The sequence below is a fragment of the Chaetodon auriga genome, chromosome 13, assembly GCF_051107435.1.
Source record: "Chaetodon auriga isolate fChaAug3 chromosome 13, fChaAug3.hap1, whole genome shotgun sequence".
In the NCBI taxonomy this organism is placed as follows: Eukaryota; Metazoa; Chordata; class Actinopteri; order Chaetodontiformes; family Chaetodontidae; genus Chaetodon; species Chaetodon auriga.
The window spans coordinates 16801865-16902931 of NC_135086.1; the positions used below are offsets into that span (position 1 = coordinate 16801865).

Sequence of the window (101067 nt, forward strand, 5' to 3'; positions counted from 1 at the left end):
TTGTAATCTTTGAAACAGTCTGGAGCAACTCTCATGTCGAACAGTACTTAAGGTTGCACTGACGTTTTTGAGTAATTCATTTTGCATGCACATTTCAGCATGGGACGTTTAATGGTAATTTGGCCTGGTGGAGTTGGTGCAGTTGCTACCTCTTGTTGCCAAAGTAACCATGTTCATTAGCTGGTAGGTATTTTGTAAGTCTGCTTTGTTAAATTTGGCTACCTCTCAGCAAATTTGATTAAAATAACACATGACTTCATTCTATTTTGTGGGTATACAAAAGAGTTCTTCTCCTTTGTCCTGTTTCTGTAGTGGCATTTTTGAACGTTAGTGCTGGTGCATTGTGCATTTTAAGTAAGGTGTCTGTGTGGTCACTGAAGTTTTCTTTTGTTCCAAGCGGGTGGAGCTATTGCCTTAGACTGCCTTACTGTAGGTAACTACATAACAGGTGCTTTCCAGAGGGATGACAGATGGGTTTGTTGGTTGGCTTACGATGAGACAGATTCCAGTTTGTTTGTGTGGAGTGTTTTCATTGTTGGATTTGTTCTGTAAAGCATGACATGCCATTTTGTTTGAAAAGTACCATCTATTCGGGGATTTGATCTTGACACAGACACGCTTGCCTGACGTTTGTTCCCTGTTTGATAGTGTTGTGGAGTCAGCGAGCCAACCTTGTCACAGACAGTACTGTCTCGACCATGACTCTCAATCTCTCTGCAAATCACAATTCTGAACTTTCCACACCATCAAAAGGTGTTTTCTCTTGATGTGGGTGTGTGACGTGAACCAGGGTAAATGGGATGTTGCCTTTTATCGCAAGGGCACACAGAGCAAGGCAACATCATAGATTCCTTTGGGTTTTATCTATTTATTTATCTGACCACAAGGCAGCAATATTTCATTATTCTCTGGAAGAAAGGCAAAGAATTGTGATTGCAATAAACACTATAGAGGGACCAGAATGGACTGATGGTAGAATAAAATAACTGGATGTATACTGTCAGTAACTAACTCCATGACAATGACAATGCAAGAAGGCTAATACTGCCATCATGTGGAGATTCACTGGTACTGCAGGTCCCATTTCAGTGCCAGTTTTGCAGGATCAAAATATTTCCTCCTGTGTTGTTGAATCCATTTGTGAAATTAACATAACAAATTTTGCTGTCCTGTATTGTTGCTCCAGTGTCAGGTGAACATTCCCCTTGGTCCAAAACAGAGTAACTGCACTAACTTCTTCCAACAGGTAATGTAATAGTATAACTACGCTCAAATATAGTACATAACCCACAGAAGGCCGCCTGCAGGGAGGGCTGCTGCAACCATTGGCAGTTCAGTGCTATCAAAGCTGAGGCAGATGGTGGTTTAATCGTGGCTGATGAAGATGCAAAACACTCCTCTCAAGTGACCTCAAACATCAGCCAGACTCGGGTTATACTAGTGGAGGTAGCTGTTTGTCAGCCAGGATCGCCCTCGAGGGGCTTCTCATGGCTGACAGAGTTTGAACACACTGGTTCAACAAATTCTCAGACCACTCCCTTCACTAAAAACATACACTGCAAAAACGCAGCCATGAAGTATTCGCAGCAACACTTCAGCTACTAAAGAGTAGAAGTAAGGATTTCAATGAATGCTGGCTTTTATCTCTGTAATGCATTAATGTGCAAATAGTATTTTAATGTTTTGCATGTTCAGGCCATATTAAGTCAACTGTATCATACTTTTTTGCAGACTTTCTTTTGGTAATTTGTCATGTGTAAATGATGTAAATGTGCCCTTTTTTTTTTAATTCAAAACCTTATTCCACAAAGAACAAATCATTGGTGAGCCACTTGATATAGTGTAAAAGTACAAAATTACATCCTGATGTAACACATGATCACAATTTCAAGGTATAGGCCTGATTTAGTCCAACATTACAGACATAAACAAAAGAGAAAGATAGTATCTACCTTCACCTCCAGTCAATCCTGTTAACTTCGGTGGTTGCATTTTTGGAATACAGGTTAGGATGACAGATTGGGGCAGCCGAAGCTCAGGTGGTGGAGTGTGTCAGTCATTAAACGAAGGGCTGATCATTCAATTTTTTTGGCTCCTTCTGTCCACATTTCCAGATCTCAAGGACATTTTGAGAGATACTGAACTCAGATTGCTCCAGATGTGTTTGTATATCTGGATAAAAATTTAACACACGTAAGAAAACTGGCTTTACTTAAGTGTTAAGGTCATGTTGTGTTGCTCCACGAGCTGAGCCTTATGGTGATCAAACTCAAACATGAGTAAGCCTTTTCAAGCCAGACAGTGAAGTTGACAATCAATCACACATTTCCACTCATGTAATTTTAGTATTCTTCAAAAATTTTTATTGAACAAAAGTATTTAAATTCTCATCACGTTGTCGGTGATACAGTACCATAGTTTGATCTTAACGATTCATATATGCACCTCATCTTATTCTGAATATATACATACAGTGGAGACAAGAATTAAATAACAATGCTCAATAACATTCAGATATATCATATAAAAGCTGAGGACCCCATGATCAAAAACACTTCCATCGGTAAACAAATGCACATGGCAAAAGGAGATCAACAGGGAAAATGTTTGGTAGAACTACAGTTTTCATTGGAAACCAGATGACGGTATATTTGGTTTGTTGACGGTGAAAGATGATGGATATTTTAGATTGACAGTTCGTTAAGCCCCGCCCCTGCTGTTACGCATGTCCAACATTTTATTCAATGCTTGACGATAACGGCAGTTTACCAGTCAAAATATGTCATTTTTGAATCAGTGGGTTCATGATTTGAGACAGAGGCAGGATAAAAAAAAATCAAGCTTTTCGTTTATAGCAGGCAAAACGGCATTTTGCCATCTTAAATGACGTTTGCCGACATATTTTATTTGCTAAAGCTAACTCGATTGTTAACTAATGACGTGCTCTTAGACCTCGGAAGTGACGCATGGCTACAATTGTAGGTCATATGCTAGTTAGCTGGGCATGCTAACTATTTCATTAGAACAGATAAACATGCCATTTATTCGAGTCTCTATATTCACACTTAAGCTTTTGGTTTTGGGAATTCTTGAAAAAGAAGAAGAAGAAAAACTTTTAGCGTTGAAGCTAATAGACAGACCTGACGGTTACAGTTGCTCAGCTTTGATTGGACAATCGCTGCTCTGGGGAGGGGTTTAGCGAACACGTAACAGCTGCGCGTCTATTGTTGGACTGGTTTTAAAAATTAGTATTTTGCGTTTCCAAATCATTTGTTGACCTATGAATGATAATTGGTGATTTTTTAGTGTAGTACTTCAGGCCCTTAATTAATTTATTATTGGGGTCTCAGTCAATCACTAAATTGTATAGTTTTTTTTGCTTTTTTTTTTTTTGAGAACAATGACACTTTTCCTGCAAAATTCTTTGACAAATACTACATCAACAGGGTACTCTTTCATGACTGCATTCATTCGCACGGCTGGAGTAGATCAGGTGTAGTTACTCAAAAGTGTTACCAAAAAGTTTTTTTTTAATCATTCTTCAGCCAGTATCCTCATGAACCCACAGACACATACTGGAGAACAGAACAGCAACATGTTCAATGTGACACAATATAAAGCATGAGCATAGAGCTATGAATGAATGCCAAGTGTGGTGAGTGCAGTGCAGACCTGGAACCAGTAGTATGGGTACAGGGTGGCACATTTGGTTACATTGATAAACATTCAAACTCTACAGGAAATCGGAGGTCTCCCCTATTGCATTAATGCTCCCCATACTGCCTCTAGGAAATATCACAGAAAGTACCGTATCCAGATCTTAAATAACATCACTACTAATGGCCGGGTCTGTGGAGACTAAAAGAAAGAGGGATTTGAAAAAGTGACAGAGGACACAAGTTTAAATGGGGAGAGAAATCATGTAGAGGAATGATGAAAAATTAGGAGAAAAAGGCAAGAGAGTGATTCTGGTCACTTTGTGAAGTCACTGTATTAAAGAGCAATGATTCAAACCTCCCGAAAGGAATTTAAATTAGCTTTTAAAAAAACAAAACGTTAACTCAGGAACAAGCATTCTTTTAAAAAATAAAAAATAAAGGAACAAAATAAAACAATGGACAGCAAATTGACAGGACAACACCAGAGGAGGGCTCTCAGAGGGTCGAGTCCTTCTTGAACTGTTAAACATCTGTCCCCCTGCGTGGATTAAGAGCAATGGTGCAACCTACAATGTGCGTGGTAGTAAATGGACATTATGTATGACATCAGGAGGAGAGCTCAATCCCCAACAAGGCCTCAGGCGTTCTGTTAGCGGCAGATGTTGTCACTGTGAATGTCAGCACTTCCAAGACACAGAGGCTTATAATGCACTCTGCTGCACGTGGAGGATGTGGCTGGATATTTCCTGACAGTGCTCGCCGTCTTGGAGTTGACTGCTTGGTTGTGGTTAGACTTTCACCTGATCGCCACTGGAGGGCGACAGACTTGAGAAGTCAGAGGAGTGACAGAGGATCTGGATGTAGCACAGACGCCACAGCGAGAGGGTCCAGAGCTAAGGCTTGAGTTAAGACGGTCAGGGAGTGGCATTAGTATTAAGTGTGTTCAGTGTGTATGAAGAGTGTGTGTCGGTGTGTGTGAGATCCAGTGTAGGTGTGAGGATGTGTGAATCACAGCAGCGCTTTGACCAGGTACAGCTTCTCTCCATGTTCGCTGGTGAAGATGGGGGCTTTCTTGTAGTGTTCCACTAGTTCGTCCATGGAGTTGAACCTGCGCTGGCCAATACAGTACACTCCGTCTGACTGCTGCACCTTAAAGTGCTTATTCTTACCGGCCGCCTTCAGAGACACGGAGAAATCACTGGGCTGAAAGTAAAAACAGGAGACAGTTGTTGATATGGTTAGAAAGAGACAGAGAAACACATGCAATGAACATTAAAGACAGACTGCTTCACTCCAGCAGGTGGCAGTGTATTCTCATGGTAAAAGATCTGCAGCCACATTTATCCAACAAGAGATTTTGGACTTAAAAAGATAAAAGTAAAAATCCTTCATTACGCCTACTTCAAAACTTACTATACATTTTCACTCAGATTAAAATACTACATTTCTAGAGCTCCAGGTTTATTTCCTTCATTGTTTATTTACTGCATGTTAATTCTAGTGGTGGTATGAAGGATTCACACAAATGACATCAACTCAAAGAATCTTAACACCATATATGCTGTTGCAGAATAAAAGCGGTGACGAGGTGTAAGGCTTTGATGAATGCGTCATATTATTCACTTTTACAAAATGAGATTTTTACTCCTAAGCTCTTAAACACAGACTCCAATTCCCAAAAAAGTTGGGGCGCTGTATAAAATGAAGAACTCTGCCATGACTTCACCCCTCAGACTCACAGATGACTCGCTGTCTCGTATGAGGAAGTCGCCCTCCTCTCCCCTCTCGTTGAGTATGCACTCGGCCTGGTGTCTGGTGATGTTGCCGTAGTACCAGTCCCTCCCAGCGAACTTCCCCGAGCGTGCCGGCGCCACTGAGCGGTTCTGCGGGGAGCTCGACGCAGGCAGGTCGGGCCGCTCGTCCAGCACCATCACATAGTTTTTAGGTACCAGGCCCACCATGCCGCGCGAGTTCTTACACCTCCACCACTCCGGGTCGTTCTCAGGCTTCTCCACCACCTCCATGACCTCTCCCTTCTCAAAGTTCAGCTCCTCCTCGGTCACAGAGCTGAAGGGGTAGAGTGTTTGAACCAAGTGGAGCACTTTGGCGCGGCCGCCCGCACGCCCGTTGGCCAACAAAGTCCCCTGAGACCCTCCGTGGTACACATGTGAGGAATCTCCCTCCCCTCTGTCATCCGCCCCACCGACCTCCTCCTGGACATAATTGGAGGGAAACCATCCCACGCGGCCCGCCTGACTGCCCCGCCACCAGCCGTCACTACACTTCTCCATCACGACGACCCTGGAGCCCTTGACCAGGGTCAGCTCATCATCTCTCTCTGCTGTGTAGGCAAACTTGACCACAGCGGGGATGTTGAGGTCATAGATTCTCTCGGCAGCTCCTCCGCCCCCTCCGCCCCCGCTGCCATTAGAGGGGTACTCTGTGTCTGAGCTTGGCGTTGGAGAAGCATCGCGGGCGCTCGTCTTCCTCTTAGTTTTTCCCAAACCTGCAGCATGAACACAAACAAAAGAGAATGGTGAAAATCAGATTAAATTCTTCTTGTTTGCTTTAAATTGAGCAGTAGTTTTTATATATAATATATTTGAAAAGGCAAACATATTAGCAAACAGTTGCTTACTGATACATCTGGCAGACATGCAGCGACAGTAGCATTTATTAGGAAACGTGTTTGAGTGATTCATGAGTGCTAGTCCAATATTCACTTTCTTCTTGGCTCTATTTTGGTGCCCTAAACGCTCCACTGCGTTCACCAGTTAGATGCTAAATTTGTCGGCCTGCCAGTGGGCTTACAGCGGGTTTATCAGAGCTTTTTCACTGCAAACAGCTACCTGCTGTGTCTGTAAACAACGCTGATGAAAACAGTGAGAGAGAACCAAAACAGCTAGTTATGAGGTGTGAAATCAAAACACCGAGCTGGAAATTTGTTCTGAACGGTAGAGCTGAGGGGAGCCGCAGAGTCAGATGATTATTGTCTGTTGGTTAGTCACTACAAGCAGGCCCTTTCACAAGTAGTCATTTGATCCATTGCTATTATAAAAAATATTGATTATAGCGGCTTTGTAGCTGTCAAGACTGAAAGCAGGATTTAGAAAGCAGAGAAAGACTGGAGCTCCACAGGGAGAGGAGGCCTTTAGGTCAGCAGGAAACTAATTGAGGGAGCAAGTTGCACTCATGGGCCCTGAGAAGCACAAAAACTACTTTAGAAAACAGAGGATACAGGATATCCAATGAGAAACCTCAGCGGTGAGGGACAGATCGATACTCCTGACAATAGAATTAACACAGAGGTGCACACAACCACCTGCACAGAGCGCCCATGTCCTCTGATTCACACCAATGAAATTAAAGCTCATTATCTACTCGGTGCTCCGTTGACACCATCCACACATCGTACACACATCTATACTAATCACAAGGCTGAAAATAGGTGGTGCAGAGAGGGAATGAAAAGTGGAGCAGGCACCATGGGTTTGATGATGACAGACACATGCAGGAACAAAGCCGGCTCCTGTCGTACCTGCCTCTGACTTTTCCCCATTCATGTACTTTCAAAGATGTCTTTAAACATGTGCTTTCACACATCAGAACTTCAGTTTCTAAAGTCTCTCAGCTGAACATAACCAAGGAGAGTCTCCTCTTCAAATTCGTGCTAAAATAATAACGATACACTACGGGGGCGACAACACTTAAACCGTTAGCTTGACAGTTGAGGCTCTGGTGTCGGCATATGCTCATGTGTGCTACTAATGACTGAAGTGAGTTTCTTGACAGCTAATCAAGCACTTTGTTCCCCCCCACAGAATCTGCTGAAATGCCACCGAAATGTCATTGGCACATGGAACATTTGCATTGTTTTTTTTTGCATTGCCGGGTTCACACAGAGTAGCATGAAACTTGCTGGCGGAGAGAAGAGGAGGAAGAGGAGGAAAGCGGTGAAAAAAGACGAGGGGTCCCTTGGCAGCTGTTTCTCACACAAACAGTAGACAAGGCACATCAGAGGCCACAGCTGACAAAAACGCAAAGAAGAAGGATGAGACAGGAATAACAAGCAGATCATGTTTATGGATAGCAGTGTGTATCCTAAATATCTGATGGCTGTGGATATGTGTGTGTGTGTGTGTGTGTGTGTGATAGAGGGTTCTGTATCTTCCCGACTGTAAGCCAAAGACAAAGGCTGACTCTACTTCAGGTGGCCCCTTAAGAAAAATTAAATGGACTGTTACTGCAATGGGGTACAGAGGAGAGACACACCACAAGACAGTGGACACACACTCCCTTGAGCTACACGAAAACACTTAAACACACACACACACAGATACACACACACACCTTTCTTCTTCACTTATTTCCACTTCAAGGCGCTGGCCTGCTGGTTAGAGCACCAGCGGGTGATATTCCCTCCTCCCACACATCCACTGCAAACCTTCACCTACCTCTTCATCTTATGGAAGGAGACGAGATACTCAAGCCCAGAGGACTTCAACTCGGAGGGAAGCGAGTTGATGAAAGCCTCGATGACTGCGTGTTGCAGCATATTGCTTCACTCTACAGCGTACAGTGGAGGGCAGTGTGCAAGTTATTGTAATAAATGAGTCTGCAAAATACCACGCCACCCACCAGACTCATTTGACTGTGTGCAGTAATGAAAAAGCACAGCCTGGCCCCTAAATGAAGCATTAGCACAGTGTCTGCGAGGGCTGTGATTCTGAAGAGTACAGTAAGTGGATCACAGATGAGCTATGTAGCCCTTTAAATAACCCTCGCAGTGCTGCTCTGTTCTCAATACTCTTCAAGAGCCAAAGGGTCTTCACGCATTACTATGTGTAAAACCAGTAAAACCTGCCAAAGGGCTCGAGAAGACAAATCAACATAAATAGGAGTTTAAAAAAATAAAACACTCTAAAGCAGCAGCCTGCACAGCGCATGGACGGCATTTAGAAGCCTGAATTATGTGCAAGATTTCGATATTTAAAGGTTTAGATTAGCACTTACCACAAAAAAATGGTTTATCTTTGAGCAGTCCCAGCTTATTGAAATCAGGGTTGTATATCCTGCATTCATCTTTGGCCACTAGGCCATCAGACCACCCCTCAAATCTCTTCACACACACCACTAATGGTTATTCATGTGTGCAAATGACCAAAAAACATACCCCTGATACCTGCCACGCTCTGTAAAGGCCATCTATAAACGGGATTTTGGAGGCTGCTGCAGAAATCCAAGATCTAATGGGATCTTTCTGAGTGAACTGAATAGGTGTAGATCACATATTGTGCTTTACACAGCTCCAGATTGTTTGCCTCCTTTTGCAGCTTGTTTGAGCAGAAAATGGGGCTATTTTGCTCAATCTTTACAATAAGTATGTTCATTAGAAAGGACTGAGTAAAATGGGACTGTAGGTATGTAATGCTTTTTGACCTGAGGACAGGACAACATGCTTTTAAACACCTCACCCGCCCACACAGACATACCAATGGCAGCAGAGCTGGCATGTAAAAACAAAAGCTCAGAAATCAAACTTGCCAGTTTGTTGTACTGGGGAACACTGGCCCAGTTTCAGCAATGACTAGTATTGTTGCTGAATTCTTTCGCCCATCACTGTTTTTATTTCCTGTGAGCGGAAACTGGGGCACAAAGCAGCATGAAGCCATTTACAATTCAGCTCTGCCTGGATGGATGTCGATGATTCAACCACATTTAAGTACAGTACATGAGGAGGGGAAGATAACACTGATCACAGACTATCTGTGACGTCCATAATCACAACGTAGACTCACTGAAGAGCTGAAAAGGAGAGAAAAAGAGCCAGGATGAAGTAATCACACTCAGCCAATCAGATCCTCTATTCAAGCGTATGAGTAAGTTCCATTAGCCCCTGACCTCACCTATTGCTCATCACCTCATCGTGAAAATGTTCACGCTTATTGGATTTGCTCAGGGCTTTTAACACTAAAGAGCTACCGGGCTGGAGACAAACTACTTAGACTGAAATGGAACTAGGCCATAATGTAGTCGAAATGTAACATTGTCGGGACAGAGAGGTAATCCATCACTGCAGTATAACCATTATGCTGCTGATGTCTCCAGCGATCAATCCACTGATCATAGAAAAGCAGAGACCTACAGTGACAGAGAAAGGGGCTGATGTTAACAGTATTGAAGTGGGGGAGTGTTGGGGGGGTGTATATGTTGTCTCCGCATACAATGGCCCCTGGTGTGGTAACAGTGGCAGGCTGTGCCATGCTGGCCCACATAAAGCCGCAGAGTTTCCCCGAGGGCTGGTATTCACAGGGCTGAGAGGAATCACACACGAGGCCAGACTCCCCTCATCTCTTTCTATTATCTTCACCCACCCCTCAAATTTAAATATGGCTGCCTTTCAGGGCCACACATGCACTATTTTTACTGCCACTGCACGTCTTCATCATTCTGTCATGTCAGAATTTCCACCACTTGTTTCTATTTGCTCCTCATCTCCGTCTCCCTCGACCATCCGGACAAAAAGTGGCCACTGGTGCTAAAACTGTCAAAACAAATGAATTTCTGAGCAGTGCTCCATCCAGCCCCCCCCCCCCCCCCCCCCCCCCCCCCCGACAAAGCAGAGCAAGCTGATCGTTTTTAGCTTAACTCTTTCATTCCTGACTTGAACTATATACCAACATATCCCAGTTTAGCACACATTCATAATAACTGCTGCCATCTTATTCTGTAAAGGCTGCTTCCTGGCCATCACCTCTGTGGGACATTAGGGGCTTCAATATTCCCTCTGATATATCTGGGCTCGTACCTCTAAATTGTAATTCCTAAAAATAAATGAGATCATGCTGTTGGGGCGTCTGATATCTATTTCAGACTGGTTATGAGATAATTTATCTCACTATTATCAGACATAATAAATTAAACCAATGTCATGACGCTTAAGTGGCATAAATTGAATTTTTTGAAGCTGAGGGCTCTGAGGCGACAGACAGCCGAAGAGTTCACTGGCAAGTATGAAAATAGCAACGCACAAGATAATTGTGTTGGGAAAAGGTTAAATCCAGTGCTCACGGGCATGTGGGGGAGCTACATGTGTCACACACATTCGCACTACGAGCCCTGTTTTAAATGGATCATATTAATGATGCTCAATACAAAAAATGACGAGCTGATTATTTTTTCAATTAATCCATTGCTTGTTTGCTCTGTAACAATATTGAAAACTGCTCATCACAACTCCCTAGAGCCCAAAGCGACATCTTCAAATTGCTGTGTCCTTCAAAACCAAACACAAATGATATTCAATTCAGAATGATATCAAAATGGACAAAAGCAGAAAAATCCTCACATTTGAGAAGCTGGAAGCAAAGAACAATTGATTAAAATCATGAAAAATGCTTTAACACAGGCAGGTTTGCTGCCATATGAAGGAGGAACCTTTCTAAATGACAATAAGTGCATATGAAAGCCTTTGAACATTTCATTTTCTTGGATCCTAATTATTTCCATCGCCGGCTATAAAAGAGCTAAAAGCCTGCTCTATTTTTTGAGTATCTTATTAATCTACAAAGCCTTACATAATCTAGCATCTTCATATATCAACAACTGTCTTTCATTTTATGTCCCAGCAAGAACTCTCAGATCTCTCTCTGGGGAATATGCTTTCATTCTTATGGCTCTATACTGTGAGCTAGTCTTACCTGATTCCATACAAATGGCTCTCGAGTTACATCCACTCATACTATATACACCGACATTCCCTCTTATAAGCTGGCAGCTATGGCCATATACTCAGCTAATGTATTCAAGTCATGACTGAGAGACAGTGTGCTGACAGCTGAGAGCAACGGCCGACTCGACAGGCCCCCTGGAGTGCACAGTGACAGCTCCCAGCTGGGACAGAGACACAGCGAGGGAATCATTTTCTGTCTGAGAAGGTTCAGGCCAACACACATGCATGCACACAGACTGACCGCTGTTAAGGATCACACCGTATCTCCTTTACCAGAGAGCAGAGGGCGTTGGAAGGAAGTGTCGAGATTTTCCACTTGTACTGAAAATAATCTCCCCGCCGTGACATCTTGTCACACCGGCGACCTTTAACTTCTAAGCAGAGCGAAACTAAATTCTTCTTACCCAGTGTGTCTTTGATGTTCTTCACCAGCGAGCCTTTTTTCAGGCTGTTCTTGCGCTCCACGTAGTTCGATGGCACATACCCCGTTTGGTTGGCGGTGTTGCGGACACGCCACCAGGTCTTTGAGTCGTCCAGGAGGAAGAGACGCTCATTTTTACGGATGTCAAGTTCCTGGTCCTGCTGGGCCGTGTAGTCCCACTTGGCTACAACAATCACCTCCTCTGTCATCTTTCATGGAGTCCTCCTGTGGAGAAGACGAGGACTGGGGTGAGCCAAAGAGCAACACATTTATTAAATTTGGAAACACTGTTGCACCTTCACACAGGCTCATAATTCACTGAGGATCAGGTGGGTCAAATTCTGAATAATGGTGGGATTCAACTTTGTATGTGAATGTATTGTTACAGCTAATGCAGAGTCTAATTTTGAGGTGTGTGTGTGTCTGTGTGTGTGTGTGTCAGGCTGAGTTTTGCTGTGACAAGTGACAAGTCATTACAAAATAATCCATATCCATCCATGCACACAATTTTTAAACCGCTTATCCCGGCTCACACTGGGCATTAGACAGGATACACCATAGACAGGTTGTCAGTCTATCACAAGGCTAAATTACATAACCGAGCTAAATATGAGTTTAAAGTTCCTGGTAATGTTCAGAGCCTAAACTGGCACTAAAACTGATAATTCCTCGGATGAAGATTACGGCAAAATCTCAGAATGCTTCCCACGTGTTCACCCTTCCGACATGAAACACACATCCAGAACACACACCTGAACAAGATACCACCTTAAAAAACCGGCAGCATGAGGAGGCGCACAGGTTTCAGGACAACAGTCCCACTGCAATGTAACACTCAGGCCAAAAAAAGTACCTCTGAAGAGGCTGAGCGGCACAAACACACAAAATCAATTTACGTGCTCATTCTGCATGCTCTCCCTCACGCTGACACACACACACACACACACACGCATGCAAAGCCTGGCCTATTAGTTTCTGAGACAGACAGTGAGCGATTACATGCTCTATTTCACCAGGCCTTAGGTGAAGTCATTTGACATGGGTTTGCTGGACCACCTTCACTGCTGAGGAATTACTGTTCATGAGACACGTTAAATAAATGGTCTATTTGGGAATATGCATGAAGGGATCGGGAAAGTTTGATGGGATTTTGTTTATTCCTGCTCCGTGAAAACTTTCTTTTCCCGCCGATAAAAGGCGTCTCTTGGTAGGAGAGCCATCCGAGCAATTCGGTTTATATTTAGCTCACCGCTGAGTAAACAGTCTGTGGCTGGAAACAAGATCACTGGAATAAAGAAAGGAAGTAAAAACGGTTCGGATGAGAAGAGTCTCTTCGAAGATGAGGGTGAATTCAAAGATACAGAATGAACAGTCATGTAGTGAAGCCTTCGCGCCTGCAGCTTTACCTGGGGAGGCAGCTGGATTCACAAGAGCATGTGAGTGAAGGTAGGTGCTTGTACGCTCGGACCAATCAGCGTCCTATGAGCAACTACTGGCAGCTCCTGGAGGGAGTGGTTTAGGTGTGACGACAGGCTGCCCAGATGGTTCTGTGTAACAAACCATCTGTTGAGTCAGGTTACCTGCAATTGTCCAGCTTCAATAATTTGATAAAACTACTTCATATCTAATCTCATGTGAGTAGTCAGCAGCTATTGTGGGAGGCTGTAATTCACAGCAGCAACACCCTTCAGAAACCAAACCTGGAAGTTAAATATACTTCTTCATACTTCTTAAAGAGTTTCTAAAAACTTCCAAAATAATGTGAAATGAAAACCCCTGCTGAATCAAACGGTTACATGGAAAAAAAAAAAACTGCTAAATGTGTGTGTGTGCAGGAAGCACATGGGTGTGTGTGCATTCATGCAAATTTAGTATCTGTGAACAATACAGAGGTTTTGCTACTAAACACAGCTAAAGCACACGTTTAAAGTGCAGGGGGATTGTATATTCGCGTAACTGTCTTGTCATTTACATTTCATTCTTTAATGCGAGGGCAGAGGACAGATTACGTGCAACCACAAACAAGAATTATGACTCATGAGAAGTGTAGCTGCACAAATTAGACCATATGAAAGATTCCATTACTGGTGGAAAGATTGATCATTTCTGCGGAGGCTACATTTGATGAAATGCAAATGGGAGCACTCTAAAGCGCTGCCTGTTTTTTCAACCAGAGATATTCAATTCCACTTCAATTAGGCCACAACCACAGAGACGGTGGAGCCATTACTGAATACATTCTTACAGTTACAGTCACAGCCAAAAGCAGGCTTGTGTGACTGTGTGAGTGTCTAATAGCTGCTTCCTTTCTATGCAGCAAGCACTAAAAAGTACAACAGTTTGCACAGTATTGCATTTGTGAATGTGCCTCTGCTTGCCGTCACTAAAGCTGTCAGACTGGATTTCTTCACAGGCCGGGACAGGGACAGCGCGGCGGGGGGTGTTGTGCAACGCACCACTGGGAGAGTTTGTGTCAAGTTCACTATAAGTTAATTTACACAACTTTCCAGGACGTGACTACTTTTACTGCAGCAACAAAAGCAGCAGAAGATGGTGGAAGGCTCGGTTTGACATATGGGACAAGACAAAAACGCAGCAGCTGTGACTCTTTGGAGAGAGCAGGAAATAGAAGTGGAGGGGCAGATTTATGACAAGACGAGGGACGGTGACGTCAACTCTTCCAGGAGACAGGAGGTATGTGAACGTGCTGTGGCCTCTATCCGCCTCAGGCCAAAGCTGCTGGATCAGATCAGGCTACTACTTTCTTCCTTTATTGCATTCATTCCTCCTGGTGTGGATGGATGAACAAGCAAACCCAATAATATCAGACTGGCAGACTCCTGCTGTCACGCAGACCTGAACTCAGGCCTTCCAGCATCAGGTCACTTTCACACATGTAGTTCAGTTCATTTGGTCCGAGTTAAACATAAAGCCACATCCTTATCGCTTTGTTCTGCTCTTGTTCGTGTTCACACCGACTTTTTGCACACAAGCCAAAAGCTGTAAACATGTCAAGTCATCTGACATGTAATTCATCCACTGGACACTTTTAGTGATGTCACTGTGCATCATCAGAGCTACACACACAAACACACATGGGGAGATTCAGTTCTGGTGATTGACAGCAGGTTGTGTTGCCTTTATCTGAACTTGGTGTTTGTTTTTCTTCTCTGGTGGTTAGCAAAGAAAAAATACCATAATTAGGCGACTCCGAATCTGGGGACGACGATGGCGGGCCAAGACAGGGACAAGAGGTGTGATGTGGAGAGGAGTGAGAGGGAGGTGAGGCATCAGTCTGGACCGACCTCCGGAGGCCCGAGTGGGGGTTACAGCAGGGTCAGCCCTGGGGTTGTGACGTGTATGTTAAAGGCTCATTATTCAGTTTTGTTTGTGTTAACAATGTAACTCCAAACCGGAACTCAAATTGTTTTCTGACACTCAACAGTAGCACGCTATTTAACGTTTCCAGAAACATTTCCGGTTGTTCGACAAAACAGTGTGTCGTCTAAACTTGTCTCCGTCTTTGGCTATTGCGGTCTCCATCGGAAAGTACTGACATAATCATCCTAACCACCAAACATGTTTGGAACTATCCATGTGGCCCCAACAGGTCTGTGAGCAGGTCGGGAGGTTGAAGACTGGATCTGTAAACCCCTCACATTACCACGTAATCTGGGCTGAACATCGATACAGACCAGGGTCCCAGAGCAGATTTCTCCTCCGATTGTCTGAAGGGGTGAATCTGGGATTAAAAGGCTCAAAGCTCCTGTAGTCTGAGGCTGGCTTTGGTGTCATTTCTTTCTACGCTGGCAGAGTAACACGTGATATTCTCCCATCCAAGCATACGATGGAGTACTTCGCCTCCCCTCATCCATGATTTCAATTTCTCTGTCGCCTTGACAACCTTGCTCATAAGGCAGCCCGATGGGACTGCCACTCCAAATCCAGACCACCCTCCTCTATGGCCAATCATGTGTGCCAGAGTGGCAGCTATACCACTGCTCGTTCTGATGCCTGCTAACGCGCCGTCACTCTTGCCGATGAAATCCACCAGACCAGCCCATACCGAAATCAATCAGAAAGTCTCATTTTAAACCACAGTGCTTCAGTCAACTGTGTAGAAACTCAACCCACTAAACAGGAACATTTAATGATCCACTTGTCATTAAATCACAGCCGCCAACTCAGTTTCCTTGACATGATTCACAGACAGGTGGTTGAACAAAAAAAAAGCAAAAACGGTGTTCTTGTGAGCGAGCGCGCACAAATACACACACAAGAAAACAGATCTGGGAGAGACCGGGTTTAAAAAGAAAACAGCCCGAGAGCTCGTGCTCCTCGTGACCCCTCATTCCTCTGCTGAGAGAGTTAAAAGAGGAAAGATGAGCGACAGACTGCTGAGCTGGGCTTCACCAGCACTTCACATCTCCCTTCAGTGAGGGGGGGGACGCTCCGAGGCCCTTTCAACACCACACAAAGAGAAAGGGAAAGTAAAAGAGGATTATAAAAAGAGGGGGTATTTAAAAGAAAAAAAATGTCTGGCAGAGCTTTCTGTGTTTGGCATTCAGGTCAAAGACAAGCAGGATTCAGCCAATGGGAGACCCCCCCCCCCCACTCCACTCCAAACGGTTTGCAGTAGTTGCTTCTCAGAGGAAGGACGTCTGCTTTACTCCCTACTGGCAATCAGCGTCTGAAGCATTAGGAGTGAGCTGAACAGACTGAGAGACGAGGACGCCAGACTCACTGATACAGCCACCGTGGATCTGACGATCTACTTCAACCAATAATTTGTCTCGAACAACAAAACCAGGCCAGTGCATAATTAGATGCCTTTCACATGCAGTCAGTGTTAACAATGTTTTCCACATGTACAGCTGCTGCTGCCCAGAAGAAAAGGAGTGACAGCTATATTGTGAAACAGGCAATATTTTACAAGCCGCACACATACAGGACGTGTTCACACACTCGTGGGCCCTAAACTGAGAGTATGACATAAGCTCATCTGCCTCTCTGGGGTGAAGTTTGGTGGTTGTTGTTCTTCAGTTTCAGGGGGGGAACGTGTGCCACACATGTGGATGCCATCAAATCTCTAACACCATGCAAGGACATCTCAAATACGACAGCAAGAGAGTTTCTCGCAGTCAGAGCAAGAAGAAGGCAACAGAATCGAGCCTGCTATCGCTAAACCTCAACACAACACTTCACACATGTACCTTTTAAGTTCATATGCTAATCTTGTTAGCAAACAGTTGCTTCTTTCCACATCCCGCAGTTACAGAACACCACTCATTTGGAGCTGCGTTTGTGTCCACCTGATGAATGCGAGTCCACCACGCACGCTCTTTCAGCTCCCATAAAGCCGAGGGGAGCTGCAGCATGTGCTGATAACTCTCTGTGGGCTCATCACTGGGAACCACTCGTTCTGTTTGCACAAAATGTGATGTTGTGCTCACAAGCCATTACGCTGTGCAAATGGAACTGATGTTGCGTATGCGTTGCCGTGTAGCTTGCACAAAGTCATTTCAAAACAGAGAGGATTCAGTTGTTTTTACTCTGCACTCAGCTCACTTCTTGCTGCCGCAGCACAAAAACACCTGATTGTTCTCGTGAGTCTCACGAGCTGCGATGAATCCGGAGCGTTCAGCACACAGATGGCACTGACTTCACAGAGGACGGCGCTTCTCAAAAGCACCAGATTACACCCAGCGTGTTCACTCATGTTAGAAGTGTGGCTATTATTGTATTAACTGCTTTGCCTACAAAACTAGAAGTGATCTAAAAGGTTATTAAAGGCTATTTAAAAGAAGGATTACGAGTGCTAGGCAGGGCTGGATATCGAAGCCCAATACCTTTAAAGGTCTTTAAAGACCGATATGTGTTCATTGCACCGAATATTAAAATATCATGAGTGCTGAAAGCTTGCATTAAATGTTTGCTCAGACTCATCATCATAAATCGCTGATGATGGAAAAGTGGAATTCCCTTCTTTCTCAAACTGGACCGTCCTTCCCCCGACCTCTTCTTTTCCATGTCACTTTCATTTTCTGTCAGTGCTTCAGCCGTCCTCTCCTCAGCAGAGGCGACATTGTTGAGAGGGTCTCCATGACAACAGTCACTGGGTGGTCCCGTTTCCACCGACAGGACCATTCCCCAAAGAGTCAGACTTACAGCCCTTCACTCTTCGATTTTCGATATTTCTTTACAAAAGGATCAACTTTCATCCAACACAAAGGATGCAGGCTCTGCACCCAAGGGGCCGGTGGTTTAGACAAAGGTTTAGTTTTCCCACATTAAAGTCGAAAAGAGAGGATTAGTCAGACAGATTAGAGAGCACTACATCTCCAGGAGTGTCCCCACAACTCCTTTGTATAAAAGCAAAGTCATTTTCAAAAAGGTGCTGCCAACATGTTTTATGAATTTATGTAAAATACCATGATCATATCCATTTAACACCATATTGTGACAGAGGAATGATGAAGGCACTACAGTGGGGTATAACTGTTCTTCACCATCGTTATTTAATCCCTGCATCACACGTTATTTGAGCAGACAGATGGGAGGTATTGATGTTTTTGCCTACCAAAGCATCAACCTCCGGTCCCTCATTTGTTCGGGATCACATCATGTGAAGTGCTGTTTTAATTAGTATCTGCTTAGTTTAGGCACAGAGTTGTGCATCATGTTAATTTGGTATTATTATTCCACCATAATGACTGCACTGAAAGATGATAAACAACACTGAATCCCTCCTGCATTGAGTTTGTTTTCTCTACATTCCTCTTCCTCTCTCCTCCTCTTCAGCCGTAAATAGCTGACTTCAAACTTGTTTTCTGTACTCCTCGATGCCCACTTTACCTCTCTCCGTAACAGTGCAGTGCTTGTTCACTTTGCACAGCTCCCTGCACTCGAGACACATGATGAGACGTCTCTTCTGAGCAGCTTGTCCTCTGTAAGGTTTATAACACAGTCCTCTGTACACAACCTCCCTCTGCTGCAAGCTACTGTCTATTAGCAAAGGTTTCCTCGCGTCATTTTTAACCTTTCTCGCAGCTTTGGCTCATAAGTGAGAAGGATTGTCACTATTTTTAACTCTGTATGTGACAGTCTGGTATCCATGTCCCCTGGCACAACAACAAAAGACGAGCACTGTAAAGCACAGCGGGGCAAATGTAGCGAACGCGGCTTTGATGTACAACGCCGCTCGCTTTTCTTTGACTGGAGGAGACGAAGAACAACCGGAGGTGATGGTGTGTTTGTGTCTGACGGAGAGCGAGGAAGAAAAAGAGAGAAATAAAGCGCCCGTGAAAAACAGGTCACTTCCAGGTCAAACTGCGAAGATGACTACAAGCTATCGTTCGTACTACGCTGTAAATCTGTGTGTTTGTCTCTCAGCCCTCATCAGAGCACGTCTCCAAGATCCTACTCGTCCACACTGACGTGACACCCAAAAACAGAGCTCCTTCCAAAAACAAGTGGTCACACTGTGCCTGAATAAACATGTGGGTGATGAGAAGGTAGCTTCTGGAAAATGATGACGCAAGAAGTGCGCTTTGAGGGCAGAACGTGAAGGAGACAACTAACTGTCCCTTCTATCACTCTCTGGCTAATTCTTTGCTTTTCGCTGATTAAGCTGTATTTATGTCGACCGTGAGGGTTCATTGCTGACCTTGGAAAAGTTACTTGGTTACACGACAACAGATTAATATTTAACAGTTATTTCAGTTTAATATGGCAAAAGCCTCGAGGTGCTAAAAGCTCGGGAGGCTGCGTGGGAATGTTTTTGTCAGACCGTATTTATGCTGATTTTGCTCGACGACTTTCTGATCACGCAATAGGGATTTGATTGAAGTCCCAACACAGCGGTCCAGGAAGTACGCCTCATTAACAGGTAGCATTTATGAGCCGCCACCTAATCAGTATTTCATACTCGTTCAGTTGTGTGACAACAGAAATAGAAAAAAATATGTAAATGAGAACAGCTAAATTATGAGTCTGGCTGCATTCAAACAGAGAATCAAGGACAGCAGGGGGGACAGAATGAAGGTTTAACTGGACACTCGGCTGCGTCTGTCCCCATCCGTGACACGTGATGGCTGTGCTGTGCAGATTTTTGCTGACCGAAACACATGAACAAGACATTTTCCTGTTGTTCAAATGTTTAAATGTGGACGGAGCTCTCTATGAAAACAACCACTAAATACTTTTCGATGGACGCTGCATTTTCAAAATGAGCCGACTTGGTGTTTTCTCTCTCGCCGAGCTTTGCACATCTTTGTCAAAATATGGAGACAAACACACCAGTCAGCTGAAGCAGGGGTGAATCTCACAACAACCATGCAAATAAATGAAAATTAAAAAAACAAACCTAAACCTGTTCATTTTGAAAGAGCAACAAGAAATGGCAGAACTCCAATTCTCCACCCACCAACCAATGGCCTAACTTCATCACTCAGCTTTATTTTTTTTAATCTTACCAAACAAACAAAAAAAGCGCTGCAGGATGTGAAGAGAACAAGAGATGCTCTGTGCCATATTGAGCATTTTGAGACTGGAGGCTAGAAACATTTCCACACTGCAGTGTCCTATTGACTTGGAAACTTTACTTAGTGGAACAGAAGCAGGCTGTGGAATCACATAGACAAAAGACCCTGAGCAAAACAAACCCCACATTTCAGCTTTTCTTACACTCATATAGTCAACAAAGTCAATTAGCAAGAGAGCAGCACTCAGTCGTAAGTTGTTAAAAATGTAAGGGGCGATCAGATATTATAAACATCCAGACCATGAAGATGCTGCTGATGAATGAACGACCATGACAGTCAGGCAGGTGAGGCGTAATGAGACTGCACTCATTTTAGTTATGAAGGGAAACAGTAATATCATGGTATTTTTTTAATCTCTGTAGCTGTCTAAACCACTTCTGGGTGAACCTGACTGGAGCTGCAGCTGTCATGAAATTTGACGTGCAAATTAGGTAACTGATCTCAAGACAATTTCTCCCTCATTTTGTCTTGTTTTTCCAGAGGAGATGGAATTATGAAGTGATCACATGAAATTGCAACACATAATTAGTCACAACATAAACAAACAATGTGCTAATTATGCATCTTGGCAATGAGACCTGCGGTACTCCCGAGGCTACGCTGCAGTGATAGTGCCGGGACGAGGCTGACGGAGGGCTGGGTGTTGTGCTACTAGACTGTATTTTATCTGGCGAAGTTAATGTGTGGCTCCTTAATGTTAAGACAAAGTCAAACATGCATTTGAGAAGTTTGGCATACTTTATTTAATAGGATAGTTCGCTCGACTAAAACTCATGTGTCCTAATGGTTTTGTCACCTTGGCATGCCATTTTTACAATCTTTAATAGGGGTCTACATTTAGCCAAATTTACAACCAAGAACGAGAACTCTACTCCTGCTGCTATCCGTCGAATGCCACCATGTCTGACCACATCTGGGTGTAAAGAGTTCATCCTGGGTAACAATCACACACAGCTATGCAACTAACTCACAGTCTAGAGAGCTCAGTCATTGAGGAGGTTAATAGCTGGCTGGATCATAATGCATATTTTCCAGTTTGGAGTCCTGCAAACATTTAGTCTGCAGTCCAGCGCAGGGAAGCACTTAACTCTGCGCTTCCTGTGGCTGTCAAAGCAAAGTCTGAATTAAAGATGCAGCACTTCAGTAAAGGAGTACACACAGCTTCCTCTCATTTGGAAGTTTAAATTCCATGCAATACAATCTAGGCCACATGCACTAACAATCTTCAGCAACACAGAGGCACCTCTGTGAGCCGCTTAGTGTTGTTGTGCTTCTGCTCATGAAATGGTGAGCTGTTTACAATCTCATCGAGGGAGGCAGAGGCAGCGTTGGTGTGTCTTTACTTTCAAATTGTCTTGTACTCCTACGAGCCTCCCATTACTCTCCTTCAGTTCACAGCCCTGACAGCTAACTGTTGGATCCTGCAGAGGAAAGTAAATACTCAGACGGTGCATAAACTGTAACAAAAACAGTCACCCTGATTATATTTATGGGTCAGTTCACTCAAACCAGAAAACATATTTTCTTGACTTTGCCTCATCGCGTGTAGCGATGCAGAAACTTCTGGCTCTACTCGTTCAGGTTTGGAGATTTCGTCCACCATCACAACACAATGGAGGTAATGGAATACAATTTTGTTTGCGGCACTCACAGCAGTGAAGATTTACATTTGGAAAAACTCAACAGCAGCGTCTCTTTCCAGAAATGATGCCCCAGTTAGTTTGGATAATCCACAGACCTCGCTGTGGATCTTTTTTTGGCGATGCATATATGCATAGATTAAAAAGAGGACTGGAAGAGGAAAAACAAAGCATTAGTGGAAAAAAACTTTCCTTGAGGAATGGATTAAGGGGGTTTTACTATCAAACATCAAACCCTACAATCTCTAAGCATTACCGAGCATCGGTGAGGATCCTGCGAGCAACAAATGGCAGGAAGAGGGTTTCTCTTAATGAGGTAACATGGGAGGGAAGCTAAGCAAGCTGCGTCCTGTGTGCAACTGTGCTGTGTGCACAATTTGCATCTTTGAGTTAATTCACTCTGCGCTTCATTTGTGATGAGTATGCAGGCAGTAGCACCACTGATGACCTTTTGCTGTCTGAGGAGGTAAACTCGCAATCACCCAACGGGCTGCCAAATTCATTTTAAAACAAGCTCCTCTCTGGATACGTTGTGAAAGAACATGTTGTAAAATGAGGTTAGCTCATGCGGAAACACGGCACAGAAATAGTCCTCTGAAACTTTCTTTCCCTCTTTCTTCTTTCCTGCATAACACAAACCACTGTTGACTCTACCCCAGCTTGAGCTTTACCTCCTCTTTGTACCTTCTGCTCCATCGGTCTTCTTTCTACTCCTCCCTTAGCTATGGACTTGAATTATTCTCTTTGATCAGGTGCTACCTTGAGGCTCCCAAGAGAGAACAGACTGATGTAGCAAGAGCAATGCAGAAAGACTGGTGCAACGCAATGCAGACCTGTTGAACCACTTAAACTGCCATCACACTAGTAGAGCTGCGGATCATTTATTCAGGCCATTTACTTACAGTCAACTGTTGAGTGGACCACTAGAAATAGTCTGAAAGACAAACAAGAAAAAGGCTTAACTCGGATTACACAAACTAAATCATGCAAATCTTTTCTTACCGAGGGTGACAACAAACCAGATATGCCACAGTCACATATCTTTATCCTGAATCTGAGGGCAGACACTCCTTTCATTCATCTTTTTGAGGACTTTTAACCTTAGATTCAGTAATGCACGTTGTTGCTCTTTTCCTATTTTGGGGGGAAGAAAAGACAATAACCAAAAAGGGGAACTCTTAAACTTTTGGTTTTAATAAGGGGTCCCATGTCTGTCTAGCAAATATGAGGATGGAGTCATGAAACTCCAAAACTTGGCCAAGAACAATGTGTCACAGGTGGCAATTAGCATATTAACATTATTTCTTTCTCTTTATCAATTAATAGGCTATTCTGTTGATTACATGGTTAATTCTTTTATCTACAGAATGTTTTAAAAAAGAGAAAATGCTGATGATAATTTCACCAACGTGACATATTCAGTTGCTAGTTTTTCTGACCAACAGTCCAATCTGGAATATATTTCGCTCATCATATCCTCACAGAGCAAAGCATCAAATCTTCTATTTAAGAACCTGCAAACCTATGTATTTTTCATTTCTTCATGGCTCAGTATTTGTTGACATTTATTCTTCGTTTTTTTTTTTTTTTTAATTATGCAAAAGCACAAATGTGAGCCAATCAGTGCTACACAGCATCAGCGAGGAGATCAGACTTATCAGTCTCGTTTTCAGCAAACGGAGACGCGAGAATTTGCCAAATATTTTCATTGAAGAAAATATTTCCTGGGACATTTTACCTCGCTATTTATTTTTCATCAGTGACTGTTATTTTCCATGACTGACTGAAAACAGTCTAAATTTATCCAGTTTTTCCAAGACACATGGGAACTCTTAATAAGCAGCGTGAGCAGAGGGTTGTTTCTGGTATCCTGCTTGTCTTTCTTGCACATGTTTGTTTGTCTATGTTACATAACTCTGTGTTGATGTCAGAGCCACAGGGAGACCAGAACAGCGTGCTCAAAACACAAATGTCATACATATAAGAGCTACATCTCTTTTCCATGCACACAAAAAGCACATACATGTCAGTTCTTGGGAGCCATGTTTGAACACGAGTTGAACACGACGCTGCATAAGATCGCAGTATGACTCCACTCTTTTCTCTCGCAGCATCAGACGTGTGTTTGGCAAACCTCCAGAGAAGACACTGACCTCTATGAAGACAGTCTGCCAGCAGAAAAAAAAGTTATGGGAACAAGTACAGGAAGCAATGGGGGGGTAGGGGGGTTATTCTTTACTTTGTATACTGCCCTCTCCACCTCCTCTTGGAAGCATTTTAAACATTTTAAATTGGCTGATTAAGTCAGGAAGACTACAAGGTCCTGCATGTGAGCTCAAAGACAAGACTATAGCTGATTAATATGCATACTGGACACCAACTGGACAGTGGGGGTCTACTACAGTTGGTCTACACGTGACAGCGTTGCGTGTTAACTACTTAAAGTTACAGCGGACCGCCCTCAGTGTCCTAACCTGCGGAAATGACAGACAGCCTTTTGATTTTTCCACCATTGTTTTAAAAAAAATATCAGTCAATGACGGAAAATATTTGGTTGGCATAACCCCTGGAGGCCAGTGAGAGTGAACCAAAAGAGGTGGGTCAGTTGTGGGTCAGAGAGGAAAAACAAAGAGCTGACTTGCTGTAGCTGCAGCTTCAGGTGATAATTCTCTGTAAATGAATCACAAAGTGAATCCTTATCAAAGTGTCATAATGTTCTCACATTGTCACTGGAGGCATTGTTATTAGAAAAATGCTGCCTGTCGGCGCTGTAACGTCCCACTCGTGGCATGTTTTAAGACCTTTGATCCTCTTTGGTTTCACCTAAACACGGTGAATATTTGTTATTCAGCCTCTAGTGTTAAATGCCAAAATTCCAACACAAGGAATGTGACACCTGGCTAAACGCTCCTGACTGCGGACAAGAACAATTTTTCCTGACTCCACTAAATCATATGAACAACTTTCTTTTTCACCCTTCAGCTGAGGGCCAAAAAGGGCTTCACGTGATGTTATCTCCATACCACCATGTTCACCTCTCTCTGCTCAGCGCTTGGCTGATCATTCAAACACTTTAAATATGAGCCTTCCTTGCTGCACTGTAGGATCTCATAGATTGACATTTCACAACACACTTGAATGCCGCCACAGTGATTTAGTGTTTCCTGCACAGAGGATGGCACTTCTGCTTCTCTGACATGCAGATGATATCACTCCTTCCACTGAACTGCTGCCACATAAAACTCTGAAGCACCACATTCACCGAGCATCTGCCAGCAGCTCTCCATGTGCTGCTGAGGAAGACCCAGGTCACGCTCAAACAACTGTGGTTCTGCCCAGCCAAAACAGCAGATAGGGTAAATAGATGGCCTGCAGCATGTGCATATGACTGTGTGTGTGTGTGTGTGTGTGTGTGTGTGTGTGTGTGTGTGTGTGTGTGTGTGCCAGAGAGAGCAAAACAAGGAGAAGACTCCACAGGCGAAATGCTGTGTGTGCACGGTCTTCAATTCTCAGGAGAACCCTGTGGCTCTCTGAGCTATACATCTCATAAATAAAGCAGGACTTCCTTCAGCTGCAGCCGTGTGTGTGTGTGTGTGTGTGTGTGTGTGTGTGTGTGTGTGTGTGTGTGAGAGAGAGAGAGAACAAGTGAGAGAAAGGCACAAATGGATAACAGGAGGCCTATCATATTGCTCCATTCAGCGACTGAATCAACTCGGAAGCACGCAGCAGCAGCAGCAGCACACTTCAGAATAAATAGACGAAGACACGCTGAATTACTTTTATAGCCTACATGGTTAAAATTACATGAGCTGGTGATTCCACTTGATAATCTGCCTTAAAATATTGAAAAATATTTAGAGCAGAAATATCAAAATTGGACCGTTGTTTCCAAAGCATTAATCTGTCCTCATACAGATTTAATGAGCATCGAATTATCAGCCACGATTAGCCAGACTGCTGTCACATGACTTTTAGTTGTTGTTGATCTCTATAGGCTTACTGCAGCTCTTCCATACGCCACTCTGTGAGGTGACAGGAGCTACCATATTAGCTTGGGAATAGACATTTAGGATAAAAATACCAAGAGTCTGCTACAGCTACATGAATACAGTTGTAACCTAATTATTTCACAGGTCAAGGACATGCCGCACAATCAGCACGATTGTTAAAAGCCAACTGAGACTCAAAACACAACAGCAGCAGTGAATCGCAGAGCAACAAAAGGGAATTTTAATGACCCCCCAAAAAAAAAAACACTGCTTCATTCTGTGGATCCAGAATGTGGGACACATCATGTGAGAGACTCATCAAAATTTTAAGTCATTCAACTGGGGGACTAAATCCACGACAGCTGTAGATTAAAGACAAAAATGCTTTAGCGGGTGTTCAGTGAGAAAGCAGCTCTGCGTTCTCAAACTACAAGGGGATGGATTGGTGGGGGCGTGTTGCTTCAGGTACTGGGTGAGGCAATCAAATAAGACCCAGGAAGTCCAGTTTTAGTAAAAGATCCATGAGACTGAAGGCAGCACTGCACACTATGAGACAAAATTATATAACTCCACCATCTGTGACAGAAGGCCTGGCAGTTCAGAGGCCTCTGCACACCGCCGGCTGTCAGATACGCAGCTATCATCGCGTCAGTGTTGAGTCTTGTCCTGCTCATTGTGTGATTCTGACAGCACTGTTCAGCTCCTGCATTGTACCAACAGCAGAGCCGGTGGCAAGTTTTCACAGGAGTTGAATTCCACCCATATAATCCCTCCCATGATGCATGTCTCAGCAAACACTATCGATACGCCTCGAGAAGCTCTCACTTTCTCGCTCTCTGTGTAGTGTGTGGGCACTCTCCCTGAATTGCGGAGATTTCTCAATTATCTCGCCGGAAACACGTTTCTAATTCTCTCCGCAGGCTTAAGTCACATGAGTCATCAACATCTGCTCTCAAGGATTGTCATAATGATAAAAATCCTCTGCTTTTAATTTAAGAAATGCAACTGGCCATCCGGTGCGTGCCTATCAACCCGGCAGCCCACAGGTTTTCACCCCACATGGCACAGACAGCTGAGTGTGCGTTATTTTAAATCCAACAAATTGCAAAACAAGCTGATCCACATCTGGTCGAAGCGCATCGAGAAATCAGCTGCTGGAAAGCTGCAGTCCTCATCACCAGCACCAGCACAGACCCAATGTCAGATCGCTTCATCTCGTCTCTGTAAAGTTTTTCTTTTGTTACACGCCTCAAAGCTGAAGGATGCTACCAATCTGCTGAACAGTTCACCCTGTTACACATGGAGCACAATATTATTTGTCCGTGTCGTATTTGTAGCAGTGACTACCAGACTTCTCGAACACTACAAAGACCAAACACTGGGTGAGCAGAACAGCTGGACTCATGAGTCATGGAGGACAACGTTAGAGTTAGCTCTGTGTAGATAATTGGGCGTTGGGAGTAAACAAGGGCAAAGAAAAAATAATTAGAAAATAGACGGAATAAAAAACAGACTTCTTAAGATCGAGGGGAGAAGAATTATCTCAGCTTGCAGGGGCACATGGTCTGTTTCAACAGAAACAGAGACTTAAATGACTTTGACAATGTGCTGGTAGAAATCAAGAGGACCAGCCTGCCCACCACTGAGCAGCGTGTGGAGCGAGTCTCCATCTCAAGACCCTGAACAAATGTGAATCGCAATGTTTACTCGAGCGTTGGAGCCGTTCGCAGCGTCCACGGGAACGGTGGGGGATTGTTAATGAGGCCGAACCTCTGAGGGATGCGTGTAACGTGGGCTGCGAGGCTCCAAGGGGAACTTGGAACGTGGATTGTTCTGTGAAATACAGATAAGTGCAGCGCTTGTGCTCTGGGTGAGATAACTCAGTGTTTGTCTGCATATGCCGCTTTGTGCATCAGGACAGCCAAAGGGGAAAACGTCCACTTAATTAAATCAATTAGAGCATGAAGGGCCGAAGCCTCCGCTGAAAACAACATGATGGAACAAACGCAAATAACAGCTTAACTCTTTTCACGAGTCACAGAAACTCCAATGACGTTTGAACCTTTTCTTCATTTCATTTAACAACGTAAGCCAACTAAACATGGTCATTTAATGCTAAATGAACCACATTTGTGAAGCAGGCAGGTGAGGAGGGGTACCAATACTTCTGATTAATCTACCAATTATTTTGGTGCTCCAGCACTTTATCAAACAGGTTGGGTTCACGCTGATTTAAAGCTCAGATGCACAAAGATGTTGACACGTTGCCACTTCCTGCATGTGTTTCACAATAAATGCCTCTTAATGTGATGGCAACATGCCTGCCGCAGTTAGCTAACATCACTGAGGATTTAGACAGTTTCTGCACCTTTTGTCCGGATGTTGTCTTCAAACCTTGAATCAACAGAACCCATTTTATTCCAGGTTGAACAAAGCTTTGTAAAGGAGAGCGGCTCGGGAAACAAGGCCCGGTCACATCTCATTAACGGTTTGGATGGAGCCGTGCGACGGTGGCGTGGTTTGGTGAAGAGCTGCAGAAGCATGTAATCAGGCTGAGGGGAGCCTTTTCTTGGAAGAGTGAGTAAAGCACCGGCTCTGTTCACAACAATAACACGCCTACCGGACAAAAGGTGTGTGTTATATGTGCTAGACGAAACTGTGACTGTGACACCAGAGGACGGGGTTTGCATCCAGGCTCCAATCATGTACACAACAAAAGCACTTTGGCTAAGGTTAGGAAGAGATCGTGGTTGCAGGTAAATGTTAACAAACACGCTGTGTCTCAAATCATTGTGGACTCTCTACATTAAACAGACCACAACCTTTTTTTAAGCTTCACCAAGTGCAGCCAATGCCCTCTAATATGCATTATGATAAGTTTAACAATGCTGCAGTCATTGTATTGCTACACTAGATATTTTGGTAGATTGTCAGCAGACATTTAATGATAATTTTACTGTCAACCTTTTTTTGCAACTTGTCAGAAAAAATAATCCAGTTGGCACTATGTTTCCTTCATTTGACGTTACATGTGAGCTGTATGTCAGTGTCATGGAGCGGGTCGGTATTTTGAGTTCGGGTATGTGAATTTGTGTCGGGAGAGAAAAAGTTGGATCTGTTATCCCTATTATTAAAAAAAAAAAAAAAAAAAACGACTGCAGTTTCCCAGAACATAATCTGTCATACTGAAATTTTGTGTGTGTGTGTGTGTGTGTGTGTGTGTGTGTGTGTGTGTTGGCTCCTGAGGTCCTGAACTTTTGTCCAAAGTTTACACTCTGCTGCTAGGAAGCGTTGGGTTTCACTCCTCGCTCCGTCTCTCTTCATGGCTCTAAGTACCAATTTTCTGCTGTGTAACATGAACCACATACACACTGAAGGAGAGCGTGGGGGAGCCGCTGACCCTTGATTACGATTTAACGAGCACTTCTCGGACTGTTTGTGAATTTCTGGTCACGTTTCTCTGTTGAGGGAGGAGGAGCTGAATCCAGTGAAGACCTCAGGAGGTTTTCAGTTCCCCACTTCCCAAATCTCATGTTTTTGTCTCATTCGGTTAATTAAGACACACGAGCAGCATTACAGACTGAATTTCACAGTTCTCTGCAGGAAGTCTGTTGCCCTTGTCTTCTGTTTTTAAGATAATATGCGCTGACTCCCACATTTTTATGTTTCCTTCATCATCATGTTTCCAAACTTCTTAACCTCCACCGCCATCTGAGGCCCTGACACATCATGCTCCATCCACAGATTACAAAGTGCACGGGTGTGGCTCTGTGGACTAAGTGAGTGTAAGGCTGATTTACTGTACCACCGTACTATAACCAGCTTTACTCACTCCGAGTTCCCTCCCTCCTTCATGCTCTCACCCTCAGTGTCCCAGAGCAGGATTAGGCCCGGTGCCCAGTGGTGACACAAGGACACTGGAGCCAACAGGCTGTTAGTTCAGTTGTTGGGCATGAATTAGGAACTCGGGGCGAGTGGCGGAGGAGGGAGGTGATGACAGAGATGAAGGACAAGGAGGAGAGAACAGACAGACTGAAGAAACAAAAGAGAGCGTTCAGGACGGGCATCTGAAACCTTAAACTACTGATAAGAAACAGAAAAATAAAGTCATGGCAAAGCTAAGGTGTGGATTACAGTCAAAGGAGACAGATACTCACGTCTGGATGTCAACTGTGTATTTAAAACAGACTAAGAGACGACTCAAGAGCTGCTCTGTGAGTCTGCGCTAGCTTAAAGCACAGTGATGCTTGAGCTAAGTGCTCACATCAGCACTCTGACATGCTCACAAGGAAAATGTTTACATGCTGATGCTGAGCAGGTGATGTTTGCCAGGGCCACATCTTCCTTTAGCATGTTAGCATGGTAAGATAAACACATAGTACAGCTGAGGCTGATGGAAATGGCATTAGTTCTGCAAGTATGGTTTTATCATACGTTAAAGTGATTGGCAAATGAAAAATTTGATCTGATAATGTTGCCAGAAGAAATGCCAGTTGATTCAGTGGTTGTCAAATGCACAAATGTCAACCTTACGATGGTGCAGAAAGAAAAGTCAAAGGATCCTTTGAACAAAATCTGGAGACTATCACGTCAAAGCTGAGACATTTCACAGAATAAGTGAAACCTTTGACCAGCTGGTGGTGTTACAAGAAAAGTAGGTTGTGAAGGTTGTTTGGGGTCACCAAAATCAACCAGATTCATCATTTGGACACCATGAGTATCTGTTACATATTTCATGGAAATCTAGCCAACAGAACAACCTCATGGTGGTGATTCAGGTAAAGTCAGGGGATCACCAAAGATCACTGGGATTCATCCACTGGAGGGCATGAATATCTGTACCAAAATGTAACAATCATTAACAATTACAACACACGCAATTGTGCTGCAGCAACGTGGTTTGAAGGAAATGATCAATAATAGCAGGAAGTCAAACAGAAATTCTGAAAACCCGCACAGCAGAAATGAAAAAATGATTATTTTGTTAAAAGGAGTCATACTGTTCAATGGCCACTGTGTGCCTTCTGCTGAACAGTTTCACAAATCCTCTTTCTCTTCTAGATCATGGGGTCACAGAAAGGGGGTCTATTGTCATAACTGTATGAAGTGTCAGTTTAATGGCCTCCCGTTCAACAGATTACACATAATTACAATGACAATGGGGTGACCTTTATCTTCAATAACAACATGATGCTCTTTGTGAGTCTGCCTCTGTCTCCCGACCGCCCATCTGTGCTGCACTTATTAATTCCTTCTCCTCTCCTCCAGAGATTAGGATTTCCTGAGGGAGGCAAACATTGCGCTTTCAACAAAGCCAAAATACCAATTTTGACAACGATCTCTATTCTCTGCATGGTTTCCCCTGCTGCCCTGTGGATTCCTGAGAGACTCCCGGAGACAATCAAAGTAATGTAGAGTAACTCACATAACTTCAAACAAACATTCACAGGAGAGGCCGCTTGTCATAGATGTACTAAAGGTTATTTTGTTGGTGATGTCCAGACAGAAAGAAAAATGTACATCTGAGGGCACAAACATGATAAGATGAAATAAGGACTGAGCCTAAAACACCATACAGAAATTAAGTGTTTTACAGTGACACATAAATCTATTTCGAGTTGACTTTCCTCCTTTAGTATGGTTCATAAAACGTAAGAGGATGACGCAAACCCAACCTTAAGAGCCTTTTCTCACATCCTGATGAAAAGGCGGATATTTCACCAGGTCTTGAAATGACTATTTTCAATTATTTAACTACCAATTACATAATTAAAGTATGAATTTTTTACTGTCAAATTATCCCTCTAATTATTATCACATGAGCCAGACTCACAGTACCGTCTGTATGCAGTAATAAGAGCTGTCATGTTCACATTACACAAGATCGCACTGAAGAAAGACAAATGAAACTATTTCTTGATAATAACATTGTCTTTTTCCACCGACTCCTACTCAAAACAAAAGACGAACAAAACACTGTGTAGGCACTGTGTCACATTTCATCACTTAGACTGTGTGAAGACGAGCAGAGTAATTAGTCTCAGCTCATAACTGTGCAATCAAACACGGAGGAGAAAGGGGATTGGGCTTATTATCTCATCTGCAAAGATGAGGCTCAAATGACAAATCTGTGTGCAAGTGTTTGACTCAGGAAGTCAACCAGCGAGAGAGAAAGCAGTCAGTTTGCGACGCGAGCGACGTCAGTCAAAGCTGAAACCGAGCCGAGCGAAACCAGAAATGGAAACAGGGCAGTATTTACACACTTACCAACTGGGAAACAACAGGACTGTGTATGAAATGCTGACTGTAAATAATGAAAGTCAAGCATTAACACCTGTGTTTGTTCTTTTTATCAGCCTGGATGTGTTGTTAATCATTACATGCAGGCTGTTACAATTCCTTACACACATTTAGTGTAGAGAAATGAAATAATATCACTGTATTTATCACTAACCTGCAGCGTTGTCTGCCAATTCTCCATTATGTTGTGAAATAAATACCCGAGCTGGCACCTTAAACTCTGGTATTCTGAAACTTGGCTGAGATCATGGCTGGTATTTCACACTGACTTCCTGGAGGTTAACCCTTTTAATCTGCGTGAGGCTGAGGGAGGAAATCACAACGATTCCACAGTGGAGCCGAAACATCTCATTCAGCAAAGGGAGCCAGGGTCGGCCCACGAGCTTTCAATGCATCCTCTGAAGGTTTGACTAATTACACACTAACCTGACAGGCTGCAAATACAGAGTCTTTTCTCTATTACTTCATCAATTATTTTCTCAATATTCCTTTGGTCTGTAAAACGTTAAAGGTGATGTTTAAAAATGTCCTCGTCTGTCCAACCAAAACCACAAAATGATCACTTTACAGAGCTGTTAAAGAGTGAAAAAACAGCTCATGCTCAGACTGGAAAAGCTTGGAGCAGAGAACATTTATTTTTTCACATGGAAAACCAATTCCTCAATTATCAAAATACTTACTCTTTTTCTGTCAATCTACTGATCGTTTCAGCTCACTTAACGGCCTTACTTGTACATGTAGATAACAATTAAAGGCTGATTCCTCACACATACTTCTAACCCTCTGACAGGGTCTCCATCAAGCTGTTCCTCCAGGAGGAGATGCAGCCCAGTCACCAGAGAGAAGCTCTTTTTGAACGTTTCGACAAGTGTTGCCCGAATAAATAAACCATCTTGTCATAAACAAGTCAATGATTCATGCTTTCACATGTGTCTGACTTCCACAATTCTTAATATTTACAAGCAGTAACGAGCAAACGGACGACAGCTCAGCTTACACGAGGCCTGAACATGCCGAGTCTACATGCATAAATACAGCAGAAGAGGCTGCAGCTAGACATTATGTTCATTATTGATAAATTGATCAGTGTATAAAATGTCAAACAGCTGCCACAACCTGTCCCCAAATCCAGTGCTGACATATTCATACTGCTTGTTTTGTCTGACTAACACTCAAACACTCACAGGTAATCAGCTTACGAAGGAAATCAGCGAATACTCACCTTTGACAAACAGGAAACAGATCATTGTTTTTGCATATCTGTATGAGAATGAGGATGAATCAACCATCACAATGGTTGCTGATTAAAATCCTGCCGACTAATCAGGGTTTAGCTGAATGGAGCTCAACGCCAAACCTACTTTAACAGGCAGCGGTGGCAGTAGTAGACAGATGCTCTAAAAGGCACAGAAAATAGACATACTCAAACACAAGAAGCTCAAAACTGCACTTAGGTACAGTAACTGAGTAGATGTACTCAGTTACTTGCCACCACTGACATCAGGGGCTGTCTATTAAGACCTTCAAGCCCCTCACTCTGCCTCCACAAACGCTGCACACGAGAGGCGTTCAAAGCATTTCTGATTCTTAACTTCTGAAGTCAGAGAGGAAGTTTCTGTCACACCGGCCCAGCAGTCTGCTGTTGCACCTGCCCCCCTCATACCTGACATTGCACAGCGAACCTTGTCCCACAGCCTGCGTTACCATGGTGCCCGGAGGGCGTGTCTGCAGCATAGGTGTGCCATCAGTCTACCTGCTGCCTGCACCTGAAAGCAACCTGAATCACTCCGCTGCCAGCGTGAGCAAAACACACCTTTCTCAATGTCTCTTGAAGAAAAAAATGCTGATAATTCAAGCAGAGGTGCTCCAGACAGAAAGACAATGCAGGCCATCATGAGCGCGGATCGATGGAGGGGTCCGGGGTGTAGTTACCACCAAGAGCCGCTAGACGCACTGACAGGCTCGGCATGTGGCACCGCCGCCAATCTATGGTGTTTTGGCATATGCGGTTCATTGTGTAAGATACTGCGATTTCAACAGAAGCTCGAGGTGCATTCAGGTGATGGACAGATGACTAAATATTTTTTGAAAATAAGTGAATGAAGAAGACAAAACGCAGAGAATAAGTCAGACCAAACAGATGTCTTGGAGAACAGAGATGTCTACAGAGCTGCCTGTGGGTCGCAGTAGGAGCCTTCTCTTACAGGCCTTTAAGAAGTGGCCCCGTGTAAAAAAACTGCCTAACGGGTGAGAGGGTGAATTTAAACTACGTGTTTTAGTTGTGAGGATGACAAAGTGAGCCGTTCACGGGGAGCTGTTTCACGACGAGAGGAGCAAACGCACGGAGGGTCGAGCACAATGTCTACTTGAACCCCATCTGAGTGGACAAAGACCCGGCGTCAAATCTACAAAGTGAGCGGAGAAAACTACAATATTTTGTCCCAACTTTTACGAGTGTTTGCCACAGAAAGTCTCGAGAGGAAATATTACAGGAAAAGAGACGTTTTCGGGGTGCTCGAGTGGCCAAAGTAGCTCGTCCAACTTACACAGTTCATCTGCGGTCTTACCTTAGTGTTCACTCCAGTGAGAATGGGCAAACGGCGACACACTCAACACGCCGGAATAAGACCCCCGTACCAAACAAGAAGTAACTCAGCCCGAGTAATAAGCGACAAAAATAAGCTTTAAATCCACATATCCTCGGGTTTCACAATTTTTCTTTCTTTTTAAACATGGACTGACCATGTACTGCTCGACCTCTCCTCGCTTGTTTTTCTGTCGCAGGCTAACTGCCTCCACATCGATCACTCGTATCAAGCTAGCCCGCATGAACAATCGACTTCCGTTGTTAAGTTTCAAAATAAAATGGCATCTGGGCGGCACACAATAGCTATTAGTTTTTTATACAAAAGTATGTCAGTGGTGTCATTGACTGCTTAAGTTCCCATATTTTTAGACCAGCTCGTCACCACAGTCATAAAAACACACTGTATCACATGGTTAAAAATACTTAATGTCTGTGTTACAAGTAAAGGACTTGTGTGATGACACAGGCCAATATGTATTATCATCAGAATGTACTTACATTACGAGTATGCGTTATGAAGGAAGAATAATATTGATAAAAAAAAAATCAAACTTCATTGATAACACAATGTTACAAAGTGCTTTACAAAGGTAAAACTAAATTAATGCAAATCTGCACCACAATCAAATAGGCCAGCGATTGAAAGTGCTGTATACAGAATAGAATATACCAATGCCCAAAATACAATCAAGGAAGATAAAGCAGTCAAATAAACACATACAAAATATATTGGAACTAGAAACATAAGGCTTTTGAAAAAGATACGTTTTAAATGGTGAAATAAAAGATGCTACTGATTCTGCAAGAATGGCCGCTTTCAGTGTTATATCACTATATATTATATTTTTATTGTCACAGATGCATTCAAGTATAAACAGCATTTCAGTGTTGCATGTGATCGAGGTGGAGCTAATTTAATGATTTTAAATACTACTGTTAAAGTAAAATACAGCTTTATGAATATTTAAATTGGTTCTTAAGTCATAACACAAAAAAAGAAAAACAAGCATACATAATAAGCCTTATAAGCAATTTAACTATGTAATAAGACATATATATCATAGCAAAACGCCCACAAAAATGTATTTAATGTATGTAAAGATAATTGGATCTTGCACTGAAGTTGTAAAGACTTATACTCTATTATTTTTTTTATTTTTGCCTTCGTTATTAGTATTATTATTGTTTATTTATTTTTCAAACCTTCTTTCTATTTTCCCTGGACTGTTCCATTTACTCCATCCTGACATTCACGTCAGTTGTTGAAGAGAAAACTTTTATCCTTGGAGGATCGTCACTTGATTTCCGGTGTTATCCTGTTGTCTTCGGTCAACTTGATCGCCGGTCCCAGCGTTGGTGACGTCACCGACGCCGGGACCAGTCCAGGACAGCTCTAGAGGAAAAGGGACACACTCTGGGGGCTCCATCGGCCCTCGCAGATGACAATGGGAGGTTTACTTCTTTCTGCCTTCATCTTTGCCTCATTTTGATGATAGTGTTGATTTCTGAGGAGTCTTGAGGACTCACAGAGGACACACCGTCTTGTTTTGAGTCCACAGATTCTTCACATTCAAGAATTCAACAGTGCCTGAAACAGTGACAAATAAAGTTCATTTATCTACAGACACTTTCTTTTGTCTACACTGAGAATACCTCAGCTGTTTACACCAAAGGGCAGAAATGTAGACACGTACAAGACCAAAAAAGGCACAAAAAAGATGTGCTATGTTACACATAAATATGCATATTGAATTAATTTTCAATGTGAATTGTTTTCATTCTGGCACTAAATGGACCTCAGCGTGGGTGTTTTTTCAGCTGCTCTTTCCTGGATCAACACATATGTGATATTTACAAGATTTCGGAACATCTGACATACTGTGTGACCAAATAGCAATATTAGCCCACACAAAACAGTCTGCCTTCAACTGGATACTCCAGCCTACATTATGTAATCACAAGACTACACTAGAATAAGATGAGATCAACTTTACTGTTCCCACACAGGGAGATTAAAGAAGAGGACGTAAAAAAAAAACAAGTGCATAAAAGGGAAGTGAAACTAGAATACTATATGAGCTTAAACTATAAACTACAACAGGGAGCATGGAGAAAAAATAGAGGTTTTATTAACCATGCACTATATATAGGCCAAGTATTAGTCTATCTATGAAAGAAAATTGTCTTATAAAGTAAATAAATCAATATAAAAACAACTTGAAATCTTCAGTTTAAATAATACTCTTGAGCAGCTCTTATGTTAATCATCAGAGAGATATTAAATTTAGCATCAGCCCTGTGGTTCCCTCCTTCTTCTGCTGAAGCACTAGAATATAATGATATGATTGCTCAGCTCCACATATGGCCTGAAAAGATGAGTGTCGGATGAGTAAACGTGCTGGTGACAGTGAGTCACAGGTTACATGCAAGATGATTCTATCTTACAACTTGGTAAAAATGACTCAGTGCTATATCGGTATCAAAAGACTGCTGACAGAAATAAACTGAATCAGAAAGTAACGATGACTCAGGAAGGAAGTTCCATCAAATTTATAATCCAAATATGACTCTTTTTTTATTTGTCCCAGATGATTTAATCCTTTTTTTTTTCATCATGCTAAATTAAAATAATATTTTAAATCTCATGTTATTGTTCAAAGCTGTCAGAAACTCAAATGCTATGAGTGACAAAGGAGTTTACACTCGTGAGTTTTTGACTGTTTCGGCATGTCTGTATATTCATTTTTCTTACTATTATTAATTTTTTTTCCCTTTCATCAGTGTCTCTTACATTAGCTTTTATTATGCTGTTTCATCCGTCAAACTGAATACATGAAGTCCAGAAACAAGCCTTTAAATATGACGTGAATTGAATTCAGGAGTCCACAAAAACAGTAGAAAATGTTATTACTGATTTTTTTATATGTTGTTATTATTGATATTCATGACATAGAAGTTCACACGATAACAGTCAGGTTAAGAAAACTGCATCATCATCTTCTTGTCACCTGATCCACAGCTACAGTATATGCCTTCTCACCTGTAAAATTGGTCTTAACCACTCATCACACACAGCTCTCACAGCCACAACCTCCATTTCACTAATGTACCTGATGTGCAATGTTCATCCACTCAGCAGTTCAGTTAGGACAGGTGCACTGATGCACATTTACTCTCTTGTTCCTTGTTGCACAGCGCCTCCACATGTCTAATCTTAGTCCTACACTGGAGAGGGGAGGAGTGAAATGTGCGCCTGAAAGGGTTTTAGTGATGCTCCTCTGAGGTTTTGGGGTGTGAAACTGAAAATAAAAGGTAGAGACAAAACATTACTCCATACAAAATCATTGCAATTAAAAAACACACAGTTTCCTGCGCAGATGTTTGGCTCTTGAAGTGTTGAGTTTCCTATCACAAGGGGGCAGAGCGTCCCTGGCAGAGCGGCCGAACACCTTCTCCATCATTGTTTGTGCATTTGAGCCAAACAAACCAGCCTTTCCTGAGCCCTTAGTGTGGTGTCTTAAAATAACAAACCCACTGCACCTGACTCCTCCAGCTCATTCTGCACACACAGTGACTTCTGTGGCTTCGCAATTCAATTTGATTAGAGAGCAATTAGGAATAAGCACAAGCACACGCTCGTCTGTTGAGGATCCACATTTTAAAATGAGCTTATTTCAACACAGCTGATGAGGGGTGAATGAAAAGAGCTGAGATGCCTGTTTGCACCACCAGACCTGCAGTTCGTATTACAAGATTTTACACGTCAATGTCTTCTAACATAACATTATTAAACATGTGGTGGTCTGTGACTGAGTGGTAACTCTATCTATCAACACTACTGCTGTACGCTCAAAGCACAAAATGACTGGAATGGCTAGTCTTTCATACTCCTCCTCTCTTAAGGCCAAGGAGAGCTTGACTTATTAATCGAGCCTTGTCAACACTTCATCTGCCACTGCTATAATCAGGATGTCTTCCATTTTAGATTCACGCCCCTCATATTCTCACCAGCCACACCAAATCATCCCACTGAGTGACGGCTGGGAGCTCTGCAGCTGAGCACGGCTACAGTTACGACGCTGATGGAACAGGATGTTTATTTTGGCAGAAAGACCACCTGATGGGAAGTGGTGATGTACATGATGAGCCAGCGGCTCCTGTGCTGCTCTGTGTTCTCAGTGAAATGAGGATCACATTAAATGTAGAAGATGTGTGTGTATGTGTTTGTGTCCATACCTGTCTTGGAGCTCTGTTATCATGCATACCATCTGCAAACCATCCTAGAGCGTGAAAAATTCATTTCAAGGGGTACAAAACTGAAATTTGCCCCCCCCCCCCCCCCCCCAAAAAAAAGTAATTAATTGATTAAATCTTCTAATTTATTTGTACTTGTTAAAATGCACACTTAACTTTTTTTAAGCACACCTTGCTAAAAGTTGCTGAGAAGACTGATACAGTTAAAGCCAACAACTGGTTAGCTTAGCATAAAGCCTGGAAGCAGAGGGAAAGAGCTCTGTCTGAAGATTTCTAAACCTGCCTAATGAAGATGTTTCACTGTATCTTGTTTGTTTGATTTATTATATATTATTAAATTAATAAAAATATTAAGTGTAAACGCATGTCACATGGTGTCCGGGCTATGCGCTGAACTATTTCTTGGCCAGCCGCGGCCGCTTTCATGGCAGATTTAGTCAACTTTGCACAGTGTGAGGGTGACAGACGACTACGCATCCAGAGATTACGCACTGTAACTGTTCTCCTCTGAGAGACTCTATTGGCTTCCACCTCTTTGCCATGCAGAGACGCATGCTGACATACACAAATGTTGGATGCAGATCGAAAGATTATTGTTTAACTGGGTGGAGACTCAGTGCTAGTTGAGCTGTTCGATCAGTACATTCACAAACAAGCACCAAATCCTCCAGCTAAGCTTAGTGTACGGACTCATCACTGCCGTTGAGTGAATCTGAAGCATTTGTTAGCTCAGCTGTGATGTAGATTCTGTTACTTCCTGGTTAAAAGTTTACAGAAAGATCAGAGAAACAGCCATGACATGATTCGTCTGCTGCAGATAAGAGGTCGTTGAGTCATCACTCATTTGTATCTGTGTCATTTTGTGCTGAACTATAAGAGACAGAGTGAGAGAGTGAAACAGATGGAATATTCTACTGAGCTCAGAACAGTCAAAAATAGCACTGTACATCACTGTCATGAGACAAACAGTATATTAGTTTATTTCTGTGTTCTTCTGCCCACTTTTCATGCCTATTAGCTCTAACATTCCCCAACACCCCCCCCCCCCCCCCCCCATGATTACTTAAGTTCCAGCTGTTTCAGCACTGCCTCTGGTTCTGATGAATAGCCACTCACTCTGTACCTGCACTAATTTATTTCTCACATTATCTGTTGTATTATAGTTGTTGCTTCCAGCCTTTATTCTGCCCAGTCTCTTTTAAATAAACTGCCTTTTACCTGCTCTGCCTCTGCATCCTGCTTTTGAGTCCTCACACAACTTAGGAGGTTTGTTACAATCAGTCATTTTTTGCACATTTTGCTTGTCATAAGAGGAAAAACACAGGTGTCACTCAGACATTCAGGTGTCCCAGTGAGCCATGACAGTGTGTCAATGAGGCAGTGAGCCTGCATTGAGCGCCAAGTTTAAACCAGAGTCAAATTTCTTGCATGTGCACGAATACTTGGCTAATAAAGCTGATTGTGATTGTGATTCTGAAAAGAAGAAGTGTAATTAACAGTCCTAACGATGGCTCTGTTCCATTTAAGTGTGCCAATAAGCCATGACAATGAGCTAGCGCAATGGAATTAGTGAAGCTAAATGGAGCGCAGCTCAGTTGATATTATTAAATACACCTGTTTTTTCTGCTGTATCATGTCTTCCTGCTGTATCATGTCAAAATGTCAGCCATGAAAAGGGTCTTTACCAGAACCTTGAACTGGAGGCAGCTACATGAAATTCAGGCATATTCGTCATTAATGTCAAAATGTCATTAATAAGTGCTTTATAATGACTAATAAAGAGCCAATATACTACAACTCTACATCCTACAAAGCAACCAGTTAATGCTGAATGTGTGGACCTTAATATCAAGTGTTACCAAAGAAAATGTCTGAAAGGCTCACTCACTTGTAATTTCAGCCTAAAGTGTTGTAATGTTAAACCTTTTCTTTGACACAGCAAAAGTATAACATCTCCATGACCAAACCAGGCCTTTGCTGTCAGACCGGCCAAATAACTAAAAGCCTACCAGCATTACAAATTGGGGAACGTTGGCCCCCCAGCTGCCAGCACACCACCACCAGCCTCGATCCTTCCACCAGCCCCCAGATCTGTTGGATCTGTATTCTGGGACATGGAGCTTGGTACTAGCTGCCAGAGTGCTATCATGACAGCTGCCATTGCTTTGACAGACTTAGTGAGATAAACACAGGGAGAGACAGAGGGGGCCAGTTGTTGTCATCCAGATAAGTGAAGTCAGATGAGACTGCAGCACTCTCTTAGTCAATGAGAACAGGAGGGAAACAAGCTAGTTATTAAGACTGGGACCGCTCACTTAAACTGACTTAGAAGAGCTGGATTTTATAATGAGGCATCATCAGAAGGGGAGAAAGGGGTCATTAAACTTTAGTAAAGGAACAAATTTTCAAAATGTCCATGTACACCCACCCAGTTCATTAAAAAGGTAAAAGGCTATGAAAGTGCTGTAAAAATAAAGTGCTTTAATATGCTTTCAAATGTCAGAGGAATATCCAGATCATCCACGAAGAGATTCAGTTATTCTGAATGTGGTGGTGTCAGGCTGGCTGTTTGTGTGACTGTATATGCAAAAGGCCAATGGAACAAAGGGAAAAGACAAACTTCAGATGCTAAATAAAGTGTCTGGTGACTGCTGGGGTCGAAACATCCTACCAATCTCTCTAGGGATTTAGCGATCCGGGAACACAACACCAGGCTAAATGACTGAAGATTTGCTGTGTCATATATAGACCCACATCACTGCTGCGGCACCAAGTGAAGAGAGCATGGAAACGTGCACAGGAGGTATTTAATCACTGTCATAAATTCAACATCAGGGGACAAAGCAACTGCACTGACCAAAGAAATGTGGACAGGAGACAGAAGTGGAAAAAGAAGTAATGCTGCAGTTTCACAAACGTCCTTTGAGAACCATTAAAAACCTTTTTTGGCCATTTCAAGAGTTCAATTACTTTAAAATTTCATTTGTTCTTTCTTGGTTTTGTGTGACTGGTGGGATGTGTCCCTGCCTGTCTGTCCTAATGCATGCTGGGATAGGAATCATTAAGGACCCTAATCAGGTTTGAGTTTCCAATCATCCATGCAGACCGTTGCATCTGCCCCACGGGACCCTGGAATATACAGTCTATCTATATGGGACAACATGTGTTATAAATAGCTCTGAATCTTTGATTTTGATTTTGCTTCTGTGGTCATACAGTGAGGCTCCACAATGAGAAATTATAATAACTAATTCTACATTCTCTTCTCCCATCTGCCACATGACCCCCCAGGAAATTATTAAAACATGATTTCAGTTGACTTGTTTGAGCAGTTGCAGTAGTCACATGCTGTCATCATTTGGGCTTCATTATGTGATTTTTGTGTAAAATGCCATGCACAAATGATACTGCAAAAATCCCTGAGTAAAGTCTTTGAATAAAACTGAAATTAATTCTAATTGGACAATAAGCATAAAGTCCTCTGTTTAGCATGTAATTTTGCTGCCCTGCCCATCAGTCTCAGGACATTCACAAGCAACACAGGCCAGTATTTTTTCTTGTCTCATTTAATTATAATGCTGTGTTTGTAACAAAACTGTTCTATTGATGGAAGAATTGGATCATGCAAGAGAAATTAAGCCATTAATCTTCCAATAGTTCAGTCCAGGACTTTAACAATAACAGAAAATATCATTATTCCAAAATATATATAGTAATATGGCAAGGAAATAAATGACCGAAGTCTTCTAATGTAGATTCCCACCTCAGATGACATAATAGGCTTGTTAGCTTAGCTGACTGGACACAAGGGGAAACACTTGTCCAACGTTTTGTTTTGTTTTGTTTTGTTTTGTTTTGTTTTGTTTTGTTTGTTTAATCTGTACAAAAACCAAAGTGTAAAAATGACACACTATGGTTTTTACAGGGGCTTAAGAGTGGAACTATTTCTTGGCTGAGGGCAGCGAAAAAAGTCTCGTGAAAAAAATATTTCAAGATATATTAATTAGTGAGCTTAGGGGCTGGCAGGTGGTTTTTGTTATCTTTTGACAGAGTCAAGCTGTTTGACCCTGTTTCCAGTCTTGGTGCTAAGCTAAGCTAACTAGCTGCCAGCTGTAGCTTTATATTGAATGGACATACTGTAAGTGTGGTGGCTGTCTTAGCGAACTCTCAGCAAGAAAGCGATTAAGGGTATTTCCCAAAATGTCAAACTATTCTAGTATCTAGTAAGGTAATCTAGTCTTGTGAGTCTTTGACATCAAATCAGGCCACTGGTAGACTTCAACAAATTCCTGCTGTACTGTTGCTGAGCTGCAGGTATTCCATATCCACACACTGGGAGCCCAGAATGACTCTGTCCCCCTTCATCAGTCCTAATTGCCCATTTGAGACTTTCTTTATGACGCCGCATGTTCTTTCAAGTCAGTTGCTCAGATCCATTTCAACCAGTGGAGTGAAGTTCTTCCATAGGATCATGTTAGATCTTGGATGACCCAGAGAAATTCCAGTCCAATTGGTTGCTGTGGCATTAATGATTAACGGTCCACTAGTGATAATGGGGTCTGCCAAGCTCGACCTTTCCACATGGCTGTATTTGCAGCAGAAGTAAGCACCAGGTTTTAGCATCATGATAGCCTTGCAGTGCCCAGACAGCTGCACCTTTATCCCCTGGCCTTAGCAGCTGAGGTGGAGGCCTCAATCAACTGGGGGAGGGACAACTGTGTGCCTGCTGAACACAGGCAAGAAGTAAAGGCTGGTGGCTGGGGGGCAAGGACTGAGGGCATTCTAGGGCAGTTCTGGCCTCTGGCTTTTAACTAAAAGCAGCCAACATTGGAAGCATGAATGAAAGATGCCACATTTCTGTTAGGCAGAATAATCTAATTACATCTTTTTCCTGTCTTGCTCTCAGAACTAGTACAATGTCGTCTTCTGTCTGATGAACTGTCATCTGATTTCAATTGTGCCTTCCCCCACACTAATGGCTAATGGGCAGTGTTTCTCATTTGAGAGGCTGAGCCCGTACTAGAGGTTGTCTGAAGCTTCTTATATCACCTGACTGTTTATATATATACATTATATATACTTCATTCTTGGTTCTGATTATGTTGCAAGCAACGTAGTGGTGGACACCCCTTTTGAGGGACGCCACTGCATTTAGCGCAATAAATGCTGCCTACAACCAAATGAGTGTAAATACACTCAGACAAGTATAAGCTTGAACTTGTATTACTGGATGACAATTTTTTTCTGGGGGGGGGTCAAATTTCCTTCTTTATTCATTGGAGGGGACGTGAACCCTGGTCCCCCCTGCAATTAGTCACATGCAGTAGCATCCATGACAGCATTGCTAAGATATGTTGCTACACAGAAACTGAAAGGTCTCTGAAAGGACAATTGGAGCACCTTGCACATACAATAAGATAGGTAAATAAAACATTGTTTTGAGATCACTATATATATGTAAAAAAAATAAAAGATATTGTCATATATATCTCCTTGCCACAGTCAATTAAATAGTATTTAAGTAAGAGTAAGAGTAGTAAGAGTATTAGCCATGAGAGCAGCTGTGTGAGGCTACACATCAACACAGCGGTGCTTTGAGCTAAATGCTAACATCAACATACTAACATGCTCGGAAATGACAACGTTGACATGCTGATGTCCAGCATCTAAATCATTTCCACCATCTTGGCTTAGCATGTTAGCGTGCTAACATGTGCCTGTTCGCACATTATTAGAGCCCATAAACACAAATTAGAGCTGAGGCTGATCGGAATGTTATTGTAAAGTACAAATTAAATCCTAATCCTAAATCCTGAGAAGAGCATGAAAGTGTGTATCAAATATCATGACAATCCACACAATAGGTTGTTTCATTTCTCTCAAAATCACTCGAGGACCAGCCAGAGGGTCAGCAAGGTCAGTTGGGGTTCATCCACTTGGGATTGTACAAAACATCTGTGCAAACATTCATGGCAATACATCTAATACATATTATATTTCAGTCTAGTCTGAAGTGGTAGGCCAGACCGCCTGGTAGCTATGCCGATAGCGTGCCGAAAAGGAGCTCTTTTTACACATGACACAAATATGCATACACATAGACACAGCACAAACACAACACTGTGATGCACGGATCTCTGTATGGCAGTCTACAAATAGAGCACTTGAATCTAGTGACGCATTTTCTCACTGGAGAGGGTCCAGGGACCACCAGGTCAGGAAAACCTAGTGGGAAGAGCATGGGGTAGATGGGGGGTGGTGCAGCAGCATGAAAAAAAAAAAGAGTGGGGCTGCAGAAAATAGAGCTGCAATTTTCTTAGAAGCTATGTGGGTGTTTGTCATTACCAGGTATTGAATGCGTGTTCCCCTGTGAGGAGAACTATAGGGAGGCACAGACAGATGAGACAAACAGTAGGCAGAAATGTCACAGGACGACAATCGTTGACATCTGAACCTTGGCATCCTTTCCAACAGGCATCAAAGTCCACATGAAGATTTTGGCATTTTGTAACATTACAAAATTACAGTACATGTGTGCGTGTGTGCAACATTAGGATGATAACTGCAGATTCTTGATTCTTGTAAAGAAGACAGCTGTTGATAAGGCTGTTGTGGAGAGGAGCAAAAATATTCGCAGGATAAAGCAGCAGTTAAGGGAGTGAATCAGTGTGTGAGCGTGAACTGAGTGACCTTAAAAGGCCACATGGGCTCGCTGGTGACTGAATGAGCAAGTGAAAGGGGGCCTCGGGGTTATCTCTGTGAAGCGCCACTTTATTTATAGATCATCTCAAAAAAGATTCCCTGCCCCCTTGATACCCCCCGCCCCGCCCCTCCCCCATTTTCAATTAGCCCCTGATGGGTGGAGTAATGCAATCAGGAGTAAGTACAGCTCAGCCGCAGCCTCTTCTCTCAGTCTGCCCCAGACTCCGCACAGGCACACACTCCTCAGATAGGAAGGTAAGACCCAGCTCCACTCAGCTGCTCCACTCTCCATCCATTCACTCGTCCATCTTTCCACCCATTCGTCCTGTCACTGGTCTTCATTCAGCATGTCTTCCATTCTGCAGGATGCAGCTGCTCACTGTGCTCTCCTCCTACCTGCCTCCCCACCTGCCTGCTCATGCTGTCCCTCTTTCCACCTGCACAGTGCCTTCACTATTTAACCACCTCCTCTCTCCCCACCTTCTTTCCCTCTGTCTGCCTCAGAGACAGAGCCTTTCATTAAATCATTTCAGTATCTTTTTTTTTTTTTTTTTTGTCCAAAAAGTTGACAGCCCAGAGTTCATTTCCACCCTTCTTTCCTCCCTTTCCATCAAGCTCACACTTCCCCTCAGCAAAAGCCTGTTGATAAACGTGTCTGCTCCTCACTTGTCATTACACAGTCGTATCTTTCATTTCGGCAAACTGGTTTTTCCTATTGCTTTTTTTTTTTTTTTTTGGTTTGTTTTTGTGGTTTTACAAGATTTGACGCACTTCACAGCCTTTTGGTGTGATGAAACTAAGTATAAAATCTTGTAGTCACACTTTCTAAGTGTGGAGAAAGTATCTGTTAATACAATACAGCAGCTAAGGGATTTGAGGGGTTCCTAATAATACTGTATATAATATACATTACAGTACATATGCAGTAGCTTGTAACTTTACAGTTAATGGTAGGGTTAAGTTTGAACAGCGTTTACTCTGAGTGTGGACTGTAACAATTCAAAGGGACATTCTCGGTTGAGAGCTTAATTTGATTTAACATTTAATTCCATTATGCACTCACAAGGCTATTAGTTGAGTCTGTTGTTTGTATTGAATTGACTGAAAATTCCTCCTGAATTATTGCTCTGGAAGAGTAGAATATGGATGAAATAAAGCTCAAAATCAAGAGAGTCTTAAGCACCTCTCTGGAAGCATGAATAAAGAGTTGTACACTTAATTGCTTTTTCAATTCGACTATGAACAAAAATGAATCGCACAGACGGGAAAACAACTGCAAGTTCAAACAAAACAGAGAGTTGATTGTGTGTGTGAAAACGGACTGGAACTTTCTGGGGATAGACCAGGCTGTACAGTGGTCACACACTTGCCATGCAACTGGCCGCAGCTCAGCTTGGCATCAAGCAATTTGCACTGAGAGACTCCCAGATGGGCAGCATCAAAGAGACCCCAGAAGCTGGGAAACAGCTGCCTGACATTTCTGAATAGCTACAAGTTTTATTTGTGGCAGTTCAGATTATCATGTTTTTATTTTTAGGAGTCAGATAAATCCTTATATAAGCTAGGTGAGTCATGGTGGGAGCAGCAGACAATGAGGGAATGTGGGAGGGGTTGAGAGTAAGTCAGAGCAGAAAGGACGAGCAGATTAAACGTCTCAACTCCAGCCAGATGAAAGATACTAACCTCTCGAGTGTCGGGAACATCACAAATCACTCACGGATCTCATGTTGGACCACTGATGTTGGAGTACACGGCGATCACAAATAGATAAAGGAGAAGAAGTTCTGACAGTCCAATAAAACACTGAGATAAAGGGAATAACAAGAGAGGCGATTCATTAAAACAAAAAATGTGAAAAATTAGAAAAGCAGAAAAGACTCAAACAGCAGTCAGGAGGGAATGTATGGGAGGGGGGGGGGGGGGGGGGGTTCTGTCTGGCCTCCTTAAATGGTCAAAGCTTTGCTGAGGAATTAAATGGACACATAGTCACATAAGTAGTAGAGCGTGTGTCTCTATATCACTAACAAAGACGTACATACACACAGTCAAATATACAGCCCACACTAACAGAGAGTGAGAGTATTTAAGCACAGGTGCGATAACCAGAGGGCTTAACAGGTGGACCACAAACAGCTGCAGACTGCGAGCAGCCATTATTACGAGTGCCATTCAAACCCACTTATACTCTGACACACGCGCACTCACTCACTCACGTACACACACGCGTGATGACAAGGGATACTGTGCTCTGGTGCTGACAGCTGGACGTGAGTTGATGGATGGTCCGTGTACAGTGGCATGGTGAGCGCTGGCGTGCAATGGGGCAAAAGTTGACTGTCTCTAAGCAGGAGTGATAGGAGTTATTTATATCCTCCTCCTCTGTCGCCTTCTGCTTATGACACCGAGAACAAACTGAAGGGCTTCCGAGAGATGGGAGAGGGAGATGAAAGCGTAAACATGCGACACGGAATGTAAAGGATCCTCATACCAAACGTTTCCTAGAAAACATTCATTGCTTGGAACTTACTATCTCTAACAATCTGCTCTCTGCTGAGAACTAGTGTCACTGCTATTTCCAAATCAACTGTCTACCACACCTGTTATTTAAGTGATGTAATATGCAAAACCTCATTTAATAATCCAGTTAAAGATGTTTCATATGGTGTGTGAACCAGATGTGGCAGTCTACCTCAGCCTCCAGCTTCACAGAAAACTTCCTCTTCTCTCTGTGTCCTCGCCCTCAGGTGAGTGACTCTGGGTCAAAATGGCCGAGCGCTACGACTGCCACTACTGCAAGGAGTCCCTGTTTGGGAAGAAGTATGTTCTGAGAGAGGAGAATCCCTACTGTGTGAAATGTTATGAGAGCCTGTACTCCAACACCTGTGAGGAGTGCAAGAAGCCCATTGGCTGCAACACCAGGGTAAAAGAGAAGTGACGAACAAATTGTACATATGAGCCCTAACGCGCTTTTTCTGCACGTCTCTGTTTTGAACAGCAATTATCACCAAAGTGAGCATAGCTCCAAAGGTCCGTCTGCTTTTGTTGTAGGATCTGTCCTACAAGGACCGTCACTGGCACGAGGAATGTTTCAAGTGCTTCCAGTGCAAGCGCTCGCTGGTGGACAAGCCCTTCTCCACCAAGGACGAGCAGCTCCTCTGCACTGAGTGTTACTCCAATGAGTATTCCTCCAAGTGCCACGAGTGCAAGAAAACCATCATGCCAGGTAGGAAGAAAGCCGCAAAGAGAGCAACACATTTAACTTAAGCTGACACACCTCATTTTAAATCTAAATGCTGCCAAATGTATATGTACAATAAAGCAGTGTTCTCATGTTAAGTTAGATGTGTACAGCAGACAGAGAGTCTGTCCTTAGAGCCTTTGTTTTAAAAAGACATTTCAACTGTTTAGGGGGTTGACAAGGAAGACTCTTGTTCTAAAATATCCACGTCTGAACAAGTGTTTCCTTTAAGACCTTTAGGTGAAAAGAGCAAGAAGGACATCTTCAGGGCAAGGTTCATTCTTTCAGGTTAAGTTTGTGATTTTTAGAGGTTTTTGTTTAGAATTCATGTTGCCCGGCTTCAAGTTATGCATTTGTGGCCAAAACCACAGTGGGTTCAGGCCAATCAGCCCTCTATGAGGAACTACTGGCAGCATTGGGCAGAAACATTTAGGAAATTTCTATTATTTCCGCAGACATTACTAAAGATTGGGAAGTCAAGCTTGATTTTTTCCATAAATTTGACAGACTGTTCTATATGGACATTGTTTTGACTCCAAAATGCACATTTTCCGTTTTTCTCATTCTGTCTTATTGCTGTTCTCTTCGCCTCTCTTCATTAACTCCATCCATTCCCCTCCTTTATGTTTCTCTGAAGGCTCCAGGAAGATGGAGCACAAGGGGAACAGCTGGCACGAGACCTGCTTCACCTGCCAGAGATGCCAGCAGCCCATTGGCACCAAGAGTTTCATCCCAAAGGACAACAGCAACTTCTGTGTTCCCTGCTATGAGAAGCAGTTTGCCATGCAGTGTGTGCACTGCAAGAAGGTCGGACATCCAACTGTACAAACTCTCAATGTGACTGATTTTCAAAGTAGTGCTTAATTATTCTCCATCGTCACTCAAAGAACCATCTTTACGTCTGTGTGTCTTGCTCCCTCTTATCAGCCCATCACCACCGGCGGGGTGACCTACCATGACCAGCCGTGGCACAAGGACTGTTTCCTGTGCACTAGCTGCAAGCAGCAGCTGTCTGGCCAGAGGTTCACCTCGAGAGATAACTTTGCGTATTGTCTCAACTGCTTCTGCAACCTTTATGCCAAGAAGTGTGCCTCCTGCACCACCCCCATCAGCGGTAATTATCATTTATCAACTGGCTGGTCTCCCTGAAAGGAAGAAAGGATAGTTTATAAAATGTGTCTTTGACTTTTTTGACTTTTTCTTCACTTTCAGGTCTTGGAGGCAGCAAGTACATTTCCTTTGAGGAGCGCCAGTGGCACAATGACTGCTTCAACTGTAAGAAGTGCTCCGTGTCCCTGGTTGGCCGCGGCTTCCTCACTGAACGGGATGATATCCTTTGCCCAGAGTGCGGCAAGGACATCTAATTCAATCTGAGGCGCAACGGATACATCTGATTGATTGACCATGAGCTGATAGAGAAACGACAGAGATGCAGCAAATACTGTCAGAACACAGCATCTTTACTACCTAGCATTACCATGAATGTACATTATAGTGTGTTGTGAAATTCAAACTACTAACGGTGTTATTTGAATTCAGAGAGTTTGGGTTAAATGTTCACTTTTTGAGAAAAAGGCATTACTAATAAAGTAAGTGTTGGCATGACTGTAAAGACATTTGCTTATGAAACACCCACGTTTGCAGATAGACACTGTATGAAGCATTTTGAAATAAATCTACAATATTAAGACAATATTATATTAGACTATCTGCTTTGAAGTGTAAAAATAACTTCTGCTTTATGCATGGATTAGCTTGATGCTATAATTAGTAAAGGGTTTATGAATGAGTTCTGAAATCCCCAATTAAATATAATGAAATTGAGTCTTTACTCTTACAATTGCCAACTGTAGCTGTGCATGAAATAACATGAATTTCAGAACTGAATGCAAAAGTTAAGGTGGGTCTAAGTCCTGAAGAGGAACTTTTTTCTTTCTGATTTCTTACAGCAATATTAGTTTCCGAGTATGTTAAATACTGTGTATGTTCAAATACAGGCAGGGTAACATTGGTTACAAAGCTGAAGAGTTTTCTGCTGTAATTAAATCAACAAAAGAGTTTCATTGTATGGAGACACTTTATTTTAAAAAACTGTTGGTACAAACATGACACTGGATTTGACAATGGATTCAAAATGCTTTGTGAATCTCATTCCTGTCTACATCCATTTCAAAAGCCTGTAACTGCAAAGTCAATTCATCCACTACTCCAAATAAACAGACGTCAAAAAGACACATCTTGCTTTAGTCCATGTTCCTTTCTTTTGTCTGAATTATCACAGGGCTCCTCTGCGCCAAAATGGTTATTTAGTAATGGGTTCTGATTCAGGTGTATAAGAAAATCGTTTCATTTCAAAGTTATGTGAGATGACGTATGCACGACATTTTCAAACCCTGAACATCTTGTGAAACACCACTGAGGTTTGAATAAAGCCAAATCTCAGTGGAATGGAGTTCATGGAGAACAAAAATGACACCAGTTCAGAATTTCAGCACGATGTTCAGCCTCATCTGTGGTTTGTATTATTTAAAAGGTACACCGGAGAAAAACAGAATTCAAGTCATAGAACAACCAGTTAATAAATTAGAAACAAAGCCCAGGACAAATCAGTGCTGGAGGCTCTCTCACCAAAACCAATCTGTGCACAGAAACAGATCATCAATAGCCAGAATCTCCTTAAATGGTATTTCAGTCCTGCTGCTTGTTTTGTCCTGCAGAGAGTCTCCCTGTGTGGGACTTGAGGAGAGTTGCTGATCATTGATGGTAAGGGCACTTGAGGTTGTGGAAAGCAAAAAGGAAGCTTGTGACTTCAAAAGCAGGAGGATCTCCAGAGCACCACCCCGTCCTGTCAGGTGTCAGAGCAGAACGAGAGCAGTGGGGTGGCCTTGAAACTCACAGGTAAAAAGGGTTTTCATTCCCTTTTGTGATGCAATTAGTGCGATAACTACTGTACGATGGGGAGAGTGCAAGAGAGTGGGAAACATCATTTGGTGGGAGGGGAATGGTCTGTCCTTTAGAGTCTGAGCTCCCGTCAGGTCTGTGTGAACAGGGGTCAGGGCCATGTCACATGCTGGATCTTCTTCTTCACCTCTGTAGACTTCACTGCATCCTGAAGAGGTATAACAAAAAGTGGTTAGAAAAATAAGCAATGCAACACATACTGCAGTTGCTGATCCTTTAATTGTACGGATAAAAAATAATTTCTATTATTAGTTGTCTGTTTTGCACAGAGTGTAAAGATTTGAATCACACATACAGTTTTTCTTTCTGACAGTTTATGCTTTTCCCACACAATTTCACCTTTGTTGTCAATTCTTTGAAGCTCAAAGACATTATAATGCAGTAAATTTCAGTCTTGTCAATACACTGTATATCAAAGAATCCCATGTATTATGTAAGTATTGATGCATGATTTCCATCCCAAATACAATATAAACAATACAATTACATGCATGAAACACAAAAATCATGATTATTGTGCACATACTCCTTGAATCCCACAGTAAATTTGCGTCTGATGCCTCACTGAGGTGACAGAACAAAAAGTTCCTACCGAGCTGTTTGCTTCTCGCTTGAGGTTTGTGTCTGAGTCACTGCTGCGATGGATGGATGAGGAAGAGGAAGAAGTGTTTGCAGCCAGCCTGCGGATGGGGTTGGACAGGTTTGCAGCAGGCGGAGGTTTTAATCTGTCAGTGATTCCTGTTGACACGCTGGATCCCTCTGGTTTCTTTACTTTTAGTGGACCAGAGTAAGAGGAACTGCCATCGAACACAATCAGAGGCCTTTTCCTATTGTGGTTGTCGTTGCTACAAGTGGAAATGACCAAACAGCAACAATCAGTTGTTTGAACTCATGTTCTTAACAAGGGCTCTGTTTTCGAGCAGGTGCAGAGGGAGAGGCTCTGAGCTGACATTTTTTCAGAGGCACACTGAGATTAATCCCTCGCCTGTACCAGTTTGGTATTTTGGTGACTCACCGCGCATTGCAGTGGGAGGAGGGACACAGCAGAGGGTGTACCATTGCCAATCCAGCAGCGTAATGCAATCCTGGTGCCAAGAATGACCGTGTTTTGTTAAATCTACTGCCCACCTGCTCAGAGCAGGTCAACTGCACAGCACACCTGTGTTCTGTCACATTTTCGTCACGTGAATTGGTGAATACACGTTTCACACCTTTTAAACTGTTTGGTATGTGATCACACAGAAAAAATAGTTTTCTGATTGAAGCATTAATGACTGCGATGCAGAATAAAGAGCAATGACTGATGAGCAGCTGCCATCTACAGTGGAGCTCATAGCTCATGCTACAGGCCTTTCCTTTACTCTAGTATCACCTCTCTTTGCAGCCATCTGATTACTCACATCATACTGAGACGCACTGGTTAAATTATAGGGATGTACCGACCCAATCCATCACATATCAGTCAGATGTGACCAATTCACAGCAATCCTGTGCCTCATGTCACCTAAAAACCTAAAAATCATTCCGATCAGCTCCAGGCAGAGACGTACACAGCTTTTAAAGCTTTGGCAGAGAGAGCACTGGCTTCGGTCTCTGAATTAGTATGAGGAAGGGAAAAAAAGACTGATGGAGCGCTATTAAATTTGATGATTGAATCAAAAGTAATTTTTCATTAGTCTGGCCTTGTAGACATGTGACAGCAATGACTAACTTGATTTGACAGAGAATCCAGTATTACACCAGCAGTGGTGGTGAGTACTGTCCTTAAAGTACAAATATGCAATAATTGTACTCTACTGGCTTTAGTTTCTACTTCTCAAATCAAGATTTGCGCATGCCAAAACAGTAAAAATGTTACTCACACATGAACACATGAGTAATAATAATCTATTGACATAATACATCATTTTTGAGTTAATTCACTTTTACTTAAGTACCATTTTCAATACAGGGCTCCCGTGTAACAGAGTATATTTACAGTGTAGTATTGGTACTTATACTTTAATAAAGGATGTGAATACTTCATCAGTGTTTACCAGACTGGTCTGACCTGCTGGACGCACTGTGATGTTAAAGTAGCCTATGAGCTGCCCATTAAAACACTGTAAAGTCCACCTCGAGAGCCTCCAGTGCAGCCAGCGTCACCTGTCTGACCTGTGCCCGGCCGGGGTCTGCCTCCCTCGGCTCTTCTCCATTCTCCTGCCCCAGCGGCTGTTCGGTAAACTCCTCTGCGGGAGCGGGATGACATGACGGAGGTAAAGCTCTGTAAGCCGGTCCCGACTCTCGCAGTCTCTGGTACTGACATGTTTCTGATTCGGACAGAAAGAACTGTTAGCTCACATTACCGGATAAGACAAACAGTAGAAAGCCGCAGCTAACGTGATGCCGCCTGTTAGCCGGTATGCTAACATTATGGCATCCTTCCTGCGCTACCTCCACATTAAATGACACTTTGAACGTTTCTCTCGACACGTGAACTCACCTCATTTAGGATGAGTTGCATAAACTCTCGAGACAACAGCTCAGGGTGCAGTAAAAGATCCACATCCGAGGAACTAACAGCCTTTCCATCTTTTCCCGTGGAAGTCGCCATATTTGATGTTCACCTCTTCCCGACATGCACCGCGTCATAACAACCCGTGCACAGATCTGACAAGTAAACATAATTTCATTTGCATCAGCAAAGAAAGCGCAAACTGCAGACCTCACGAGACCAAAACACATACTGAAATTACTGTGAAAACTGATCTATCAACTGAAATATTCTTTCTCTCTTTTTAGGGAACATGTTGCATCTTTAGGCCTGATTGTTCAATGTTATTTTTAAGAATACAGTCATTCTATAAAGTTAGAAACAGCTGAAATCAAAGGTGATAAATATGTCTGAATGGTTTTAAACTGCTTACGCATATGCAGGTGCTCCAGTGTGATCATGCCAAGAAAACACTGAACAAACCTATTTAATGCAATTTGAAAAACAGCTGTACATCAGATACATTCACAAACACAACTTTAAATACACGTAAACACTAAAAAAAGATAATTGCTGCACCTTTGCTATTTTGTTTTAGTTCATGAATATCATTCATTCAGCCAAATGTGAAGTGTTTGGCATACATGTAATGTTGTTGCGCAGTGCAGTTTGCACAGTGTAAACTTTCATGTGTCCGCCTGCAGGCTGAGCCACTATGCCTAAATAAGGTTAACAAATAATTAAATTAAAACCCAGCTTTTACAAATTTGCCCAGTGCAAAACTTCTAAAAGCTGAAAGAACATGTTTCAATTGTTCTATTAACATAAAATTGCCTAAATGTCATCTGCCATCTAAATCTTGGTTTAGTCCACATTCCTTTCTGTCTGGTTATGTTTGCTGTCGTGCTCCCAGATCACAGAAGACTTTGTGATAGTTGTGTCTGAAGTGGAGCTGTGTTTCAGCATTTTTGTCAAACACGTCATAATATCCAGATACACTAAAGGATTAGAGCAGTCATAAAAATGTAGAGGCCCTTCAGTTTGTGAAAGCTTGTCTTAATGAGTCATGTGTCTCTGTGTCTCCATGATGTCCTGTTAGTGACTAATCACATGCTGATTTAACCATTTGTCCCACTGGTGGGCGTCGTTGCCCCCTCATGCTCTGTATTATTCACCACAGCGGTGACCCCTGAAGAAACCTTTAATTAATGGCAAAACGTTTTCAATTAGAACTCCTGTCCAGTGATTAGGACTTAATGGAGTTCTCTCTTCTGCAAGAACATGCTGCCAAACAAACTGGATCCACATATTTCATACTGAAAGGAGCAGAAAACATTTTGTTTATTGAATTCTTAATGACAACACTTTGCTTAACTTATCCTTACAGTCCTGGAATAATGTCTAGTGAGTCAATGTATCCCGGCTGTGGGACGTTACACCAACATACAGATTCTCCAAATTCATGAAAGCTAATTTTCAAACCAAAACCACGTCCCTGAGTCATAGCTGCTGCCATCGCCTCAGATCAGAGCAAAAATCTCCCCTCTCCTAATGTTGTTGCGGTTGCTGCTTGTTAGATCCAGTTCCAAGTGAAGTGATTAAGTTAAGCCAGCAATGTGATTTCAGAACAACCATTAGGGCATTGAGTTAAGATAATCATGAAATTATGCACTGGTTGTCACATGTTGGCACTTGAGTAATAATAATCTTTACTTATATGGTGGCTAAGAGCACAAGTAGATTCAAAATTCGGCTTTTTTAAGTGAAACAAAATGGTTATTTGGTGGAATAATGAGGCTTAGAACTCAGCAGGAAATGGAGCTAACTTAATATGCAATGAAAGAGCAGCACCACCTTCCTGTTTTGTGCTGCAATACAACCTCTTTTGTGTGGCTGAGGCTGCCTATGTAATTTATCATGGGCTTTCAGCTTCACAGCATTTATACAAATATCTCAAAATCAGCACAGTGATAATTTATGAATATTCAAATACCACACGTTTAAAATGCTACACACAGTGCATTCTCTTCATCTGGCCATTCAGCATAAGCAGGCCTCACTCTTCCAGTGGATTATCTAACCTGATAGAATTCAGTAAACAAACCACTGTGTATGTTATCAGATATATATCCACTTAAAGTGAATAAATGTCTTTCGTATCCCAGCAACTCTGCAGCCTATTTCTATTATGCACCGACATGCTTTATGTACATTGTAAAAGCAGCTGGCTAGATGTTTTTCATTTGAGCACTCCGGTCAGTCAAGGCAGCGTCTTTTAAAAACTGTATTTATTTACCTGGTTTGGTCATTCGTGACACAATAATACAATCAAGTAAACATTCACAGCTCAATAACTGACACGCTGCTTTGTTAACACACTCATGGTTTGAAGAAAGAACTCACACAGGTTCATGAACATGTGTTTGTAAGTCTAAGCTTACAGACAGTCTTAGGCTGAGAACAGCACTTAACATTGACACCGTGTATTCTTTTCTTGTGAAACTCATCACACAACTGACAATAGCATTATTATCACCACTACTACTCAAAGACTGAAACTTGAGTCCACAGTCTGAAGAAACAGAATGACACTGATGAAACACCTCAGGGACAAAATGATGAAACAGAAGTAAACTGACAGTAGAGGATATGAACATTGTTTGAATGGCAGTAAGTTAGAGACCAGTTAAAGTTAAACTAACTGGTTTATTTTGACTGAAAGTTCTTTGTTGATCTTGGAAGCAGCAGACAAAATAATCTCACCACAAGGTCCACTCATCCCGGAGCTTTCCATTGTGTCACATGTTCTTCCTCATCCGATGGATTGGCCCTTTTGTCATGTAATTGTCAAGGTTCAGTTTTCATTTCTCTGAGCTCTTTAAGGACTTCTCATCCATGTTGGCACAAAAGCAGAGCTTGAAAGTTCACTCCTGTGGTGAGAATATTTTGTCAACAACCGGAATATTCTTTTAAGGTGACCTTTAGTAGCCCCTGATTGCTTATTATGAGGAGAAGGGAGAGTTGAAAACAGCCGACAGCAGCGCATCGTCGAGCTGGTCCTCCTCGTCTCACACCGCTGACTGAGTCTCGCTGCACACATAGATGTTGCTGGGCCTCACTCTCCTGCGGCTCCTGCCCGGCACTCTGGGACACAGCCTGCAGCTCTTGGGAATGAACTCCTGACAGGCCTCCCTGAACTTCCTGATCCTCCAGCAGTAGATGACAGGGTTGAAGACCGTCTTCAGGTAGCTGAGCCACAGAGCGCCTATGCTGACTGGGTAGAAGACGGAGCTGTAGTAGAACTGCCGGCTGAACACGGCCAGCAAGCTGACCACCGTGTGCGGCAACCAGCACACGGAGAAGCCGACAAAGAGGATGAGGATGGTGGTGAAGGCCCGGGTCTTGAAGCTCATGTCCACCTTGATCTGAGGGGGCCGCTGCAGCCCTGTGAGTCTCATTTTGCTGACTTGGTTGAGGGCTGGCAGGCAGGAATGCTCATTGGTGTGGTTGTGGATGCGCAGGGTGTTGCGGCGCACTGTGTTGAGGATGCACATGTAGGAGTAGAGCATGACAGCAAATGGCACAAAGAATACAGCTACTGCCAACAGCACTGTGTATCCACGGTCTGCCAGAGAATCACTGTATCCCAGCACACACTGCGGCGCCCAGGCACCCCCGATACCTGCCGCACCTGTCCTCCACCCAACTACAGACGGCAGAGACACACACAGGCTCAGCACCCACGAGCCTGCAATCAACAGTTTAGCTCTGTGCGGGGTCAACTTGTCCTGCCGCTGCACGATGATGAGGAAACGGTCCACGCTGATGATGAGGAGTATGGACACCCCCTCCAGGACGAACAGCCAGTACAGCATGATGGACGCTCGACAGAAGCCGCTTCCAAAGCTCCAGTCGGCAGTGGCCACAGTGACTGCAGTGAAGGGCATGCAGAGCAGAGAGAGCATTATGTCCGAAAAGGCCAACGTGGCGAGGAGGAGGTTGATAGCAGAACGCATGGCGGGTTTCTGGTAAACAATCAGACACACGATCGCATTGCCCAGGAAACCAATAGTGATCATGAAGATCATTATGGCTGCCAGGGTCACACGCAGAGTGACTGATATGACGGGAGTAGCAGCTTCCGACGGGAGATTTTCTGCTGCTTCCTCTGCTTTGTCCGGCTCCATGAAGTCACACTCCTCCAGCAGGCTTTCATTCCCGAAAGCCATCGCAGCTACTATCAAAGGACATCAGCCCGTAAGAGGACGCATGTCTGAATACTGTTGTCATATACACATGAAGTTGTCTTCCAGCAGTTGGTCTCCCATGGCAATATCTGAGATGCAAAGACAAAAACAACCACATGTGGTATTTTTGTGAAACAGAGAGAAATAAAGAACAGTTAAAATACAGCCCTGACTCTAAATGCTGTGTAAAACACAAATAAAACAGAATGCAATCATCTGCAGAGGAACTGTGTTCACTGACAACACTGACTGTCCAGGATGTCCCTTTCATACCCAGTCATGATCCTCTCACCTGTTACCAATGAACCTGTTTACCTGTGGAATGTTCCAAACAGGTGTTTTTGGAGCATTCCACAATTTTCCAGTCTTTCGTTGCTCCTGTCCCAACCAGTTTGAAACATATTAATATCATGTATATAATTAGATTTTACACAGTGTCCCAACTTTTTGGGAACTGGGGTCATACATAAAACTCTATACCTGTCAAGGTGTGCGATACATGACATGATAACGGATGGTGCATGACATTATTGTGCTGTCTGTCTCATAAAAAGCTGCACAGACAACCCTGACTGTCTCGTTAGATAATCGGGGGTGTTCAGCTGCTCCGTGATCTGTTACTCAGTGATAATTGCAAATTTGAAACAGTGAGAGGAGGAATGACGTCCCCATGATGCTGACAGATTTATATAAGCCATGGGATCAGCCCACAGACACACCATAGTGAGACATCCAGTCACACAGGACAGAGATGTGCCGCTCACTGGCTTGAATGAGGTTGATGATTAACAGTTGAGCTGTGCAGATTCACATGGGCACATATACAAACATTCACACCACCTGCCCTCCAATGCACACACATCACGTGTAATGTTTCACACACGGATAGAAATACACACATTTACACAAGCATAGTACAAGCCGTGATACCGTTGCCGGTCTGCTGTCGACTTAGCAGAAGCTCATTCCTGGGTGACGACTCAGCCTCTGATGCAACCTCGATAAAGCAGAGAGGCATCCTCAGGACACACACACACACACACACACACACACACACACACACACACACACACAGAGGACACGTCTGTTGCTTTTGTTTCCACCTCCTGCTCCTGGTGGTGGGAGTGTTAACGATCTGTTGAGGTCATTCTAGTATTCAGGTCTCAGATGTGGTCCTCCCAGGTGGACTGGTGCTCAAGAGCTGAGAAACAAGAAGACCATTTAAGAGTCATAATCTCCATGTTTAATACCCTGTGATTGTGTTTTCACCTCCATGGAACAGGCCTTTTTTTTTTTTTTTTTTTTTTTTACAGCAGACATTTGGCTTGTCAAAGTAGTGGGTGTTACTAATAACATTATCAACGGCTTTGTTCTGTTCAAGTGTCCCAGTAATCACAACAGTGAGCCAGCATGAATCATACCAGGACCCTGACACTGGAGCAGGTGAATGGAATGCAGCCATCATCAGTTTAATAAGTGACACGTGTTTTTCATACTGTGACATGTCAGAATGTCTTCTGTGTCATTGTTCTCTCCGCATATCTCAGCTGACCCACAGGTAAGAGGACGTGATCCTCTGGTGACTGTCGCCACATTCTTGCACAAAACCCCTCATAGGCCAGTGCACAGTGTTGCAGCTTGTTGCCATGGCAACAAGGTCACCGGTTCCAAGGCAACGAACAGCCCGTCCTCTCCCATGACAAAATATTTTCTGTATCACAGCTTTGTTTATAACCAATGACTTATTCAGGGCACGGGAATTAATTTTGTGTAACTTTTTTTTTTTTTTTTTGGTGAAACAGCAAAGATGTCAGACATGAGGATGAAAAACACAAGTGTGTCTGTATCTGTGTAAGGCCTTGTTTCATGTCATTATTTTTTGCTTCAATCAATAAAGCAATAAACACATTTATTAAGTTCAACGCAGGACATAAATCAGCTTGTTAGAGGAAAACAACAGAAATTACAGAAACAGGAGGATCATGATGTCGCATACGTGACAATAAAACTAGACCAGCTGGCAGTCAAATGCTTCAAAATGTGAACTTTCGTACGTTTAAATTTCGAAAATGATGAGCTGCAAATTATGTCAAGAGGATAATGAGCGGACTTGCCCTGCAGGGGGCTCCTGCTGCTTATTTCAACAAAAACAGGTGGTTTTCCTCAGCTGCTCTGCTCAGCTCATCTGATTCAGGTGAAAAGAGACTGGCAGTGAAAAAATAAAGAGAGCGTGGAAATATCCAAAAAACACATCTTCATTTCTGTGTTTTCATGTTGGATTTGATGAGAAACAGTCTCCAGATGTAGGAAACGATGGTGGCGCGGGCTGATGTACTTTACAACACGTGATACCATTTATTGATTCCTCTTTTTCTCTGTACTGACGATCCATCCAGTGACATCAAAGAGTCTCCGTCTGAACCTGGACAGCGTGCCCTCACATTTCCACATCACATCCCTGCCTCACCTGTGCTCCTCTGTCAGCTGTCTCAACCTGTCCGCATCACAGAGGACAACAAGTCAATGCAACAATCCGGGCCACACCACAGGCATCAAAGACGAAATACCTGGTGTTCCTCTGAGGACATTCAAGCAATGAAAGCATCTCATCTCTAAGCGTGAACCAGGCAGAAAAAGCCTTACCTTGACGCTACAGTCGATCTCAGCTCTCATGCTCGCCTCTCGTCGAGCCCGTCAGCTCGGTGATGGCGCTTCTCTTCCGGTGCTTGTCCAGCTTTTCCCAAAATATCCTGCTTTGAACATTTTGCTGCCGTATCGATCGCCATCGTGCCGCCTGCGGATGATGCTGACGCCAGAAGAGCAGGTGGTCACTGATTTAAAGGAGCAATGCGGCAAACCATTTATTCACAAGCTGCAATGTCAACAAAAAAAAGGAAAGAAAGCTACGGTGCTCCCAGTGTTATTATCAGAATAGTGATGAATAAATGATACGCCATGTTACGCTTTTTGGGCCAGAATGCTAAAACATCTGCACTGTAAAAACTCGCACTGCTCAACTGCCCACACCTTACCATCAGATCTGCTTTAAAAAAAACAAAAAACAAAAAACAAAAAACCTACTACTACAAACACAACAACAAAAACAACAAAGCAGATCATAGGTATGATTATATTAATGATAACTGACTGATAAATGCTTCACATTGTAGGTTTCCCATCTATGACATATATTTGCATTCAGTGCAGATTGTACATTAGACTTGTTTCTATTGAGGGTATGTTGGTAATTGTAGTCTATAGGTATGAGTTGATAAATGGCAACAACATCAATAAAAATGGTAATATTTACAGCATTTGGATTAAAACAAACAAAGATCCTGTCTCATTGATCTGTTATGAACAAGAATCTCACGCACAATTAGAATATTCAAAACAAGCGTTTGCTTTCGTCTCCATGTTAATAATATACTGTAGACTTGGAGTTATGGATGGAATAGAATTATTATTACATTTAAGCTTCATTTCCAAGTTTTTTAATTCCTCTTCTTCTCTATTATGGATGTATTTAATGATCAATCCTACTCAGTCATGACAGACAGACTCACATCCACTACCTCAACCATCCAAGCTTGGATTCTGGTATTCTCCTCTTAAATTAATACTTTGTTTTACAGGTTATTATAGTTTATTAATCCAAGTATCTCAATTTGAAATATATTTTTTCTTTTATCATTATTTTTATTATTTGCTGAAGAGTCAGTGTACTCATGTAGTGTAACAATTCAGAAACCTGCATTAATGATTTTGTCCAGTAGATGGCAGCATTGTGTCATTCCAGCCTGTATCTGTTGAAGCATTTTTAGGACATTTTTGTGTTGATACGTTTCTGTTTTTAGGTATGTGTGTTTTTACATTTTAATTTCAAACTTGTTTTAAGTTGTTCATGTTCAGAATAATTTCACAGCCTCTGCTTTGTGTCAATATATTGATTAAATTCTGATGCTGTATTTTGGAGAGGAGGTATATCACACATCAGTGCTGGTAGTGACAGTGAGTCCAGATGTGCAGAACAACATCTACACACAGAGATTTTCTGAAGGTAATTAAATTGTAATTAATTTAGATTTTTTTTTTTTTTTATGAGAAAACGGGTGCATTCTCAGTGCTCACACACAGACACAGGCTTCCATTCACACACTTAGCATGCAGGCAGAGATTCTTTTCATGGGCATGCTTGTCTAAATTGGCATTGTGCCCGTGTGTTGAACATGCCCATCAAACCAGTTCCACTCCACCGGTCTGGCACATGCATGCTCGTCACGTTCAGTGGCACCCACACAACAAGCTTGCTAGTGAGAGAATTCATTTCCCTGTCCATTATTCCACAGATGTTTGCTTTAATTTCTTCCTGATGGAGAGACTTTGGTACTCCATCATTCACCAAAAAAGCAAACACGGGCAACGTGAAGGATGTTCACCACTAAATCAGAAAATTCAGAAGAGAAGTAACAATATTGACTGAGCCTTGCATAGACAATGTTTGTGCTACATTTGAACACACTCACACACAAGTAAATTAACATTACAACCATCTAAATGCACTTTGTTGGGTCTTTTATTCATGCTTCTGACTCCAGGTAGGAGTCATACGTGTCATGAGTTTTCACACTGAGTCAGCCACAGCGTGTTAATCAGTGTTAGACTTTAGTGGTTAACCAGTCTCCACTATGTGAAAATAATTAACACCAAACAGTGGGGACTGATAATGTGCAACCCACGGTGAAATAGTTGTAGATTATAACTTTGCGGTCGTTGAATAATTCTTTGAGTAGGTGCACGTTTGTGTCTGTTGTGAGACAAACTGTGAGACACAAACAACAAGCACTGAAGAGGGGATTATCATGCAATAATTGCTTTATGTAAAGTACCCCTGAACAAGGCTTTAAGAGCAGTTAAGAGCAATTATATTAGTAGTTTTTATTGCAGGAGGTAATAACATCCTTCATGCGTCACAGCAAACAAACCCTGCTTCAGTCGTGCCAGTGGTGAATTCATGTTAAATTTAAGTAGCACATATATGCATGAGCACTGACTGCACATTTTGCTGTCATCACGAGCACAGACGCTCCTCATGTGAGCTTTTGATTGAGGGGTTCTGGGTTCACGTTACAGTAACATCATCAGCTTGTACCTTCAGATCTCAGCATTAATATTCAGAGACGACACCTAACGTTGTGCAATGACAAAACCCTTTAAAGGGCTTTTTATCCCCCCATTCCAGCCTTATCTCCCATCTTTACATCGCTAAGCTTTGAGGGGATCACACTGCAATCCTGCAAGCTTAGATTTTGCCTCCATTTTTTATCAGAGAACTTAGGCCCGTGCAGCCCGGTGGGAATACATCATATTAAGAGGCATCGGTAGACGATTGCAGTCAGTCGCGGTACCACCTTTCCACTTCTGTGTGATGTTAGTGTGGCGGCTGACAGCATGCAGAAGTTTTGTTTTGCATTAACAGTGTGTGTTCGACGTGCAGACTGTGAACGGTTGTCATGACAGACTGCTGTATGTGTCTTTTTACTGTTTTGCATTCAAGTGAATTGACATGCTCAGTACGTCACTCTGTAGCAAGTGATGGTAAGTCGATAAAATTCCGTAAGAAGTGTTTTCTCTGACATTTCTGAGTATTATTGTTGTCGTAAACACTATTTCTGACAAATGTCAATAACAAGTTCACCCTGGTGAATTTGACAGTGTTTTAGTTGCCCAATAGTGGCAAAATTTTCTCAAAAATTTCAGAAAGTTGTTGTTGAAGTGTAGAACAGACAAAAAATGACCTTAATGGTTTTTTTTACAACCAAACCCTTTGACACATTGTTCACTTGAGTCAACTGTATCCTCTTGGCATCAGAAACAGGTGAGGTATCATCAGCTTGTCCTCCCCCTACGTCCTCGTCTCCCTTCAGCCTATTAAGGGATTTAAAATTGACCTGGAGTGACGACGGCTGAACAGGCTGACATATAAAGACCCATTCAAACCACCCATTCATACTGGCGCACAGCTATTTATAACCCACAAGGTCAGACTTTCCCTTTCCCCTAAATCCTGCCAATGTTCATCAAAGACACACACATACCTTGCACCCTTTCTGGCACGTGTGTGTGCCTGTCTACTTGTGTTTTAACTGTAAAAGTAAGATTTATTTTAGTATTGTTAGAACTGACTTTGCTCCAAAAGGGACAGAAATCCATAAAAATAACGTGATCAAGAATCACATAAATAGTGATGGAGATGGCAGAAATGTCACCTGTGTGTTTTCAGTGTCAGTGTGGAGGCTCCTGGATGACATCCAGTGAAAACAGAAAACTCACACTGTAATTAAAAGGGTAAAGTTTGCAGTAATGCTTTAACTTCCAGGTTTGTGTTTATTCCTTGGTGTTCTCAGCAGCTACTGTACCAGCAGACCTTTGACCTCCCTGAGTTTCACTACAGCCACTGCTTCTGCTTGGCTTTTTCCAGGACTCCCCTCATTATATTCATCATCACTGAGATGTTTGAGACGGCCGCTCATGTATGTGCGTGTTTCTGTATGAGATGTGTGTCATGTTTGTGTGGATCCCAGGCAGCTAGAAGAAGCACAGATTGTTTCTCAGAGCCAGCGGCCCGAGCTTCTTGCTGCCTATCTGCCAAACCCATCATCTGTGGCAAAAGATCCGCTGCCTCGTGTCACTCCATCTCGCCGTCACCTTGGCAACCGCTGGCGAGGTGAACTGCCAGCTGGGATAGCCGACCTCTGTTGGCTGCGTTCCACAGAGCTGCAGTCCGTATATCACTGCCACAGGATGTATGCGGCTGGACCGATATGCAGTACATCACACAAAAATGTGGAGACAAACTCCAAGAACAGACGTATGTGATGAGTTCAGTGTGTTTCAACAGAGTTAACACAAGCAGGAAGTATAAAAATTGGGATATGGTGTTGGCTAGTCACAGATTACTTTGATTGATGTTACTGTATAAATGGTGATAACTTAATGAAGCTGCTCCAGCTGCAACTAATGATTATTTTTTGATGACTCCGCCGATTCATTTTGTAATGAATCATAAAAACTGTGAAGAAAAAGGCTAAATATGACTTATAAATTCCCACAGCGTAAAAAGATGCATTCCAGTAACTTTTTGTGTTTGACCAGCAGTCCAAAGCTCAAAGTGATTTAGTTTATTATCAGATAGGACAAAGAAAATAATCAAATCCTCACATGTAAGAAGCTTGAATCAGTGAAGCTGCAAAGTTTGTCAATTTTACTTTAAAGATGAATGAAACTACTGATTATCAAAAATGTTCTGTCGGCTTGATTTTTCATCTTGATTGATCTTGACTAGTCGTAGCAGCTAAAAGCTGCAAGAAGGTCCAGGCAGAATCATTTTAAAATAAGATTTTAATTCTACACCTTCATAACTTGTTTATATAACGTATGGGACCATTTCTGTGTATGGGCTTCTCAGGAGAGACTATTTAAATTACCATTTTGGTTTATTTGACAATATCTATTGAAAAGCAGCAGACTACATGTTGCACTGCAAAGGTGTGTGTGTGTGTGTGTGTGTGTGTGTGTGTGTGTGTGTGTGTGTGTGTGTGTGTGTGTGTGTGTCAGGACGATCAAGAGGAACCTTAAAAAGGATGGCCATCTCAGATGTCTGAACACAATTCTTTCCTTATGTCAAATTTATTAAATAATTAGTCTATTCCATGAAAATATACACAGTGGAAAAAATAAATAGTACAAATCATCACACAAGAGTACACAGCAGACTTACTTGTATATAACTTTAGGGGAATGTTTGCTAATTTTAAAAATAAGTTTCCTGTGAATGAAAACACCATACTGGAATTATTTGAAATCGCTCTTTGACCACCTTAAGCTGTGTCACAACATAAATGCACCAACGCACAACACAAAAGTGAGAAACACATTTGAAGGAAGATAAATTATTGCTCATTAAAACAACTTAATGCAGACTAAAGCGCATTAAATCAATGTCTTCTATTTGAATAAAAGGGAGGCTGTACAGCCCAGTCCAGCCTGTGGGACATCAAAACCTGCAGCATTACAAGGGAGCTATTATTTTTAACATTACAGAGATACGGAAATAACTTTGCATTTGTTGGAACTTCTTGGCATCACATTGGCAAAATGTCCTTTCTCTGGATGTTTTGGTGAACAAACACGACCTATAATGGACTTTGAACAAATTTCCAGTCAAATCTGTTCATTTTTGTGTCCCAAAAGATTGATTCATCGTGCAGAAAAACGCCCTGCGAGGCATAAAAGTAGACATTTGCCCTGCTCTGAAATGAATACACACTGGTTAAGATTATTATTGTGGACTGAAGAACATGGGGAGCTGTAAGAAAAGTTAATCAAATCTCCCATTGTTTAGGGAAACATGAAGCATTTTCTGTCAAAAGTTATTCAAATACGTCACGTTGTTCAGATTTCTTCGTTTTGATGCAACTATTTTCACGTGTCGCTGTACATCCTCTTGCAGTCTATGGAGGGTGACGGCGTGTCAGGACCCATGCTGCCCACCTGTGAATATGCGTCCTCCGGGGTGCGTGGCAGTCCAGGCGGCGTCATGCGCTTCTCTTTCTGCCTGCGGTTGCAGAACCAGACCCTGACCACCTCTTTCTCCAGTTGCAGAGTGTCCGCCAGAGAGTTGATCTCCTGCGCGGATGGTTTGGGACACTTGAGGAAGTGGCTCTCCAACGCGCCTTTTACGCTCACTTCGATAGATGTGCGCTTTTTCCTCTTCCTGCCCTGGGTGGCGATCTTATCGATGCTGGTCGGGCTCCCGGTCGTGGAATCGGCCTCCTCCAGCCACTTGTTCAGCAGTGGCTTCAGCTTGCACATGTTCTTAAAGCTGAGCTGAAGCGCTTCAAACCTGCAGATGGTGGTCTGTGAGAATACGTTGCCGTACAGGGTGCCCAAAGCTAAGCCCACGTCTGCCTGGGTGAAACCCAGCTTGATCCGCCGCTGTTTGAACTGTTTGGCGAAATGCTCCAAGTCATCAGACGTCGGGGTGTCTTCGTCTGAGTGCGGTTCGTGGCTCACCCCGTGATGCTGGTGATGGTGCGTGTGGTGATTATGGTGGTGATGGTGATGATGGTGGCTGCTGTGGTCCAGCTCCGGGGACTCCCCGCGCACCAACCCCGGGTGCATGAGGCTTTGCCCCGCGTGCGAGCTGAGCATCCCGTTGACTGTAAACCCACCGGGCTGCGAGTAAATGAGAGACTGTTGTTGTTGCTGCTGCTGCTGCTGTTGCCCCTCGGTGATGCTGATGTGCGCTGCAGAGGTGGCTCCCCAACTTCCCGGGTGCGCCTGATGGGGTCCCAGATGCGGGGACCTGTGGTGCAGAGTGGAGCCTGAGTGGAGGTCCTCCCTGCCGGCGTTTCTCTTCACGTCCTGCGGCTGGGAGCTTGGGGGCCACGGTGAGCCGGCCTCGACTGCTGCCACCGCGGCCGCGGCTGCTGCGGCTGCTGCGTGAGGCAACGATGTCACCCACTGATGGGCATGGCTTAGCATGTGGCCCCCGTTGCTCGCCACCATGGCTCCCTGCATGAAGTCACTCTGCACCATCTTAACTGAAGGGTCCCCTCTGTATCCACTAGACACCGTGGTCACAGCGGTGCTGCCCGGCTGCATGCCACCACCCCTCCGGTCAGAGTGAAGGACCGGGCCGGATAAAATCCTGCTGCTGGCTAGGTATGGACTCGAGGTAGCTGCTGCCATCCCCCAAAGCATAAATCTTAAAATACACTTCTCTCTTCTGATGTTTTGTCAAAGTCCAAGTTTATTCTAATCCATGAATAAATTAAGTCTCAGCATGAGCGAAACTGTTGACGATTGGTAAGAAAAAGTGCAAAACCACTCCACAGAGGCTCAGATGAGAATTTTAGTTACACAGCAGCTTGTGCGTGCTGAGACTTTCTTAGCATTCCTGTGAAACAAAACAATAGTCTTCAAAACTTTTCTCTGTCCCGGGAGCTGCGTCGTGCGTAATCCACCGCCTGATGACATGGAAAACCTTCTTTGATCCGCGCCGAACCGATGAGCTGCTGGACCGCTCACTTACAACACGCCTCTATGATATTTAACGTTTTAAAACGATCGGCAGTTTCGCTCACTCCGTCTGCTCTTTCCGGCGCGTCCTCTACGGAGCGAAGGAGACGAGCATGTGTTTACGTTGTGCCAAGGCTGCGTATACCTCTCCCATCTCCATCCAATTACAGCAGGAAGGCTCTGCAGAGCCCCCACTGATTGGACCAGAGATGAATTGTGTGTCTCAGTCGAGCCTCGGGTGCACAAAGTTGTTGCTGCAGGAAAAGAAGCGACAATATGCAAGAAAATATTACAATAAAAACAGACAAAGACGCAGAACAGTCCGGCTGTGTCTTTAATGACGCGCTGAGTATTCATGACTCATCTGGAGAAAGAAAATGAGAAATACTGCGTCAAAACAAAACTTCTTCCAAAATATCAAAGAAATTAATGCAGATTATTATCATTGTTATTACTGTCATCATAATCATAATTATTGTTGTTATTATTTTCATTTTTAAGCGACTGAAGTTAGTGATGCCAGGTAAAATAACGCCGTAGGCTATATAGTTATCTCCTTTCTGAAAACGCAGAGCAGCAGAGGCCTGTGTCAAGGATACTCAAGTCGGTTTGGGTACATCGGGGGTTTAAATGCCTCTTGCATCTTAATGTGCTCTCCTTTTCATATGGTAAAGGAAAGGCCACAGTGGCGTGACGCGCGGCACTGGTGAGCGCTGAAGGTGCACAAACCCAGCCAGCAGTTTGATTTTTTCCATCCTCCCAAAAAAAAAAAAAAAAAAACCCCAAAACAAAACAAAACCAACCGGTTCTGCTGGGATGTTTCCATGCTGGCTCAGTTTATGGATGAACTGTTAAATAAACGTGTCATGCGGAATTTTCTACCGCGGGTCGGCCGAAGATTTAAGGGCCTTAAGAGAGCAAAGCATCGACTGAGACGTCTGAAGTTTTGTGAGCAGAGGAGAGAGCCAGGTGCAGCCCAATAAATGTGCTAATTTATGTTTTCACCGGATTTATCTTGGATCGTATCCAAAAGGTGGAAGATAAATAGACACAAAAAATGTATTTACCCAACCTGCAACATAAACTGAGACTTTTATCATAACATTTAAATCCGCCTACTCTCCATTATGTGCAGTTATCACGGTCCAAAACGCCAGATTTATCCGATTTGAGGATACAAGTTTGAGTGCAGCTGTTTGTAGCTATAGAAATATCCCATATGACTTATCAGCAAAAGAGGATGGGTGCATGTCATATCCTGTACTATCTGCTATTATTAAGCAGTTACATTGGAGATTAAAATGCATTAAAATACTTTAAGGTCACAGTCTACTCCCTGAGTAATGCAGATACAGACCGCTCTGAACCACAGTTGAGGAATCATTTTTCAAACTGTTTAATCTCCCAAGGTATCATTTCAGAAATAACCATGGAAACTGGTCAGGCTGTTCTGTAACATCCCCTCAGAGAATCCAGGACCTTTTTTTTTTGGCGGGGACGGGATGGCACTCAGGGGTTCATCTCTGAGGGAGCACAATGACACACTTACTCATACAACAATTACATACAGCATCACAGGCTGCATGCCACAATAAATCACACAACAAAAAACTGTTGGAATTCAGCTGTTTTACCCTTTAAATCTGAAATGGCACAGGGGTTAGTCATTGAATGATAGATACCAACCTGAAGAAGCACCAAAGTGAGACTTTCTAAAACACCACTTCCAAAGGGTTTAAAAGTTGAAACATATTGGCTTTACTAATGGTCAATAAATGCTGGTGCCTTACAGAGCAGTTTTTATTAAGCACGACGTGAGTGCTGGTGTGGTCACCTCCAACATGACATTTGGTTTAAAATGCTAACGAGTCATCAATAAAGGGGTTTTTTCAAAGTCCAATTCTTCTGTTTATAGCAGGCCTCCAAATGAACTTAAGAGCTAAAAGACAAAGCAAGTTTTTATGCACCACAAAAGACAAAATGTGTTGTTTAGTTTTAACTTTAATGAAGGGCTTTTTTTTTTTTCACTTTCCAGGTTTTGTTCCCGAAGACACAATATAATCAAAAATGCTGTAGACGATATACAGAGATCAATGCATAACACATTAGAGGAGTGGATCTACATTAAAGAATAGATAGATATGGTTACTATGAAAGTAAAGATGTTGCTGTCTCAAGCACCGCAGCAGCTCCTGACCGAGCCCATTGATCCTACTGTATGGCCACACAAAGCTCCACGTCGCTTCATTAATGACTTGTGACTGGTCTCCAAGGCTTTTGTAAATGTGACATATCAAGGCCATTAGTTACAATATATAAACCTCACATCACAGGTGCTGATTGATTATTGTAATAACCCTTTATTACTGACTAATTATTGTTATAAGCGAGCATTATGCATGAACAGGATATAGCAGCTAGAGGGGTTTTTCAGTGTGGCACCTTATTAACAGCTTTTAACGGATCTATAAATCATTAATAAACTATTTAATAACCATCAATAAAGCTACTTACAACTTATAAACATAAAAATATGAGTTATTATTTATCCCACTGTCTATAAAACCTGTTTATTGCTGAGCTGTGTTCAGTAAAACACAGTAAAAACAGAGAAGCTTTCACAAAAGCACCACAGTGTTTCACATTTCCAGCCTACCAGCACAATGTAGAGAAAACCAGACGAGTCGGGGAATGCAGTAATGTTTTTCATGTGTTGTGCTGGCTGGTCACAGCACTGGGTCCTCTATTTGTTATTCATGAAGGAAGCTGGGTGAAGAGGCCTTCTTATGATGCACATTTTTCTCTCTGCTCCCTCTCCCTCTCTCCGTGAAACCGCTTGACAACTAAGCAAATCATCAGTTTTACTTGAAGTGAATCCTGCAATTAATCCGGCATAATAAGCATGACACCGTCAGCTAATTGACATTATTGTTTCATTTAGATCATCTTCAAATTATTTACAGAGACTTTCTCTCCTCCTCCCTCTCCCTCTCTCTCTCTCTCTCTCTCTCCCACTCTTCGCCCTCTGTTGAGTCTTCAATATGCAGATCGGCCATTTCTGCCCCTGGGCTATTTTCTTTGGTAGACTTTTGAAATATGCAAATGCTTCCAACAAAAATTGCAAAGGAGAAAAGGAAAAAAGCCTTCATCTGGGCTCCAGGAGTTTTCCGTTCAAAGAAACAGATGATTTTCTCTTGTTCGTGCTCTTGTTCTTGTTCTGTTTGCTTTGTCAGTCAAGGGTCCGTCTAATTAAGCAGAGAGAGAGAAACACAAACCAGGCAGACCAAACAAAAATTAAGTTGTGAGGATGACAAGGAGTTGTTGTTGTTGTTGATATCTACAATACGACCATTTATTATTAGGTCTATTAATATTCTTTGCAGAGACAACAAGATCTCACTCTATATGGCTTTTGGCTGTTATCAGGTAATATATACAGTATGTTTATGTGTGTATGTCGTAGAAGCTATAAGTTCAGGTGGATCATACAATGTGGTATTTACTGAATGAACTGTACTGGGTTGTCTGTCCACACTGGAAACACCGCTGCGAGAACAGAACTTCTCTCTCGTGGCTTTCATCCCTGCACTCTTTATATTCCACCTCTTCAGTGTCATCCTGTGGTTCTGATCATGAGTGTGTTTGACCTTCAGCTCTCCCTGAGTCAGAGAGATCCTTCACAGCGTGAGTCTCTACCCATAACCCCCTGCTGCGTGTTCAAATCAGAAGCAGAGGCAGCCGCGGAGAAGAGGGAGAGACACGAGGAGAGACAAAGTGCGGTAGCCGGGAGAGCGGGGGAAAAACAGGCCATGCAGGGGAAGTGATCAAAGTATATCCATTTCCTCAGTCCTCATTCACAGAGATGGAGAAATATGCGACAAACATGGCCAATGATATTCAAATTTAAAGGCAGATCTCTCAGAGGTTTGGCCACATGTCTGAACGCGCTGTGATGTGCCGTTTTAAATTGCCCTTCAGTCAGTAACTGAGCTTAAGGATGATTCATCAGGCGTGAAAAGTTTGCTGGGATAGCAGCAAAACTGCACTTGATGTGGTAGAAGTACTCATCGCAGAAGGGATAGTAAAAGGAAAGAAAAGAGTTGTGTTTACCATACTGGAACGATAGACAGTTACTAAGCCCTGCTGTGACTTATATGGTGATACCCAGCGGACAGATGCACTGCTTAAACACTTTTGTGGTGCAGCCCATTATGTATGAATAGGTGGAAGTTAATGTGTGAAAATTACATTCATTAATCCCAGTGGATCATTGGAAAGAGGCCAGAGTGACAAGGAACAGCACAGAGAATACAGCCGGGAAATGATACAAAGACATCACTCAACTCTATGTTTCCTGTTTGCGTGTGTACACAGGTGCTTGCAGGTGCCTGAAATTTGCCCGTTTCTAAGTGTCTATGTGCATTAACATAATGGTGAAAGACGTTCTTGGAATGAGGGCCTGTTACAAGCAGACGTCTTTGCTGAATATTTATGCTAAACTAAACAAAATGCGGGGAGAGAAGAGAAACATCTGGCCTGTCATAGAAGAAAAACAGAGGAAATTGAGAAAAGATGAGACTCATGGGGTTTAGAGCATTCAGATAAAGTCACGGCCTAATCGAGAAATATAGTGCTTATATGGCTGCAAAAAAATAAGACATGGAAGTGGGTTAAAGGAAAGGAAGCCTGCGAGTTTTTAATTTCCTTTTAGCTTTTACCGAGGCTCACGAACTGAAGTATAAAAAATGACATTGGGAAAGCATTTGTAGTTGTATTTGTGTCTTCCCACCATGGCATCTAACGCGTTTTTACCCATGTTCTCTCTCTAGAGTTCCCATGCCGTCCTTCGAAAACGACTGCAAACAGTATGACAGAGAAATTTAGTCAGGAAATACCTGCAGCTCTGCAGCCTGTGGCTACAGACAACTGTAGCCCTGTACCCAGGCCCAGTCCTGAGCCAAGTCAAACAGCGGGTGTCCCTGAAGGCTGAGTCTGGCTGGCCGTGCGCTTTTCATGAATGGACAGATTTCTCTCTGAAGCTCCCACCGAGGTCCACATGGTTATAAAGGCTCTCTGTAGTTAAGACGATTTCTCAGGTGGGTTTGGAGGAAAACAAGGAAGTATCAGATACTGAAATACTAAGTGTCTTCTGATACAAGTGGCAGAATGGTTTGTGGCATTTTGATTCATGATACCGTGCTCCTGTTACACTGCGGCACACAGACGATAACTGCAGAGCAGGTCTAATAGTTGAAGTGTTTCTAATGTATTAGTCTATCAAATTATGGATTATCAATTTGATTCCTCTGGGACAGCGCTCAAAGAGCCGCACAGTGTACCCACATTATAAACCAGAGTTCAAATAAAAACCAATGCGTGATTATTCAACAGGGGCGAGAACAAGTGGCTGAATTTATAATAACTTTTTTGTTCCATTATGTTTGAATCATCTGAGCAGTTTGAGAACAGCGTAACAAAAGAACACTCTTGAACATGTTGATGATACTGTGAATCTATCAGCAGTAAGTGGTGTGTCGTGAATCAGCTGAGGCATCAATCCAGACACCTTACAGAGGAAGCTAATTAAATTAATGCAAAGAATACCCCTAAACACAGCATGTTAATGGTGGTGTGCAGCTTTGGAATTAACACTTATTCGCTGCACAGTGAGGGGAGTTTCACATCGACACTGCGCACTTCAAGAGTTACAACTGCCTTCACGTACTCCTGGAGGGTACAAGCTAAAAAAGCTATTTTTGGTCTCGTGACAATTTTAACTTCTTGTCAAAGTGACACATTTAGTGTTTTGCTGAAGGACAACATGCAGACTGACTGATTAATTTCAGCGCTGATGAAGGTTTGGAAAATGAAAGATATTTTCTTTTTTATGTTATGCATTTATGCAAAGGGCCCTAAATCACTAACAGTGCACATTTTTTTCAGTATGGTCAGTCAAAGTGACACAGACGATCCATTATGTGAGTGAGGCGCTGTGTTCTAATAAGGCCCATTTTACAAACTGTCTCCAACTTCTTTATTAATGGTTTCGAAATCATCTATTAATGTTTCATATATCAGTAACAATTATACAGTACGACCTGAGGCACATGCTTTCAGCAGATCCATTTTCAAATGCCCCCACTAATAAAGACAATGTTATATGGTTGAATCAGAATCAGGTTTATTGTGAAGTAGGTGTTCACATACAAAGAATCTACCTTGATGGTGCATAACAGTCAAAGTATACAAGGTTGTAGAAAATACCACAACAATAAGTTTGAAATAAGAATTTATGATAACAAAATGTGGAATATACAATATATTCTACAGTATAAAGGTCATATAGTGTTTAAAACAAATTGAATTTTGTACAAAAACAGGTAAGTGGACCTTGATTTGGGGTTCACTGCTCAAGAATGAACTTTCAATGATTCACTTTGAGACCAACACAGTCGACAAGTCCTCAAAATTTTAACAAACGTTATCAATGAACGGGAATTTCATTTTTTTTTTGGAATCAGGGTTGTACTGCTGATGAAGACCATGGCATACAGTTGAAAACTGTAGAAACAGCTAGTTAGTGCACCTTGAGTTGGGACTGTTCTCTCAACCTTTGGATTGCCAGATTACTGAAAATCAATTTGATTAACATAATATGTTTTGTTGTCTTTTGACATGATTTACTTCATAAGGAGGACTCCATTGTTGGACTGTTCAACACCTTACCTTCTGGCAAACAGCTGCAGAACGTCTGGAACAAAATACATTTATTAACAATTTATTAGCATCTACAAGTGCAACAACAACTCAGAGTAGGGGTCTTCGTGAAAGAGTTGCCGTTTCATGAGGGAAGAGGAGATCCCCAGTTCAAAGGGCCCTGATCAGTGTTGTGGATGTGTGGAACAGTAAACCAAAAGCTTCTGTATTTTTCCATTCTTTATGCTGCACTTTCCAGAGACCTTCATTGGAAACTCTAATTCAAGCAGCTGCTGTACAAAGATTCAAAGTGTTACAGGTAGTTGTGGTCTCAAACCTCTTCACTGCAGACATTTCAAGATTCCAAGACTTGAAACACACATACAAACACTCTTGCATGTGTGCAGACAGAGGAAATCAGTGTCAATCGAGGGCCACAACTGTAACCTCTGACAGGCTTTTGTTGTTTGAAATGTTTGACTTCCCATCCTTGAGAACGTGTCCTGCAGACCCAGCAGCTCACCTTGCGCCATCAGGCTGGCCCCGAGCGCTAACACCACACGAGCGGGATCAGAGACGACCTTGGCATGCACGCAATGAAAACACAGCCTACTTCAGCATCTCTCTTTGATGTACATTATCAAAGACCTTTCTCCTCCTCTCCTCCCTGGACCAAAGGCTACTATTGTTTTTGTTGTTGTTATTGATATTGTTTTCCACCCTTATAACACAAAGCAGTCTGACCATGACTCTGATGCTAATGCGGAGGTGGAGAGGGTGTTTTAATGAGCTGCAGAGTAGATCAGAGGAGCTCAGGGGGGTTAGAGAAAGGGAATAGGTAGCACTGAACATCAAAACACAGCTAGTACTCCAGCCTCTGCTTTTCACCAGCCGTGACCTTTCAGTGCAGCACTGGCGAGAGGATGCATTAAGGAAATGATGAATTTTTGCTGTAAAGTAAACAATATAGAAGCAAAACCAACTGAAGGTTTGTCAAGAAATGAAAGAATAAATGTGGAGGAGATCATTTAGGTTGGCCACCTTTGATATCAATGGATGCCGGTGACTGAAAAATAGCGTAAAGCCCAATTAGACCAGCATTTAAAGCAGCTGAAGTTTGCAGCGAAATCACTGAATGTCAGTGGTGTTGCAGCAATCAGTGGATTCGCCCAAGGTAAATCTGGGAAAATATTTGGAGTTCAACTTCGCTCAAACTTTGATGCGCAAGTTTGCACCATTGACCACTTGCAAACTTTCCTGACAGTGCTGACCCTTAAGTAAACCCAGAGTTGGAGAGTTTAAAATGCCAGAAGCTATCATAGCTTATTAGCTGATCTGCATCATCCATTCTTATTTAACTTCCTCTGGTGGAGTATAAATTGATCCACAAAATATGGTTTACAGACAGTTACAGACACGTGAATCAATGGTACAAATGTATCTTAATTGTCCTGACAGTTAGCACGCCTTCCCTTTCAACTTGCCTGGGGACGTAGATGGCCCAGTAAGGACATATGACTGACTGCATTAGCATGTTACCGGCTGGCTAGCGTTTCAGCAGTTACACCTCATTTACACCTACTATTAAAGCACAATCTGTTTCTGGACATGTTACCTGGTTAAGGAAGGTGTTAATGCATCATTATTGGAATGTGACCAGATCTGCCTGATCACACCTGGAAGTGCTCTGGCTCACATTGTGTTCAGACCTCAAGAAGGCGTAAACACAGAGGTGCTGGTATCCATACACAACATAACATTGATACAGATTTGTTTTTAACTGACATAAAAAATCAGTTGTTGCTGAAATTTAGAGAGTGGGCAAGTGGGAATGCACCAGAAGATGCATTATTCAGTAAAATGATAGACTGTAAGAAATAACTGCATGTGACCGTTTGCATTGCACTCATCTGTGCAGCTGGTCTGCTGTTAACCAGGCATATTTTATCTAGTGTCTAGTGAGTGACCTGCACACTGGAACAAACAAACACAATGTTTTTAATGCAAAGAAAGGGATGAGCTGATGTATTATATTTGGCAAATTAACAAGAGGGGCCAAATGATTAAAAAAAATGTTCTAGCAGCATTTTGCAAAGTTTCCCTAAAACCTACAACTCACAAAATGCTCTGATTTTTAATAGAGTCTGAGTCTGATTTTCCAGCATTTCAAATTACCTGCACAGGTTTCGCTCTGGAGGGCAGAGATCTGATCTCAGTGAGGATAATGACAGCACGTTAAAAACACCAAGTGAACACACAGAGGCAAGATCAGATCACTTATGACTGGATAACATACGTGAACACAGATCCCATTTTAATACCAGGTGTAAATGGGGTGCAAACTTCTCAAACCACATGATTCACTAAAACACACAGATGAATTGTGTTGTTTTCTTTGTAACAGTGAGAACATTCAGAGAGCTCCAGGATGGAGTTGATTGGTGCCAGTGCCAGAGTGACAGAAAGCATCATGTCCTCAGCAGCAAAGGGTTGAGATCTCCTGTCACTGATCCAAAGGTGGATTAACAACAGTGGGAAATTGCACTGGGTTCACTGAATCGAAGGGTCCACAAAAGTCCAGCATCTCTGTGCATCAACTGTTTGGATCTTCACAAACTGATTTGTCGCGGTGTCAAAATCGAGTTGGAATACCTTTGTTCTTTTGGGTTTGAGTAAATACACTGCATACCCTTAATAAATTAGTTTAGTCAAATTACCACACAGTAAACCTGAGATCAAGTTGTATCACAACATCAGATAAGGTGAACACATTGCACAGAGTGGGAGGAACCAGAGCCTCACAAACTCATTTTTGTCCAGGCCCCTGCCCTGAGTAGGTTGATTTGTCCATACAGTCTTACCTAACTTATATATGAGTACATATGAGTATATTTCAAAATGGTAAGTTAAGTAAAGAAGAAGCACTCTTCCCTCTCATAAGCACTCCCCCACTCAAAGTGACAAAGATGCTTCCACAAGAACAAAAGCACACAGCAGCACACAACAGAACAAAGTGACATCTCCAGTCTATTGCCTAACACTGTCTGCACAGATTGTTTTAATACCTATGAAGCAAATCTATCACCTCAACACAGACTGTCACAGTTATTCAAAGGTGGACAAAAGCTTTGCAGGAGACAACAATAGGTAAATCTGAACTGATTGGGGAAAGAAATCCTGTCAGAACATTTAGAGCTCCTTCATAAATCAGAAGGTTGTGTTGATGCTTTGTTTTGTTAAAGAACACCCAAAGTTACTTCAGAGTCCTGCTCTCTGCCGCTGATCTTCAAAATAGAGGAGATGTTTGTCTGATGGGCATTATTTTAGGGGGAATGCTTCAAAGTCTGCAACTTCTACTGTCCTTCTGTTCGATGCTCCAGCACTGCTCACAACTTTTGGGAGCACTTTTTCTCAGATCACATCAGATTTTAAGTTTATGAGCATCTCTTGCCTCTCATCTGTTTGTATAACGAGATGAGACAGCTAAGCCATAGACAGTATATACACAGCACCTAAACACTAACTTAATGTACTGGGATGGCGGATGCTGACAAATAGATGCTACAACACCTGACTGGGTTGGTATCCAGCTGCATGTTTTTCAGCTCTGCCGGAAAAAAGAGGCAGAAAAGAAGTTAAAGTAAAAAGTGCAACCCCAAATCACAGAGCTGCTGATTCGCATACGACTAATATTATCACATGACCTCTGTGTTTGGTGAAATATGGCACTAATTTGTGATAGAATCTTTACTTTTACGAAGTACAGACATGGCAGATTCACTCACCCTGGGATTGGTGTGAAATGCTCTTGGGCTCAAACACCAATCACATTTTAAGTTCTCTAAATCAATGGAAATCTACGTGATTTGGTACACTGAAGGGCTGAATTTGTTCATTTACCAGTTAATGACAGCATTTTACCAAGTAATTTTGATTTTGCCTTTGTACATTCAAGAGACCAATGTGCACGCTGGGACTGTGGGAGTACACCTTACTGTTCTACAGACCACATGCAATCTAAATCTCAATATGTTCATCTCACCTCTGTGATTTTGTCATAACATAATTCAGAATATTCTCTTCCACACGTTCACAGCTGACCACTGTGGCCACAGTCTGTTATTCACTGGGCTGACTAACCAGTATAGAGACACAGAACAGCAGCTCAAATCAGATTCTCTGTGGTTACTCGACACCTGTCAGGCCACACCAGAGTGAAATACCTGCTACAGGTCATTCACCACCATCATATTATCCAGCTTCAGATCTATGTGCTGATAATCTGCAGATGACCTATTGATTAGGACAGCTAAACAGACATGTATACACATATATAACATTCAGTTTGTCTGGGTCTAAAACCTCCAGCCTCCTGAGCATAGCTCACATAATACTAATGTTTGGCAGGTGTAATGTTTACCATATTCACCATTTGCCGATTAGCACTAAATATGCAAAATGGGAATGCTAGTTTTGCAGGTGCTTGGACATAAACAAGTATTGGTAAGTATTGGAAAAATTTAAATTTTGACCTGATGATAGTAAATGAAGCATCAGACCATCAACAAAGTTATTACGCTTAATCCTGAGTGGGGCTTGAATGTCTAATGTAGACCAAATTTCAAGGCAATTTATTCAATAGATACTAAGATATTTCACACAGAGCCACTGATGTCAACCTCATGGTGGTGCTACAGAAAAGGTCAGCAGACCATTAAAGCCTTTAGCATTCAGTGTCTGAGAACAATGAATGCAGCACCCATCCAGTAGATGTTAAGACCATGAATGTCTGTAAAATGTAAGATGTTTCAGCCTGAACCAGCGTTGCCATCCATCGACATGTTGCATAAGCACAGTGAAACACTGACAAACAGACACGTTTTATCAGTCTGTTCTAGCTCTCCTGTTATCACAGTGGAAAAACAATAGAAAAAGGGGAATTTATTCTCAGAGTCTCTAAACTAGGTTTGCTTCCAACACAGAAAGCAAAGTATGCTCCAATAAGGCATATGGGAGGAAGGAAAAGAAAAGACTTGTTTACCTTTCCTCCCCTTCAGGGTCGAGGGGGATTCATTAGCTGCTGTGTAAATCAATCTGCTTCTCCTTAAAGGCCTGTCAATTTAGCCCTGATGTCTGGCAGCCTGACATCGCTCACTGGATATTTAACTTGAAAGCCAATTAATCATCATGATTAATTCACTCACAAACCACATGGAACTGTTCGACTTTACCTTATGGAATAAGAGCCAAATTCTCCAGACTTGAAAAGGGAGAGAAATGAGAAGTACTGAAAGTCTCACAGCTCCATTCACTCTTGATCAGCCTCTCAATACACAGTTTCAGCTGTAACGCCACACTCACCTCTCTGTACCAGCAGAACAGCCACAAACCTAAAGCTCCATCTTTGTCACAAATACTTCTATGCACTTAAACACACACACAAGCGTGGTCCATGATTATAGAGCGACTCTTGTAATTGGCTTTGCTCTTCAAATCTTTAATGTTCACACAGGTCAGAACTGTGAATATAAATTTGCTTGCACATGTAATGAAGTCACTCCGTCGTATAGAAAAACGGCAATTTCCAACACTGCTTACCGCATGCTGGCTGGCTAATATTTTCTTAGCTAAACGTAATATTTTCTCCTCTTTCTCAGTGAAAAGGTGGGATCACACATTAGGAAAGTGGAGGGTGAATATGTATTCCAGTCAGCACTTTATCATTATCTTCCAAAGTCTCAGCTGAGGTAATGGAAATGACCTAAATTGTGTGCAGAGTTACTGAGAAAGACGGTTCTGCTATCAGCAAAAAAAAAAGATTTCCCCACTCTTCAATCATCAATCATTACCTCCTCTGCCAATTCACAGAGGCAAGGGGGAAGTCAATCCATACATTTATTGTGATGGGTTTCATGAACTATGGTGGTCTTACAGCCGCACTTATCCTGATGCAGCAACACGTTTCAAACAAGTTGGGACAGGAACAACAAAAGACTGGAAAAGTGGTGGAATGCTCCAAAAACACCTGTTTGGAACATTCCACAGGTAAACAGGTTGATTGGTAACAGGTGAGAGTATCATGATTGGGGATGAAAGGGAAACACTTTGTTAGCAGGAAACAGTACACTTGTAAATGATTGCAACCCAACTTTTTGTGAATCTGGGTTTTACAATAAAACTGGAGGTCATGCCACAGTAACAGCAAACAGACAAATCTCAAAACAGTAAAACCTGAAAATGTCATTGAACTCTGCGCAGAGTTTCTTGTTTGTCCTCTGTCCTGAAGCTTTCAACGCAATTGGCCAAAGCTGACTCAAGAAAACAATGAAGTCAAAGGTTGAATGTCTCATGGCACTGATTGGCTGACTGATGACTTCCTGCTCCAGCCCCTCTTTTGCAGCTGCGTACTCCAAAGGGACATGAGCAGCAGATCAATCAATCAATTGTATCCCTCCTGACACTGTGATCCATTGAGAGAACATTGTCTAGTTGCAGTCTAATGACTTTTGAAGCATCAAATGATCACTGTCAATGTAGCGTCCAAGTGTAAAGGCTGGCACTTCTACTCCAGACTCAGCACATTTCACTCTGTCCGTGCACCTTTGCCAAAGGCAAAGGATCCTTTGTGTGCTGGAGCATCTGTTAACCACATGTCACAACTTTGAATTATGCCTGAGATGCACATACTGGTTAGAATTAACACTTTTCTGCCCATTCCTGACAAAGTAAGAGATACAATTACTTCACTGTGATTCACTGTGGAAACTATAGACGTAGATAGATGGAATTTAATTCTTTAAAGCTTCTATAATCAATTTCAACAGTGGATCATGTGACATTTTTTTATGTGAAAGGGATTGTTTGGATAGCGACAAACGCAGAGAATTATCACCAACAAAAAAATAGGGTATTACACAAGCCCAGTGCAGAACAGTGGAGTACAGAGTTGTGTTCAGTCACTGTAAACTTGCTGTGACCCTCCTCCTCCAGGACAAATGACCCAAAATTAACCATCTAAATAAAAAATAGTCTGTAAATTGAGACTTTTTTTTGGTGTTGTGGCTATAATTCCCACCATCATTACATTACTACAGGGTGATTCATCAACTACAAAAATATTCAAAGACATCCAGTATATCCAGTTTGGATGAGAAGGATTCTGCAGGTGAGGTATACTTCTCTAACTCTAAAGTCCATAGAAGAACTATGTGTCATAGAATTTACTATTTAGTTCCCTTTCATCTCATATAGCTTCTTCTAATACACACTTAAAACATGTTTTGATCAGGCTACCATCCAAAGTTGAGGTGCAACATAAAATAACTTGTCTTCACAGTTCTGAAAGAAGTTCATCAATCACATTAGACCTCTTTTAATTAACCGAACCTCCTCTCTTGGTAGAGAACACACATGCACAACACACACACACACACACACGCTACCACGACATGCAACCTCCCGCTGAGCCAAACTCTGTACCACTGTCCGCCACGCAAGCTCCAGCCTGTATTTGAAGAGCAGGACATGAAAGCAACTGCAGACCCTCCACGTGGGCTTGTATCGGATCTTAATTAAAAAGCCTTGCATATTATTTGCTGTAACAAAGGGAATTTTGGGGGTTCATTTAAATCCAATTAGGCCTGTGCTGATGCCTCAGGAGATGAGAGAGTAATTGCTGTTTGAACACGAAGGTCTTTGTTCTGGGCTCCGGTAGATTGATAAAGGCAATAAGCACAATGTGGAGCGACTGGAGATGGGACGGGGCTGTGAACTTACAGTATGAAGGCTTAAATACGCCAGGACCATGTAGCAAGACAATTAGTAGTATGGAAATTTTTCCTTGTTGTGTTTTGAAAAAAGAAATGTGATTGAGCTCCCGTGCTGCAGGTGTTGCGAGAAAGATCCGTTGAGTTAATTGCTTCAGTCATTATTGCCTTATACCACATGCAGTGAGCCTCATCATAATCAAAGTGCAGATTGTTAGTGTGTAATTTCACTAACTGAAATACATTTCCTGATGTTACGTGCTTATCATCTCTCTGTTTCACACCAATTCGTCCTCTATTAATGTCATTATTGATTTATGAGAGGCTCAGGTGTTCCTCCACTTGGCCAATGAGGCTGGTGGTAATGATCAATGCACTCAACCCCCCCACCCCACCCCCCACAAACCCTTTGCGCATACACACACACTCTCACACACACAAGCACACACGTTAAGTTTTCATCACTTTTCAGGACATTACATAGACTTATATTCTTTTCCTGCAGACTTACCCCGATCTTACCCTCATCTTAACAGTCTTAACAGTAGAATTTAATGATTTAAGTTATGGGGACTTGATTTTGTGTCTGGCTGAGTCTGGTCTTCATACCACTCTCATGTCCGTATGTTCAGTAGGAAGCTACCGCTGGCCAATAGTTAGCTTAGCTTAGCACAAAGACAATAGCTAGCCTGCTGCTGTCCAGCGGTAACAAAATCTGCGTATATCAGCACCTCTAAAGCTCACTTATTGACATCTTGTTTGTTTGATTGGTACTAAAAGTGAAGCATAAAAAGTGCTTGTGGTTTTATGCAGGGTTATGTGACGAACTCTTTCTTGGCCGGCCATACTAACTTCCTGGGCTGTGTCTAAATCACTCCCTGTTTACCATATAGTGCACTGTACTTACCCTCTGGCAGTTTAATTGAGTGTCCAAATTTTGAGTGAGCCTTAGAGCTGATGGCAGATCTTGTTCCCGCTGGACAGATGAGCCAGGCCTATTCTCTACTATTCTCCTGTTTTAGTCTTTATGCTAAGCTAAGCTAACAGACTGCAGTGACATTACCAGAGACAGAGGAAACTAAGCCATTAAAATATTTTCAAGTGCTCTATACAGACATATTTTAACATTAGCTGCAGTGCTCACACACAGAGGAATTGGACTAGGAGCACCTGGCTGTCAGTTATGCTCAGAAGATGGCATGTATATCATTTTCTTGCTGATTTTTCTATTTGTTATACTTGAGTTATTTAACACATCAGCACTGTGACCTGATTGGTTCAACTACTGTAATTTTACTCTGTGAAAGAGTCCAGTGAGAGAGTGATGAAGCTACTGGCAAGATATCAGTCATACGTATACAGCTGAAATGATGATAAGCCCTTATATATGACAAAAATGTTCCACAAAGCAAGTGACACATTTAATGGTCTAGTGGTGTTATTTTATATACCAAGGATTCTGAAGTAATGCTTTGTAAAAGGTATAGCGGCAATTAAATTGAAAGTGTACTATGTAGCTGAGAATGCAGTCTAAATCTAGTTTACACAGTTTCTTGCAACACTTCAGTCTGTATAAAAGAGCCACTGAGACTTTTGAAATGCATTATTCCAAAGAGAAGATTTGAAGCAGGCACATTAATAAAAGCTCTTGTAAAAGTCCTGTGCTTTGATACTGCTTAAAATCTGATTGTACTTACACGGAATATGGACACACACAGGATACATCATACTTCTGTCTGTTTGTTCCTGTTAATTTTATCTGTGTGTTTATTTGAATTAGTCAAGTCAAAGCCCAATATCACAGTCTGAACAGCATACGACACTCGCTATCCTTAAACCCTCAATTTGGAAATGTACTGTATGAAATCCTATAGTATTGCAGCAGCAGGAATTGGTATCATGCAGCCAAGCCTGAATTCAGAGAGATATTTTAAAAAAGTCGTCCTCTATGGTATATTAACACAAAGGAAGAAAAAGCTGCCTGATACTGTGATCTACACCCATGGTCTGCTTGTATATGGGTGTTTAGAGCATGCTGATGTAATTAAATTACCAGATCAATCCCACTGAGCTCTTTGTAACCTTACAACTGCTTCTTAAGAGAGTAGAAAATATTCTTACTTCATCGCTTCTTTGTGCCCTCTCTCTCTCTCTCTCTCTCTCTCTCTCTCTCTCTCTCTCTCTCTCTCAAACTGTGGTTACACCTCTCAGGTGGAGTAGCATTCATATGAACCCTTTTGACTTATTTTAACCTCCGTCTTCCTCTCTGGACATGCTCACATCTGGGCACAGGTCACATCTGGGCCCCCCTCTGGAGGCCAAAGGTCACATAATGAAGGCTAAAGGGCAGTTTTCTGGCTTTAGGCCAAGGTCAAGGCATCAGAGGTCAGTGTTTGAGTTGTCAGCTTCATCCTGCCCTTGGCCTTGAGCGGATCAATAGGAGCAGGGTCTCTGCTTGCCTCAGCTAAACGATCAATGAGTCATTTACATTTAGTCCAGTCACATCTCCCTCAACATTTCCCCAACACCCGACTATCTGTTGGCAATGTTTCTTCTTTTCTCTCTTCGTCATTCTTCTCTGCTCTGTCTTTGCTTTTATTGTTCTGTGAGTGGAAGCTTTCATAACTCCACTGCAATATTTTTTATTTCACATTTTAGAGATAAACATTTCGTTACACTGCCTTCATCAAGATTAAGATGGAGTGATGAATGTGTGGCTGTCTTTGATTTCTGTCTGAAAATCGGCACTTCAGTAGAAATGGTGCACCTCTTCCCTCAGTTCTTCAGGTAGATGGTTACATGAAATGTTGTTCATTATTGTGATCAGTGGTGGATGAAGTACCTGAAAGCCACACTTGAGTAAAAGTAGAAATATTTTACCAGAAAATGACTTTGGTAGAAGTTAGAGTCACCCATTAGAAAATTACTAGAGTAAAAGTCTGAAAGTGTCTGATGTTTACTGTTATTCAGTATTAAAAATGATTTTCTGATGTTAAAAACACTTAAGTATTAAAAGTAAAAATACAAGTAAATGTTCTTAATAACAAATCGTGAGATCAGAAATTTTAAGAATTTTTTTTTTTCTTTTAGGAATGTACACCACCTTAAAAATGAAGCTTTCATTACAAAGTGAGGTCTTCACAACTTCCACAATTTAAACAAAATCCAGTTTTTTCTTCCCTCCCATTCTTCCTCCCTTCCTCCTTCCTTACTTCCTTTCCTTACAGTCGACTTGAAACTGAAAATTTTGCTGTTCATCTTAAAAGGAAGTTGGTGTTCAAATTGTAAGAATTCAGTCTTGCTCTTCTTGGCCTGAAGACAAGTTGTGAAATGCCTTTCAGAGACCACTGAGGCAGGTAAAGGTGTGTTCAGCTTCAGGGACAGCTTGCACACAGCTGGGAAACTTTTCAGCAAGTCCATGTGATCTGCTGAACAGGCCAAGTATCCGTCCAGCTGTTTGGAGCTGTCATGTGCTTGACACAACTGCAGTCACGTGTAGACAGAAGGATTCACAAATGTATTTCTGATATAACCTTCCTCACATCAATACATGAAACAAATGGAAATGTCATATTTCCATCGTATCTTCTGTATTTTTTATCACCGTTTGAGGTTTGACTGGTGCTCTTTTGTTTACATCATCTTGTTACATCCTCTTTTTCTGTGATGGTATAATGGTTTTCTGACAAGAGGGTTGACATCAGCTACTGCTTATCTTGATAAACCAATAATCACATAAGAGTAATGGAAGGAAAGAAGTATTGATTCTCAATTTCTTTTGACATTTTCTCAAATTTTGGTTAAAATTTGCAGCGCATTTGGATGGAAACCCAGCTAATGTGAAACAGAAACAGTGGGCAAACACATCAACAGTTCTAGAGACATGCAAGACATTATGTTCAGTAAGGATGAAAAAAACGTACATCATTTTATTTACATTCAAGCCCTTAAAGGTTCATTCTGTGGGATTTAGGTGTCCTCACCTCAACCCTGTCTTTCCAAGCATTTGTGTGTCTTGACCAGATGTTGTCTGCTGTTGCTCTCAGAATCTTCCCCTGAATTTCTCACTCAGAATGGATCAGATGTGTCCAAACCACTCAGCTGTTTGCAGCCCGTAGCTGCTGAGCGTCTTTTGAGACCATCAGGGTCGATTCAGTGGGTAGTAACACCAATGAAGCTCTGGCTTCTGACAGACCAGCAGTTGGAGGGGATGGCTGACTCCTTTCATGGCCTCAGTCACTGCCATCTTCATTCCTTTGGTTTCATCAATCATGGTGTGTAGGGTAAGCCAAGACATCTTGCATTGGGCAGCAGTTCCTTTACAAAAACTCTAAAATGGTTCTTGTTCAACAACACAGAACAGATGGAGCCATTGGACCACACTATTTCACGACAGCTTTGTCAATGGATGTCTGAGACACAGTCCTGATGTTCACTAATGTGGTCTGCCTGCTGGTGGATGGAGTCACAGGGGCCCCCTTTCTCTTTGTTAATATCAGCTCTACAAATTCTTTAAGGTGACATGCATGCTTTTTCCTGAAACAACAAAAGACATTTTCTAAGCACAACTTTTGCTTCAAGATTTAAAAGTTACTAACAATCAATGACCATTATTTGACATATTGCCTTTACCCAGTCTGCAAGTAAGTTCAACTAGCCCTATAGTTTGTGCCAATGACAATCATTATTTCATTTTTTTAATTCATTAACTTTGACTAATACTGTAAGCCAACATTCAAGTCACAGATACCGATCAATAGACTTTAATCACTGAATTTTGACAGAATAATTCAAAGTAAAACTCGAGAGCTGAACAAAGCGTGTGGTGTTTTTGAAGCTGTGTGGTTCGCAACATTAGCTAGCCGTCACGTTAGCTAGATCTGTGTCGTGGCAATAGTGCAGAAAATCACTTAGTTCGGATTGACCAACAGTGGGCAAAGGACAACAGGCTGAATATTTGGAAGATAACAATCTTTAGAGGAATCGGGGGTCACACATGCACATACTGCACACGAGGTGAAATTTGTCCTCCGCATTTCACCCATCCTGGTCGTCCCTCCTCCGCGGCAGACCAGGGGACCCATCTTCGCCGTCACCATTGGTCAGGTGGTGATCTTCTTGCATGTTTTTACGGAAGATACCCCAGGTGAACATGCAAACTCCATACAGAAAGGCCCCAGAAAGACAATGAAGGCATGGTGGAGGACACGCAGCGAGAATCGAACCCGGGACCTTCTTGCTGTGAGGCGACAGTGTTGCCACCATGCCACTGGTGCATTATTACAATGAATAAAACTTTAAAAACAAGGTCAAAGCCAGGTAAAGTACAAGTCTGTGGAATAGGGGCTAAGAGTCAGTGAGGTGGGGGAAAGGAATGGAGGAAGTTCAAAGTCAGTTGAATAGAGGGGACAGATCTGTGGCTGAGTGCGCTACACTTCCCTGCGTGTGGCAAAGCAGAAGAAACTTGCCAGAGACGCTTGTGCTGTTGCTGGTTGCTGCTTCATGGCTGGTCGGTCATAAAGTCCACATTACTTATGGTTCCTGATGATCCTGCCAGCAGCTGCTGCTCGGCACCATATGCAGCTCTCCAGGCTTGACCCCAGCGACAGCCACAGCACACCCGCACACTGTGCACAGGGGAGGATGACCAGAAAACTGCTTTACAAATAACAATAAACATTTCCACATACTCCACAAGACAGAGCACCACAACCCACATGGTCACCAAATACATATACACACAGGGAGAAAAGGCTTCAACACCGTCAACAGCACCAGTAGTCTGTACCTGTGCACAGAAGAGGATGAACAGAAAACTGGCAGAGCCTCGTGTGTGCTGCTTAGATGGCTGCAGATTGGAGGTCACACCCAAACACACCTGTATCCCATCAGCCCACCCTCATGCAATCACCTCATGTGAGAGACACCCACAGAACACACACATACACACTCAACCAATAGTACCACTACAATCAAAAGAATAATAAATTACTGCAAGCCAATAAATAACAATCACTGCAAGCAAAAGAATAATAAATCACTGCAGTCGCTCAGGCCGATGCAGTTCTACCCTGTTACGGTAGCAGTTTCTAGTTAAAATGTGGGAAGGGAGGATGAGTTAAGTTACCAAGAAGCACAGTGAATATCTAATTCCCCGCCTCCCCCTGTAATGCTAATCCTGTCCAAAGTCTAACTTTGTATTTCTGAGACTGAAAAATCTGGTTGGTTTGTTGTGTTTCAGCAGACATGTGGTGATTGGCAGCCCTCCATCACTTTGTATCTAGTCTCTTGCCCCCCACCCCCCACCCCACTCTCACCGCTTGTTCCTGCTATCATGAACCTCCTTCCATCCTCTGCAGCTTCTCTGTGACATGGGACAAACTGAAGCTCTGTTGTTTGGACAGTGTTTCCTATTAAATGGACCTTCCTTTATATTCACACATGGTGCATCTCCAGTCCCAGAGCAATTATACACATGACTACTCTTGGAGCTAAAGGAACAGGCTGAATCTTTATCACCAGGCAAAGAGCAGCAGCACTGTGACTCCTTACTGAGGAGTCTGCCTTCTGTGCTTGTGTCTGCAATCCCAGTCAAAGAGGAGGGAATATTATTTTGTTCTCATCAAATGACCAGGATTCAGCCATGAAAAGTCATCACAGAGCTCAATTATCATTTTGCATTCTCTGTAAAATTACTCCAGTGAAAGAGCTGAGATAATTATTCACTGCGTCTCAAAGTTAGTTTTAACTTAGGTTTAGCAACATCAGAGATACTGAGTGACAGTTGAACAAACCTTTATTTGTTAAAAAATAAATAAATAAAAAAAACTACAGCGTGCATCAACATTTAAGGCAGTGCACACGCGCCATCGTAATTTGGTTTACTCCATGAAGTATTTGTATACATATATGTACTGTATATATGGACTGTAGGGACTGTAGGCAATGTCAGCTGGTCGGTCCAGATTAAAATATTTCAATAACTATTGGATGGATTGCCATGAAATTCTCGGTCCCCAGAGGATGAACCTTTATGACTTTGGTGATAACCTGATTTTTCATCTCACCCAGTGTCAACTATCTGAACTTCTACACAATGGTTAGGCAAAAGATTTTCCATTCGGGGTTCCCAGATCAAGTATCCTAACAACTTAGAGTTTAGTGCCAATTAGCAAATGTTAAAACACAACACTAAAAATGATGAAGAAATCGGAAAAACGACAGATTCAAAACCTCAGCATGCTAGCATTGTCATGACCATGTTAGCATGCTGATGCTAGTATTTAGCTCAAAGCTGTGCCTACAGTACAGCCTCACGGAGCCACTATCACGGCTGGACTCGTAATCTTGTTAAAGAATCATCATTCTCATCCAGACAAATTGAATGACCAGCGTGACATGTTGCTGAGTGTGCTCCAAGACTGGATTTTTAGTAGCTTGCATTACTACAAATGCCAATATAATTTTGATTAAGGTTTTCTATCCTCTGGAGGCTCATTCGTTCCAGTTTCACTTTTGCCCTCCTTATGGAAATATCACCGTTCCTGGCGGCCAACAATAATCTAATATTTATTTAAGTGATCAACATAATTGCAAAGATGAATTAATAATGAGACAGTGATTTGGTGGCCCTTTGATGGACTTTTACATTAAAGCAAACGTGAACCTGAAAATTTAACCGCGTCTCCTAAAAATATCCTAATTTGGTTCAACAGCCAGCTTGTCCATCTTCCTCTTCCACTCTCCAGGAGATTACTCAATGGTCTCCACATCAAAGAGCGTCTTTCAGGACAAGGACAAACATGCAGTGAAATGAGTGGCACCGTCCTTTAACAGCCCTCCCTTCCTGATATTTCCAGGTCTAAGCAGTGTCAGAAAATCTGGCAGCAGCTAAGATGAAGGCAGGACGTTTGAAGATGAGGAAAGATGTTTGAACCCGCACCCTCTTTTCTGTGTCCCAGTGGGGAGTGTATATGGGAAGGGAAGTCATATATTATTTAGAGTCAGATCTGCCTTTGTGCTTGATCAGGGCTTGATTGAGAGAGGGTGTGACTGGTGGTTTCTCTCCCCGTATAAGGACGTCTGCACAGGAATGAAGGTGAACTTTTGACCTCCACGCAGAACTCGGTCAATACCTGCGTACATTGAATGCAAAGTGCCGGAAATGTATTATACTACTTTGCTGGCATGTGCATGGACAGGTCATGTTATCAGAATACTTAGCAAACTATACTCTAGTGCATTACGTTATTGGACAGCTATGGGATAACCGGCAGTCCTTGTGGAGTTGTTTTAAGCACATGAGTATTGGTAATGTGTCAAGGGAGCTGTGTTTTAGCCAATCCCTAATTAAAGTAGAAACTCAGAGCCGTGTGCTCCTCCACTGTTCAGCAAACGAGCCAAAGCTGATATGCTCTTTAAGTCATTAGCAGCTCTGACTCGTAGCCACAGCACCTTGTTAACAGAACAGGGGCTCATAATCCCAAGACAAGCTGCTCTGTTTCTGGTGGAGCAGTTACTCCAGTCCAAATTGGAATATCAGTTTGGTTTATAAAGTGTGTAATTACTGTATCAGACTGAATTATTATACTCATTACCATTTACAATGCTGTCCGGCAGATGTCTTTGCATGAAAAGATGACACAAATTCAAGGTCCAAATGTGTGTGAATTATGAATTTCTATCCAAATGAGGTTCATAATTCACGCACATTTGGACCTTGAATTTGTTCTCCAGCTTTGAAACAGGAATTCATCTTGCAGTGAGCTTCCTTGAGCATTAAGAAAAAGACACTCATCCTTAAGAAATGTGTTGATGCGGCACTACACAGAGTATTGAAATTGTGAATGTTAATAATTTACAACCAACAGCATACACTGAATTTACTAAATATTTGAGACACACTGAGCCAAACTTCCTGCATACTCTTCCTGCATGTTTATCTACCTTGAGTTGGTTTAAATACAAAAAGTGAAATCAATAAGAGAAAATGGCTTTTACCTTGATTCAGCAGTGCACTTCGTCTAAAATCGAGAGGCTTTCTCCCCCTGATGTTCCATCCTCATCCCAAAATGTTTCCTATATCAATACTGTTTGTGCAATGAAGCTTTTAAAAGTGTTAATCTTTTAGTCTTGGGGCGTGGTCTGGCTGGGGTCTCTCTGTGTGGAGTTTGCACATTCTCTGTGTGTGTGTTTCCTGCAGGTGATGCAGTTCCCTGAAATTCAGTTTAGGTTAATTGGCATCTCTAAAATGCCCGTGGGCATGAATTTAAGGTTGAACTACAAAGTGTATAGATGATTGGTGGTGTTGTGTAACGTGAATGTTTTCGTTTTTTCTGATGAAATGTGTGGCAGGAGGAGCCTGATTGTGCATTGCCTGGATGGAAACAGAAAATACCATAGTTTCACAACTTTTAACATTACTTATTAGAGCTTGATTAAAACCGAAGCTTAGAGCAAAAATCTTTTAAATACGATCTGAAAGTGTGATGAGCGACACTGAAGGCCGACATGAATTTTGATCCAAAGTATGAAAAGCAGAGGACAGAAGTAAAGTTAGTTCTAGTTACTTCTCAGCTGTAAAGCAGTGAACTTATTGCCACTGCAGTATTATTGTATGTTATATATTGTAACATGGTGGCTTTGTTGCTGCTGAAAGATGGTCTGGTAATCTGATTCAGTCAGCATCTGACAACTGGAAGCTTGTCAGTGAAAAACATCTGGGAGCGTGGAGTCAGAAAGAGAGAAAAAGACAGACGTGAGCTCACCAGACTTCTGCAGCCCACTCCTCATCGCTGCTTAAGGCTAGCAGCTCAAGGCTACATTAGACGCCACTAGCACAATACACCTGAATCTCCAGCTGAACTGGTTATGGATATTCACTTTTCTTTTCAGTCCTTTATTGTAAATGGTTTTGCTTTTTCGTTTGGTCTGGAGGCATCATGTAAGAGTGAATATGAAAAATGACAAAATTAGCAAGTTGGAAAGAAAAAGTTGTCTTTAGGTCTCAAACAAAAGATTCTTTAGACAATTTTCTAATGATGATGTTCGAATTTGGACACAACAGGAGACCTTCAGTATTAGAGTGGCTTTAGATGTCAACCTCTGATGTCCCTTCAGGAGAATCAGCTGAACTTTGGTCTGCAGACATTATTGTAACAACTAATCAAATCAATTCAGTTTAAACAGATACATACATTTTGTTTAAGGTCACATGTTACTTTAATTCCCTTTTACAGTAACTCATCAGTGAACCAGGCATGAACGCTGTGAATGGACACAGTCTGCCATTCCAGGCAGGCTGCATTTGAATAACAAATTTGAGCAAAAAGGCAGGTTAACCTTCAAGCTACAGTGTACATTGAGTCCATGTTAGATATGCATTCAGAAGATTTATTGTCTTGTGTTGATAGGTCCGTGAAGTTGGACAAACGCCACCAAAAGACGGTTTATCCTGCGTCTTTCCTCCCCTCTCCCTTGTCAAGGCGCAGATCTACAATCAAGATAATCCATCATTGTGGCACATAATGCAAAAAAAGATATTAAACTCACTCTGAGAAAATGCATTCGCAGGCACTGAAATGAGAATAAAATGCTGCTTAAGCATGTGGTGAAGGTTAAAAAAGGAGAAGACTGTAGGAGACGCACCTCCAAACCTGACAATCACAATAAATATTCATTCATATTCTGATAGACTTTAACTCCATTAGAACCAAATGCATATTTTATCTACTGACACTGTTGACGAAAGTCTATAAATTTGTCCTAAATGATGACGCATTGCAGCGGAGTATTACATGCAAATGCAGAAGAATGTTAATCTTATCATAATAGTGGCAGACAGTTTGTCTACCGTGTCCTGTTTCAACACACAGATCAAACATGCGTGTACGGTAAGCAATCATAATCAGTCCAAATCTGTGTCAGGGCATCAGGATTAACCTGAGCAACTGATCATAGTTCATAAAATGTTTCATTCATTCTAAAGTGAAGCGAAATATATAAAAATTATATGGTATGTTCTGTAAGGTTCAAGGCTACTACAGGAAGATGTTCACAGCAACATGCTGAAGAAGCAGATGGCTGGGCAGGAAGGGAAGAGTTCAAACACGAAGGAATGAGAGAGGCAAGAGAAGTGGCAGAACAGTCAGACACAGCAAATTCACAACCTACCACTGCATGTTTTCAGGTGCAACAAGTGCATATAAGTGTAGAGTAGAGCATACGTTAGATGTTTTCACCGGCCAGTGCTAATACAGATGTTTTGGACACCTTTTACAGCAGTCTTTAAAAATGTCCTCAATCCGTTCATGACAAAAAATTCTCTCAGCAGGACGGAAGAAGCTGGATTTGAACCAAAACATCACAATACAAAGCTTCAATTATTTAATGTACAGACAGACAGACAGACAGACAGACTGACTGACAGACTGACAGACTGACAGACGGACAGACGGACAGATAGATGGTCTGTGTGTTACTTAATGACAGGCTTGCAGGACAAATCATTTCCCAGTCGCACTGTGAAAACCCTCTTCATTTATCCAGTATGTGTGCAGATGCCAAGTCCTGTCGCTGAGTGCATCCTGTTCAGCCCCTCTGTCTGCTGAACAGATGCCCCTTTGCTCGTCCCAGAGGCTCAGATGTTGCCATGCCAACTAGCAGGTGTCTTGTGTCACGATGGCCAAGAGACTGGCATGACATCTTCTGCTGGGCAGAGCAGGGTCTGGACCAGGGTTACAAACAAGCTAACAACAGCAGAGGCACAGGCTGATGCAAACAGAGCGGCAAGGTTAACACACATTTGGTTATCTGACAGCTTCTTTTCTCAGCGTGGAATAACAATAACATGTTCATCTATCTTCACTACATTTCTCGAAGTTTAAGTTTGGCTGAAGCGATTACTAAAAAAGTAATTAGCAGCTAGTTTGTTCAATGATTAATCATTTCAATCATTTTTCAAGCGAAGACTCAATAGTTCCAGCCTGTCAGAGGTGAGAATTTTCTGCTTTTCTTCATCATATGTCATTTTGAATTGAATATTTTGGTGGGCTTCAGACTGTTGGTTGGACAAACCTCTGAGAAGCTACGATAGGTATTTTTACCTAAAACATGGTTTCTGAGGAGCCATCGTGAAGCTCAGTGACAGTGGCTCCAGCCGTTGCCACCTTGGCAGTGCCTGACTCCTGGCTAGTCCAAAAATGGGCAAAGAGGTGGAGTGTGTGTGGTGCTGAGGCCCGAAAGAATGAAACCTGCGATGCCCATAATTATACATACCTTTAAGCCATGATATGTGAGTTGTATAAAAATTCACCCCACAGGTAGAGCAGCCATCCACTTATCAGAAGATTGGTGGTTCGATTCCTGGCTTTGGCAGTATAAGTGTCAAAGTATCCTTTGGCAATATACTGGACCCCAATGCTGTGCCTTCGGTGTGTGAATAGTTAACGCTCATAATGAGCAGGTGGCCTAGCTGTATGAATATGTGTGTAAGTAGGTGAGTGCAGGTTTGTGTTGTAAAAGCTCTGTGAGTGGTCGTTGGATTAGACAAGCGCTATATAAATACAGTCCATTTACCTCTACGGTGTCGGGCTTTAGGAGAACAGGTTTCGGGAATAGTATTCTTATACTCTTATATATAATTTACTATATATATATGTATAGTTGATTTTTATTCTGTATCCTGTTTTTTGTTTGTCTTTTTTGATTGTTTCTGTGCCTGCCTTTTATTCTTTGCTGTGTCTAACAAATTTCACTTATTAAAGTTTTATCTTATCTTAAATGTTTCAAAAGTCTTAAACGTGGCTGTCTTAAACCTTATTGAAAGACATACAAGCACCACACCAAACACTTCATGTGGAGTGAACCAGTGATAAACTAATATTCCCTTGACGGGACCCATCACTGCTGTCTTTAGCTCTATCTGAACTGTAACAGTTACACTTTGCACAGAGAAAGCTGTAACATGTAAACTTCATATTGAACATAAATTAGAATCATTAGTATGTAAATGTGAAACATCAGTGCACAAGTCATCCTCAGAGTGTGTGTGTGCTTGTGGCTCCCGGAAATGGTATCTGTGATTATTCATATCATTCAGAGGAGTGATTAAATATTCCTTATACCCTCAGAGCAGCGAAACAAATGAACCACGGCTACGTTCTAACAGGAGCTGACAGATCTTTTAAATAATGTTTATTTATCAATGGTAACATTTACCAGCCTTCGTATGGTCCCTCTGGCATCCAGAGGCATCTCTGACTTCCACTGCCTGAAGCCCGGCAGTGTCTCCTCAGCTGGCATTTCCTTTTTACTTTGTAAAACTTTGCAGAACTTTGTGGTGTGTTTATCCTCCTCTTCAGTTCATGTTCAGACAGGAGGAAGAAAGAGAAGGACAGAGGGTGAAATGAAGGACGGAGATACAGTAAAAGCGCTGTACACAAGGTTTTACACAAGTTCATAAAAGCAGGAGAAAGGAAGGGATAAAGGTCGGGAAAGAATTCAGCAGAGACGTGGAGTAGAGCGTTCTCCTTGTTCTATGACCTCCTCCTTGCATTTTCAAAGTTTAAATTATGACAGTGGTGAACAACCAAACGTGTTTAATGACAGATTAAAAGAGAGATGGTTCATAATGAAGTAATGGAAGTATAAGGGCAATCAAAATTGCAATTCAAACGTATGAATTAATAAATGAATATATGAACATATTCATTTATCATCTGCATGGAGATACATTATTCACTGCTTTTCTCCTTTCCCCAACATCCAAGCCAGGGATATCATTATACTTCAATTAATACAAAGTCTACTCTTACCATTGCAAAACCAAACACCACACTCTCCACACAAGATTTTACTTTCAAGGAACGTCAGCCCTACTTGGGGTCAAAGGTATAATTTTGCAAGTTAAACCAGTATAAAAGCACAGCATTCAGCCACAGGATGAGGAGACACGTGAAGTATGTCGGACGCAGTGGGGAAGAAAGAGGATTGTAGCACAAGTCTTGCTAACACTGGGCTTTCATTTGAGACTTCAAACATGAAAAAAGGATTGTTTGTCGTCAAAGCTGCTGCAAAAATTCAAAGGAAATCAGCAGGTAAAGCATTCAGTCTGTGTCTGGCAGATTATTTGTGTCTGTGCTGTAGTTTCTTTTCTCTCGCCTTACATTGTGTTGCTTTCTGTGTCCATTAATTTGACATTTGTCGTTTTTGTATAAGCTTTAGTGATGCCTGAGGACTGTATATTATAAATGTAACAATTGTATTTAAGTGTCTTCACTGTTGCTGTTTATTTTGTAGTTTTAGCTTCATTTTTCACTCGTTTCTTTACTTTTTACAACGTACTTCATGTTACTGCTGTGCACATACGTTAACCTACGGAAAGATGTCCCGTTCTTGTCAGTGTTGCACATTTGTGTCTAAATCTCAGCACAAGAAGTCGTGCTCTTGTAACTTCAGCAAGACGTCACCTACGCTGATATCGAGGCAATGTGACTCTAATTTCTGTACAGATGTAGTTCAAGTGTTAATAATAGGCCCGTGTTTGCTGTGCTGTGATTTCAATACATAATACATAATTTTCATAAATGTTACTCTAATGAAGGGAGGTTGCATATGAAGCAACTCTTATGAATACACATGAAGAGTGAAACAAAGAGAGTAGAAATCATTTGAATAGTTACATTAGAATTGTATATTTTCTTTTCTATTAAATATGGTAAACAGAGCTTGTGCCTGTTTATTTTGTTGAATGCATTTACACACGCTGACATGCTTAAGACTAACAGATATGACAGTGCCCCCATGTAAAATGGCATTAATAAACATGTGTAACATTAAAACAGACTGAGGGATTGCGGTTCAGCAGAACGGAACAACAAACATTTTTATTGTACCGTTGAGACGCGTCTGATGGAGAATCAGAGGTTTAAAGCTGCGTGAAGTCGACCTGTGAGCAAGGATATGAAAAATAAAAAGATTTTGTTCCCTTGAAATATAGTAAAAATTATTAGTTTCTGGTTCGATTGTGAATTTTCTGTAGTATGAGTTAATTAATTCTGTTGGGGGAAAAAGGGAAAATGTAAAACTAAAAAAAAGTATAAAAGAATAATAAGAACCATGTCTGAATGGACCAAAAACTTCACAAATGAGGATAAATCCTTCTTTGACAGAATGATTGATGGCTCCAAATTATGGTGCAAATAAAAAGTTGTTGGTGCTTTATTCAAATAAATGTATTTACTGTAATAAATTATATCTTTTTCTGAGAAAATAACTTTTTTTATAGCCTCAATCCTCTTCTTTAATTAAAGGAAGCTGCTTGATAATTTTGCACCACAGAGTTATGATAAATAATTCTTGTAGGTTAGTGGCCACTTAATTAGGTACAACTGTACAATCAAATGCAGTTGTTCTGCCATAACATCTGGCTTCACACAGGTTAGACATTTTTTTGGGGGGGGGGGAGTTGACAGAAATGCATGAACTAATTTACGTTGGTGGATGGTATTGTGATGAAACACATTATATTGAGAGGTGTTTTTTTATTCACACATGAGATAGTTATAGTTAGAATAATAGAAACGCCTCTGAATATAATGTAGTGCAGTACAACATCACCACTAACTATGACCCCAATGTTTAATCATATCACCAAATTAACACTATACACTACATCTATGGCAGTGTAAAAAACTGATCAGTACAAGCTTCATGAAAGTAGACAGAACGACTGTGCTGGACTGCATTAGACTGTCCCTAAGAAAGTGGACACTGAGCGTATAATAAAATAACATAAAGGCAATGTAAGCCTAAAAACATTCAAAAACAAAAAAGGGGAAAGATAATGAAATGTGTAACAATATATTGAGGCATGTAATGACACATTTCAGCATGACATTTTGCTCAGTCTCACTTTGTCAAACACAAGCGGGGACTGACTTGCTGTTCAGACGGGGGACAGATAGGTTCGGTACAGAAACCCCGTCTGGCTTTGAAGCCATGATGCCCGCCTCACCAACGCCCACTGTTACAACGCTGCATAAGAAATGATATGCAAGAGGTGTTTGAATATTCATGAGCAACATCCACTGGCTTTTTGTACTGTAGCATTAATTAATTGCTCGAGGGGAAGCTACACCCAAATAAGGAGCTGCACGGTGCTGAAACACAGCACCCGAACAAAGCATTAAAAAGTGAGAAAATGGTGACTAGTGGGTGTAAACACGGTATGGATCTGTGAGACAGCATGGTATGGATACATACTGAAAGGTTTCACTCATTTATTTGAACAATTACAACCATATTTTAAGTGAAAAAGACAAAAAAGCAACTGAAATAACTTCTCATATGTAACCCAGGCAAAAATCTCTCTTTGTTTAGGATTGGTGGATATATATGTGCCATTAAAAATGTTTGAATATTCAAGAGGAAAGATGGCTGAAGAGTCCCAATCATCTCCTACACAGTTGCTCTGGCAGTTAAAAGAGGGCCGCTGAGAGGAGTTTCACTGTGAACGACATTAGCATGCCTTTGAAACGAGAGACCTTGAGTATGAACAAGGGCCATCCATACACACTTTGGAATGTAATTTATATGCACAAACTAGGTGTGAGGCCAGAGGATGTTAGAGGGGCAGAAAGGATCCACTCAGTACAGGTGTAGCTTTCACCGGCCAACAGTGGAATACCTGTTTTTAAACAGCCAGCACCTCTTTACACATCGGCGGGTTCCTCTGAACCTACAGAATCCATTCAAACTGAAAAGATGTGAGTATACAGATAATTGGACGCTCTGCTTGTACTTCTATATATATTTATTTCCTCTGTGATCGTGACGAAATGTGCTGCCTCATCAAAGAGATTGGGTTTAATGTTTCAAGCTGGGCGCCAGTAAAAGCGTCGATTTTCAACTGTTTGTGTGACGACCTGAGTTACTTTTTGTGCCACTGCCACCGGTGACCTATGTGCTCAACTCCCTGAATTATGCATGGTGATTGTACGACGTAGTCCTCTGAATTGTAAATTCTCACAATTATACAGCCCATTGTCTATTCATTATTTCAAAATGAATGGGAAATTATGTAAAACTATCTCTAAAGAGGAAAGCAGCGTGTAATATGACTTGCCATATTGTTCATGCAATTCAAATACTTTGCTTTTTCTGAGAGTTGAAAGTAATCTGATTTAAATGAAATCTGACTTGCATGTCATGCGGGATTATGATACATTTGGAAGATAAGCTATGATAACTACACTACGTGCCATGAGGTGAGAGCACTCAGGCAAAGAGTGTTTTCCAATTAAGTTAAACCTCCCTCAAGGTTAAATATACAAGTGTTGACGGAGAGTCGAACTTATCTTCATTTCTGGACCAGATGAGTGAAAGACTTCACCGCGTCCCACAGCTTCTCTCAGCTTCTCTGTGGACTTTTATGATGCAGCACATACAGTATACAAATACAGTATGTCTACACAGATGCAAGAGCTCATTCAAAATCCTGATTCCAAAAAGGTTGGGTTGCAGTGTAGAGTGTGAATAAAAGCAGAATCCAGTCATTTGTGAACAAATTGTGTTTCCCAAAAACAGTTTCACAAACTGTTCCTGAGTCCATGTAGTAATCTCCTTTATACAATCATGTGTTCACAAATAGGTGAACCTCGCTCCATCCTTGCCTGTGAACGACTGAGCCTTTCCAGGATGCCCCTTTCATACCCAATCATGATACTATCACCTGTTACCAATCAACCTGTTTACCTGTGGAATGTTCCAAACAGGT

The 101067-nt window shown here is 42.2% G+C and overlaps 5 protein-coding genes across 9 annotated transcripts; 1 reads left to right on the forward strand and 4 right to left on the reverse strand.

Annotated features, from left to right (window-relative positions):
• Positions 1-3392: 3392 nt before the first annotated feature.
• Positions 3393-35094, reverse strand: nck2a (NCK adaptor protein 2a). Its single transcript, XM_076747391.1, has 4 exons — positions 34852-35094; positions 11796-12037; positions 5399-6165; positions 3393-4862 (listed from the first exon to the last, which is right to left on the reverse strand). Exons 2-4 carry the CDS (start codon positions 12019-12021, stop codon positions 4668-4670), a joined length of 1188 nt encoding a protein of 395 aa, XP_076603506.1. The 5' UTR covers positions 12022-12037; positions 34852-35094; the 3' UTR covers positions 3393-4667.
• Positions 35095-46026: 10932 nt separating this feature from the next.
• On the forward strand, positions 46027-51143 carry fhl2a (four and a half LIM domains 2a). The gene is made up of 6 exons (XM_076747527.1): positions 46027-46082; positions 48572-48747; positions 48876-49050; positions 49703-49872; positions 49993-50179; positions 50278-51143. Exons 2-6 carry the CDS (start codon positions 48592-48594, stop codon positions 50427-50429), a joined length of 840 nt encoding a protein of 279 aa, XP_076603642.1. The 5' UTR covers positions 46027-46082; positions 48572-48591; the 3' UTR covers positions 50430-51143.
• Positions 51144-51276: 133 nt separating this feature from the next.
• c13h2orf49 (chromosome 13 C2orf49 homolog) lies at positions 51277-54657 on the reverse strand. 2 transcript variants are annotated; one of them, XM_076747528.1, is made up of 4 exons: positions 54509-54640; positions 54172-54335; positions 52619-52871; positions 51277-52174 (listed from the first exon to the last, which is right to left on the reverse strand). In XM_076747528.1, the coding sequence occupies exons 1-4, from the start codon at positions 54617-54619 to the stop codon at positions 52118-52120; spliced, it is 585 nt and encodes a 194-aa protein (XP_076603643.1). In that variant the 5' UTR covers positions 54620-54640; the 3' UTR covers positions 51277-52117. The 2 variants fall into 2 exon arrangements, with proteins under 2 accessions (XP_076603643.1, XP_076603644.1); XM_076747529.1 differs by having other exon boundaries at positions 51953-52174; positions 54181-54335; positions 54509-54657.
• A 2113-nt stretch (positions 54658-56770) lies between these two features.
• Positions 56771-61722, reverse strand: gpr45 (G protein-coupled receptor 45). 4 transcript variants are annotated; one of them, XM_076747686.1, is made up of 3 exons: positions 61390-61722; positions 59677-59947; positions 56771-58835 (listed from the first exon to the last, which is right to left on the reverse strand). In XM_076747686.1, exon 3 carries the CDS (start codon positions 58726-58728, stop codon positions 57568-57570), a length of 1161 nt encoding a protein of 386 aa, XP_076603801.1. In that variant the 5' UTR covers positions 58729-58835; positions 59677-59947; positions 61390-61722; the 3' UTR covers positions 56771-57567. The 4 variants fall into 4 exon arrangements, with proteins under 4 accessions (XP_076603801.1, XP_076603803.1, XP_076603802.1 ...); XM_076747688.1 differs by having other exon boundaries at positions 59665-59947; positions 61390-61603; XM_076747687.1 differs by having other exon boundaries at positions 59646-59947; positions 61390-61603.
• A 4783-nt stretch (positions 61723-66505) lies between these two features.
• On the reverse strand, positions 66506-68780 carry pou3f3a (POU class 3 homeobox 3a). The gene has a single exon (XM_076747088.1). The coding sequence runs from the start codon at positions 68509-68511 to the stop codon at positions 67231-67233; it is 1281 nt and encodes a 426-aa protein (XP_076603203.1). The 5' UTR covers positions 68512-68780; the 3' UTR covers positions 66506-67230.
• Positions 68781-101067: the final 32287 nt, after the last annotated feature.

Bases quoted from the DNA above. Each gene is read 5' to 3' on its own strand.
- nck2a (XM_076747391.1), bottom strand. From the start codon at position 12,021: ATGACAGAGGAGGTGATTGTTGTAGCCAAGTGGGACTACACGGCCCAG. The intron at 6,166-11,795 runs GTAAGAAGAATT...TTCATGCTGCAG, and splicing joins GAACATCAAAGACACACTGG to GTTTGGGAAAAACTAAGAGG. The intron at 4,863-5,398 runs GTGAGTCTGAGG...TTTTACTTTCAG, and splicing joins TACGAGACAGCGAGTCATCT to CCCAGTGATTTCTCCGTGTC.
- fhl2a (XM_076747527.1), top strand. From the start codon at position 48,592: ATGGCCGAGCGCTACGACTGCCACTACTGCAAGGAGTCCCTGTTTGGG. The intron at 49,051-49,702 runs GTAGGAAGAAAG...GTTTCTCTGAAG, and splicing joins CAAGAAAACCATCATGCCAG to GCTCCAGGAAGATGGAGCAC. The intron at 50,180-50,277 runs GTAATTATCATT...CTTCACTTTCAG, and splicing joins CTGCACCACCCCCATCAGCG to GTCTTGGAGGCAGCAAGTAC.
- c13h2orf49 (XM_076747528.1), bottom strand. From the start codon at position 54,619: ATGGCGACTTCCACGGGAAAAGATGGAAAGGCTGTTAGTTCCTCGGAT. The intron at 52,872-54,171 runs GTGACGCTGGCT...TTCCACTTGTAG, and splicing joins GCCGGGCACAGGTCAGACAG to CAACGACAACCACAATAGGA. The intron at 52,175-52,618 runs GTAGGAACTTTT...ATACCTCTTCAG, and splicing joins AGCGAGAAGCAAACAGCTCG to GATGCAGTGAAGTCTACAGA.
- gpr45 (XM_076747686.1), bottom strand. From the start codon at position 58,728: ATGGCTTTCGGGAATGAAAGCCTGCTGGAGGAGTGTGACTTCATGGAG.
- pou3f3a (XM_076747088.1), bottom strand. From the start codon at position 68,511: ATGCTTTGGGGGATGGCAGCAGCTACCTCGAGTCCATACCTAGCCAGC.